Source organism: Ursus maritimus, unplaced genomic scaffold (genome assembly GCF_017311325.1).
Source record: "Ursus maritimus isolate PB19 unplaced genomic scaffold, ASM1731132v1 scaffold_12, whole genome shotgun sequence".
Taxonomy (NCBI): domain Eukaryota; kingdom Metazoa; phylum Chordata; class Mammalia; order Carnivora; family Ursidae; genus Ursus; species Ursus maritimus.
Genome location: NW_024423564.1, coordinates 53,468,167 through 53,612,345, shown reverse-complemented (window position 1 = coordinate 53,612,345; position 144,179 = coordinate 53,468,167). Strand labels below are relative to the sequence as shown.

The following is a 144,179-nucleotide window of genomic DNA, read 5'->3' as shown; positions in this document are numbered from 1 at the left end:
TGTAGGGATAGAGGGTACATACCTCAATATCATAAAATCCATCTATGAAAAACTCACAGTGAATATCATTCTTAATGGGGAAAAACAGAGCTTTTCCCCTAAGGTCAGGAACATGGCAGGGGTGTCTACTATCACCACTGCTGTTCAGCATAGTACTAGAAGTCCTAGCCTCAGCAATCAGACAACAAAAAGTAATAAAAGGCATCCAAATCAAAGAAGTCAAACTCTCACTCTTTGCAGGTGATGTGATTATTCGTGTGGAAAACCCAAAAGACTCCACCCCAAAACTGCTAGAACTCATACAAGAATTCAGTAGAGTGGCAGGATATAAAATCAATGCACAGAAATCAGTTCATTTCTATACACCAATGAGACAGAGAAATTAAGGAGTTGATCCCATTAACAATCACACCCCAAACCATAAGATACCTAGGAATAAATCTAACCAAAGAGGCAAAGGATCTGTACTCAGAAAACTATAGAATACTCATGAAAGAAATTGAGGAAGACACAAAGAAATGGAAAAATGTTCCATGCTTATGGATTGAAAGAACAAATATCGTTAAAATGTCTATGCTACCTAGAGCAGTCTACACATTCGAAGCAATCCCTATCAAAATACCATCAACTTTTTTCACAGAAATGAAACGAATAATCCTAAAATTTGTATGGAACCAGAAAAGACCCCAAATAGCCAGAGGAGTGTTGAAAAAGAAAACCAAAGCTGGTGGCATCACAATTCCAGACTTAAAGCTCTATTACAAAGCTGTAATCATCAAGAAGAGTATGGTGCTGGCACAAAAACAGACACATAGATCAGTGGAACAGAATAGAGAACTCAGAAATGGACCCTCAATTCTGTGGTCAAGTAATCTTCGAAAAAGCAGGAAAGAAGATCCAATGGAAAAAAGACAGTCTTTTCAACAAATGGTGTTGGGAAAACTGGACAGCCACATGCAGAAGAATGAAACTGGACCATTTCCTTACACAATACACAAAAATAGACTCAAAAGGGATGAAAGACCTAAATGTGAAACAGAAATCCATCAAAATCCTCTAGGAGAACAGAGGCAGCAACCTCTTCAACATCAGCTGCAGCAGTGTCTTCCTAGACACATCGCCAAAGACAAGGGAAAGGCAAAAATGAACTATTGGGACTTTATCAAGATAAAAAGCTTTTGCACAGCAAAGGAAACAGTCAATAGAACCAAAAGACTACCAACAGAATGGGAGAAGGTATTTGCAGATAACATATCAGATAAAGGGCTAGTATCCAAAACCGAAAAAGAATTATCAAACTCAACACCCAAAGAACAAATAATCCAATCAAGAAATGGGCAGAAGACATGAACAGACATTTCTACAAAGAAGACATCCAAGTGGCCAACAGACACATGAAAAAGTGCTCAACATACTCAGCATCAGGGAAATACAAGTCAAACCCACAATGAGATACCACCTCCCACCAGTCAGAATGGCTAAAATTAACAAGTCAGGAAACAACAGATGTTGGTGAGGATGCGGAGAAAGGGGAACCCTCCTACACTGTTGGTGGGAATGCAGGCTGGTACAGCCACTCTGGAAAAAGTGTGGAGTTCCTCAAAAAGTTGAAAATAGAGCTACCCTATGACCCAGCAATTGCACTACTAGGTATTTACCCCACAGGTATAAATGTAGTGATCTGAAGGGGCACGTGCACCCTAATGTTCATAGCAGCAATTTCCACAATAGCCAAACTATGGAATGAAGTCTTGCCATTTGCAATGATGTGGATGGAACTAGAGGGTATTATGCTAAGTGAAATAAGTCAGAGAAAAACAATTATCCTATGATCTCACTGATTTGTGGAATTTGAGAAACAAGGCAGAGGATCATAGGGGAAGAGAGGGAAAAATGAAACAAGACAAAACCAGAGAGGGAGACAAACCATAAGAGACTCTTAATCTCAGGAAGCAAACAGGGTTGCTGGAGCAGTGTGGGTGGGGGGGATGAGGTGGCTGGGTGATGGACACTGGGGAGGGTATGTGTAGTTGTGAGCGCTGTGTATCGTATAAGGCTGTTGAATCACAGACCTGTACCCCGAAACAAATAATACATTACATGTTAATAAAAATAAAGAAAAAATGGGTAAAACCGAAACAAAATTAATAAAGATATTTTTATTTATTTATTTTAAAGAGCAGAGGGAGAGGGACAAGCAGACTCTGTGCTAAGTACGGAGCCCGTCGCGGGGCTCGATTCCACAACCGGGAGATCATGAGCTGAGATGAAACCAAGTCAGTCGGTTAAGCATCTGCCTTCGGCTCAGGTTATGATCCCACAACGGGCTCCCTGCTTAGTGGGGAGTCTGTTTCTCCCTCTCCCTCTGCCCCTCTCCCCGCTCCCCGTTCCTGCTCTTTCTCTCAAATAAATAAAATCTTAAAAAAAAAAAAATGTTCAGGTGGGATGTGTGGGCTTCCATTTGTACTCTTGCTGTAGAGTTGGGGTGAGCCATTTTGATTTACTGCAACCATGGGAGTTTTTGAAGGGTTATATTTAGGGGAATGTCATGATCAAAACTATTCTCAAAGACTTCGGTGGTGAACTTTTTTTTATTTTTTAGGATTTTCTTTATTTGAAGGAGTGAGTGCATGCTTGTGCATGCGGGCAGTCAAAGGAACAGGGACAAGCAGACTCTAGGCTGAGCCCAGAGCCCAACGTGGAGCTCAACCCCACGACCCTGAGACCACAACTAAGCCCAAACCAAGAGTTAGACATTCAACTGACTGAGCCACCCAGGCCCCCCGGTGGTGAAATTTTTTAAAAATGGAATTAAATGAGAGGGTATTAGGATAAAGAAGGAAGAAGCTAAAACTTAACGGGAAGAAGATGACACCATAAAAAAGATACAAATTAAATACAGAAAAATTATTTTTACCTTTAGTCAGAGGTAATATACACCTCTGATATACCCCTTAAACTTACACACATTGTTCCATGTCAATTATGTCTCAATTAAGAAATTTGTTTTGATGTGGAATGGTTTACAAAAAAAAAAAAGGACAAAGTTCAACACAGAGAAACAACAGAATGCATCAAGATGAGGCACTATGAAGCATTCCCATTTGCTGGAATTCTGTCGCTCCACGGGCTGGATTCTTCATACAGTTCTTTCTTTTAAGGTTTCCACTTTGAAGGGAAAGGCCAGACTTCTTAGTTCAAGCTGATGGTTTCCAGATTCAGGAAAGTTTGAGGAGCCACACAGATTTGCTGCACCTGCCACCCCAAGGTAAAGGAGTATTTTGGTTCATGTGTCAACGTCACAGATTTTGTCAGCTTAAGTTCTTCAAAGGAAATGTAAAACCTTGGGCCCTTGAACTGGTAAATAGATTTCCTACCTCAGTGTTTCCCAGTCTTGATTAAGATATTGCATGACTTTTCCTTCTCTGTTTCTCTTCTTACTCATTTTGGTTTTACACAGAATTGGTTTTTTAATCATCAAAGCTAAGACATAGCAAAAAAATAATGACATTATCAGTTGAAGCTTATCTCCATCTGCTAAGTTCACTACTTAGTCATGAGGACACCATAATTCTAGCAAAAAGTCTAAGGAATTATTCACCCTCCTAACCACACAGCGGAATTGCTAATACACTGGACAGTTAGAAGAACAATGGCAGTAGATCATCTTATTTCAACTTTTTTTTTTTTTTTTTTATTTGACAGAGATAGAAACAGCCAGCGAGAGAGGGAACACAAGCAGGGGGAGTGGGAGAGGAAGAAGCAGGCTCCTACTGGAGGAGCCTGATGTGGGGCTCGATCCCATAGCACCGGGATCACGCCCTGAGCCGAAGGCAGACGCTTAACCGCTGTGCCACCCAGGCGCCCCATCTTATTTCAACTTTTGAGATAATATGACAATTCAGAAGTGGAAACCCTTGTGAAATTTTTTTCTTGTCTGGTACCAAGATCATTAGTCCTTTATAGTTGTTGCATACTGTAAAGTTTAAAGAATCGAATAAGCAAGAGTACTCCATGATACATTAAAAACATGAAAGACTGTGCTGTAACTTTTATAGGCACAAAGTTGAAGTTTGTTTTGTTTTAAAGATTTTATTTATTGGTCAGAGAGAGCGCAGAAGCAGGGGGAGCAGCAGGCAGAGGGAGAAGCAGGATCCCCGTTGAGCAAGGAGCCCAACGAGGGACTCAATCCCAGGACTCTGGGATCATGACCCGAGCCGAAGGCAGACACTTAACCCAGTGAGCCACTCGGACGTCCCACAAAGTTGAAGTGTTAAGCAAGTCTAGATGACCCCCAGTATTCATCAGAACTACTTTAAATAGACCAACATTTAAGTAAGCAGCACTCCGGAGGCCCCTTGCTGGCTCAGTCAGAAGGGCATGTGACTCTTGACCTCAGGGTCATGGGTTTGAGCCCACGTTGGGTGTAGAGATTACTAAATAAGCAGCATTGTTATGTACTCCAGAGCTTTTAGAATAAACCTGTTATACTTTGAACATTCATGTGGGTACTCTAAAGATAGTGATCACTCTTCACTTCTCTGAAATTCCTTGCCTGCCTTCATTTTTTCAGTCTTTTTCCAATGGGTAAGTGATTTCTTTAAAAGTCTGAATATTCAGAGTACAGTTCATCTGGCAAAAGCTGGCCGGTCCCATCTGCAGTTAATAATGAGATCAGCCGCCGTCTTTTCGTTCCTGCTGCCATGCCATCCAAACAAAATTTGGAGTTGCATATCAGAGAAGCAAAGTTTTTGAGTCTTCCTGTTTTGTAGAAGAGGAGGATTGCGAACCAAAATGTCTTTAGCTGTAACACTGCAATAGCCTGTAACGGAGAGAACTGGTAGCCTGCCGGCTCAGCTGTGCAAGGACAGGCCACAGAGAAGAAGGTCTTAGAAGTTGTGGTCTCCGGGATGCCCCAGTCGGTGGAGTGTGCAGTCGAGGTGTGGTCCACGCAAAGATGTGGGGAGTGGAATGGTCAAGGTGACATAAATGTGCCAGGTAGTCAGACCACGTGGCTGCCCCGGCTCAGGCCCTGAAACCAACAGGTTGCGCAAAGTCCCAGCAGCAGCACCACCCCTCCTTGGAGGCGAAAGGCCTCACAGATTTGCTTGGCTCCTAAAGAAAAAAATTAGGTTACAAAATTTTCTGTTACAAAGTTACTTACATAAGCTTTGTGCTTATTTAAATTCCTTGGGCTTACAGCTCTTCTGCAACTATGAAATGGAAACAGACTTACATCTGAATTACAAAGAAAGCTGCAAAGCCAGTGAAATTAAAAACATTAATATAGCCATATCCACAATGTTGTTCTTCTGGCATTTAATAGTTATTCACAGCATGATTATGAACAGGCTCTCTAGAACTTTCTGCCTGTCTTTGGGAGAGACCTAATTCTCATGGGGCATTTCTGTTTTCAAACCGACCAGGAAATCTTCCTTCCCCCAGCATGCCAAGACAGAAGCAACCCCAATAACTGAGGCAGAGGCCCTAGAAGATGCTTACATTAGGTTTTTTTCCCCCCTCGTCCTCTCCAAATTAAAACATAAAATTAAATTGTTCTCAAGAACATGCAGATTCCCCCCAGATCCACTCTAAAAATTACGAACTCTGCAAGCAAACTGTTAAGAAATTAACACAGGAAGAGTTTGATGCAAGAGGTGAGTCTCAAAAGCAGGAATCTTGCTGTCTCACCCAGATCGACGGGGGTGTGGTCCTGCCACCCCCCCCACCCCCCGGACCAGAAGAATCTGTGTTCCAAGCAGGGCCCGGGTGCACCAGGGGCACCAAGCTTATGGGTCTTCGGCGACATTCATCGTCATCATCTGTTCATGCTTCCAGTGATGCCAGATTTGAGCCTGGCTGCCTGGCAGTAGGTCACTCCAGACAAGGATACGGCTCTGCTGGGAAGAAAGCTACTGTGTCAAACTCTTTGCCATCCAAGAATTTATCGTCTCATTAGGGAAATTTTAATTTAAAAAATTGTATGTGCTTAAGAGACAGCCAAAACAAGTTTAAAAATTAATTCAAGGCAACAAAGATTTTTAAAAGATAAACTGGTTTCTCCCTTCTCTCATTACACTTCCCCATCCAGCCTCTCTGGACTGGCAGTTCCCTGTACTGCTTTGCCTCTGGCTAGCCCACAGGCTGCTCCCACAACCTTCAAAGCCCTTCTCCCCATTATCATCTGGAAATGCCTTCCTCTTAGCAGTTGATGTCACCTCCTCCAGGAAGCTGTCTCTGATGCCTAAGACATACAGCCCTTTTTCTCTCCTCAGCGCCAGGCCAGAGGCAGGCACTCGGTAATTGAAGGGCCACATTGGCGAGACCTGGAAAATTGATGGTCCCTTATAGACAGCAAGGTACTTGACTGGAGCTGCTGCTGCTGCTGCTTTTTTAAGGAACCTCTACCTGCAACATGGGACTGAAACAACCCCCAAGATCAAGAGTCACATGCTCTGCTGACTGAACAGCCAGGCATTCCTTGGCTGGAGCTTTTTAAATGCTGTCTGAGTTCAGGATTGGCCCCAACCTGGCAAGTTGCTGACATGGCAGGTAATAGCCCCTTGACCCACTAGAAGCCTGCTAGCCAAGTGGGGTCTAATTATGATAAGCTCGCAGTTTCCTAGATAAGCACTTAAAAAAAAGTAGATCCTGAAAATGGAGTGTCCATACTCTTACCTGCGCTACCAACCTGATTTTTTTATATTCCACGTGAAAAGAATGAGTGTCTGAAGTGTTTGGGGAAGTGCTCAACTTTCTTGGGCAATGACTTTGTCCCTGCCCCATTTGATCATATACTTCCCTCTTCCCAGTTTCCCTGTGTGTTTGCCTTTCTCTCCTTCCTGCTTAGCCTTGATTCCATCTCACGGAGCCAAAGCTAGAAATGAAAACAAGTGAAGAGTCACAGCAGAGTCTGTTGTCCCCTTTGTGTGCCAGAGAGGCAGTTACAGAGAACAGATACTGGCTGAGCAAGGGAGGCTGGAAACCTTATTGGCTTGAGTCATGCTGCTAGGAGGGTCCCCTCCTTCCTATTTCCATTTGATGATGCTATTCTTTCTTCATTCAAATATCTTAGGTGTATTTATTTTAACCTCTTTTAGATTGTTCTAGTAGCTTTACTTTAGGAGTGAGTTCTCCCACTTAAGCATGTGGATTGCACTTACATGGCCTTGGACTTCCTCACATGTATTAGAGTTCTTGCTCAAGAGATCTCTCCTTACTTGACTTGGTTTGTGGAGGTCTCCATTTGGTTGCCTCTACTCGGGTTCTATTTTGGGTTCCCTGATTCTAGATCATTTTTTGTGTTAGTGGATGGGCTTGGATTTTGCCACCCTGAGAATACAGGCCCCACATGTATGTGGACTCAGGATTCCAGTCGCGTGGTTCCAGTCTGGGCAGGCTACCTCTGTCTTCTAGCTAAGAACTTGGGCTAATGGAAGGACATGCAGATTTTCATTTGTGGATGGGCAGCCGGATCTAGCTTCTCCTTAAATGCCAGGCTTGTGGGCATTTTTAACCCCAGTCCCTACAGCCTGTATTCCTCTCTGGTCCTTTCATGGGCTCTACAACCTCAAGGACTACTCTATATATCTGACACCTGTGGAACCCCCTTTTCTTTCCTTAGAGACATGTATTAAAATATTTTAATACTCAAATATTTTAAATATTCTAGCTAGCATTTTTAGGCATAGAAAGTAGTGTTTTAGAATATGCACAATCTACCATCTTGACCTAAATTTTTAACTAGAAGTTCCTTTTAATAAAATACTGCTTTTTTTTATATTAATTTTTTTTTAAGAGAGGGAGAAGCAGGGGAGTGGCAGAGGGAGAGAGAATCTTAAGCAGGCTCCACACCCAACTCGGAGCCCGAAATGGTGCTTGGTCTCATAACCCTGAGATCATGACTTGAGCCAAAATCAAGACTTGGATGCTTAACCAACTGAGCCAGCCAGGTGCCCCTAATGTTATTTTTTAATTTCTTCACTCACCTTTTATTTTTCTAGTAGGTTTAAGCTGGGTTTTTTTTTAGATGCGCCATCATATGCTGTGTAAATAATGACAGTTTTGCAATCTCCTTTCTGTTAATTACACATTTTAATTCAGCCCTTGCTTAATTGCCTTGACAGGAACTTCTAAGCAGTAGTCAATAACAGTGGTACTATTAGGTCCTGTCTTGTACCTGACTTGATCAGAAATGCTTCTAGTGTTTTAGCATGAAACACATTGGGGCTTTGGTTTTGAGAAATATTTCATTAAAATAAAGGAATACCTTTTATTTTCATTTTTTTAAGGATTTTATTTTTAAGTAATCTCTACATCCAGTGTGGGGCTCAAACTCACAACCTCTGTATCAGGCATCACACACTCTACTAACTGGCCCAGCCAGGTACCCCATTTTCATTTTATTAAGAGGTTTATAAGGAGGAATGGGTGTGCAAATTTTAATAAATGCATTTTTAGTATAAAGGCAATCATGGTTTCTCTCTTGACTTACTTAAAATTAATTTATATTACTAAATTTCCTAATATGGAATCATCCTTGGATTCCTTGATTCCTGAAATGAACTTTACTTGGTCTCGGTATGTTATTCTTTTACTGCACTGCTGGTTTGATTTGATATATACAATTTATATGTGGTTTGTGTGTGTATATATATATTTAAACTTTCTTTCAACTCTATACAAATAAAACTAGTCTGCAGTTTTGTGATTATTAGGTTCACAGATCAGTCATTTGCCAGTTGTGTAAAATGAGTTAGGATGTTTATTTCCTTTACGTCTCTATGCTCTCGAATAGTTAAATAGCATCAAAAATTCTGTTTATTCAATTTTTAAAGATTCACATGTGAAATGATCTGGGACTAGAGTATTGGAGGAGAATTGTCTTTATTTCTACATGTTATTTATTTGTTTATTCCCATGTGCTTCCAACCCAATTTTGGGAGAAATATTTTCATAGAAGAGCATCAGTTTTATTAGGATTTTCAGATGTATTAAATTATAGTGGTATATAATGGCCTCACGCTTACCTCTATTTCCTCTGTGTATGGGACAAGTTTCCCTTTCCTAATTTTGTGTTTTTGTGCTCTCTTCTTGTTTCTTCTGTAAGGCTAGCTAGTGACACTCACATTGTAAGTGATCTAGCTTTTAGATTTACAAATTCATTTTTTCGTTTTCTTAATCATGCTCAATTTCTTTTTTTAAAGATTTTATTTATTTGAGAGAGAGAGAAATAAAAAAATCTTTTAAAAAAAGGTTTCATCGTCAACTCTTTTTCTTTTCCCTTCTCTCCCCAGAACCGTCAGGAGTCCTGTGATTACTTTCATCCGAATCACTTCCACTCCTAACACTCTTTCCTGACCCTTCAGAGTGCTGTTCATCCCACCTGACTTTGAGCACTGACCATGCAGGAGTGCCTGACGTCCTATGTGCCCAACACCCCACCTGCTAACAGGGGGAGGGGCAGAGGAGGAAGGGGGAGGGACAAGCAGACTCTGCACTGAGCTCTCAGAGCCCCACATGGGGCTCAATCCCACGACCCTGAGGTCTTGACCTGAGCCAAAATCAAGAGTTGAATGCTTAACAGACTGAGCCACCCAGGCACCCCTTAATCGTTAATTTCTGATTTTAACGTTATTGCTTCCCTTATTTTACTTTCTTTGGATTTATTTATTGTTTTCCTAACGTCTTAGAATAGGTGACTCTTCCTGTATTTTTTCTGTTACCAGCAGTTAATGTGTAACTGGACTTTCCTTTGAGGTAGTGCCATGTGTTGACCTTCTAGGATATCACACCCACTGGAGATGGTCTTTTGGGGGATTTACTTATTTCGATGTATTTTGCTATTTCAAACCTAAAGGACTAGATGAGAACTCTAGGTGAGATCTGAACATGCAGAAACTGGGCATGAAAAGATTGTAATAGCAGAAGAAAGATGTAAGCAAGTTCTCAGGTGGGAAAAGCATAGAGGTGTTGTTAAGCTGGAGGGTATGCCAAGTAGTGTAGTGATGGATGTTTGGAAGCCAGACCACACCGGATCTTGAATCCAAGGGTAGAGGTTAGAGAATTTCTATAGGCAGTGGGGAGCCCTTGTTTAGAGTTGGATGCCATGAGCTCAGAAAAGATTCAGGCAAATTCTGGGACCAGGCTGTTGGGCACAGGTGATAGGGTAGGATGTCCGTCAGGCACTTCTGCATGGCCAGTACTCAAAGTCAGGAGGGATGAATGGAGCTCTGGAGGGTCAGGAAAGAGTGTTAGGAGTGGAAGTGATTTGGATGAAAGTAATCACAGAAGTCCTGAGTGATCTGAGGAGAGAAGGGAAAAGAAGAGTTGAGGATGAAATCTTTTCTTTTTAAATTATGTTTTTATTTTAATTCCAGTATAGTTAACATATAGTGTTGTGTTAGTTTCAGGTGTACAATATAGTGATTCCATAGTTCCATACAACACCGGTGTGCATCACCTCGGTGCACTCCTTAATCCCCATCATGTATTTCACCCATCCCCTTGCCCCCCTCTCCTCTGGTAACCAGCAGTTCTCTAAAGTGAAGAGTCTGTTTCTTGGTTTGTCTCTCTCTCCCCCACCCTCTTTTTTTCCCCTTTGCTCGTTTGTTTCTTACATTCCACATATGAGTGAAATCATATGGTACTTGTCTTTCTTTGACTTATTTCACTTAACATTATACTCTCTAGATCCATCCATGTTGTTGCAAATGGCAAGATCTTTCTTTTTTTATGGCTGAGTAATATTCCATTGTATCTATATACCACATCTTCTTTATCCATTCATCTTTTGATGGATACTTGGGCCACTTACATAATTTGGCTATTGTAAATAATGCTGCTATAAATATAGGGTTGCACGTGTCCCTTTGAATTTGTGTTTTTGTATTTTTTAGGTAAATACCCAGTAGTGCAGCTACTGGATCTTAAGGTAGTTCTATTTTTAACTTTTTGAGGAGCCTCCATACCGTTAACCAAAGCAGCCACACCAGTTTGCATTCCCACCCACAGTGAGGGAGGGTTCCTATTTCTCCACATCCTCACGAACACTTGTTCTTATGTTGTTGATATTAGCCATTCTGAGAGGTGTGAGATGATAACTCATTATAGTTTTGATTTGCATTTCCCTGATGGTGAGTAATGTCAAGCATCTTTTCGTGTTTGTGTTGGCCAGAGGATGAAACCTTTTAAAAAGAGTTAAAAAAAAAAAGCAGCCTGAGAGAGAGGCCGTGGTGGTAGCAGGTGGTTAGCACCTGGTGGGTGCTTCGCTGAAGACCCCTGTGGCACTCTGGCACTCCACCTAACCTGCCCGTGTTCTTCACCCACTCCCTCCCCAGTCACGCAGCCTCCTCCAGGCTGGCCTTAGGTGGTGCGAGGGGTCTGCTGCCACTCTCCCTGCTCCCTGGCTCCTTCCTCTGCAGCTGGGAGCTGGCAGCAGCTGGAGAAGGGAGCAGTGCCTAAGGTGTGAAGAAGAAAGAGGCAGTGGGGAAGGGGAACCCGCCGCCATGGACAACTAGGTGTTCACCAAGGAGCTGCACCAGTGGGTTGAACAGCTGAATGATTATGAACAGCTTAATGAGAACCAAGTGTGGTGCAGTACAAAAAGGCTAAGGAAATTTTCTCAGAAGAATCAAAGGTGCAAGAGGTTCATTGTCCTGTTACCCTGTGTGGAGATGTGCATGGTCAATTCTTTGATATTATGGAGCTCTTTAGAATTGGTGGAAAATCACCAGGTAGAAACTATCTATTCATGGGCAACTGTGTAGACATAAGCTATACTCAGTGGAGACTGTGACTCTTCTTGTGGTCTTAAAGGTGTGTTACCTGGAGTGCATTACCATATTGAGAGGAAACCATGAAAGCTGACAGGTTACCCAAGTATATGGCTTCTGTGATGAACGTCTGTGAAAGTATGGAAATGCCAAAGTGTGGAAATATTTTATAGATCTATTTGATCGTCTTCCACTTAGAGCGTTAGTAGATGGACAGATATTCAACCTCCGTGGTGGCCTCTCTCCATTCCTAGATACACTGGCTCATGCAAGAGCCTTGAGTCATTTACAGAAGTTCCACAGGAGGGCCCATTGTGTGATCTGTAGTGGTCAGATCCAGAGGATCGTGGTCGGTGGGATATTTCACCACCTAGTGCGGCTATACGTTTGGACAAGACATTTCTGAAACACTTAACCATACCAATGGTCTCACACTGGCTTCTCGAGCTCACCAACTTGTAATGGAGGAATACAGGTGGCGTCATGATCAGAATGTGGTGACCATTTTTAGTGCACCCAGTTACTTACTGTTACTGTCGTGGGAACCAGGCTGCTAGCATGGAATTAGGTGACACTTTAAAATACTCCTTCTCTCAGTTTGACCCAGCACCTCGTGGTGGAGAGCCTTGTATTACCCGGTGCGGACTGCTTCCTGTAAATTCCTCCTGGGAAAAAACTGCCTTTGTATGTGGAAATATACCCGGCTTTTAAAATATATGTATTTAAAAAAAAACTGAAAAAGCAACAGTAATCTGTATGTTTCTGTAACAAATGGGGATCTGTCTTGGCATTAGACTGTATCACGGACGAAAATGGGCCGTACTAAGGATGAGCATTTAGTACAATTTGAGACTGAAATTTAGTACAATACTATGTTCTAGATTGGTCGGTCTTAATGGTTTGCTTGCTGTATTTGTAGTAACCACTTTCCGCTGGACTGTTAAGCAAAAAAGGTCACTAACTCCTTCATCTCATTTTGCATTTATTTGGAAATTATAGTGTTTAACTGGCATGGATTGATAGAGCTGGAGTTTTATTCTTAAGAAAAATTCACAAACTAACTTCCACTTAATCCATTATCCTTCATTTTATTGAAATATATAGTTAAATTAACTGAAGGAAAGATTCTGGGGAGTATGTTGTCATAACATTTAAAAAGGTTTCCCTTCATTTAAACTAAATTACTGTTTTATGTTGATCTGCATATTTCTATATATTTGTCATGACAGTGCTTGCTTCCTATTTGGTGTACTGAGCAAATTAACTTTCCATTTTAAACAAAAACAAAAATAAAAAAGTCCTAGACGCGAGAGGCCAGAGCGGCAGTGTGTGGAGGAGTGAAAGAATACTTCCCTCATTCCCAAGTCTACATTTTTTTAAAAGAGACTTTTTCACATAATATTTACTTATTTTTTATTTTTTAAAGATTTTATTTATGTATATTGTCAGAGATTGAGAGAGAGAGCACACAAGCAGGGGGAGCGGCAGAGGGAGAAGCAGACTCCCCACTAAGCGGGGAACCAGATGCAGGACTCAATCCGAGGACCCTGGGATCATGACCTGAGCTGAAGGCAGCCGCTAACTGACTGAGCCACCCAGGCATCCCAAGTCTACATTTTTTCTAAAGTAAACTCTGCCCAACGTGAGGTTTGAACTCACAACCCCAAGATCAAGAGTTGCATACTCTACTGGCTGAGCCAGCCAGGTGCTCCAAATATTATTTTTTTTAATTTTAAGTAACCCCTCATTCCCAATTCTAAATGAGTAAATGAGTGTTACAGAGCAGCACTTGATGGGATGTAGGTTCCAGAAAGAATGCGCTCTTTACTCTTGGAGATCTTTTTATTTTATTCACAATTAACAAATGAGATGAGAGGACTGTTGATGTGGCTGAGACTGGGAAGTCAGATCTCACCTCACCTCGTTGGGTAGCACGCATCCAGTGGACAATATCGACTGTTACCTTCTTTTGGATAATAGACTGTCAAGGAGAGGTCAACTAGATAAAAAACAGGGAATGCTTCCTTCTTTTCAGAGAGGAATTTGGCTACAAATTGCCTTTAAACAGAGGAGATTACCTCTGTTTGGGTCTTTCTCCACCTCAGATATTGAAAATATTATTCAATTTACAAAGATTTTGGATATGCTAAGCTTTTCCATGAAATGCTGTGTAAAAATGCTCAACAGGTCCTCAGTAAATGTTAGTCACCCCCCCCACCTCCCACTCCCCGAAAGTTTCTAGGCAAATCAGTCCTGGTGTTCCATCCCAGGGAGTTACGTTCTTCCTGTTTAGAAATTAGATTAGGTCCTCCTGTCTGGGCCAGATGCATCTGTGGCTCCCAAGCAGAAGCTGTATGCTCCCCGCATTGCTTGACCTTTCTAATGTGCATCAGCATTCACCCCCGCTGGGCTTGCTCATTTTGCCTGGTATCTGCTACAGAATAATCACTTGGAAGCTGCAGGGCAGGCCTTCTGCTTCCGGACTGCACCCAGACCAGAAGGGGCGGGAGAAGGTCACAGGTACAGTCATATGTGAGTAGTCCACTGGCAAATGCTCACACAAACCATGGGAGGCTCTGGGTGAAAAGATTTTAAACACTTATTCTAGCCTAATGATTGAGTCAAGGCTAAATCAGTGTCAGAGGGAGAGGGAAGGTGGAGGAGAAAGACCACATGGCTCCCCATAGGACCAGGGACTGAAAATCAATGTTAGCCGAACAGATGGCGTTATTGTGTTGTAAGGGACGGGAGTTTCCTGTTGCAGGATTATTTTATAGCAGCTTGATGAGAAACTTATAGGTGTCTGGGCCCATCAGCTCTGAATCTCCCCAGCTCTCTCCTCCCTCCTTTGGGTGTCCTGACCCTGAGAGCTGAAACCATCTACACCCACACAGCCGCTCTCGGCATTAACATGACTCTCCTAGTCCACTGTCTTCATCAACGTAAGTTGACTATTTCAGGAAACTGGCCCAGAAGATAAAAGTTGAAATAACTTGAAATAGCAGAAAACACCAAATGACAAATTTAATCCCCAAGACTTTTTGAACCCCTTGCCTTAAAGATGCTCCCCTTGCTGTGGGCACCAATCTGAAACTATTACATTGTGATCCTGAACCAAATCCTAATTAAATCCTTGATTAAAAAACTGCTGAACTGCCTTAACCCAGACGTCGAAATCTCCTAGGTCTTCTGCTTTGGTCTCCCCTCTCTAAGATGCTAGAAGACTGAGTCTTACCGAGACAAGAAGGAACTCAGCCATGTCTTATCAATATGTTGTTCTGGTGGTATTTTGGGGAAGGCAGCATGTAAGTCTCATCTGTCATTTCAGCCTCTCCCCAAGTTCTGGAACTCATTCTGACTTTGAACAAAGGGGATTTGGGTTAGAGGATTCTGGTCCAGGAGGACAAAGACCTTGGTCTTATGTTCAACATATATGGTCCTAGGTGATCCAGCCTGGGCCTACATATTAATTCAACTTATTACTGTGTACTCTTTGTCAGGGCAGAAGCTAGGCAATGGGAATGAAGTCTCCCTGCTTGCCCTTAGTCCATAGCTGAATGGGGAAGAGATTTAAACAGATAAAATGCACTGTGGTGTGTGCGATGACATTATGTAGAATAGTGCTTCTTTAACAATTTGTACTTAGGAACCATCCCCCCCCCCCCGCCGTCAATAGCAAAACAAAAAATGAACCATACTTCAAAGAAAGCCCTGGCTAAAATGTGCCAAGAGACTGGCCTGACTTGGGAAAAGCCGCTTCCTGTTGCCCTCCTCTGTGGAAGGGTGGCCTCTAGAAGCAGGGCTCCAGTGAAGCCCTTATGAAATTATATATGGGAAACCCATTCAGACTTGAGTAGGGGCTATTTGCCCCTATCTAGAACATGAAAATGGAGTTAAATAGTATATGCAGCTGCTGAATCAAATTTTGACGTCTACCCATGAGTTTGCCTTTTCTAAGACCAAGCCATTTCCTGAGGAGCCACTGCACCCTTTGCAGCCAGGAGGCTGGATCCTACTAAAGGCTTGGAAGAACCAAGAACCAGAAGATGGGTTAACTGAAAAATGAGCAGGTCCTTATGATATCCTTCTAAATACTCCTACTTCAAAATGTGCAGGCGTCCAGCTGTGGGTTCATACCCGCATTAAGAAGGCACCTCCAGACAGTGACTCCTGGCAGGACTCACAACCATCTGAATGGATGACAACTCCCGCAGATCTTCTTTTTTAATTTAATTTTATTTAAATTCAATTAATTAACATATAGTATATTATTAGTTTCAGAGGTAGAGTTCAGTGATTCATTAGTTGTATATAACACCCAGTGCTCATTACATCACATGTCCTCCTTAATGCCCATTACCCAGTGACCCCTTCCCCACCATAGGAGATCTTAAGTATCTCTTTGCTGTCCATCTCAGGAGGAACTCAAGAAACAAAGTTCTCCTACTCTGTCCAAGTCTTCCATTCCAATATTCATAGTCATCCCCAGTCAGCGGGAAGTAGTTTGCAGAAGAAATGAGCGTCCTCCCCTCTTCTTCCATTGAAATGGAATGGTGACTTGACAGTGGGATTCAAAGGAGGACCCACCCAGTCATTGCCCTGACTGGCTCTGTTTGCCTTCAGCCTGTTTCTCTTCATGGCTTATTTTTCCCTCCAGTTTATCTGTTCACTTCAGCAAAGGACCCAACAGGCAAAATGTCCTGTGATGGCCACCAGAACTACCCCCCAAGCAATAACAACTGCTGTGATGCCAGCAAGACTCCCCATTATTGGGGCACCTGGGTGGCTCAGTAGGTTGAGCGTCTGCCTTCAACTCAGGTCATGATCCCAGGGTCCTGGGATCAAGCTGTGCATCGGGCTCCCTGCTCAGCAGTGTCCCTCTCCCTCTATCCCTCCCCCGATTCTTATTCTCTCATGCTCACTCACTCTCTCTCAAATAAATAAGTAAAATTAAAAAAAAAAAAAAAGACTCCCCGTGATTGACCCCATGCCAGTGATCAGCCTGACCTTTGCTGCTTAGCTGCAGGTACCTACCAATCTTTGTTCCACTTTTCCCCATATAAAGTTAGAAGTATTCTCAGCACCTTGAAGATGGTTGGTTCTTGGGACGTTAGTCTGCTCTCTTCCCAGTGTTGGCCTCACTGAAATAAACTCCTTTCTTGTTGCATCACCACTTGTCTCTTTGCCTTTGGACTGTGGCCAGACACGGTCCTCTGGGGCCTCCAGAGCCAGGGGCTCTCATGCGCTGGTCTCTGGTAACAATGTAATAAGTAAGATGTTTCTCTGAGTTCTGAGAGCTGCTCTAGCAAATTAATTGAACCCAAGGAGGGGGCCGTTGGAACCTCTAGTCTATAGCCAGTGGGTAGGAAGTACAGGTGACAACCTGGGTTTGTGACTGGCATGTGAAGTGGGTAGGGGGCGGTCTTGGAGGACTGAGCCCTTAACGTGTGGAATCTGATGCTCTCTCTGGGGACGTGGTGTCAGAGTTGAGCTGAATGGGAGGACACCCACCTGGTGTCCCAGGAATTGCTTGGATGTGGGGAAACCACCACCCCACCTACATGAGAATTGGTGTTCAGAACCTCAGTCCCCCCCGCCAGAGCCAGGCCCCCCCCAGAGCCAATAAAGGGTAGAAGACAGTAGCTGCCCTCTCTGCAGGCAGCCAGAACAGAGACAGTCTGAGCTTTGTCCCAGTCCTGCTATGGATCTGACCACTGGGATAGTAGAGGAGGAGATCTAGTTTCTTCCTGTAGTTTTCCCTTCTGGAGAAGAATGGAAATTTCCTCACTTCTAAGGCAACAAGAGGATTGGAAAATGTCTCTCCTGTCCTCCACCGAACAATGGAATGGTTCTGTTTGTTTCAGAGCAAAGGCCCCAGAGCTTTTACCAGGCCTTCACTGAGCATGGAAGCAGAACGGGGTATAGGAAGTGGAGGTGGGGTAGAGAGGAGATTGGATGGGACCCCCCCTTGGACACTGGCCAGGCTCCCTCTGGTCCAGACCTATTTCTCTCCAGGATGAGGGCAGATGAAGGAATAGATTTGGAACTGTAAGGAATTACCTACTAAAGGACAGTTCAGTCAATCTGCTCTGTGGACAGAAGGCTGCTTTCTTCTCCAGGAATGCTGAGTACATGGGAATCCTGACCCCCGAGCTGTTTTGGTCCCAGACACTCTGCCTATTTGTCTCCTCTGTCCTGGGGCCACCCGTTAGGACCTGCGGGTCAGCCACTGACTAAATGCTGGCTCCCTGAAGCAGCTTTGTTTCCTCAGCAGTGTCTACCCTGTGCTGCTGGCACCCCTCCCCAGCCTAGGTCACTGGCAAGGAAGCAGAAGGAGCTCCAGATATATGGCAGGTGATGCTGTGTAGTCACAGAGCCAGAACTCCTGGCTAGAAATCCCAGATCTGCAGTTTACTAGCTGTGTGACCTTGGATGAATTATTATGTTTTTAAGGATTTATTTATTTGAGAGAGAGAGAGCGCACGTGCGTGATCATGAGCATGAGCGGGGAAGGGCAGAAGGAAAGAGAGACTCTCCAGCAGACTCCTCGATAAGCATGGAGACCGATGGAGGGCTTGATCCCAGACTCTGAGATCATGACCTGAGCTGAAATCAAGAGTCAGATGCTCAACTGACTGAGCCACCCAAGTGCCCCTGGATGAGTTACTTAACCTCCCTGTGCTTTAGTTTCTTCATATGCACAACAGGAATAATATTAATACCTACGTAGGATTATTGTGAAGAGTAAATGATTTCATATAACACCCTTCAGACTGATGCCTGGGTAAATTCTAAGTAATCTGTGAAAGCAGGCTGCTGTTTTTGTGAGGCCAGGTCAAGGAGGAAAGGATCAAGTGGCCAGGGAGAAGGGGAAGTACTCTACCATATATTGCATTCTGCCGTAGGGGCCAAGCTCTGTGCAGATACTTTATCCAATTAACCACTTACAAGAACAATGATTCCCCAGTTTACAGATAAAGAGCCTGAGTGGCCAAGTGGTCCAGCTGGGGTTCAACACCCAAGACAGCTCAGACACCATGCTACAGAGGCCAGAGAGGAGATGGTGTCAAGAAAACCAGTAGGGTACTCATGGCGTTGAAGCATGGGATCTACTGGGGTCTTTGGGAAGGGCCAAGGGTTGTTCTGGTGAAGCCAGGAAGTGTGCTTCGATCTTTCTAGCTGAAGAGTCACTTTTGCTCTTCAGTCCACAGGGCTGAACCTGGCCACTAGTAGCTTCTGAGATCTGTAAGTTATAACCCAGACACCCAGGAGACTGAATCTCCTAAATCCCAGCTCCAAAATTCCTGGAAGTCCTGATTGGCCCAGATAGTATCTGGTCTCCATCCTTCAATGGCCAGGGGCTGGGTTTTCCCATCTGAGTGCAGCAGCTCCTGCTACAGTTCTGTGGATGCCTGATGAGGTGGGGAAGAGGAGGGTCCCGGGAAAGCAGGACCTGGCAGGCAGTCAGTAGGTACGTGTCCTATCGGCTTACGCTTTTCTTCGTTCTCCATCTTTTCTCAGCCCATAGCTCCTGGTGGCTCATACTTTCAATCCGTCTTAACCTCTGTCCATGCAGATTCTCTCTCCTTATGCCTCGTTCCACCTCATGGGCTCTCTCTCTCCATTCGTTCTAACCATAACCCACTGCTCTTGCCTGAAACTCTGCATGTTTCTTTATTTTTTTTTTATTTTTATTTATTTATTTATTTATTTTTTAAATGATTTTTTATTATATTATGTTAGTCACCATACAGTACATCCCCGGCTTCCGATGCAAGGCTCGATGACTCATTAGTTGTGTATAACACCCAGTGCACCATGCAATACGCGCCCTCCCTACCACCCATCACCGGTCCATCCCACTCCCCCACCCCCCTCCCCTCTGAAGTCCCCAGTCTGTCTCCCACAGTCCACAGTCTCCCATGTTTCATTCCCCCCTCTGACCACCCCCCCTTTCTTTATCCCCTTCTTCCCCCACCGATCATCCTAGTTCTTATGTTCCATAGATGAGAGAAATCATATGATAGTTGTCTTTCTCTGCTTGACTTATTTCACTTAGCATTATCTCCTCCAGTGCTGTCCATGTTGTAGCAAATGTTGAGAACTCGCTCTTTCTGATAGCTGAGTAATATTCCATTGTATATATGGACGCAACCTTAATTCCAGTCATCTGTTGAAGGGCATCTGCGGCTCTTCCACAATTTAGCTATTGTGGACATTGCTGTATGAACATTGGGGTGCATATGGCCCTTCTCTTCACTACGCTGTATCTTTGGGGTAAATACCCAGTAGTGCAATGGCTGGATCATAGGGTAGCTCAATTTTTAACTTTTAAGGGACCTCCACACTGTTTTCCAGAGTGGCTGTACCACTTGCTTCCCACCAACAATGTAGGAGGGATCCCTTTCTCCACATCCTCTCCAACAATTGTTGTTTCTTGCCTTGTCTATTTTTGCCATTCTAACTGGCGTAAGGTGGTATCTTAGTGTGGTTTTGATTTGAATTTCCTTGATGGCTAATGATTTTGAACATTTTTTCATGTGTCTGTTAGCATTTGTATGTCTTCATTGGAAAAGTGTCTGTTCATATCTTCTGCCCATTTTTTGATTTGTTTATTTGTTTCTCGTATTGAGTTTGAGAAGTTCTTTGTAGATCTTGGATACCAGTCCTTTATCTGTAGTGTCATTTGCAAATATATTCTCCCATTCCGTGGGCTGCCTCTTAGTTTTTCTGACTGTTTCCTTGGATGTGCAGAAACTTTTAATCTTGATGAAGTCCCATAAATTCATTTTATCTTTTGTTTCTCTTGCCTTTGGGGATGTGTCATGAAAAAGGTTGCTTTGGCGATGTCGTAGAGGTTGTTGCCTATGTTCTCCTCTAGAATTTTGATGGATTCTCGTCTCACATCGAGGTCTTTCATCCATTTGGAGTTTATTTTTGTGTATGGTGTGAGATAGTGGTCAAGTTTCATTCTCTTGCATGTAGCTGTCCAATTTTCCCAGCACCATTTATTGAAGAGACTGTCTTTTTCCCACCGGATGTTTTTTCCTGCTTTATCAAATATTAGTTGCCCAAAGAGCCGAGGGCTCATTTCTGGGCTCTCTATTCTGTTCCATTGGTCTATGTGTCTGTTTTTGTGCCAGTACCATGCTGTCTTTGTGATCACAGCTTTGTAGTACAGCTCGAAATCCGCATTGTGATGCCCCCAGCTTTGTTTTTCCTTTTCAACAGTTCCTTGGAGATTCGGGCCTTTTCTGTTTCCATACAAATTAAGGACTGTTTGTTCCAGTTCTTTGAAAAATGTCCTTGGTATTTTGATCGGGATAGCATTGAAAGTGTAGATTGCTCTGGGTAGCATGGACATTTTAACTATGTTAATTCTTCCGATCTGAGCATGGAATATCTTTCCATCTTTTTTATGTCTTCCTCAATGTCTTTTAAGAGTGATTTATAGTTTCTAGAATATAGGTCCTTTACGTCTCTGGTTAAGTTAATTCCAAGGTAACGTATGGTTTTGGTGCTATTGTAAATGGGATGGATTCCCTAATTTCTCTTTCTTCGGTCCGTTATTCGGTATAGAAATGCAACTGATTTCTGAGCATTTATTTTGTATCCTGCCACGTTACTGAATTGCTCTATAACTTCTAATAGTTTGGGAGTGGCTTCTTTGGGTTTTCCATATAGAGTATCATGTCATCTGCAAAGAGAGACATTTTGACTTCTTCTTTGCCAATTTGAATACCTTTGATCCCTTTTTGTCGTCTGATTGCTGTTGCAAGGACTTCTAGTACTATGTTGAATAATAGTGGTGAGTGGGCATCCTTGTCGAGTTGATCTTAAGGGAAAGGCTTCCAGCTTTTCCCCATTGAGAATAATATTTGCAGTAGGCTTTTCATAGATGGCTTTTATGAGACTGAGAAATGTACCTTCTATTCCTACACTCTGAAGGGTTTTAATCAGGAAAGGATGCTGTATTTTGTCAAATGCTTTTTCGCATCGATTGAGAGGATCATATGGTTCCTGAGTCTTTTCTTGTTGATATGATGTATCACACTGATTGATTTGCGAATATTGAACCACGCTTGCATCCCAGGTATGAATCCCACTTGATCGTGATGGATAATACTTTTAATGTACTGTTGGATTCTATTAGCAAGTATCTTGTTGAGGATTTTGGCATCCATATTCATTAGGGAAATCGGTCTGTAATTCTCCTTTTTGAGGGGTCTTTGCCTGGTTTGGGGATCAAGGTAATATTGGCCTCATAGAATGAGTTTGGTAGCTTTCCTTCTGTTTCTATTTTTTGAAATAGCTTTAGGAGAATAGGTATTATTTCTTCTTTGAATGTTTGGTAGAATTCCCAGGAAAACCGTCCGGGCCTGGAGTTTGTTATTTGGAAGGTTGTTTATCACTGACTCAATTTCTTCATAATTAATTGGCCTGTTTAAGGAATCAATTTCTTCCGGTTTCAATCTTGGTAGTTTATAGGTTTCAGGAAGGATTCCATCTCTTCCAGATTGCTTAGTTTATTGGCATATAGCTGTTGATAAAAATTTCTAATAATCCTTCCAATTTCAATGGTGCTCGTCAGTGACCTCTCCTTTTTCATTCATAATTTTAATAATCTGGGTCCTTTCTCTTTTCTTTTGGATAAGTCTTGCCAGTGGTCTGTCAATTTTATTGATTCTCTCAAAGAACCAGCTTCTAGTCCTGTTGATCTGCTCTACTGTACTTCTGGTTTCTGCTTGATTGATTTCAGCCTCTAATTTTGGTCAACTGCTTCCTCGTGCGTGGTTTAGGCCTGTCCCTCTGCTTGCTGTTCCAGTTCTTGAGGTGAGAATATAAAAACCCATTTTAGATTTTCTATTCTTTTGAGTGAGGCTTGGATGGCTATGTATTTCCCCCTTAGGACTGCCTTTGCAGTATCCCATAGGTTTTGGACTGTTGTATTTTTCATTCTCATTGGTCTCTATAAATTGTTTTATTTGATTTTGATTTCCTGGTTTATCGAGTCATTCCTGAGCAGGATGGTTCTTAGTCTCCAAGTGTTTGAGTTTCTTCCAAATTTTCCTTGTGGTTGAGTTCCAATTTCAGAGCGTTGGGTCTGAGAATATGCAGGGATAATTTCAATCTTTTGGATCGGTTGAGACCTGTTTTATGTCCCAGAACATGGTCTACTTGAGAATGTTCCATGGGCAAGAATAGAATGAGTATTCTTTGTTCGGGTGTAGTGTTCTATATATATCTATGAGGTCCAACTCGTCAAGTATGGCATTCAAAGCCTTTGATTCTTTGCTTAGTTTTTGCCAGGGTTTTCTGTCTATTTCTGATAGTGGAGTGTTGAGGTCCCCTACTATTAATGTATTTTATTTTATATGTCCTTTTTTGGTTAAGAGTTGGCTTGTGTATCTTGCTGTCTCCTGTTGGGGCATATATATTTATAATTGTCATATCCACTTGTTGAATACTTCCCTAAGAATAATATAGTGCCCTTCTGCATCTCTAACTATAGTCTGTAGTTTAAAATCCAATTTATCTGATATGAGAATTGCTACCCAGCTTTCTTTTGAGGTCCATTTGCGTGAAAGATGGTACTCCATCCCTTACTCTCAGTCTGTATATCTTTGGGTTTGAAATGAGTCTCTTGTAGACAGCAAATGGATGGGTCATTTCTTTTTATCCAATCTGCAACCCTGTGGCGTTTATGGGATGGTTCAAACCATTTACATTAAGACTGATTACTGAGAGATATGATTTTAATGTTGCCATGTTGCCAGTAAAGTCTTTGTTTGTATTAGCTGTGACTTTCTGTTCTGTATCACTCTTGGGGCCTTTTACTTTTATAGAACCCCGTAATATCTCCTGTAGGGCTGGTTTCGTGGTTACAAAATTGGTTAGTGACTGGCGATTCTGAAATGTCTTTATTTCTCCATCAATTCTGAATGACAGCCTTGCTGGATAAAGGATCCTTGGCTGCATGTTTTTCTCTGAAAGAGCTTTAAATATGCTCCCCCAACCCTTTCTCTCATTCCAGGTCTGTGTAGACAGGTCTGACGTAATTCTGATGCTTTTGCCTTGGTACGTGAGAAATTTCTTTGCCCTGGCCGCTTTCAATACTGTATCCTTGCATCTAATATTTGCGAAATGCACTATGACGTGACGTGGCGTAGGTTTGTCATGGTTGAGCTTGGGAGGGGTCCTCTCTGCCTCTTGGATACGAATGTTTGTTTCCCTAGCTAGATTAGGGAAGTTTTCAGCTACAATTTGTTCAAATATCTCTTCTAGACTCTCTGTTTTTCTCCACCCCTCGGGATGCCGATGATTCTAACATTGGATCGCTTCATTGAGTCAGTAATCTCCCGTAACCTACATTCGTGGGTGTGGATTTTTTTAAGACCATCTTCTATTTTCATTTTTTCCTCTATTAACCCATCCTCCAATTCACTAACCCGTTCCTCTGCTTCTGCGACCCTGGCCGTCCAGAGCCTCTAGTTTTGCCTGCATTTGGCTCATAGAATTTTTAATTTCTGTCAGATTCGCTCTCATTTCTGTCCTTAGGATTCTATATTCTCAGTAACCTCGTTAATAGTTTTTTCAATTCTACTCATCATTTTGACCATCGTTACTGAATTCCATTTCTGATAATTTGGTTACATCCATATCCATTATTTCTGTGGCAGAGGCCACAGAATCACTGTCTTTTCTTTGCTGGGGGCTTCTCCTTCTTGTCATTCTGATGAAGAGAGGTTGTCGGGTTTCCAGAGCCCAAATTATTGACTGGGTCCCAGGCCGTGCCCCTTGTTTTATAGGGATCTTAGGGATGTGGGCTTCTTCTTTAAAGATTTTATTTATTTATTTATGTGGCAGCCAACCAGCGAGAGAGGGAACAGAAGCAGGGAGTGGGAGAGAAGAAGCAGGCTCCCAGCGGAGGAGCCCGATGAGGGACTCCTTTCGGAACGCTGGGATCACGCCTGCCGAAGGCAGGCGCTCAATGACTGCGCCACCCAGGCGCCTCGGGTTGTGGGCTTCTTGATTTTTCAGCCTGCCTTCTTGCCTGTTCTGGGAGGGCCTCGTCGCCAATACCTAGGCAACCCTGTTTGGGTAGAGTCTCCGCCTTCCCTGCGAGGAGGGATGGGGATGGGCACTCTCTGAGCCGGTATTTCCAGGCTTTTGTTCTCTGGCGGCTTTCCCTGGCGGTTTGCTGCCGCCTTCTGAGAGTCAGAGCAGCAGCGGCGAATTTCAGCCTCTGTCACAGAAGAGGGATTGGCCCGTTCTCTACTAATGTTCTGGCCACTTTAACTCTGTTTCTGTGGTGCTGCTCAACCCTGCAGCATCCCGGGATGTGCGCCCACACCCGGCGTCCCAGCCCTCACTTCCAGGGCCGGGCGCGTTCCTGTCCTTTGTGTTTTCTACTGCCGCAGCCGCAGCCGCCCGCCGCTCCCGGATCTCCCCGGTCTCAGTCTGGATCCAGTAAGCGCACCGGATTCCGGAGTTCGCGAGATGCCTGGTGGCGCGCACCCGGCTCACGGCCCCAGTCTGTGTTTTTGGTGCCGCCCGAGCCCCGCCCGCTCTCCCGTGCAAGTGGTACTACTCCCTTCGGCGCCCAACACGGCGGCTCCCTCCCCTTCCGTTTATCTTCCGATTCTGTGCACAGTCATACCCTCGCTGCACCTCAATACTCAGCGCTGGAGATGTTCATTTGTAGAGATCCAGATGCGTCTTCCTGCGTCTCAGGCTGGTTCCGTGGTTGTTTAGGCTGGTCTGGTACCTATCCAACTCGACTCGGAGGACCGGCTGAAAACGGTGTCTCCTACTCCTCCGCCATCTTAACTCCGCCTGTTTCTTTATTTTTATTCAGATTTCTCAGAAAATCCACTAGTCCTGCCCATATTTCCATGTCAGGCCAGTTCATAAGCACTGTCTTGCTTAAGGACTAGTGGCCTCATGATACGGAATTTGTGTTCAGGAATCTGTGAGAATGATGCAAGACCTCACCTTCTGCAAGGCCGTGTGGGCTAGATGATTCCACTGTGGGCACAGAACAGAGGCCTGGACCATGAAGAGATACATATTATGTCTAGCCATTGAAAGGATGCTCCTTCCAAAAGTCTTCCCAAGCTTTTCCCTCCTGAAATCCATTACCTGTTATATTAGACCCTTGAGCCTGTCATGGGATGCTGAGTGCATTTGTCCAGGTCCTGCTACAGCAGAGATCCAAATGCACAATGGCCTAAACAAGTAAAAGGATTATTTCATGCGCACAAATGAATGGGGAATAAATAGTCCAGAGCAGATCTGATGGCTTTACAGTGTTGGGGGTCTCAGCTCTTTCTGACTTGCTATTCTGTGATCCCTAGGACATTGGCCTCTTCTTTATGGATCAAGATGAATCACTACCATGCTCCTGCCAGTGGGAAGGGGGAAATGCCTTTCCCTTCCCTGTAAATGCAGGAGCCAGAGTGTGCACACTTCACTTCACTCCCCTCATTACCCGGAACCTAGTTCTCTGACCACATCAAGCTACAAGGGAGGCTGGGAGATAGAGTATTCTGGATGATGATATGTCCAGCTATAAGTTGAGGACTTATTACTAAGAGGAAGGAAAGAGTAGGCACTGGGACAATGGCACCACCATTTTCCTGTGACTCATTTTTGACCTCTGTTTGCCATCCAATTGGTCACCACATCCCGGCACATCCCCACTCTGATGCCTTTCCCGTAGGGCCCGATTCTTTCTCCCCACTGATGCCATCATGGATTGGGCCTTCCCAGCTTCATACCCAGGATCTACCGAGAGAACCTTCTAACTGATCTTGCGTCCAGTCTCTCTCCAGCCCCGCCCCGGGATCATTCTCAAGGGCAAATCTGATCATCCGGCTCCCCATTGCTTGTAGCAGTGAGATGTTAACTGAATCCCTGAACTGACATGCACATCTTGCGCATATGCGCATTTTTCTGAGGAGAGCTTCAGATTCTCAAAGGAGTCTGGGATTCCCCCTCAAGCTACAGGCTCAAGTCGAAATACCTAATCTCAAACATACAAGTAAGATGTGTCTACAGACCTTCTCAAATCTCCTCCTGTCTGGGCACCTCCACAATATAACCCAAACTGAAGTGATTCTAGAATTCACTCTGTGCTCTTTCATACGCCACGTCTTTATGGCTGCTGTTCTATCCAGCATGCCTGGGCACACTCCTACTCACCCTATAGCTTAGCAGAAAAGCCCCCTCCTCTGCGAGGCTTCCCTGACGCGCTCTGGCAGAGGCAGTCTCCACAGCACCATCCAGACGCCCATTACTCATCCTGTGGCACAGTCATCAGCCTGTGTCTGTCTCCTCCACCAAACCATTAGCTGGAGCCTAGGACCTGCAATAGGTAGGCCACAGATGTTTGCTGAACAATGGTCACTCATGCCCCCAAAACTGAAGTGCTGTTTCTAGAATGTAGATCTGAGTGTCATGTCCCGCTTTCCTACAAGTTCAAACTTGTTTCAGTGGCTTTTTCTGTGGCCGCCTCTTGCAGTTCTGTTTTTCTCTACTCCAGAACACTGAAGTTCTTTCAGTGCTCCAAACCAGCGTTCTCTCTTGCCTTGAGGCTTTATGCATGCTTCTTCCTCTGCTCCTCTTTGCATGGCTATACCTCCCCATCCTTCAGATAGCTTCACTACTCCAGGAGGCCTTCTTGCACCCCTCCCAGCCTCAGACTGGGCTGAGGGTCCCACCCACGTGTCCCCATAGCACCTGGTACTTTCCCAGTTGCAACATGCATCATCCTGCACCAGAACGACGGTTTTGTCTTTCTTTCCTGCAAAACTAAGTTCTGTGTCTTACTTGCCCACCAGTATGTCCCCAGCCCCAAACACAGTACTTGGATGACAGCAGGTACCTGAGAAATCTGTGTTTGATGAGGGTTGACAATTTTTGGTTGTCAGTCTGTTTCTCAGTAGCTCGCCGTTGCCTTTGGAACAAAGCCTCTGTAGGCTCTTTATCTTATGTCCTCACGTATCACGTATCATCAGCCTCATCTCTTTTGAATCCACCCTTTGATCCCAGCACCTCACTCAGACTACACGGAAGTCCTACTGAACTGAGTGAAGGTCCCCAAATGCCTGCTGTCCTATCGTTCAGCCTCGGCAATCCTGCTTTCTGTCCGGCACACTCTTGCCTCTCCTCCCCTTTCCCTTCTCTCCCTTTTTTGGCAAACGTCCATTAATCTTTCAATTTTCAGTTCAGATACCTCTTCCTTTAGGAAGCCTTCCTTGGATTCCCAAGACCCGCTCTGGTACCCCTTGTTGGTACCCCTATAGCATTCTGGGTTTCCTTCTCAGCGTTCTATTTTCCTAAGTAGATGGCCAAGTGGGGGCCTGAACTAGGATTATCTCTAATATGAGCCCAGTGCCTGCATACAGCGGGCACTGTAGAAATGTTTGTGGAAGGAGCGCCTGGGTGGCTCAGTCGGCTAAGCATCTAACTCTTGATTTCAGCTCTGGTTGTGATCTCAGGGTTGTGACATCGAGCCCCCAGTCAGGCTCTGTGCTGGGTATGGAGCCTGCTTAAGATTCTTTCTCTCTGTCCCTCTGCCCCTACCCCACTAAAATTAAAAAAAAAAAAAAATAGAGAAATATTTGTGGAATGAACTATATTGCCTGGTCTTATTCCTTACTGTTGGCACAAGTGTCCTGTCTCCAGAAACAGTCTGTAAGCCCCATGAAGGCAGTGAGGGAAGCTAAGATATCTGTGGGCCTCTTTTGAAGCCTGAGCTTAATATCTGTCCCCAGTAAGCCTGATTTATGTGGCTTGGATGCTGTGCTGTCAGGCACTTGACAAACGTATTAATCAGTGGAGCCTTGGCTTAACATTTTGGTAAGCCTGGGTTTGGAATCATGGTAACCTTAGACACTGTTTTTCTAGAGGTGACTAAAGCCACTGCTAGTGCATCTATCTTTGAAACCATGTTTTCATTTTCTTTGGGCAAATACCCAGTAGTTGAATTACTGGATCATAAAACATTTCTGTTTTTAATTTTTTGAGGAATCTCCATACTGTTTTTCACAGTGGCTGAACCGATTTACATTCCTACCAACAGAGCCTGAGGGTTCCCTTTTCTCCACATCCTTGTCAACATTGTGATACTAGCCATGCTGGCTGGTGTTAGTTGGTATCTCACTGTGGCTTTGACTTGCATTTCCCTGATGATGAGTGATGTTAAGAAGGGATGGGCAAAACAGATGAAGGGGATTAAGAGGTACAAACTTACAGTGATAAATAAATCATGGAGATGGAAAGTACAGCATGCGGAATATAGTCAGTAATATTGTGATAATGTCATATGGTGACAAATGGTGGACATTGAGTAATGTATAGAATTAATATAGAATTATACCTGAAACTAATATAACATTGTATGTCAATCATACTTCAACAACAAAAAATAATAAAGTTGAGAGGTGCCTGGGTGGCTCAGTCTGTTAAGTGTCTGACTCTTGGTTTCAGCTCTGGTCATAATATTGGAGTTGTGGGGTTGAGCCCAGCGTTGGGCTCCATGCTCAGCGTGGAGTCTGTTTGTCCTTCCGCTTCTGCTCCTCCCTCTCTCAAATAAATAAATAAATAAATAAATAAATAAATAAATAAATAAAATCTTAAAAATATAAAGTTGAAATGACTCAAATAAATAACTACATAAATAAAAGCCAGCACCAGGAACAGCGTCAGGCACGTGGCTGGTGTCAATAGATGCTTGTTGAATGAATACTGGAGAGACAATGACAGGGCGGCAGGCTATGCTGGTTCGGTCTCACCATGTTCTGGACTCACACATTCCAATGGAATGGGATGATTATAGGGAGGGAGATCATGTGTTCACAGTCCAAATGCAAGATGAAAAGAAATGTACTACAAAATCTGAGAAAGGATGGACAAAGCCTTTTGATAGTGACTCAGTGGCCTCAAACCCTAGGCAAACCAGTTTGTCTTCGCTGGTACATAAGCTGTTTTTGATAGCTGGACTCAAGTGAGATTATTAAAAGATAATGTGACCCAAATGAAAGTGGCCACCCTAACATGAGATACAAAAAAAGACTCTAAATTGGCAACATAGGATACAGACCCCCTACAGCTGTATGCAGAACTACAGTAGCAAGTAAGACCTACTGTGCAATCAAGAACCCAAAGACGACAGAAATGCAAAGAAACAACTTCGAGACAAAAGACTGAGAGGCAGCATTTTAATCTATCAACAGTCAGGCCAGGCCAGAGCCTTGCTACTCCGAGTGTGGTGTGGCCCGGAGCATCCGCACCCCCTGAGAACCGGTGAGGAATGTAGAATCTCAGACCCCCTCCCTCAGACCTACTGAATTCTAACAAGATCTACAGGTGATTGTATGCATATCAAAGTTTGAGAAGCACTGGGCTAGAACATTTTTTTAAGGTGGGTTTTTGCTCTTAAAGTGTGCTTTGAGGTCAAAATAAACCCACGAAGTATTTTTAGCTCATTATTTGCTGCTCCGTTCTCTCTACCTCTGAGCAACATTATCTCATGTCAGTGTCCTGCTCTGGGACTTTGAGACTCCACAGAAGTTTGCTGCGCCAGCCCTTATGGGTTACAAATTGGGTTCCAAAACTTCCATCAGCTGTTCCTTGTACAACACCCCGAGGAGGTAGGTTGTATAATGATTTCCTTTCTTAGAGATGATGAAACCAGGGCCCAAGGGGATTTTGTGACTCACCCAAGGGGCACCAAGCAAATTGGCATATAAGTCAAAATGAAAACTCAAGCTTTTGAGTTTCCAGTGCAAGGCTCACCAAACTTTGATGTCTTTTCTATTTATCTAAGGAGGATTTTTTTGCATAAGAGACTCTAAGAACAAATTCATAGATAACCTTTTGTGAGTTACTGAATAGAAGCCATGCACATATGGGCCCCTGGAATTATGGAAGTTTAAGAAAGAACTGTCCATCAGGGAAAGCAGTCAGCCCAGGGGGGCCCTGCCCTGTCCAGCTCCCACACTCCTGCCGCAGTCCCAGTTGGCAGTTTCTGCAACCAGGAGCCTCAGAAACCTCAGAGCCTCATGGGGGCTCAGAATTCGAAAGGAGCCAGGATTCCCATGAGGCCATGAATGTGACTACAGAGGAAATGTGGCTTCTGGATGACAAGGAGGATGCTCACTCCCACTTGTTTCTTTCATAGATTCAGAATAGCTGATGTAACTAGACTCTGCCTAAATACACGTGGTGTGCTTTACTGGATTGGATTCCCTAATTAATTCCGATTTCCCTGGCATAAACTGGAGCTGCTTAGTGACTCAGAAGTGGTCAAAACTGTATATCTGGCATTGATACCCATAGGCTCTTCCTTCTTTGCCCAAATTTAAGATTACTCTGTCAACCCCAGCTAAACAAAGGCCCCAGATGTGGTGTGTTCAGTTTCAGCTGTCTATGTGGTAATTCTCCGAGGGTCCTCTAGAGAATGATTGCCAGGGCGGCTGCTTCAATCCACCTCCCCCCACCCCCCACCCAGTCCTCTCTAGACATGCATATTCAGTGGGACATATTCATGTAACTGATTACAAAACAAAAAGTGGTGTGCTTTAAAATTCCATGTAAAAAGTATTGCTCGGCTAATGTGCTCCTGCCTGTGTGCTCGCTACACGGTGCTACAGAGGATAGAGTCATGAGGAATTCAAGGCTGAAGATGTTTGGGATTTTTAGACAACACAGATGCACCCTGCACCTTATACCCTGCTCTGCAGCCTGCGTAGTTTTGGGGCTTGGCCTAAGGCAAAAACTACAAAGCATCCTAATGAGCAGAATTATATAACAGGAATGTATGTGCATATTTGACATAGTTTCTTCTCTTGAAGGGTGGCCCTCTGGCTGTGACCCATGCCCTCTCCAAGGGCTAAGGAGTCCAGAGAAGGAGGCTTTTGTTCCCAGCTGCCAGTTCTTCCTTAGCCCCTAGGGCCCCAGGGACCTGCCCTGCTCTGCGTGGGCCCGCAGAAGCCCTGCAATTTCCACATGGGCGGGTGATTTCAGAACGATGGACAGAGCTGTTCGGCCAGCCTACAGGGAAGAAAGAAAAAGAGAAATTTTATCTTGTTTGCCTCCTGCCCCAGAGAAGGGTGAGTTGGAAGTACAGGGTAGGCATGGGGCATTGAAGTCCATTCGAAGCACCAGAGACCCTAGGAGAGGTGGAGATTGGAATGGCATGAGGATCCTGAAAAATGGGTCACCATCCACGGAAACAGCAGTCACTTCTGGGAAATCGGTGCCAATGGAAATAAGTGTCACATGGTTGGTTGGTTTGTTTTTCCCACGTGGTTTTTAATATTTTTTTTTAAATTGGAAAACAGAGGAAAAAAATAACTTCCATTTTTCCATTGCCCAGACCTTAATGAAAATTAGCATTTTGGTATGTTTCCCCCTAGTCTTTTCTCTTGTGCAAATTTGTTGTTGGTTTTTAAAAAGAGGAATGATAGTACATACCAATTTTGAACCTGATTTTATTTTTAATGTACTATGCACACTAGGAGATTTTCCCCTGTTCTTACACAGTTATCATAACATATAGTTTTTCTTATTGGCTGTGTAATAGTCCATAGCTTACTGAACTCTTTTTCTTCTATTGGAGACTTAGGTTGTTTCCAGGTCTTCACCATCATAGATTTAGTGCAGAAAGCATTTCCCCATTTCTAGTTATTTCCTAAGGACCAATTCTGAGAAGTGTGTTTACAGCATAGAAGGACATGTGCTTTTTTACACCTGAGGTAGGACGCCACGATGCTTTTTACATTGCTGCTAATGTGCAGGGAGCTGCCAGGGCCACTGTCTAAAGAAACTGTGTTCAGAGGGCTCTCAGCCAACAACACAGGCCATTCTCTACAAAGAGTGAGGAGGAGGGGCGCCTGGGCGGCTCAGTCGGTTAAGCATCTGCCTTTGGCTCAGGTCATGATCTCGGGGTCCTGGGACTGAGCTCCGTGTCAGGTTCCCTCCCCCTCTGCTATTCCCCTGCTTGTGTTCTCTTTCTCTCTCTCACTCTGTCAAATAAATAAATAATAAAATCTTAAAAAGAAAGAAAAAGAGTGAGGGGGAAGGCTGACTCGATGCAACAGACACTGAGCTTTGTGACAGTAGCCCTGGTCTTTTCAGTCCCATTCTAGAATTCTAAAATCCCACCACTCCAAAATCACTTCTTTGGTAACTCATTTGGAGGCAAAACCCCATGTGAGGCTGTCTGTGACCCTTATGTAGCCTGGGGAATATTTTTATATTCTGCTTCAGAAATGTTCATGGGTTTAATATGTTGGGAGGCACCCAAGACCCCGTTGGATTGTTCTCTGCCCTATTGTCTATGACTGGAATTATGGAAGCAGGTGGGGGTTATTGATGCTCAGCTTAGAGCTCTTCAGTCTTATGGGGATGGAGTCCAGCTGCCCCCAGGGCTCCACACACTTGTAAATCACTATAATGCATGGCACAGAGCCAGACACGCCGGAAGAGAAGCAGAGTGAGCTCAGAGGAGAGGACGGTGCTGCATGCGCGCGTGCGTGCGTGCGTGCGTGTGTGTGTGTGTGTGTTGGGGTGCAGGGAGCAGAGGAAGGAAGTGGTATTTCAGCAGGACCCGAAGGATGTGCATGGGCTCCATCAAACATAAGAGTTTCTTTCCCTGAAAAGGCCTCACGACTGTCTGTACCTTCCTTTCACCACCATTTATAAGTTGGTGTCTGTGGAGCTGTTTGATCAATTTCGGTCTCCATGAGGACAGACGCGAGATCTGGCCTATTGCTGCCAGCCCAGCAAGAACATCCCAGCACCTGGCCTGGTGCCTCCCCTTAGGTTGGCACCCAGTGAGCATTGTTGACAGAGGGAATGTGGGATGATAACAAAGAGGTATTCATTTCAAGTTGATGGAGACGCTGAGCAAAGGAACTCCTAAGGAGTATACTCCTAGGTTGGGCAAGTGTGGAATGAAGCAAAGACCTTAAACAGAGGAGTCTTCTAAAAGCAGCCTGCAGAGTTTCCATCGAAGAGAGAGTCCTGGGTTTTTGTAGGCCTGTCCCCCGGTACTCTGGTTTCTATCGCTGCGCTTTGTCAACCCTGAGGCTCTTGTAAACGGGAAGATGGTGTGATTACTATGATTATGGGAAAGAGCCAGGGGCCAGCCCCAGGGGACATGTGCATCTTTGAACAGGGCCCTTCTGGAGATGACAGCCCGCATCTGTAGGCTTCTCACCTGCAGACCTGGAGAGTGGGAGACCCCATTCAGCCCAGAAAGTGTGGTCAGCTGGGGAGGCCAGCTGGGGAAGGCGTATCCCTCAAATGCCCTTGCCAGAGTCCTGGGAACAGGGCGACAGTGGGCAGATACAGTGGGAACCCCACCTGGCCCGTCCCGACTGAGGAACACTGAAGACTGAAGAGATGGGAGGGGCTCAGACAGCCAGTACACCTGTGTGTGGTGGTGGTGGTGGTGTGTGTGTGTGTCTGTGTGTGGTAGTGGGGTTGTCTTTCAATATGACAAGAACCTACTATGTATCAGGCAAAAATGAGCAAGGCATAGTCTCTGCTTTAGGAAGCTTTCAGTTTGATGGGTACTGTGGAGGCATTGCTGAAACAAGCCCTTCAGAGTGTGAGCCTCAGAGCCCAGTCCCCACCACCTCCTCTTCCTTGTCTCTCGGGCAGCCCGCAAGAGGCTGGGTGACCGATTTCTCAAATTACCTTCCAAACCTAGAAAAAGTGCCTTGCTGGCTGTTCTGGGGGTTCCACAGTTATATCAACCTTTAAATATTGGTAGGATAAGAGAAACTGAGTTCAGGACATGTATTCTTACTCAGTTTTCCAAGGAAATTATCAAGTCATCCAAACCTGCATCTAAGTCTCCATAGGAAAGGAGATAGGGTGACCTTGGTAAGGGCTGGAACCCACCCTTCAGGGTAAAGCTGAGACACAGGGCTTGGTGCTTCGTAAGGCCTCAGTCGGCAGTTCCCTGGTCCCTCTGAAATGTCTCACCCAAGTTACCTTTGGAAATTGGGGTGTGAATCCTGAGTCAGCCCTGACCCAAGCAGGCAGCAGGCAAGTGGACCATAAGTAGGGTCTAGAACCCTCTGTGGGCCTGCTGACAGCATGTCCTGAGCACCCCTGTGCTTGCTGGGCATCCCCTAGCCCTCTCACTTTCTGCTATGATGGGCTTTGGCCGCCATCTGGGCAGCTGTCCAGCTCCTCGCTCCCAACATTCCAGCCCTGCCCTGGTCCTCAACCCTGGTCTGGCTCTTCCTGGTCCAGTCCTGCCTGGCCTTCAGCACTCGCCCATGCCAGGTTTCCTCAGCTGTTGATGTATCGGGCCAGATAATTTGTAGTTCTCTAGCGTTAGGGTGTTTAGTGGCATCCCCACCTCCCGGCCTCCTCCAGCACACTTATGGCAAATAAAAATGTCTCCAGACGTTGTTGAATCACCCCCGGAGGGCAGAATCACCCCTGAATGAGAGCCATTTCTCCCTTTGGTGGCTGTTCTTGTCTGACTGGCTTCCCTAACTTCAGACCTTCCTCCTCCTAGTCCCTTCAGACACTGCCTGCAGATGCCAAGGTCCCTGCTCACTCTTGCAGCGCCTGCTCCTGATTGGCTGTCTCTGCTTACCTATTCACAACAATAACTGTTACCATCAACGGAGCATCTGCTCGATGTCAGAAACATGTTCTACGAATATTGCCATATTTAGGTACAGTCTACGACTCTCCCCACTTACAGAGGCGAAGAAGAGTGGTTAGATATCCTGCCTGAAGTCACACAGTTACTAAACCCAGTTTCAGACTCATGAGTGTCTAAAGCCCGTGCTTCTAGCAATTACTCGATTTGTCCAGCTTACAAGAGAGCCCTCACCGTGCTCTTCCTCCATCCGTGGAAAGCAGTCATCGACCTATCTTACCTGCAGCAGACCTGGACGGAGGTTTCCAGGAGATGCTCTCACAATCACTGCCTGTGTGTCTCAGCTAACCAGGGGCTTGTAAAGCTCATGCCGCCTGCCCCACAGGCCTGCCCTTTCAGGCTTCCCCATGGCAATAATCACTCCTAGGAGAACCCTGGGCCTGTTCCAGAAAGAGGGGGGGGCTGCCTCTTTCTGTCCCAGGACAGCCCTGCAGGGAGTTCATGAACATAGATCCTTTGTCTGGCTGTATAATGTTTGGAACAGGAGACTCTTATTTCCAGCAACCCACCACTGTTCCCACATGCATTTCCAGAGGGTCTGTGCTCTCTGTCTCAGAAATGGCTTTGGGCGGAGTTGGGGTTCATGGGCACTGAAGACGCTGGACCAGGGTGCGTGCTGCCTGGGTGTGGTGTGAGGGACCCAGCAGCTTGAATCACTGGTGGAACAATCTTGTGTAGCTCAGATGTGGCCCGGTGAGGGGGTCTCTACTTTGGCAGGGAGGGGACTCTTTCCCTCACCAGGCCTTTTTTTTCCTTCAAACTGTGGATGGTAAGAAAGTATAGGGAAGTGTGTTTAAAGCATTACCTTATAGTGCCAACATTAAGGACACTGAAGTCAGACCTGGGCTTGCATCCTTGCTCCAAGAACCAGCAGCTTGTGACCTTAGGACAGCTAGTAAACTCTCTAGGCCTCTGTTTCCTTATCAGTAAAAATGGGGATGGAAGCGTCTACATCACTAGATTATCGAGAGGATTAGTGAGCTAATGCATGCAAAGGGTCTGGCTCCTGAGAGTACTCTGAGGAGTTGGACGGAGCTGGCTTGCACCAGCTGTGTGAGTGGGGGTGTTACATAACCACTCAGTGATTGTCTCCTTACAAGCACATAGGTGGCATCCATAGAGACAGGCTCATAAAGCCACTGTGGGGTTTTAATGACGTGGTCCACAGTCCATGCTTAGTGCAGTGCCCTGCGCTGAGCAAGCACTGGGTACAGGCTGGCCACCATCATGAGTGTCATCACCATCAACTGACAAAGACCCTTATTTAAGAAGCATGTGTCCAGGGGCACCTGGGTGGCTCAGTGGGTGAAGCGTCTGCCTTCGGCTCAGGTCATGTGGGATCGAGCCCTGTGTCAGGCTCCCTGCAGGGAGCCTATTTCTCCCTCTCCCTCTGCCCCCCTGCTTGTGCGCTCTCTCTCACTCTCTATCTCAAATAATTAATTAATCTTTTTTTTTTTTTTAAAAAGAAGCATATGTCTGGCAATGTAACTTCAAGTGGGCTGGCCTGACAAAATGGGCCACCCTGTAAGGTGGATCACTGTCAGAGAGAGGACATAATTTGCACTGGTTCCTTCACCCAGCCTTTCAGGAGTCCCCGTGGGCAGCCCAGTGGGCAGCAGAGCTTCCTTGTCCAAGTTGCTGCTCCAAAGCCCCCAGGCAGTTATTGCTGTGACCTGAGGAGGTTGAGGACCAAGGCCAGGCCTGGGCACGTTCCCTCAGGATGGTATGAAGGGTTAGGGCTTGGGGTTTCCCCACCCCATGTCTCCCAGCATTTACCATGGATCATCTCATTTAAATCCCACAACAGCTTTATGAGGTCACTTCTGTTGCTTCCTACACGTGGTCCCTGACTTCTGCCGGCTGGCCAGGCGCTTTTCAGGCAGGGAAGTGAAACACCTACTTGTTAACTGCCTGGAAGGCTCACCTTGTCAGTCAGGGTGCTGTCGCAGGCCGGGTGTGCCAGGAGCAGCCGCACCATGTCGGCATTGCCATGGTGACAGGCCAGCATGAGGGCCGACGATCCCTCATGGTCCTGCAGATTGACATCTGCCTGGCAACTCAGCAGCGCCTGGACCATGTCCTCCCGGTCGTGGCTGACTCCCAGCATCAGCGCGGTCTGGCCTCCCTGCCACACAGAGCACAGGGGTGTGGTGAGATCCCTTCTCCAGCCTGGCAATACTTGGGCAAGACTTTGCCAGAAAATGACCGTTGATCTGAATCTCCTTCTGCCACTGGGATTGGACCCATACTTCTCCACCTGGCAAACTTCTGCTTTTCCCGGACACTAGTCAAATGCCACATCCTCTCTAAAGCCCTCTACTAACCCCTCTACTAACCCCTCTACTAACCCCTCATCCTCTCTAAAGCCCTCTACTAACCCCTCAGTAACACAGAATTTACCACTTGGTATTGCAACCTGTCAATCTCTCTTTCTCTGTGAAATTTCTGATGGCAGGGACGAAGTCTTTTTCATTTCATCTCTCTCTCCCCAGTGCCTGGCACTGAGTACATGCTTGTAAACATGGAATGGTAGAGTAAAGGAAAGGTTGAATGCTTCCACACCATGGCTTCTTACAGAAGCCTTGGTCTGCTCAGAACACCCCTGGTATTTTCAGTTCAGTGATACCCAGAACCCTCTCTGTCTTGACAAGACCTCTGCCTGCATGGTACTGTGGTCATTTCTAATCCATAGTCATGGACAATTTTTTTTAAGTTTTTTATTTATTTAAGTAATGTCGACACCCCACTTGGGGCTTGAACTCACGAACCTGAGATCAAGAGTTGCATTCTCTTCGGACTGAGCCAGCCAGGTACCCCACCACTGACCCTTTGTGACATCCCTGTAATCGTTAGTGCACGTGGCAATGGCTCAGAGTCAAAAAGCGAGCCCAAGCCCTGGTTCTCCTGTTTCCTAGTGCGTGACCCTGGCCCCGTCCCTCGTATTCCCTGAGTCTTGGTTTTTCTCTTTTCTTAAAATTAGTACAATAATGATCTGTCCCTGTACCTCGCAGGGCTTTTGTGGGAATCAAGCGAAATAAAGGATGTAAATATAACAATATGTGGTAGCGATTTTTCTGATTACAAATTGGGCATTATTTCTTATAGGTTTTCCTTTATATCCACGGTCCTCTTACACAGCTTGATTCTATTTTGCCCTCATCGTTTTCCTGGGTTCCAGGCAGGTCAGGCTTGTCTCTCTCACCGGACATAAGGCTTTTTGAAGGTTGTGAGAATGAGGCAACCTTTCTGTTTTCTGTCCTTTCGGATCCCCTGTGGCTCTGAGCGCTGTGTCTTACACGTAAAAAGTGCTGAGGACATGTTTACTGATGTGTTTGTTCACTGATGAAGGGCCAATCTGCAGTCACGGATGGATTGTGCTTCCCTGCCCAGAATGCTGGGGCTTAGAAAAAAGAAAGGGGGTTTGCAATCAGGAAAATCCTGGCTCTGCTGCTTATTATCTGTGTGAATCTGGACAAATTAACCTCTCAATGACTTTTCCTGATCTGGTAAAATGGGAATGCTTAACAAAGTTACCTGCCTTATGGGGTTGTTGTGAGACCGAGTGCTTAACAAGTGTTGTGCATGTGTTAGCTATTACTGTTGTTATGAGCATGGGAGGTAATGTATGACAAATGCTCAGTATGTGGGAATGTATTCTTTGGTGTCCTGGTTCTCCATTTCCCTGGAACCCAGACAGATCTGTCCAGAGAAGCCTGTTTGCGTTTTGGGTTGCTTATACTCAGCCCTGAAGTAATAGTTTCTTCCTTTCCTTTCCTTTCCTTTCCTTTCCTTTCCTTTCCTTTCCTTTCCTTTCCTTTCCTTTCCTTTCCTTTCTCTTTCACATTTTATTTATTCATTTGAGAGAGAGAAAGCATAAGCAAGGCAGAGGGAGAGGGAGAAGCAGACTCCCTGCTACGCCGGGACCCCGATGTGATGCCCGATCCCAGGACCCTCGGATCATGACCTGAGCCGAAGGCAGACGCCTAACCGACAGAGCCACCCAGGCGCCCTGTAATGGTTCTTTACTGGACTAACCAGACCATGAGATTTCCATTGAGCCCCTTCTCTCCCAGTGGTATTAAAGCCAGGTGACATATGTAGATTGTCTTCTTGTCTGCCCCTCTGCCTGACTTCCCTTGTCTTCCTTACCTCCCTCCTGGTCCAATTCAATACAGTTTAATTCAGTGATATTTACAGAGTGCTGCTATATGCCAGGTACTGTGCTGATCCTTGAGATAGAAAAAGAAATAAACAGCTTAGCCTAGGAGACTCCCAGCCTCCCAACTCACCCTTATTTACCTGATCTCTGCTGCTGTCCTCTATGGAGAAGCTCTGGAGGGAGCTGGAGGGAGCAGTGGCAGCTATGAATTCCGACCCCTCCTTTAGCAACCTGGCATGAGCTTACCCTCCTAGAGCATCACTTTCTCCTCCATAAAAAGAAAGGGTACTGGGGCGCCTGGGTGGCCTGGTCTGTTAAGCATCCAACTCTTGATTTCTGCTCAGGTCATGATCTCAGGGTTGTGAGATCAAGCCCCACATCAGGCTCTGCACTGGGCATGGAGCCTGCTTAAGATTCCTTCCCGCTCCCTACGCTGCACCCCACCCCAAAAAAAGTGGGGGCACTGAGATTTTAGAAGGGTTAGCATCCCTTCTTGCAAGAGGACCAATTTAGAGGGGAACCTGGGTGGCTCAGTCGGTTAAGCATCTGCCTTCAGCTCAGGTCATGATCCCAGGATCCTGGGATTGAGGCCCCCATTGGGCTCCTTGCTCTGTGGGGAGCCTACTTCTCCCTCTCCCTCTGCCTGCCACTTCCCCTGCTTGTGCTTGCGCTCTCTCTCTCTCTCTCTCTCTCTCTCTGTGAAATAAATAAAATCTTAAAAATAAAAAAAAAAAGAGGACCCATTTAGGAAAAAAATAACATGTTTACGGGAAACATTTAAAATGAAAACAACTTTATTAAATCCAATGGTATGGGAGCTCTAGGTGAAAATACTTTGAAAAACAAAGTGATTTACAAATGTCTGTTTCTTGCCACCAGTAGGATTGCTATTAGATGGAGTGTGCAAAGTGACTCAGTCTGGGTGGGCTACCATCTGCAGTCACTTTGCCGGGGGTGCACAGGGGAGTTAAATATATTGTTGGGAGGCACTTTTTAAATGGGTTTCTTAGTTTTTTTCCACACCTTGTGAGTGAGGCATTATCTGCCTTGTTGTTCTAGATGGTCTTTTTTTTTTTTTTTGGAGTTTTTAAAAAATTTATTTAAATTCAATTAATTAACATACAGTGTATTATTAGTTTCAGAGATAGAGGTCAGTGATTCATCAGTCTTCTCTAACACTCAGTGCTCATTATATCACGTGCCCTCCTCAGTGCCCATCACCCAGTTACCCCATCCTCCCACCCTCTCCCCTCTAGCAACCCTCAGTTTGTTTCCTATGATTAAGAGTCTCTTATGGTTTGTTTCCCTCTCTGATTTCATCTTGTTTTAGTTCCCCTCCCTTTCCCTATGCTCCTCTGTTTTGTTTCTTAAATTCCACATATGAGTGAAATCGTGATAATTTAGACAGTCTTTTTAAAGATGCTGGTGTGGTGAACAGCCTTGGAAGAGCAAGATAGTATCTTCTCCAAAACAGAGGGCAGATGTACTCACTATCCAGTATAAAAGATTCAGGTTCCCTATGCTCAGGGTTCCTCTCCGGTATAATCCACTCCATGTACAGGGATCTGGCCCTCGTCACACTGCCCTATGGGAATTGGGAATTGGGGCTCAGGGAACTGGTGTAAATACCAGTGCTGTGGCTACTCTTCTTGCTGTGAATAATACACTGTCCTTTGTCTTTGGCACAGGAGTTTCATATCTTCTACCAGCATCCATGACACTGTAGTATGCTAACTTGCTAGCATTAGGGTAGAATACAATCTCAGACCCTTCACAGTTCTTGATAGTTAGGCTATATCTCTGATCACTCTAGGGGTGAATGGAGAGTTGCATGCACTCTATTCTCATATTGGTCAAAGATGGGTACATGGTCTTTTGAGGAGTTCTCATTGTTCCATACAGAGCCTTGTCTAACTCAAAGCCCTACTGGCTAAGGACAAGACCCCTACTCTGTGCTGTCAAGTAGAAGGGCCTGGAAGCTGAACAGGGACATGCTAACCCTCTAAACTGTTTTCTAATTCATGACTGAGATGGATCACCTGCAGCAGCCTCCTATGCAACCAACTAGCAAATGCTTTTCAGCCTTTTCATGCCTTCTCCTGCTGGTGCTAACTGTGGGAACAAATCGTTCAATAAATCAGATCCAGATGGACTTTGCCCAGTTGCAGACCACGACATAGATGACAAGCTCACTGACCTCCATCCTAGCCTGTCTGGATCCCAGAAGTTTTTGAGGACACCAAACGTACAGGGTTTGGACAGATGCCATTTGGAGGGCCCAGCCTTCTTGGGTTAAAAACTCTACATGGGGGGCGCGTGGGTGGCTCAGTCATTAAGCATCTGCCTTTGGCCCAGGGCGTGATCCCAGGGTCCTGGGATCGAGCCCCACATCGGGCTCCCTGCCCCACTGGAAGCCTGCTTCTTCCTCTCCCACTCCCCCAGCTTGTGTTCCCTCTCTCGCTGGCTGTCTTTCTCTCTCTCTGTCAAATAAATAAATAAAATCTTTAAAAAACAAAAACAAAAACTCTACATGGATCTATGTGGAATTTCTCACCCCACTGGCAGAATAAAACTGAGAGGTACCCATATTTATTAAAGAGGGGACCGTGTTCACACCTCCTACCTGAGTAGCTTGGATGTTCACATTTCCTTCTCTTAAGAGTTTCCAGACGACAGCCATGTCTTCGTCGGTCTCCGCAGAAGCCAAGGGGGTGATCATCACGGCAGTATAGCCAGCTTTGTTCTGATGGTCCACATTGCAGACACCTGCAAGAAGAGCAGGGGCCACTGGAATAGTTCCCAAGGGAGCAGACGTGAGTTTCTGCTTTAGCCTGGTCAACATCTGCCAATTGCCTGCTGGCTAGAAGGCCCCCTTTAGAACAATCTTTTCCCAGTGGTGGAGTCAGTGTTTACATTTGTAGCAGCCTTCAAAAGTGGTTAGTTTTCTTTACAACTTTTCTGAGGCTACCCAGCAAGAAAGGTCCATGGTAGAGTCGGAGATGGCCGAGGGGTACAGTGATCATGACTATTTCCTAAAGCAGTGTTCTGAACACTGAGGGTCAGTGAAGCTTCATAAATCGCCCAAGTGAAGGTGAAATGAGACCAGGACGCGCGTCTGTCTGGCTCTAGAGCCCATCACTCACCCGGCCACACATCACCCACAGCTGTGCATTTTAGGTTTTACTCTGTGTTGTGTGTAACTCTTAAGCTGATGGCTGCGTTTTCAGGTCTTTCCCAAAGGCCTAGTGATATGTTAGGCAGTGTACCAGGGGGCCTGTAAAATGCCACAGGATAAACATAGGAAATCTTCCAGGAATAACCATCTCATTTGAAAAATGGAGGGGGAAAAAAGCCTCCATGCATTTTAATATTAATATACATTTCACAGTGGAATGAAAAATAGCATATTTTTAAGATGAAGTATTAGTTGAGAACTCAGAAGAAATGTCTGCTTTGTAACCCTGGAGATATGCATTCATATCCCTCTCCACCGAAGGCGACATAGGAGGTCATCAGCCTGTTATCTGTTGTATAAACGATCCCACCCCATAAGGGCAGTACCGTGTGGCAAACAAAATCTTCCCCATACTGTTGCTTATCTGAAAAATGTATGTATCTCTTGGACAATAAAAAAAAACTCTCTCAGTAGATCAAGTCATTTAGCCTTTCTTAGCATTTCCTCTCTGAAATGGGGATGATAATAGAACCTATGGGGTTACCGTGAAGTTTAATGAGTTAATATATTGAAAGCACTTAGAACTGTACCTAGCACATAGCAAACACTCAGTAAGCATTAACTGTTTCACTATTATTGTCCAGAATAGTATTCTTGTTTTTGTAGCCTTGCTACTTGCTCAGGAAGACTTAGGTATTCCTTGTAACAAATCTGATTTATGAAAAAATGCCTGGGCTACTTAAAAGTTCTGTTCTTGGATAAAAAGCAATATTGGTTTGACTTTCCCTCCATCCCACCTCAAACAGTTTTTCAGAGATATGCCATTGTGATGCCAGATGCCAGCGGATAAAAAAAAAAAAATGATCTGACCACTGTCATGACCAGCTGGGCTATGAAAGCTGAATATAACCCCATGCATTGCACACAGCTCTGCCCTGATAAAGATGGGAGTATCTGCATTGCCTTGTTATTGACTTTTTTATTTTTACCTTATGACTATTTTATGTTTGCTCTTAAGAGGTGTAAACAATCCTCAGGTTACAGTTCTCTTTACTCTCTTCAGAAACATGACTTAGGACTCAGTAGAGTAAGGACTGACTCCTCTCCAGGGGCTCAGGAAAGAGGCTGAGGACCCAGGGCTTTCACAGCAGGTGCTTCTGAGCAGCCACTAGGGAGTGAGCCAGCCCTCCCTAGAGGCTCTTGACTGAGCGTGTTCCAGGTCCACAAGCTTTCTCCTCTGCAGTGGTGTTCTGGCAAAATAAAGGATCGAGCACAAAGGACTAAGGTGGTGGAGGTGCACCCATTGGCTCTCTACTCAGTCATGATGAGTCACTTCTGTGTAGCCCCTTACAGTTTGTAACATGCTTTCTGGATGGCTCACAGCTACGTGCCTAGGTTTCAGAGTGTGACCGATACGCCCTCCTCAGCGGGCCTTCTACAGTGACGGAAAGTAATGGTACCTTCAGCTCATTCTCCAGCTCCCCTTCATACTTTATGCATATGGCTATTCAGCTGTATCAGTATGGTAAACAGAAAGCTTCCAGATCACTTTTGGGTTGAGGAGACCCAAATGGATTCTCAGTCGACACCAGCAGAAAGGTCTAACAACCAAAGCTTAGGTTGTCTGTTCTCTGGCCTGGCCCACCTGGAGAACTACAGATAGGCTGCAAGTCCCAGCTACTTCAAGATGAAGCTCTACGTTTCCAATCTTTGGATTCTTCATGCACAGAACACAGAGGTATGCTCCATTTAATTATGTGCCTTTCTCCATTGAGCTGCCCCTTTTATGGTATCCATGAATCCGTAAAGAACTGAAATCTGGTACAATTAGCTCAACATTAGAGTTGCGCCTTTATCTTCCTTGATGATGTGGAAAGCAGAAAGAACTTTAGACTGTCATTAGGTACATCACCTTTCCATTCAGGTAGAAAGCCCTCAAGGCTGCTTAACAGAATTTTGGAGAACTGGAGTGATGAGAAGGAGCCGGGCCTGAGAAGGGCTTCAGGGAAAAGGGTTCAGATAGAGAATGCAGCAGCCCTACGGAGGGAATGAGCTTGGTGAGTTGGAGGCCCTGTGACTGGAGTGGATGGAAGGAGGATGCATGGTGATGACTGAGGTAGCAAATGTGGCGGGAGCCAGGCCATCCGCGATTCCTGAAAGCCAGGCTGAGGAAGCTGCCTTTCATTCTTAGAGCAATGGAAAGCCGTGGGAGGCATTTAAGCCAGGATGGACAAGATCCAAGTTGGGGGAAAGCTGTTGGATCTGGAATTCAGACTTCCTGATGCCCATTGAAACTCCTCCTCTGGCCTCCTAAGTAAGGGTTACAGATCTAGCACGTGCTCCAATTCCTGGATGCCAGGAATGGAAGAACAAACCAATGGTATCAGCTTTAAACCCCAGCAACACCGAGTCATTGTGCGCTCTCAGAATCAACACCAAAGTCTACTGACTTTTCTGAGTGTCCCTTTCATCATCTATAAAACAGGGATAACCATCCCTATGAATAGGAGTTATGAGGATTAAATGAGATCTCCTACGCCAAGTGTTTAGCAGAGGGCCTAATCCGTGGAGATCATTTGGGGTTTTATATCTCTTATGGGTACCCACCTAGATATCCCTCATACAGCCTTCCTAAACTCATAGATGCCATTGGGCCTGGACACGCCTTCAGTCAGCCCCATCAACACCCTGTTCACACAGTCACTCCTAGGCTGCATGACATTGTCCCACACAGCAACACGAGGATAATGATACCCCCATCACAAGAGTGTTGTGAAGCATAAGTGTCATAATAAAGGCATGCTGGTCTAGTTCAGTTCCTAGAATACAGGAGGAACTCAGGACAGTGAAGAATCTCCATGCTGGAAGGAAGTAGGTACCAAAATTGCCCTTCAAGGAGGGACCCAGACTGAGCAGACACAACCATTTCAGACCTGTCTCCAGCAGCAGCTTCACGACTGAGAAGTTGGAGTGGGACACGCTGTAGTGAAGGGCCGTGTTCCCATTGCCATCAGCCAAGTTCACCAGCAGCTTCAGGAAGTGTGGGGACTGGACCCCACGGAGGTAGGCAGCCACCACAGCAGGGCTAGACGACTTCCGGCTGGAGATGCGAAACCACTCTTGACGGATGGTGTTCAAGGTCTGCCTCTGAAATACCAACAGATTCCAGTTCCAGGAGGTCGCCTGGCCTGGGGCGCTCGAGCTGGGCTCTTAGTTTCCACTGGGAGAAGTCAGCTTTGGCTGCGTCCACCCCTGTCCTCTCAGCTCCCTCTACCTCCATGTGGTCTACTCCTGGAGGGATCAGAGCTGGGGCCGGGGGTGGGTTTGAACCTGTGCGATCAGCCCCCCCCCCCCCATCTGTGGTAGAAAGAGGTCTGGGAGAGCAAACACTAACCAGTGGCAAAGCACTTTTCTAGGTGACAGTTTGAATCTACTGGGAGTTTAGATCACACCCCTGTATGCACAGCATTACCAAGGCCCAGACTTTCACACACATAGAGCTAGCCTATATTGACCTTAGCCCGGACCCTACCAGGACTTTTGTGCATTTTTAATTGGCATAGCTAGCAAGTCACAACATTTTACTAATGGGGAAGACACACGCTGAAAGCTAAGATAAACAACATGCACAATTTATGCTAGAAATAAAACCCAAACAGCTGCGCTTGAATTATTTTTGGCTTTTAAGCTTTGCTAGAACCTTCAGAGAAAATGGTTTAACAACCTATGGCAGGACCCCACTATCTGCAGTATGTAGCTCCTTTGGAACCAGGAATGAGGAGAGTTCCAGAGTGAATGACATCAACTCTGTGTGTTATATGACGTACCTGTTTAAAATAGAACATGTTTAAGTTATCTCTCTGAAGAGGAGGGGACCATGGGGATGTGATTTCACATTTATTCTGGAAAGGAACTGGACTTGGAGTCACTGAGCCCATGTGGCCAGGCTTAAGTCCCGGCTCAGCTGTGTGACCTGGGAAGTCATATAGCCTTTTTGAACCTCACTTGTCCCATCTACAAAATGGGGATGAAACAGGGCTGGGTCCCTATTCTCCCATGGCCCTATAGAGTTAGGTCCTTGTATAACGATGTCTCTAAGGTGGGGTGGGGGTAGGGGGTACTTTGATCCTAATATGGGTGTGGTGTCAGGTTTGCACATCCTCTATCATTTTTCTTTTCTTTTTAATTGTAATTTTATTTTTAAGTAAACTTTACGTTCAACTTGGGGCTTAAACTCATGACCCTGAGATTGAGTCATATGCTCTACCAGCTGAGCCAGTGAGACACCCCTCCCCTATCACTTTTCTAGGCAGAAACAGTGGAATCTTTGGTGGCTGAAACACTTTTTATATATCAGAATATCTCCCTTTCCTGTGGAATATTCAGGAGAATCTGGAGAAAGATGCTAATATTAAGGAACATACAGCTTAGTTCTATAATTCATTTAAGATTAAGTTTCGATCAACATTCACATCACATACTGGTTTTTTAACAACGTGGGAACGGTTGTTTGTGAAATCAGCTAAGATAAAATAATCAAAAGGATTGGGCTGAATCAATCATTTTTTACCCCTAAGGCTCTTCTGCAAAGAACAAAATGGGCTTTAAAAATGCTTACATGCTGTTACATGTTGGGGCCTACCAGTTGGCTCTCCTGACTTGGGAATATGTGTCTGCACCAGGGTCTCTTGAATAAAAGTAAAACCTAATGGCTACGTGTTTAATTCCCTGTGGGCCATGAAGGTGTTAAGGAACAAGCAGAGATAATCTTTTTGCTTTTGGTCTCTGGACCCATAGGTTTGCATCAAGAAACACAGTCAAGACTACAGAATTAAATATCAGGGTTTGGGGGTAAGGAAGACATGCTGCCCACCCCCACGTTCATTTTATTAACGAGGAAACAAGCTCTGAGCGTTGAAATGACTTGCTCAAGATCTCACCAACAGCGGTCCTGGGACTAGAACCCTCGGTTCCCATTCCACATGCTCTTCACTCGGCCCATAGTTTTCTCCAGTTGTGAGGCCATTTTGAGCCCAAGCCATACAAGGTTTGCTTTGGTTTTGAAGCCACACATAGTTTTATAAAGCTGGACATTCAGGTGTAATGCCTGATACCGCTCCGTTGTGCCTCCAAGCACCAGGCTGCTCCCTGCTGCATATGCCTCTGGTCCCAGTCCCCCAGCATAACCCATTACCCTGGCAGCAGAGTTTGGGCAAATGAAGGCACCCAGAGGTAAGGGATTCCATGCACTCCCACACCGCTGCCTCAGGCAAGAGACCAAAGTCACCCACTTGGAACTAACAGCTTAAACAGTAGGGACATCCTTCCATGACAATGAAAAATCACAGTACCAAGAGTTGGTCTGTGGTGGCCCCAGTTTCTGGCAGATGTTGGCTCAATGCCCAGCATGCATTGAGGAATTCTTCTGAGGGTTTATATCTAAAGAAAAAAAAAAGATACATGTATATCAGTCTTCGTGTTACCATAAAAGAAAGTAATCCCCTAGCTTGACTTTCACTTCTCAGCAGCTGAAACTCGCACACAGGGCCACGTCCCAGGCAAGGGGCATTCTGTTGAATACAGCCTCCTGACAATGAGGCTTGGCCTCTGAACTCTGTTGAAGAGTGAGTCAAGCACATTGCCCTTTTTATCCTGCTGTTCTCAGGAGGCGGGACAGATCACCAAAGCATTCTGGGGGCCACGGGACTAACTGCAATTCCTGACACGCTGAGAAAAGGGAGGGCTGTCTTCCTGATTTTGGATAAAACATTTTCTGCCTAAGTGACTTGAAAAACCCAAAGAACCCAATCCCTACCAGCAGTTTTTTTCAGGTTATTCTTTCATGAAGGATACCATCAGTGCTAATAGAGTCAATAAAATGAAACTCAGTTAAGCTGGGGTGCTCTCAGTGCTGAGCGTTTTTCCTGTGTTAGTGTAAGAGCAGACAGAACATCCCGGGGTGGGACTTAATGGGACTGGTCACCAGGAAGCTCTGCCCTCAGTGTGTCTTTATAGTGCTGCCATGTTGGAGGAGCCCTGTGGAGCTGCTTACCAGTCAGCCCCCATTCACTGCCCGTCAGTCCCTCAGCCGAGGGGGGTGATGGTGGTAATGCAACTTACTATCCTTATTTCTACTATTTCTTTTTCTTTTTTTAAAGTAGCCTCCACACCCAGCATGGAGCCCAGTGTGGCGCTTGAACTCATGACCCTGAGATCAAGACCTGAGCTGAGGTCGAGTCAGACGCTTAACTGACTGAGCCACCCAGGCACCCCTCTATTATTTCTTGAGAGCCTGCTCTGTGACAGGCACTGTGCTAGGCATTTTACATACTTTTTCTCATCCAGTCCCCAGATCAAACCTATCACGTGGCTGTTACCCACATACTACAGATGAGGAATCTGAGGCAAGTACAGTTGAGGCGCCTTGTGTAAAGGGACACAGTGGCAGACATGGGATTTGAACCCAAGCGTGTCCAGCCTCAAAGACAGTGCTTCTTTTCATCATGTGACGTGACCTCACATCTCTGTAAAATATGGGGTTATGTCAACATGGCCAATGGGAGAGGCGGAAAAGCACGTGGGTGAGAATTAGACAAGACCTGGGTCACAAGCCCCACTCGGCTGTGTCCCTTAACTTCTCTAAGCCTCTTTTCCACATCTGTAAAGTGGGGATTATAATAATTTCTACTTTCCAGGATAATTAAAAGGATTATAGTACATGTAAAGTCCTTCCCATTTCCAGGGGTGGGACGATATTAGCTTTACATGGAGAGCTCTGTCTGTGACGGATATCCCACGAAGGCCAGAGTGACATCTGTGCCTGCCATAGATTAGAAACTCAGTAAATACAGGTAAATGATAGAAAGATGAAGAACAAATGAACAAACAGAATAGAATAAAAGGATGAAGTGCCCTTGCCCTTTCCCCGAGGATCAGATACCCCCATCTATACCCATCTGACTCACCTCTCAGCCTTGGGATGAGGGAGTTCTTCCCCAGGCCCACTTTCCTGGCCTGTGGTGCTGGTGCCCTCGGGGATGCCCTGCCCAGCCTTGCAGGCGGGGTGGGCCTCCTTGCCCCGCCTATGTTCTGGGCCATCACATTTCTTCTCAGCCTCGCTGTCTGACAAGTCTTCCGGGGAGCTGTCCTCACTGCTGGTCTCTTCACTTGAGGTGGTCTCGTAGCTGGAGAAGGAGACAAAGGTCACTCATTCTGTGTTTCCTGCCTGGTGCCCATGTCAACACAAATAAGAACCAGGTGGGCTTCAGATAATAATCCCCAGCTTGCTAACCACATCCTCCGTTCTCTGTATCTGCAGGCCTGGGCGAGGGGACTCCCGGGAACCTTACATCAGAGAAAGATGTGGTTGAGAGCTGTGGCTCTGACCCCGGAGGCCATTCGGGGAGAAAAGGTAATTAAGCTCTTTGCAGTGAACACACAAATAGCCCATGCCCTAACTGGCGACGCATTTGGATGACCCAGTCGGGCCGTCCAAGATTCTCACAAAAGCGTTAGCTTCTGGAGTCCTAACGTGTTGTCTAGAGAGGGGCCCAGATGCAGGCACACAACCCCCTCTCCCACCCTGAATTCTCAGAGCTGACTGACAGATCGTCACGTCTCTGGGTGATTGTGAACCTTCCCTTCAGCCTCCCTGTTCTAGCCTAGTTTATACCTGACACGGGAGGACCCATCTGTGTGTCCTCCCAGCAGTGTTCCCTAGGAAACACGAGCAGTCAGGTGCCCGAGCCCAGCATCTGTGTTTCCTGGCTGCGGCCTGTTTCAGCTACTGCTTGCAACAGCAAAAGCAAGGGCATGGCCCCCTTGTCTCGTGGCCCACCACCCCGCAGTGATCCTTATGTTCAGCTATATGCGACTCCATTGAGGTGGCAGACCACAAACCACGGAGGGAGGTCCTGGCAGATTTATGGATCCTTCTGCTGATGGTCAACGGGAGACCTCTGATAGAGGATCCTGCAGTTAAGGTGAAGATTTCAGGCTCCGGGGCCATTGAACACTGCCACAGAGACCAGGGGAGACCAGTGGCCACAGCTTCCACTGAACCCCCTGAGGCCCTTTCTCTGGATGCTGACCACTAGGTAAGGCCCCCATGCTCACTGGATTTGCAAAGCCAGCCTGCTCCTTGGCAGGCTCACATTCTGGCTTGTTTAAACTACAGATATTTCTTCCTCTGCTGTGCTTGGAACAACCTTTTGCTTTTGTGATTAAGAGGAGGTGGGACATATTACGTTTACCAAGAAGTTCTTGTTTTATAGTTGCTTCCATAAAAAGTTCACCTGGAAGTCCATTCATTCATTCAACAGAAATTTATTGAGCACCTACTGTGTGCCACACACTGTTCTAAATGCTATACCAAAGTCCCTGTCCTAATTGAGCTTATATTCTAGTAGAGAAAAACAGAAAACAAACATGTAATTAGATAATTAGATAGTGATAAGAACAATGAATAAAATAATAAAGGACCATGGAATAGAGTAATGGGAGGAGGGGCTACATTAATTAGAGCAGAAGTTTTTCACCTTGGCTGCACATTATACTCACTCGAGGGTGCATAAATTCCCAATATCTGCACTGCACCCCAGACTAATTAAGCCAGAGTTTTCAGGGAGGGGACCCAGGCATTGGTATTTTTAAGGCTCCCCCAGGGTTTCTAAGGTGCGGCCAAGGTTGAGAACCATTGCACTAAAGTGACAGATCCTGAAGAAGATCTGGGACAGGAGCACTCTAAGAGCGGCAAGGAGACAGACGGAAGGACAGATAGCAAATGCAAGGGCCCAAGATAGGCCCCACTTGGCACATTTTCGGGTAGACAGGCGGGATGCGATGGTACACAATGGGGCCAGCAATAGCTACAAGATGGAGTTCCGGGTTTGGGCACAGGGCGGGCACTGCTGGGGGCGGTTAAGTAGCGGAGAAATAGGACCTGCTTCTCCCAGGTTCACCGCGTCTGACGTTAGTGGGAATGGGAACAGTGTCTCTCCTGTGACATCCTGTCATTATGTCTGATGTTTTCCTCACAGAGCCTGCAACACTGACATGGCCCTTTTTTAAATCTGGTGTCTCCCTTCTGGTCCCACCCAAACTAGCAGGGGTTCCGACCTCCTGAACCCACCACTGGCTGGATCAGGTGCCCCTCCTTTGGGCCCACACTCCCTTCTTTACTAGAATTCATCTCAGCATATCGGTGTTTTAGCTTTATTTTTTATCTCTGTCCTGTCTAAAGTATGAGCTAAAGGCAGGGACTATGATTTATTTGACTTTTTTAATCCCTGACACCTAACACTTTTGTCAGCATTTAATAAATGTTTGTTGACTGATTTAGAAAACATTCTAAATCCAATGATTTACTCTCTAGACTATATAAGGTTGGGTTCATGTTTTGAGTCAATAGACATTGTTGTTTTTCTTCATCCTAAAAAATGCTGGTTTGGTTTGCAGTAAGTTAGTAAAAGGAAGAAAAAAATTAAATGGATAGAATTTGAAGTTCAACAAATTAAGAGTATGTTCTGCTTTCAGTGTTGTGGTTCAGATTAAATATCTTCTGTAAAGGGCCCATGCTCTCCCCAAACTCCCAGAAGCCACCTAGAATCCTGGCCCCAGGGACACCAAAGCCAAGACATTAAAAGCACAGGATCCAGCAGACCACCACAGCTGGCAAGGAGCCAAACACATGCAAACCCAAGATGGAGTTTTAAAGGGCTGTTAATTCCCTTGAAGAAAAATGAAAACCAGATGCTTCCCCCTAGGAAAACAGAGTACTAAGGACAACAGCAGGATAGGTAGTGTGGAGGGGGGCAGTCTGGGCTTCACGAGCGATGCTTACCCACCGTTAACCCCAACAAACTGAAGGTTCTTTTTGGTCCCATTACCTCCTGCACGGAAGCCATAGTCTTTCTTTTTCATTATGGATTTAAGGCTGGTCGACGGGGAGCTCTCTAGGTAGACACAACATCACAGGTTAGAATGATCTTGGGGGTGCCTCAGAATGCACCACAACTGGGACTCTTGCTTTAGGGGAGACGGGCTGAAGGCATGGGAGGAGGTAGAAAGGGACAGAGACCTAGATAATGTAAATCAGATACTCTGAAGGTCTTTGAGTAGGCCCAGCCTTCTGGTCAACACCAGCTGAGCTGTCCACAGGCCCCTCTGTGTGTGGATGACAGAGTGGAGTTCCTGGAACACTCTTCCAGAAGAGCCGTGTGGCGTGTGTGCCATCACTGTCGCTGTCTTAGCGTGGGAAAGTCTGAGGCTCAGACTTGCTCAGTGAACGGCAGGACAGGCGCAGAACCCCATTCACATGACTCCTGCTCCCACGCCCACCTCCGCCCAAGGGCACCTCCACGGTCTTTCCTGGCTTACATGCCACTCGACACCTGGGATGTGGGGGTGGTACGGCAGACGCGTGAGCAAGAGCACGTCTTTTTTGCTGTGCTCAAAGGTACAGGAGGCATTTTCCAGCGGGCAAGACTGGAACTAGCACCAAAATAATGAGAAAACCAGCCCAGTTGTGATCTGCAGCAGGAAGCAGACTTGCACACTGCTCGGTGAGCAAAGCAAAATATGGTTCCATTTTACTCAGTAGAAAAGAGTGTGTGATCTGTTACAAGACAGTGCTGCTCAGCCAAAGGGTTGACTTCCACATGTAGCATTCCATCTCTCTCTCACAGACATATACACGCACGTGCCCGCGTGCACATACACACACAGAAAATATTCAGTGAAATGTTTCAGATCTCAATATAATGCCCCTCCAAAACCAGGCTACTGCAAACCTCTAATGTGCAAGAACCAGAGAGGACCACAAGAAGGCAAGAGCCCAGGAAACAATGAAGGGAGGCTGAGGTTTGGAGCACACACAGCCAGGGCCGTTCTTGCCCTGGACATTGCCTTTGCACAATGCGAGTGAGAAATGGGCGCGCCCTACGGTGCTGCGGACTTGGCAAGTGAGTGGGGGCTGAATTTCAGCTCCCATGTGCCTTCCCAGCTGGCATCTTTGTGCCCTGTGCTCTCTGTACCATCTATATGTGGCTGCCCTGCAGTCAGTCCCAGCCTTAGAGCCAGGACGAGAGTAGGGGCACAGTGCCTCCACTGTTACATAGATGGCTGTTTGTTCCACTCGGTTCCTGGAGGTGCTCTATTTTGAAAAATAGACTCATGCAATTAAAATCTGTTTTCCCTTTGACTCGTCAGGTAAAGGAGAAATGGTTCCCTGTCTCAGGGACCAGTATTTACCCATCGGCGGGGAGGTAGAGGGGGCCGGGGGCTCCTGCTGGGGTGGCACGTGGGCCGAGTAGGCGGACAGCAGCAGGTTGAGGGAGCTCAGCAGCTGGCTCTGGATGCTGCTGAGCTTGGAGGCAGGCTGCTTGATGGCGCTGGCCAGCTCCGGGTACCCGTGCTCCAGGCAGCTCCACTGCTCCTGCAGGAGTTCCTGGATCTTCTTAACGTATTGGCCAAGAGTGGCATCTGTGGGCGAGCTTGGTGGCCTCCTGGAGCGCTCCTTCCCCGGCAGCTCTGAACTGGCCTCCTCTCGCCCTGCTGGGGGCATCTTTCTGTCGCTGCTCCATGAAGAGCCTCCTGCTCCCTTGCCCAGACCCTCAGCTCCCACCTGAGGGCTTCCCTCCTGCTCAGAGCCTGCTTCTTCGATCCTTAGCTCAGTGGAGAGGCAACTAGGTAAAGAGGGGGTGAGGACCATCTCAGGTCCTTGCGGCAGTGACAGCTGTGGCATGAGTTCTGCTGGGCTCCGATCCCCTGGTTTGTGGCTGACTTGCCCCCCTAAGAGGCCATTCTCTTCTCCTCCAGCCCTCCAGCTTTCAGATCCTGTGCTGCCCGGAAGGTTGACCTCAATGCTCTTGTCACATGACTCCCTGGTCAAGAGCCCATGGAGGGGGTCAGTGTTGACCATGGCATCAGTCTGGCCCTGAGTGTCTGTGGTGTTCTCATGGCTGAGCTTTTCTGCCAGTTGAGCTACAGTGTGCTCTAGCTCTTGAATCCTCTGCCCTCTGGCCTTGATTTCCTCCTCCTGCTGCTGGAGGGCAGCTCTGACCTGGGCCAGTTCCTTGGTTCTTCCAGAAAGCTCACCCTCGAGGGCAGACAGCCGTTTCTTCAGGCTGGAGATGCTTCCGGGATCCATGGCAGGGAGGCCCAGGCTTTCCTCCGTGACCCGGATGCCAATGCTTCTCACATCTATCTCCACAGGTGGTGGAGGTGGGATCTCGCTGATGTTGAGCTCGATTTCTTCTACGGGGAACTCATTCTCAGGAATGGGTGATGGCAAGGGTGGGGGGCTTGGTGTTGGGGAGCCAGGGGTAACCACCACCTCTGCTTCTCTGGTTTTGTGTTCATCTTCTTCATCCTCTAGAACTACAAGTGCATCCTGGGATAGGAAGGGAGGACTTGGGAAAGAGAGGTGATTTAGAGCCTCCTCTTCATCTTCATCCTCTGGAGGCTCAGTGCCCTCCTGGACCAGCTCTGGAATCCCTGGCACCAGGTCCCCAAACTCTCTGACTTTGAGTTGTGTTGTTGCTCGTGGGGTAGAGTTCTGAAAACCTGCAAATCCGTCTGCAGGGCCAAAAGTGCCATCACAGGCATTGCCTTCCCCCTGAAGTGGAGGAAGTGCTGGAGGTGTGGGGGGACCTGAGTTTAGGCTTGAGTCCTCTGAGGCCCTGTTTTGTAGCAGTGTGGCTGGCATGCTGGATGCTCTCAAGAGCTGGGGCCGTCCACTCCCGGGGGCCAGCTCAGCCTCCCTGGGAGCAGCGGCCTCCAAATGTCTGGCTGTCTCTGCCAGTAGGGCCTTCCTGTGGTAGCTCACCTCGCTCCCGCTGGTGGAGGTTTGTGGGAGTTCGCCAGGTGGCAGCGCCTGGGCTCGCTCCTCTGTCCCCAGTGACACCTTCCTCGGCACCACTGGAGACCAGTTTTGGTGGGGAAGAGCAGTGTGGGGACGAGCCCTGCTGTCAGGAAGGCTGAAGTTTCGAGGCAAAGTGCTGAACTTGGCCTGCTTGGCCCTTCTGTGGATAGGAATCCTTCTGATGGTGTTTCCCTTCTCAATGTCATCCACATACTTGAGGAAGTCCAGATCCAGATGAAAACCATACGGGGTCTCCACAGAGTAGGGGTGGCTCTTTGGAGGGCCCTTCTCTTCATCCCCCTGAGAGGATTGGTCTTTGGCTGGGAGACATGTAAAAAAGAAGCACAATGTTAATAAGAATTATGGGTGGTGAGGCCTCATATGTGTGATTTAGACTTAACGCTCTCACGTGAGACTTCTCCTAAATGTCCCTGCCTCTAAATTAAGCTGAGATGCTCACAGTCTTCCGGTCATGCTGAGAATCCAGGTTATTAAATCAATGTGTACTTAGCCAATGTCTGCAAGGAAATAGGTAAGAGGAAGTAGTTTCCAATTTGCAGTATTCATCTCAGTTATTGCTGTGGAATCTGCCGGCAGGCCAGCAAAAGAAAATAGTCTTGTACTGTTTTTCTGGTTTTGAGTCATGTAATTGCCGAACTGAAGCGGCCAGGAATCTGCCAGATCAGGGTACTAATTGGCAATTATGAATATTGAGGGTTTTGAAGGATAAGGTACACAATTGCCTCAACATTAAGACAGAACCTCCCATTATTCAAATGGATACTAGGAAATCTCGCTGAAGCCAGAGATATCAAGGAGTCATGCCTTCTGCGTTATGTAAGCATCCTCATCTGGCTGAGCCTCCAGGCACATGAAGATCAGAGAGAACTGGCCTGTGTAATCACACTCAGCCCATGCTCTTTTCCACCTGAAAACTGCGGAGTGCTTACCCAACATGAACTTCACTTTCAAAAACTCATGTCAAGTGAGGAAATACCACGTTCTTCACAGACTGGATAAAAGGTGGTGAGGGACAAGGGCCATGTCGAAGGGACATTGGCCTACCTCCTCCCATGACTTTTCAGGGCAGCCCAGACTGTCAGGGGACATAGCAGTGAGAATGTTCTCCATCACACCAAGGCACCATTGGTGTTCTTGACTCCAGCAGAGGATGCTGAGGACAAGTCAGTCCTTCGGCTGAATCCATAAGGACTCGTCTCCAAGTATCCTCTTCTTCAAGTCAAACAGTCAGTTCTCATGTAATACCCCTTATTAGCTCTGTGACATTCTGCTAAACATGCCGCAAAAATGCTTAGCTCAGGAGAGAACATTAGTGGGCAGCACAGAGATGAGAAGGCAGAGTCAAAAGCCTGGTCCAAACTTCAGTTCTTGGGGAATTACTTAGCTTCCCTGTATCTCATCATCTCTACAGTGGGAATACTAATAGCAAGGTGAGATTCTGGTGAGACCTGACTAATTTATACATATAAAGTGCTTTGAACAATGATGACTATTCAATGTATACTGAATATTGTAGCTATTATCTTTGTGGAAACACAAAATAGAACCGAAGCCCCATAGTGGAAGCTGATTTGTCTGGGCACACAGGAGGGGCTCCACAAATTCTCTGTGCCTGACTGATTGCTTGGTTCTAAGGGTAATGGGCCCTGGGGACAAAGTTACAAAATAGTAGTAATTCAATTTGCTCACTTCAACCACTGTTTTTTGCGCACCTATGTGTTGGTTGCTAAGCTAGATCCTAAGGACACAGAGATTAATCAGGTACAGCCCGCCCTCAGAAAATGCATGGTAGGGGCGCCTGGGTGGCTCAGTCGTTAAGCATCTGCCTTCAGCTCAGGGCGTGATCCCAGGACCCTGGGGGTCAAGTCCCGCATTGGGCTCCCTACTCTGCTGGGAGCCTGCTTCTTCCTCTCCTACTCCCCCTGCTTGTGTTCCCTCTTTCGCTGGCTGTCTCTCTCTGTCAAATAAATAAATAAAATCTTAAAAAAAAAAAAAAAGAACTGCATGGTAAAGTAGGAGAAACACCAATAGGTACAATGTGGTGTGCCAAGGATGGTAACAGATACGTGCCCAAAAGGCAGCCTTCCTGACTTATTTTCCCAATTTCTTCAGGAGAAGAAGGACCCTAATTCTGCCTTGGAAGGAGAGGGATGACTTCACAAAAGTGACATAAGATTGGGCATAAAATGAACAAACAGGAATTTGCCAGAACAAGAGGGTGAAAGACATCGTAGATGTTTATGTCCAAGATGGCCACCATCACTTCCCACCCTCTCTATACAGGCAAGGGAATCCCACACCGAGAGGCGGAGTCTATTTCTCCACCCCTTTGAATCTGATCTGGCCTGTGACTTTGACCAAAATAATATGGTAGAAATGATACTGAGAGAATTTCAAGGCTAGGTCATGAGAAGCCTGTAAGTTCCACTCAGTAGGAGGTCAGATGCCATATACCAAGTCCAACTCCCCTGAGACTGCCGTACTGTGAGAAAGCCAAACAGTCCCATAGAGGGAGATGTGGAAAGAGGGAGAGAGCTTCCTCACCAGCCCAGGCTGTTCCAGCCATCCTAGCCCAGGCTCCAGGCGTGAGCCTTCAGAGGACTCCAGCCTCAGCCATTATCTGATTTCAATGACAGGAGGGACTCTGAGTGAGAACCACCCTCCTAAGCTGTGTCAGTAATATATCCTTGTTTTCAGCCACTGGGTTTTGTCGTGTTTGTAATGCAGTAATAAATAGCCAGGACAGATTCCAGACACACATTGGAGAATGTGCAAAGGCACGGAGGTATGAAGTGCTACAGTATTCTGGGGTTCTGTAAGTGCCGGTGATGTGGCTGGAGCGCCAAGTGTGGTAGGGAAGGCTGAACAGGAGAAGGAGACCGTTGGGAAGGTCAGCAAGAACCAGGTCTTGGGCAGCTTGCATGCACACCAACAAGCCTTGACTCTACTCCCCAGGTAATCAACGGTAGCGTCACAAAGAGCGTCCTCACAGAGGACTGGAAGAAGGACAAACCAAAGGCCCTGAGACCATCTGGGAGCCTGCTGACATGCTCCAGGTAAGAGAAGCTAAAGGCACTGAAGGGAAGGGGACCAGTTAAGGAAAAGGTGCAAATGATGGCGCTACCTGGGGTAGCTTCTTGGGGTTGCTTTTCCCCTAAAGGTGCTGGCATGCTAGGCCCGAGCTCTTCCCTCTCTCCTTTCGGTCAGTGCCACGTGCTGTCTGGTGGCCTTCTGTGCTTAGAGAAGTACAGTTATCCCCAAAGAACTAAACAAAGCCAACTAGACACGTGCAGGCTGGCGTTGTGCACACTGACACAGTCAAGCCTGCCAGGCTCGATGCTCAGGAGAGCCATAGGGCCTGTGGGCAGTTACACCACGACCGTGGCAGGGGACAGAGGGAGGCACTGGGCTGACCCACAGGGTGGTCCTTGCTGGGTTCCACTGTTTCTGTGGCAGGGACCTGAACTTCAGGCAGTAAGGAGTGAATACTTCTCAAGCCCCGCCAAAACACCAAATTTCACTTCACCCACACTTACTTACTTACTTACTTACTTACTTATTTATTTATTTATTTATTTATTTGCCAACCTGCTGTCCCCCAAAGAGGCACACTGGTAGTTTTAGTAAGTGAGAGTTATTGCTGTCCATTAGATTTCCAGGCTATTCTCAGCTGTCCTCTTAGGCCTCCTGGTTGACTCAGCAGCCTCCTGGATTACAGGGACAGGCCAAATCAGGAGATATTTGTCTAAAGTTAAGTAGAGAGCAGATTTATGACCCGGAAGGCAAAGAACTCTCCTAAAGGAGAGGCTGCATTATTTATCTGCTTATTGCCTCAATTCAATTGAGGCTGATTTACCTGGTGGCCTCTGGGAGCGGGTCCAGAGCACAAATACAAGAATAGCATCAAATAAGAAAGAGCAGATTCAAAGGCAAAATCTTCCACAAGGGAGACTGAAGGAAACCAAAGGAGTCTGTGAGACGGAGCAGCTATCCAGGATGATGGGTTTCATAGGTGCTTTCCTAAGCTAGGCACGCACGCACACACACACACACACACACACACACACACACACACACACAGAGCTGCTCCACCTGCCACCCACCACTGTGTTCCTTCTCTTCCTCCCAGTGTAAAAGGAATGCTGGACCTTGCATGAGAGCGTTGATCTGATACGCCAGCAGACCTGTGCTCACATTTGGCTCTGCTCCTCTTAATTCTACCTGGTGACAGGTATGAAGGAGCTCAGAATTCCGGGCACTGGGCCAGGGCAAGAATTAATTAAGAGGACCATCTCTGCTCAAAATGAGCTTCTGATCGGATAAACGAACATATAGCCGGACTGGCTGGATTTGAATCTTGGGTCTGTCATTTCCTACTTCGGTGATTCTGGGCAGATTATTGAATTTCCTTATGCCTCAGTTTCTCCATTTGTAACATGTAATAATAATACATAACTTACAGAGTTGTTGTAGTTGTTAGTGTGAATGCGATAGAGAGAACATGGCGCAGGTACTCAAGAAAGGCAAGACGGGCTGGTTCTGAGTGGGGCAGGGGAGGATTCACTGAGGGTATGCTCGTTCTTCGGAATATTTAGCTCTGTGTTAGAATGACAGCCTCAAGAGTCCAAGAAGATAATTCTGGAGGAACTGAGGAAATGAGTCAGGGGAGAAGAAAAAAGTAAGATTTATAGGTTCAGCGGTACCTAGGATTCCCTACAGAGTCTTGGTCTGAAAGCGCGCCAGATAACCAGACCCTTGGAAATGACCCGCAAACACTGTCATGAGCCCAAGACTCACATACCGATGCAAGAAAGGGGCTTAGAAGGGGCCTAAGGAAGGGAGATGCCACCATGATTATCTTGAGGAACACAGTGACGTTCAGCAGGTGAGCTAATGAATCAGAGGTATTTAATGCGTGAAAGAAAAGTCTAAAAGCCTATACTCGGTTTCTGAAGGAAATAGGAAAGACAGAAACTATAGAGAAAGAGGCCGAAAACACAGCTGGAAGGAAGGGAAATTTAATGAGCCTCTTCAGAAGGCCAAGACAGCGACAGAAGCTTTTCCCTCTTCTGCCTTTATTTCGTTGAGGGGAGGGGTGCCTTTCTGGAGCTAGCTGTGGAGGAGCACAGCAGGGCTGAGGCTGCTGAGCGGGGACAAATGAGGCAGGCAGGAATGACAGGCCCCCGGGGCATGAAGAGAATGAGCTGGTGTTCTGTGGGACCACTTCCATGAAAAGGCAGCTCTCTGGGGAGAAAGGCAGACTCTTGAAATGCACAGTGACTACATTTGGAAAGAAGGAAGACGCAGGGCTGGGGCAGCTGTCTGGTCCCTGAGACCCCAGTGAAGGGTCATGTGGTTCAGGGAGATTATGGCACTCCTGTTTCCCGACATTTGGTGATCTGGAAAGAGCGTTTTGTTAGAAGTCAGATGGGGGCGGAGGGGCAGGGGTGCCTGGCTGGTTCAGTCGGTGAAGCATGTGACTCTTGATCTCAAGATTATGGGTTCGAGCCCCATGTTGGGTATAGAGATGACTTAAAAATAAAATCTTAAAAAAAAAAAAAGAAGTCAGGATCAGAGACCAGTCTATGACCTTCAGTAAGTTTCCTGGGCAGGGGATGAGGGGAGTATTCATGAAAACATTTGTTGTTACTCAACGACTTTGCATGCATTATTTCATTTAGTATTTTACCAACCTTATAAAGTAGGTATTAATACCAGCTTATAAACGAGATGTGGTAGACTGTTTGCAGAAACAGCCACAATCATACCCCACTCTTGGACCCTCCCCTCCCACACTGACCCTGAGCTTGGGCTTGTGACCTGCTTTGGCCAGTGGGGCAGCAGCAAGTGTGACATATGCAGAGACTTGAAAATTGCTGGCACATTGGGGTTTGTCTGTTTTTGCTGTGCTTGGAACCCTTCTGCCAGCATGTGACTAGGCCCCAGCTAACCTGTTGCATGATGAGAAACACATGGCCAAATCATCACCTGTGCCCCAGGTGAAATGGAGTCAACCAAAAGACATGTAAGTGTGGCCATTCTAAACCCTTCAGCCAAGTCATCCAGAAGACTATGCTGGCCCAGCCCAGAAAAATGGCCCAGACAACCCACAGAATCTTTCCAGAAATAGTAAATGTCTTTATTTTAGGTCAGTAAATTTTGAGTGGTTTGTTACACAGCAAAGCTAACTGATACATGAAGAGACGAGGCTCAGAGGAGTTAAATAACAGGAGAGTCACCCAGGTATGCATGGAGGCTCTTTCACCATATTGTGCCTCTTTCTCAGATCTCAAATTCCTCATCCTTAAAAGGAGGGTAATGAGTGAGAGCATCTTGCTCCCTTCTTGGTGCTTGGAAGAGATGAAAAAACTGTCCAACAATTCCAGAAGTTGGACATAAACCATAAGGCTTCATTCTTATCCTCTACTGCTCTACTTTCTCTTGTTCATACCTAAAATACATAGTTTGGGTCTCCCACCACTGCCTATGTAGGGAATGTCTCTTGTGTGCCTCCCTTAGGCTGTTTCTAGGATCTATGGTAGCAATCCTTTTCCAACCCAAGTGCTCACTTTAGACCAGGTTATACAGAGCAGCCTGCCTACCATCTGTCTTCTCCATCTTAGGGAATGCAGACTGTCAGTCTCTCAGGTACTCTTCATCCGATAAGTCTGTACAACTCCAAGAGTCCTGAAAGAAAGAAGGGCAGTTAGCGTTAAGTATGGAGGCAATATCACCCCAAAGAACTCCCATCCCTGCCTTTCTCCCAGGGGTGCCTGGGAGCTCCACACTCCTCCAAGAGTGTGTCCCATCCTGGGCATATCTTCACAGGATGTTAGCGATGGTCAACACCAAAGGAAGTATTTGGCCCAACCCCCTCACTTGGCATTATTGAGCGGTGATGAAGAAACTGAGGCACAGAAGTTAATTGCTTTTTTGTGGGGCCTCTCAGCATTCTCTCAAAGGGGGTAGAGCCAGGCCCAGAGCTCTGACAACCAGCATGGTACTCCTTCCACAACATCAGAAGCTGTAATCTTCTCCCCTCCGTCATGGTGAAAGAATTCGAATCCATTTTTGGGGGAAAAAATGGAATCAGAGTACCTGTAAATGATGTGTGACATCCCAATCAGATTCAAAACAGGTGTGAGATCATTGCAAGTACTGAGGAGGCACTGGTCCTCAGATGTCTGACCTTGGGCAGGGCAGGGCAAGTTCAAGCTGGGTGCTCCAAAGACATCAGAACTATTCAAGCGGAAGACTGTCCTGACTGAATTAGGATACCTTGAGATTTGATCATAAATTCTCCCCAAAGTTTTAATCCATTCCCAGGACTCTTTCTTTGAATGGTAAACAGCCTGGCTCCTGCCCCCATTATAATAAATCACCCAGGAAATTGTCTTTTTATGATTGTAACTCCACACACATCATAACAATGAATTATCTGACACCTCAGCTGTGGATGCAGGGTTGTTTCAGGAATTCCAATGTGCTTGACAATGAATTCCAGACCAGAGAAGCGTGTGGGGGATGAGGGAAGGGTTGGGGGAAACTGGGAGTAAGAGATGGATGAGGGGTGGCCTCCAACAACCCAGGATGGAAAAAAGGGGAACAAACAAGTAAACTGGGGAAGAAGGCTGGGAAATATGAGGCCTACCAAATGAAAGGAAGTCTAAAGTTTGCCCAGCAAAATTTCATGTACCCTCTCTGTGTGAGCGCTCCTAACCACATTCCAATGCAGCTGCCAGAGGGGCCTTTCCCTGTGCAAGTGTGACAGAGCCCGGAAGGGCAGGCCCGGGTTCTAGGTGCAGAGGCAGTCCTTGCAGAGGGAATGCCAACATGAGTACCTCACCCACTTTGGGGGCAACAAGTACTTGAGTTTGGAGGTGGCATAGAGCTGGAGTAGAGAGGCGCTGGGGAGAAGTAGGACACAAGTGGCTACTAAGGAGGCAGCAAGTGGAGAGATCTGGAAGGTTCTAACCTGAGGAGAGGGAGGTTTTCTCTTGCTAGAAAGAAAAGGTTCCGAAACCACCTAAGTGTCCATCAGTAGATGAAAGGGTAAAGAAAGTGTGGTAAAGGGCAACCCTCTCGGGTCCCTTCCGTCTTTGGGAGGTTTATATTGTCACTTTAGCATCGCTCAATAAACCTTGCTTTGCTGCCCACCAAAAGAAAAGAAGGAGTGTGGTAAATATATGCAATGAAATACTGTTCAGCCATGACAAAGAAGGAGATCTTGGCCATTTGTGACAACGTGCATGGATCTTGAGGGCACTATGCTAAGTGAAATAAGTCAGAGAGAGACAAATAGCATATGATCTCATTTATTTGTAGAATCTAAAAACACCCGATTTCATGGGTACAGAGAACAGATTGGTGGCTGTCAGAGGCAGGGGGTGGGGGGTGGATGAAATGGGTGATGGTGGTCAAACGGTACAAACTTCAGTTATAAATAAATCATAGAGATGTAGAGAGTAGATCTTAAAAGTCTTCATCATAAGTGTGATGTGTATATGTGTACACACACACACATATACACAATGGACTATCACTCAGCCATCAAAAAGAGTGAAATCTTGCCATTTGCAACATGGATGGACCTAGAGGGTATAATGCTAAGTGAAATAAGTCAGTCAGAGAAAGATAAATACCATATGATTTCAGTCATGTGGAATTTAAGAAACCAAATAAACAAAAAAGAGACAAACAACAGACTCTTAACTGTAGAGAACAAACAGATGGTTACCAGAGGGGAGATAGGTTGGGGGTTGGGCAAAATAGATAAAGGGGGTTAAGAGCACACTTACCACACTGAGACTGAGTAATGCTTAGAATTGTTGAATTACTATACTGTACACCTGAAACTAATGCAATACTGTATGTTAATCAAACAGGAATTTTTTAAAAGTTCTGGTAAAAATAGTTTGTAACTATGTAACTGTGTTACATAGCTTGTAAGTATGGCTGCAGATATTAACTAGACATACTGTGGAAGCCATTGCACACTGTATAAAAATATCAAGTCATTATGTTGTACACCTAAAACCAATACAATATTATATGTCAGTTTTGTCTCAATTATCTCAATTTCAAAAAAAATTTTTTTTTTTAAGAAAAGCAAGAGAGGGTTTCCGGGCAGAGCACACCGCAGCTGATAATGCCGCAGGTCGGCAGTCTGCAGTCGGTGGGGGAGCCTACCAGATGCTGGTGGGCAGGAGAGGCTTGGCAGCTTCAAGGTGAAGTCTGGGGAAGAGAAGGGTGAGGACACGAACCCTGAGCTCGGCCCCTCAGCCTGTCTCTCCATTGTCATGGCTTCTCCTCTCCCTTCTGCTCCCTTCTTCTTCACACCCCATATCATTTCTGAGCAACAGGCAGAGTTCAAAGCACTTGACATGCTCGAATTCTTTCATGCAATCCTCACCATAACCCCAAGGAGATTATTATTATTGTCCCATTTTTCAGGTAGGGATACTGAGGCTGAGAAAGTTTCTAGGCCTGCCAAAGGTCACAACACAAGCAGGTGTCAGTCAGAGCAGGATTTGCCTTCAAGTCTAGCCGACTCCAATCATGTCCTGGGAAGTGATTTGTAAACATTTGCCCAGCCTCAGTGCTGTGACTGATCCTTAGCTCTCTCTGAGGCGGGGCGGGGGGGGGGGATATTCCTGACTTTGATGCTTCCCTGCTTCTCCCACAAGTATTCGCAAAAGCCTCCTGGGACAGATAAGGAGAATACTCTCTTGTAAGGCCTCTTGGCCAAAGGTGTGTGTGATCTGCTTCTTCAAGACCGGACACTGAGCAACAAGGCTCCTTGTAAGCAAAAGGGAGCCACCTGGGTGCAGATGGATCTTTGACACAAACTCTCCCACCTTGGAGAGTTCAGTCACACTCACTGCCTTTGGTCTGAGTTAGGATTCAGCCCTTAATGTACCAAATTCTAGGTCGTCAGATAATTATGCAGCACACATTAGGTCAAATTGCACTAAAAAGAACTCTACAGAGGGGCATGTGGATGGTTCAGTCGGTTAAGCGTTCGACTCTTGGTTTCAGCTTGGGTCATGGTCTTAGGTTTGTGGGATCAAGCCCCGCATCAGGCTCTGCACTCAGGGCAGTCTGCCTGAAGTCTCTCCCTCTCCCCCTCCCCCCTCCCCCCTGCTCTCAAATAAATCTTTAAAAAAAAAAAAAAGAACTCTATGGAGATTTCTAATAGATCTTTTAGACTTGAATTTTACTGAAATTCATCATTCCAAGGTTACAGAAATTAAATGGAGCTGACACCCCAACTCTCTGAAGAAGAGGGCTTAGCAAGCTTTCACTCAAAAGGTGTAGACACAAGAAGGAAAGGAGGGAACTGTCATGCCCACTTCCCGCCACTGGTACCCTCACCCACCCCAGCCTCCTTTTGTACTCTGGCCACAGTCATGGTCCTGCGGGGTGGATAGCTTAGAATTTAGCTAAGGGTGTATGTTCGATGTGATTTGGCGAGTGGAATTGAAGAAAAGTGTCCACATCAACACATGCTACTTTGCAATACAACAGAATATGGAAATTAGCTTTATTGGGCAGAATTCCCCTTTCAAATGGAATTTTCCAACCTTCTGAAGCACTAAAAATTTTGACAAAAAGCAATTTATTACTCAATGCCATTAGGTTGTATCCTCTGGATCAGAACCTTACAATACCTAGTGTCGTTATGTAACTTTTCATTTGTTTATGGCCTCTCTGATCAAGAATGCTCAGTTCCATCCCAGCCTCTCTCACTGGCTCATCATATTCTAGATGTTTCAAGTATATACAGCTTTCTCTCTCTCTAGCTCTTCTCCCCTCCTACTCTGTGAGCTTGTGAAGGTCAAAATTCCTGCAGGACTCATCTCTGGCCCCTTCACCCCCCCACCTCCACACCCCCACATCATAACATGTGGCAGACACTCGGCTCATGGTAGCATCTCTGAGTTACAAACGTGAGATCGAAGGCACAAAGAGGCTCTGTGGCCAATCCAAAGTTATGCAGTTAACTTGGGTAGCACAGTTTGTGTGACTCCATCCCTCCACACTACTTCTCAAAGCCAACGGGCAGTGAAGAGATGGAGACTGAGGCTGCCCGTTCAAAATCCACCAAAGACGCAGTCACTCTGACAGCCCATGTGTAACTACCAGGCCGCATTAGGAACAGTTCCGATCTCCCCCAGTCAGCCCGACTCCTGCAGGGTGTGCCTACACCTTCTCCCTCTCCACAGTCATCCCTTTTATGATGCCGTTTACAATCTCATTCCTAACCTCAAATCCGAATACAAAGAAACCTTCCTGTACTTAGTCCTGAAACTGAAACCTAGTTCTGTACTTTTACTCTCTTCAAACCTCTCTTTATTCTGCAATAATAAAAATGCCGTATTTCATCCTAGAGCAGGCTGCATGCCAAAGTAAATAGCACCTTGGATTTCCTTGAAAAGAAACCTTGGCTCCAAGCACGGCCGTATTGCTACAATAATTCTTGGAGAATTCAACCTTACAAAGTCAAATATTTAGCAAGGTAGTGCACCAAACAGCAACCTCGTCCATCCGTGCACCATCACTGGCAAAGACAAAGCACTCTTTCCAAAAAAAAAAAAAAAAAATTAAGCGTACCTCTTACGGATCCTGCCAAAATGATGAGAGCTTCCCGTTTCCCCATTCCAGGGCCCCATGCCTCCCAGTGTAAATGTGCCCTGTGCCGAGAAGCAGGAGGCATCTGACGGTGCTGCTTAGCATCCAGAGGGCTGAAGCCCAAGCACCCGGGAAGGGGAGCCGCACTCCTGAAAAGGACTCTGCCTATGGAGTTCTCCAGCTGGCTCACTTTCCGCCGACCCAGGAAACAAAGAGATAACTCCTTCTCAATAAATGACACATGAACACAACCTCATTAACTCCGTTCTCACATTGTTCGGCAAGTGTCTGTCGTTTTTGCCTGCAATGCAGCAGCTGAATCTCGAGCTTTGCAAAGCAGGGAAAACTGTCAGGAGGAAAGCTGTAGCCACATTACCTTGCCTGGCATCCTCCCCCTGCCATCGCCCGGAGCGAGAGGAGTCAGCTCCCCGCCAAAAGCGAGGTGCTGGCCGCTGGACCAGAGCTGATGGCTCGTGAGTTCAGCACAGCAGCACTGGCTTCCCAGCTGTTAAAAGATTTGGTCAGGTGATCCGTGACCTTGCTGGAAAAGCAAGTACTGACTTCCTCTTCACTCCCGGGAAGAGGGGAGTAGGGTCAGGCAGGAATTCAATGCTCAATAAGCTGATACCCAATCTTGCAGGAAGAGGGAAGAAAGCTCAAATCCTTCATTGGAAAGTTAGTTCCCAGAGCTAAAGACACCAAGACAGCACACACCTTCCTCCCCCGACTGCCCCAACTCCGGGGGCTTCTCCGAGGGGTCATAATTAATTATGCTTTTCCTTCTCCCTGCAGCTTGAGTGGCTCATGAATAAAATTGTTCCTAATGAGGACACGGGAATTGTCCTTAGGAGAGGGGTGCACCTTCCAGGGGTGCATCTCTTTCTTCTAGGCTCTGCTTTAGAAACTTCCTCCTCCACCAACATCCTGGGGTCCCACAACCACGCAAAGCTTCCGCAAGCAGTCTCAGGGCTGGCTGCCCTGGTCAGTGACTGGAAGTCTGCTGGGGCAGAGCAGGAAGATAAAACGATCAGTGAGATCTCAGGACTAGACCGGCAGCTCCTGCTTCCTGCCGCTTTACCAGTCTGACTCCCCAGGACCAAAATGCACCCTATTCTGGCAGCAAGAGAAAAGCAAGGAGATAACTACTATAAGGATCCCGCTCTGGGCAGGGTTTCTAACTGCAGCACGGACCAGTGAGTTCAGAAGGGCAGGTGCAGGAGCCAGCGAGAAGGCAGCTGTAGAGGAAGACGGTCTCAGATGGTCTCAGGCAAGCATTCTGAAGAGTCTCAGCCAGCTCACTGCAGCCACTGCTCTTTGGAGCAGAGGCAGGTGTGAGGCTTGCGTTCAGAGGCACCAAGTTCTCCAAATCCAGCACCACGACTGGACCTGAAGGAGATACAGTGGGGTGGGTGTGGTCAAAAGGAGCCAGGAGAGCATCTGGGCTCCTGTACGCAGGCTTAGCAAAAACATGTTAGGGACCTCGTCCCCTTTACCTTCTGTGAGCCCTAGCCCAATGAGGCTGTCCTGGGAAATGAAGCTCCATCATAAGACCTGTCAAAGCAGCTTTGACCTTCACAGACACGGCCTGTCAAGATGTGCTTCAAAGGCCAGGGCAGATTCCTGCCTCACCCACGCTGTGATTGATGCCAGAGCTGAGCGCCACCCTGAAATGCTGCTGCATCCAGCCCAATACACTTGGGAAGCACTTCATATTCTGCATCCCATTTACCCTCAAACCAGCTCGAGGCAGCCAGAGGGGGATGAGCATCCCCATTGGACAGGAGAAGAAAATGAGGCAGACAGTCTAAATGACTTCTCTTGGCTCACCCTAGAGTGAATCTGGATTAAAATGAATATTCTTGGATAGAATTCTGTGTTTTTCCTACGACACTGGATCACACTCCTTATTTTCCTTGAAAGATTCTAGGGCATCTTGTTCAAGAGGGAGGTCAAGAGACTTACCGAAGGGCCCAGGTGGATGTGAGGGACAAGGAGATGGAACAGCAGCACACACTTTTCTCAACTGCTGAAAGTATTTTTCTGTGTTAACTGAGTACACAGACCAAACCGTCAGAATTAAAAAAAAAAAAATTAGAAATATACCTTGAACTCTGAGGTTATACGGAAAAATATACCAAGGAGCAAGCTGCCTCTCTGATAGATTAAAATGGTCATTGACCATCTCCTCCAAATTGGCCAGAGAATGGCCAGAGGCTTGTGCCATTTCACCAGGACACTGGGAGAAAAAAAAAAGCTCTCCATTTCACTGGGTCCCATGACTTTTCAGCCACCCACTCTTCCCCTCTGGTTCATCTGTTTTCCTCTCCCACGGATAAGTTCTTCCTCATCCAATAGGGAGATGAGAGGTTTATTTCCAGACGTGTGCTTTTCTTGCAAGACCCACCATTCTTCGTGGAGCACTGGCCCGTTCCTGCCCCTCCCCCAAGCTCCACTCAGCATCGGCTCAAGAGCAGTGGCCAGCCTTCCTGCTTCCACTGCTGTTCGCCCTCTACTACGGCAGGCATCCCCCGAATTCTAAATGCTACTCTGTGTCTCTGTCCCTAACCCGCCTCGCAGGCTACATGCTGCATCAAGTGTGTGAAACGGAACTTATCCACAACACTGATGGCTCTGAACACAGGTGACCTCTCCAGATACTTCCTTAAGTACCAAGGGAGGACATCTGCTTCTCTGGCAGGCTCCAGGCCTCTCATCAGATTAAAAAAAAAAAAAAAAAAAGCCAGCAGAATGAGGGAAGGAAGTACTAGCAGTGCCACTGATCAGCTTGGCCCAGATGCCAGGACAGAAGACCCACAGGAACAGAAGACACACATACTCCTAATCCCGGTTCCCCTCCTTCTTTCAGACCTCTTTCTGGAGAGAAGGAGCCCTTTCATTTCTCTGGGCTGGACCTGAGATGTTGGGACAGATGCTGTGCTGACCACTATGTCTCTAAGAGGAGGAGAGAGTCTTCTCTTTTATACCTTTCTAATTTGCCTCATTTCGCTCCACAGTCAAGCAGGAGGTGAGCAGAACCGGGAATGTTACCCTCCATTTTCCAGATGAGTAAACAAAGCTGGTTCCCCACGTTACAAAGCTAACAAAAGGCAAAGCCTCAACTTAAATTCAGATTTTCTGTCTCGCAGTCCAATACCCTTTCCTCACAGCCACACAGCCTGAACCGGGCCTGCAGGTGAGCACAGGAGATACCGGGACGCAAGCTTCAGGGTTGGTGCTGTCCATGCAGAAGGTGACTTCGCATTTAGGGAAGGTCTTCATGGAAAACTCCAACAACTCTCTAAGGGGTTGTGCTTCTTGTGGGAGGACCCCCTCCGTGGCCTCTGGGCCTTGCCATGTGTAGGAAACTGGCACATCCCCACCACTAGGCCTCACTCAGACAGAGGTCTTAAGATAATAGCCTATCTGAAGTTACCACGAAGCCACCCGGAGAATCCCTGGGACCACACACATTTATCCCCGAGAACTTTCCTGGCAAGCATCACTTGGCTGAGGGGACACTGATTCATTCCTTTTGCAGTTTAGACACTTCCAGCTTCTGGCCCAGGTCCCGTTTGCCCCACGATGGGAAAAGAGTGGACTCTCCAAGTCAGGCAAGATGGACATAGAGGGGAAAGGAGATGAAACTATCTTAAGAATGTGCCTTTTATCTAAGCAGTCCCTTAGGCTTTTGCACTTTGCTCGGGAAGGTCAGCTATTTGGCGGCCGGTGTGATTACCCGGGGTCCACGAGGAGCACACTCATTAGGTCTGCATGCCACTGAAACAGAGCCTCTCTGAGCAGACAGTTCCTGCCACGGCCACTCTGACTGAACACAACTGGACGGACGGAGAAGGAAATCATGCATGTGAGACCTGGGGGTGTAGCAGTTTGGGGGAGATCAGCTGTTCTGCAGACTGACCCTTAAAAGTGGGTGAAAATTTCTCCGGGAGGAAACAGGGCCAATTTCAGGGAGAGAGGAGGCTGCACTAACCAGCGGAAAGGGTTCCCCAGAGAAAATGGAAGGCATCAGAGCCCCAGGGAAAAAGACACCCCCAGAACGCGCTCAGTCTTTGACGCAAATGCCTTGTAAAATCCACACACCAAGAGACAAATGAGGAAGGAGGACGAGCAGGCAACTCAGAAAAGAAGAAATACTGATGGTTCGTATTTGAAAGATTTCTAACCACAGGAATTGATCAAAAAGGAGCTAGATAACGTCCAAATGCCATACTCTTTGTTGTCCCTACACTGTGCCAGTCACCCTAGGTCCATTCCATCCAATTTAATTCGCACAGTAACCCTATGAGGTGGTACCGTGCTTCCCATTAGCTGAGGCTTAGCGCAGTTTAGTTGCCCAGGTATCGACACTATACGCGTCCAGATTTGAATTCAGTGTATGAACCGCACGTAACCGTGGTACAACACAGACCTACAAGTTGGCGGGGGGATGTCTTTAAAGAAGGATCCTCAGTGTTAATAAGGGTGTGATGAGAAGGGGACACACCCTCCCCAGAAGATTGCGGCCAACGGGGCTGCTACGGCACCGACACCTCACCACATCTCCCGCCACGCTGCCGCCTCTTCCATGGCACAGGTTTCGTTTGTGCCCACGCACAGGCAATTGCCAAATCAAACACAACCAAATACAACGGTGAAGTAGGAAAATGAAAAGGTCACAGGGATATGTGATTTCTCTCCTTGGTTTAAAAAATCACTATCATGATATATTCTTGGAAAATAAAAACATCAGCTATTTGTGGGGTAAAAGGTGGGGAATCACCATAATCCTACCACCTCATGTCCAACTACTTTGTATACCTTAACATAATCAAAGGGCACATTCTGTGGTGGTGAAGAGTCTGGGCTCCAAGTTGAGAAGCCATTGCTGGAATCCCAGCTCTGCCACTGGCTGTGGAACTTTGAACAGATTGCTTAACCTCTCTGTGCCTCAGCTGCGTCAGGAAGTAAAGTAGGAAGAGTAATACACCCTACATGTCATGGAGGATTAGATATGATGAGGCATGTCAACCACTTAGAACCCAGGCTGGTACACAGGCTGTGTTCAACAATTAATAAATATATTAGCTATTAGTATAGTAATATAAATTCAATTGTGAATTTGATTTATATTTAAAATTCCATTACCTAGCCATTTTTACAATATAGTTATACCCGCCTTACAATGATTACCGTAAATGGTTATGCAAGGGTCCCCTGACTTAGGCCTTATTATCCAAACTCACTCCTTCCTGGAGGGCATTCCACGCCATCTTTAACTCTCCCTTCAATGCTACCACATCAGGCAGCCTGACAGGTGGGCCTCGGGGCAGGTCTCCAGGAGGACCCCATTCCAGGTGGCTGGAACCCAGCTGCCACATATGATGAATGGTTAAGAGCATAGGCTTTGAGGTAAGACAGACCAGGTTCAAATCCCAGCTCCATGACCCTGAGCAAATTTCCTTATTCAGCTAAGTACATGGTTGTGAGGACTGCATGAGATAAGTATGTAAAGTGTTTGTGCCAATGCTCCGTATATAATAAACAATCAGTAAATGTTAGGTCTGATTCCTTTGTAAACCCACAGTGTTTTAAGTGAGGGGAAGGCAGAGATTGTGTTTGATTTACTTATCACCCTATTCCAAACAGTTGATATGATAGGAACTCGACAAAAACGTGTTGAATCAGTGAATAAATACAACAGTGAATGGACGGACCATAGAAACTGTCAGAGCTGGAAAGGATTTTTTAAAATAGTTTTATTTGGATGTAGTCTACATGCCATACAATTTACTCACTTCAATTGGACGATTCAGTAGTTGTAGTATATTCAGATTTGAGCAAACATTGCCATCACCTAATTTTTAAAATTGTGGTAAAATACATACACCTAAGATAAAATTTACCATTTTAACCATTTGTAAGTGTAGAATTCAATGGCATTAAATACATTTCTCATGTTGTGTCACCATCACCACTATCTGTACCTTAAACTTTTTCATCTCCAGCATAAACTCTGTAACCCATTAAACAATTATGCCCCATTCCCTCTCACCCTGCTAACATCTATTCTACTTTCTGTCTCTGTGAATTTGCCTTTTCTAGGTACCTCATATAAATGGAATCATACAATATTTGTCCTTCTGTGTTATTTCATTTAGCATGTTTTCAAGGTCCATCCAAGGTTTAGCATATATCAAAATTTTATTTCTTTTCATGGTTGAGTATTCCATTGTGTGTATGTGGCACGTGTGTTTATCCATTCATCCATTGGTGGACACTTGGGTTGCTTTCATCTTTTAGCTATTGTGAATAATGCTCCTATGAACATTGGTATACAAATATCTGTTCAAGTCTCTGCTTTCGTTTAGGAGTGAAATTGCTGGGTCATATGGTAATTCTATTTTTAACTTTTTGAAGAACCACCAAACTGTTTTCCAAAGCAGCTGTACCATTTTATTTTCCTACCAGCGGTACATAATGGTTCCAATTTCTCCATATCTTCACCAACATGTGGGAGTTTTTTTCCACTTAAAAAAGGTTATTATAGTCATCCTAGCAGGTGTAATAGGTGTGAAGTGTTATCTCCTTGTGGTTTTGATTTTTACTGACCTAATGACTGGTGATTGTTCAGCATCTTTTTTATGTGCTTTTTTTGGCCATTCGTATACCTTCTTTGGAGAAATGTCTATTTAAGTCCTCTGCCCATTTTTGAATTGGCAAAATTGTTTTTGTTGTTGTTGAGTTGTAAGAGATCTTTCTGGGTATTAACCCCTTATCAAATATGTGACTGGAAAGTATTTTCCCCCATTCTGTAGGATGTCTTTTTGCTTTCTTGATAGTATCCTTTGATGCACACAGGTTATTCATTGTGATGAAGTCCTATTCATCTGAATTTTCTTTTGTTGCCGGTGCTGTGGTATGCAGGCCATGGAATCGGCGCCAAATTCATTGTCATGAAGATTTTCCTCAGTGTTTTTTCTTCTACAAGTTTTACAGTTTTAGCTTTATTTATTTATTTATTTTTTAAGATTTTATTTTATTTATTTGACAGAGACAGCCAGCGAGAGAGGGAACACAAGCAGGGGGAGTGGGAGAGGAAGAAGCAGGCTCCTAGCAGAGGAGCCTGATGTGGGGCTCGATCCCAGAATGCTGGGATCACGCCCTGAGCCGAAGGCAGATGCTTAATGACTGCACCACCCAGGCGCCCCAACAGTTTTAGCTTTAAAGTTGAGGACTTTGATATACCTCGAGGTCATTTTTGTATGTGGTTTAAGGTGAAGGTCCGGCTTTATTTTTTTGCATATGAATATTCAGTTTTCCTAGCACCAGTTGTTGAAAGGACCACAGCCTAATTTTAGAACATTTTCTTCACCCCAGAAAGAAACCCCATACATGGGATCTCATTTTTATAAGGAACTAGAAACATAAGTGAGTTATTGAGAGTTAATAAACTTTGGCATTCACAAACAAAAATTAGTTCATTATAAGAGTTTACTGAGAACATTAATTCTCTGTTCTACGAAGAAGTGTGACCTCCATCCCTCACTAAATAGCCCTGCAAAACCTCTGTGTATGCACACAGGCCAAGAGCTGGAATTCCCGCAATTCTCTGGAGGGCGCTTTGTTATTCATACAGAAGATATTGTTGCTTTTTTGGGCTAGCCAGCACTTTGTGAACACCCTTCCTATGCTTGGGTTATTTCCTTCCTTAGAGGTTGCACCTCCCCAAGGCTGAAACCAGCATTTGTGGTGCCAGCCTCCTTTAGTTAGGACTCAGGCATGGGACCTGTGAGAGGCACACAGGCCAGACCAGAAAGTGCCCTGGAAAAGGAAGGGCTGCAGGCAAGCGATTGTGGAGAGGGTGGTGGAGTGACTCGACATCCTTTAATGAATTCCTCTTCCCCATAAGCTTGCTAGAGTTGGTTCTGGTCTTTGCAACTATGACCCTTGACTGCTACAGTGCAGCCTCAGCATTGGCTTGGTTTTTAATTGCTTCTATTCTATTAATTTATATTGCTTGTAGATTACTTCCCAGAGTTTCTGTTGATTGTTTTGTCCTGAGTATTTGCTGCATGACCACGTTGCTTCTTTTTTGCTTCCCCTTTCATCCTTTGTTATTACAAATTCTTTCCCACTGCAAAGCAGGAGCCAGTGGGCTCCGTGGGCCACAGGGTCTTGTGCTTAGCCAAACTGGGCCACAGTCAAAAGAGCTTGGGAACCACAACTTGGAATAAACTAAGGAATTCAGCCTCATCTCCTCCCTCCTGGGTCACTTCTGTGAAAGCGTCTCCAGGGTAGGCACAGACACACCCTCCACAGTGCACCCACCCTCTCTGGGCAGCCCCCCTGCTCTCAGCATCATTGTCCCTGGTCAGAATCCAGTGGGAGCCGTCACAGACATCTGCCTGGCTTCAGAACATGGGTTGCAGGTGCAGACACTTTAGGGCTTGCGTGGGCTGTGCCATCTGCCTCCTGGGTTGGGAGGAAGATTTATCTTGGCACAGCCTGCACATTCAAGAAAGTCAGTTAAACCAAACTGAGCCTGATAAGTAATCTCCAGACACCTGGGTGGAACCAGTGATGTTTCCAGATTTTTCAGGCAAGTTGAAAGGCTTTTTATTCTTTCACAAGGCCCTGCTTGCCCCTCCAGCAGGGACTAAGGAAGAGCAGGCCTATGTGATGTGGGTCAGACAAGGATGAGGAACACGCAGCCTCGGCAGCATGCAGCTGGATAAACGCTGGGCATCATCAGAAATGAACCAGAAAGAGGCAGTGAGAGAGGAAGGGCTCTGGAAACTTCTATCAACTTCAGCTTTTCCTTGAAGAAGATGGAGTTTATTGCCAATGCAGTATCAGCAGTACAAAGAAAGGTCATATACTGTTCTGGTTTGGGTTTTGTTTTGTTTTAATGTGGGTAAAGTCAGTAAGTAAGGGTGTCTCCAAAATTCACATCTCATGTTTGTATCACCCACAGCAGCTCAGAGATGTTATAGAATGGTCGGGCATTTGGAGCATAGCAGAGACAGACTTTCATTAATTAAGTCTAACAACAAAGATAATAAAGTTCCTCACATCTTTTCTTCTAGCCCGATTAGGGGGCTTTTGTAAAGCAAGACCCCTCTTTCATGCTTCTGGGTGTGCAGGTAGCAAGTGATCAGTCACCCCTGCTGATTGTCTGCTGCTGGGAGCAGAGAAACAAAACAGGTCCTGGGACAGCATCTTCATTTACTAATGGGGAAGCTAAGGCTCAATGACTTGTCCATACCATACAGCAGGGCAAAGGTCAGATTCTATTTTCTAGACTCCTGATCGAGTGCTTTCCTTTAAAAGCTGATGGCAGTGGTCTGCAGTGTGGTATTGGAGGATATCAAATTGATTCGATTGGTTTCTTTAAAAACAATGTGGCTGGCGTCCCCAGGTTAAACGTGGGATAAGGGCATTATTGCGGTGAAGTGCGGTGAAGAGAGCCAGAGAACTAGACGTACTCCTGCTGGTGACCTTTCCTCGCAGCCTCTGGTCGCAGGGGAAGTATGATGAGTAGCAGTAGGAATAGTCACCAACACCTGTGAAGCACCTACTCTGTATGAGTCCTGTACTCATCCCCACTCAGCCCTGGAATAGCACTGTCACGACTCCCTGTAAACGAGCTACAGACGGCCACCTCATGGCCCGGCCTCAGCTCAAGGGCTGTGTTCAAGAAACGGCAGTTAGGTAGGAAAAAATGAATTGGAGGCAATCCAAACCTTCACTGCAGTCTCTAGAGAAAACACCAAAGGGGAAGTGCATTCTTAGCACAAGGCAAAGTCTTAACATTTTCCTTCCCTATCTCGGCTCTTCTCAGCATCTATTTCCAGCAAAGCAACTGTTCCAGCAGTGTGCTCTGCTCTCCATCAGCTCTTCCTTAAACCCTTCCACCTGGCTCTTCACTCATTCACCTCCCTCACCTCTGGGGTCTACTTACCCAGCCTCTGTCAGTCTCTCTCTCCCCTCATCACCAGGAATCTCAATAGTGGCTCCATTTGTCCAGTGCTTTCTCATCACTGTGTGACCCCAGTCTGCATCACAAGAGCCAAGAAAACTATGCTAGAAATTTTCTTAGAAGGGAATTACTTGAAGTCTCCACAGGCAAGGAAGTTTTGAATATTCATGTGTGTACGTTTTTAATTCCCTGACACACCCATTTTACTGATCACCAAACTGAAGCATCATCATCATCATAATTATATTGTTATTATTACAAATAATAATTATTATTAGCCAGACATTATCCGATATTGTACAGATGATAACTTATTTAATTTCACATTGAGTATAGTAGGTAGGTGCGCCTCTGTCCTTTTCACAGATGACAGGTGTGGGGCCACAGCTAGGAGGTGGCAGCACTAGAATTCAAACTGAGGTGTGTCTGGCTTTAGCGAGAGCAAGCTCTTGACCACAGTGTTCTCTGCCTTTAAGATTCTAGTTCTGTAACTGTCTATGAAGCAAGTTGCCAGTGCAGCTTAAATAGAAAAGGAAGGAACCAGATAGAAGGATTTAGCAAATGAAGGAGTCTTGGCATTAAATTGCATCACCAGCCATGCTCCTTAAATATCAGATGATTACTGAAATATAAACAACGTTGTTTGGTCATGCAATAGGTCTATAAATAAAGTAAATTTATTTGCAAAGGAATTAGCTAAGAAATGCTATTACTTTCTAATTAACTTAAAATTATTTAATCAATACAACACAATTACTTTTCAAATAATCTTTGAAAGTTCCAGGGAGTCTTGAGGTGTTTAACTGCTATTTAACCTGATAGCAGTGGTCAAGTTACACAGGTAACAGTTTTAGAGAAAATGCTCTTTGCAGATCTAGCACTCTGTCAAAATGTACATTAGAAAGACATATTTTCAGGCCAGATACAAGGGTTTTCAGTTACAAATTAAATTTGTTTCTCTGTTGTTCACCTGGGCATGGTGGGGGGGGGGGCCGCTGCCCTGGCTGATGTAGGAATCCATGGGTCCTGCCTCATATAACTTGAGAGAGAGGTGTACCTCCTGCTGATGGGCCAGTTTCCCCAGAAGCAGAGAGATGCTGCTGCCAGGGACTCTGCAGAGGACCCAGTCCTGCCCGGATTTCCCCTAATGGCTCCCCCAGCTATAAACTGTGAGCCATCTTGGGCTAAGACTTGAGCCAGGAGTTTGCCTGGATCCCACTCAAATCCACTGTAGCTACTCAGAGGAACCCCTGAAGTGCAAATCATAAATGCAAAGGGAGCAAACAGTAGATACAAAGTCAGAATCTCTGGGGGGCAGGAATCTGTGTTTTGACAAACCCTCCAGGTGATTTTGATGTACACGAGAGTTGAGAAGTCCTGCTCTAACCTCCGCTAAAAAACATTTGTGCACTGTCGTTGAATGCATCTCAAGCTCTCTTGTGCACGTACAGCTCCTGAAAATCTTGGGAAATGCGGATGCTGACTCAGTAGTGTGGGGTGGGGCCTGAGAATTTGCATTTCCAACACCCCCTCAGGAGACGCTGATGCTGCTGTTTCCAGCACTGAGGAGCCCAGTGAGTGATGGGGGGGGGCGTGTCCGTGTGGTTGGGAAGGGATGGGGGGGAGCCCAACAGACCTTGGCACAGTTCCCGGCTCCCATGCTTGTAAGCTTTGTGACCTTGGCCATGCCACTCTACCCCTCTGAGCCAGTTTCCTTCAGCTCTGAAAGGCTCTAAAATAGTACTGGCCACCGTATAAGGCTGTTCAGTGGCAACAGGCCTGTACCTAACAGAGCACTTGGCAGGTAGAAAACGCTCAAACAGGAGCTGTGGTTGCTGCTGTTTCTGAGCGAAGGAAGCAACTAGTAAGTGCTCAATAATTGTTCATTGTTTTGTTATTATTTATTGAGAGGTGCCTGTGGTATGGTAGGCACTGGGTCAGGTACTGCACCACGTCTTTTCCTTTTCCCAAAGACTCCGCATGCGAGGTCAGGTGTTATTCGCTCTGGTTTGCAGATTGGGAAGCCAAAGCCCAGGGAGCTTTAGTCGCCGGGTCCAAGTCACGAAGAGAGTGAATGGTAGAGCTCGGGTTGAATTTAGGTCATCCTACCTCAGTTTCTAACCGCCCAGGCTGCTGCCGCAGCCTCTGTCCACACTTGTCAGCAAGGGCTGAGTCAAGGGAAGGGGGTGGGCTGTAACTCAAGGCTCTGCAAGCAGGTACAACGCAGGATCGGGTTGCGGAGACGGAGAACAGGTAGGGGCGAATGGAGCCCTTGAAGTGGGAATGCTGACCCGCAGAGGGACGTCCGGCCTGAGAGAAGGAGTGGGGCCATGTTCCACAAGGATTTGGACACTCCGCGATTAGGAAGAGGGCCTAAAAGGGACAAGGATGGTCTCCCTGGTGCCTCGTACAGGGCGGACCCATAGCAGTGCTCCTTAAAGGTCTAGTGATCGAATGAATGAATTGATGGATTAGTAGATTCATTAATATTTTCAAGGCAGCAACTGATTTGGAAATTGGTGGGCAGGATGTGTTGGAGTGGGAGAGAGATTTTCACTTGTGGACTTTCCTTCTTTAAAAAGGGAGCAGTTTAAAATAGAAGAACAACAGGATTATTTCCCTTGGAGTGCAGCCAGAGCATACAATGCCTCCTTTTCTTCCCAGGGCAGAAGGCGTTTGGGGCCCAGCCCCGCGGCGGGTGTGTGCAGCACGGAGCTTGCCTGCCCGACACACTCACCCACTTGTGCTCTGGAGCACAGCACCCCTGCCAGCCAAGCCCAACATAAATGCTTCCCTCACCGCAGACTCTGCCACGCGTGGTCTGCGCGCCGCCGCTGCTGCAAGTGAGGCCCTTCTAGCTGAGTCTCCCCACTACTGTTTGGAGACAAGAGACAGTGATGCCTCCTCAATCCTCCCGTCACCTTTGGGTGGGGGGGGGGCAAGGCATGAAGTGAAAGAGCCCAGCAGCTCGAGGGAAGCAAGGGGAGCCTTGCTGTTCAGAGACTGGCCTCTGCAGAGGGTGTGCGGTCAGCCATTCGTCAGAAATCGTTGTTCAGGCACGGGGCTAGGTTCTGGGGATCTACGGATGAATAAGGCAGGGAATGAAGATCCCTTAAGGAACTCACCATCCAAAATGGGAGGCAGAGACCTAAACAAGGCCATGCGGTGTCCCAGACATGGGCGAACGCACTACGGAGGACCGCAAGCCCGTTGCAGCTGTGGTATTCGAGCTGGGCTCTGAAGGATGAGTGAAAGCCTGCCAGGCCGACCAAGGAAGCAGCCCTCTAGCTCGGACCTGAACATATGTCGGGGGGGAGGCTGGGGATTGGCCAGCAAACCAGGCCCAGAGTGCAGGCCGGGGGCAGAGGGTGGGGAAGGCGGGGCTGGAGGGCAGCTCATTGATTTTTCAGAGAGCAGGAAAGCAGCGAAGCTTCCTCAGCAGGGCAGGAACCAGATGAAAGCTGGGAGTTGTATAGAACTCCGGCAGCAGTGGGGGGCGGGGAGGTGTAGTGTCTGGGGGCAGTGCCCCCAGAGCCTGGCCCATTAGTGGACAGCAAGTATTTAGGGAATGAACAAATGATTTTGAGAAGGAAGAAGTCTGGCCAGACTGAACACTTTTCACTAACTGATCCTTTTATGTATTTTTTTCTTTCAAGAGAGCAGCAGCTTTTCTTCTCCTTTATTGAACCATCACAAATGTATATAATCTGAGATCGCAGGCGTAATTACATAATGCCTTACCTTGTTGGCAGTTTCCTGAATGTTTGCTTTGTCTCCCAGAATAACTGTCATCTCCCTGACAGCCAGGGCAAAGCCTCCTCTGCTCTCTGTGCATTGCCCATGCTCAGCACACAGTAGGGACCGGGAAGCAGAACCATGAAACAGATTCATGGAGCACAAGGGCTAGACAGGCTCTTGTAATTAACTGATCCAGTTCTCTCATTGTACAGATGGGGAGATTAAGACCCAGAGAAAGGGAAACATATGCCCTGTCTGAAGAGATGTTCACACTCCTAGGCCCTTGCATTTCACAGCAGGGACTTGGGCTCAGTCAAGCCTTTCAAGTGTGAACACCAAGCGTCAGGGCACAGACTCTGAAATAAACCAGCAATGAGCTTGGGTAACAGCAGGGTAAATAGAATACACCAACACACGAACAATCTTGCCACAGAAGAACGTGTCCATCTACATACTTGGTCTTCAGCTGCCGGTGCTAACTTGGTGCTTACAGCATAGCTGCTACTGGAACTGCTAGAGGCAGGAGAGCATAAAGATTATAGAGGGGTGTCTGGGTGGCTCAGTAGGTTAAGCATCTGCCTTAGGCTCAGGTCGTGATCCCAGATTCCTGGGATCAAGCCCTGCTTTCGGCTCCCTGCTCAGTAGGGAGTCTACTTACCAGCGCGGCGGCGTGTCTCCCTCCCACTTGTGCTGTCTCTCAAATAAATAAATAAATAAATAAATAAATAAATAAATCTTTTTTTTTTTCTTTATTATGTTATTCACCATACAGTACTTCATTAGTTGTTGTTGTGGTTTTTTTTGAGATTTTATTTATTTATTTGACAGAGAGAGAGAGAGCACAAGCAGGGGAGCAGCAGGCAAAGTTTTTGATGTAGTGTTCCATGATTCATTGTTTGCATGCAACACCCAGTGCTCCTTGCAATATGTGCCCTCCTTAATACCCTTCACCAGGCTAACCCATCCCACCACCCCCCTCCCCTCTGAAACCCTAGCTTTGTTTCCTGGAGTCCATAGTCTCTTATGGTTCATCTCCTCCTTCATTTTTCCCTTCCTTCTCCTAATGTCCTCCATGCTATTCCTTATGTTCTACATATAAGTGAAACCCTATGATAATTGTCTTTCTCTGCTTGACTTATTTCACTTAGCATAATCCCCTCCAGTTCCATCCATATCGATGCAAATGTTTCTGATGGCTGGGTAATATTCCATTGTATATATGGACCACATCTTTACCTCTCAAATAAATAAATGAATCTTAAAAAAAAAAAAGAAGAAGAAGAATATGGATTTGGAGGAAGGTGGGTGCAAGTTCGAATCCCAGCTCTGTCACTTACCAGTTGTGTGTTTAGCAAGTTCCCTAAACCGCCCCCCAACCATGGTGTCCACACATGTGTAAAATGGGAAAAACACAATTTTGTCCATACCGGGTTGTATAGATTCATAGGATGAAGTATATGAAATGTCTGTCACAGTGGCTGCAGTAGGCATTGAAAGGGGATGAGCAAGAAAGAAAGAAAGAAAATGCCAGGACGTGGCGACCTGGGGGATTCATTGGTTTCCACCCTTTGTTTGCTGAACACTCACTCTGTTCAGGCACAGGATCAGGGAGGAGAGGTGTTGGCAGCCTGGGCGTTTCAAGCCTGGGTAACTAGAGCTCTGGGGACAACCAGTGAGTTAGGAAGAACAGGAGGGAAAGGAGATTTGGGAGTAGAGGGTTGGGTGTTCATCCTTGGGCATGCGGAGTGCCTGACTAGGGGTTCACCCACAGAGAGGGGTTCACCTGGAGAGCGTGGCCCAGCAGATAGTGGAAAAAGTGGGCCCAAGACGGGGGAAAGACCCGAAGATTAGAGGTGCAGGTTCATGTGGGTACTGGGGGCAGGGAGCAAGAGCGTGCAGAAGAGGAGTGTAAGGAAAACTCCTGAAGTCAGTCACATGTAGGGAGCCGATGGGGAAGAAAAACCAGCATGGCTTGCGGCCCAGAAATCCAAAGTGGGTACATCTTGAGGAAACCAGGGAGCCTGGGCTCAGTTTCAGAGGACAAGGGAAGATGCCAGGGGTTGACAAGATGGTAGAAGCAGCACTTGGGGCTACTCTTCGCTGCTTAGGTGGAATTGAGGAGAGATATGGACAGCGGCTCAAAGTGGGCAGGGGGTGGGGTAAAGTGAGCTCCGAGGAAGGTGAGCATGTCTGCAGGCCAAGGGGGAGAAGCCAGGAGGAGGAATGGACTGAGATGCAAGAAAAAGAAGGTGCATAAGCGCCGGCACGTACTCCAGGCGCTGCTAACACGGGCAGCAGATTCCATCTGCCCCACAACAAGAGCAGCTAGGCGATTTTATTAGTCATATTGTGCAATGAAGAAAGGAGGCCCAGAGAGGCAAAGTAACTCACCCAAGTTCGTGGTGGGCAGAGCTGAGAGAAGCCAGAAACTCTGATTCCAGAGTCCACAGCCGGGAGAGTGTGAGGGAAAAGGTTTTTCAGGCTGGGCTCTGGCAAGGGAGAGGAGAGCAAAGATGGGGAGAAATGGTGAGGTGGGGGTGACAGTTTAAGCCACATGACCTCCACCTTCCCAGTAAGGCAAGAAACAGACCCCATACTAAGAGGGAGGACCTACAAATGGATTTGGAGCCAGAGGACAGCAGACGGAGCAAGTTAGAACAGTCACTGAGGACTGGAGGAAGAGACAACACAGATAAACATGAGGGAGGCCAAGCAGCAGCCAAGGTCAAAGGGCATGGATTTCAAAATGAATCCCCAGTCCCAAGGCAGCATCAGAGGAATGGGACAGAAAATTTAATCTAGGGTTGGGGTTTACATCAGTAAAAGGTGTTAGGGGAGACTATAGGGAGGAAGGGGGGACATAGAGTGGGTGTAGTTCAGAGCCAAAAGGGGAAGGAGGGAAGTGAAAAAGGAAAAGTAGGTAGCAGGAAGGAGATACCTCCACGGACAAGGTCTGAATCCCCCGCCCTTGTACTGAGAAGGGCTGACTTTCCCCCCTGGCAAAAGGGCGCCCCCACAAAGGGCAGGCACAGGTCACAGCTTCCCTATCAGACATACCTTCCAGTCCACATACCTGGCTTCAGGAATTTTCCTGCAGCTGAATAAATAAAAGTGAGTCCAGAGAAAATGCCCTACACAAAACCTGAATGCATCTGTTAACGGACTGCTTGAGATTTTAATGTTATTCAGCACTAAAAAAAGAATTTTAAATTCCACTGTGAAAAATTGTAATTGATGCCCCCCTTCCCCAATTCCAGCGTAAGCTTGAAAGATGGAAGCACGGTTTGCTTTTTCTCAGTGGTGCAGCAGGGCTCTGTCACCCAGTATCTAAGAAACTGTGCCAAGCACAATTTGCATTGTGTTTAACCTTCATCTTCACCTTTGAAGGAAGGAATCGTTGTCCCCGTTTTATAGAGGAGTAAACCGAGGCTGAGAGGGGCACAGTGGAGATTCAAAACAAGCTCTTTCTATCTGGCAGTGTTTTCCATCTCAGACTCTTTACATAGGCATAGAAGTGATGTAATGACCTTCAATATTCAAGACAGAGCATTAGGAGAAAAACAGCAGAATAGTATGTAAAACCTCATTTTTACTAAAAAAATTTTCTATCCAGATATATATGTATATATGGATACATACCTAGATCTATATAAGGATGTAGTTACATCTCATATATGTATAGGGCCAGGTCTAGAACAATACACTCTAAACTATCCCATATACCCTAACCACCAATTCTTCTTTTAAAAAAGATTTTATTTATTTGAGAGAGAGAGGGAGCACAAGCAGAAGGGAGGGGCAGATGGAAAGGGACAAGCAGACTCCACATGGATCAGGGAGCCTGATGTGGGGCTTGATCCCAGGACCCTGGGGTCACAACCTGAGCCAAAGGCAGATGCTTAACCACTTAACCAATGGAGCCACCCAGGTGCCCCATCTTTTTTTTTTTTTTTAAGTAGGCTCCACGCCCAACATGGGGCTTGAACTCACAACCCTGAGATCGAGTTGGATGCTGTACTGACTGACCCAGCCAGGCACCCCCTTAATCACCAAATCTTAACAGTTCAGAGTTTTCTCCTTCATATGATTCTATATTATTGGAAATGTCTGCCACTCATTGGCATGCTTTTTAAAAAAATTTTTAATAAAAAATTTTCCAGTAGGGTTTATTGAACCTTTCAAATTCCAAAGACCACACACACACACACACACACACAGTAAAATTTTAAAAATGGAAAAAAGTTCTCTTTTCCCTTAGTTTATCAATTAAAAAAAACACACACAAATTTCACCTTGTCCTTCAAGAGTCCAATTTTTTAAGCTTAGAAAGTTAATAAAGTAAGGTAGTAGCATCTACAACGCAACAAATATCTGCGAAGGATTAGGTGTTTTGGTCCTTCCAGCAAAGAGAGCAGATGCCATGGCTGAGTGAAGTGGTCGCGATGACTCTCTGCAGGGCCCCAACATCTCTCTTTTCAGGTGTCTGCTCCATCCTTCACTTCTGAGAGTTTCCCTCCCAAGCCATCATGCATCAAGCTTCCCGTTGCCCCCACCTGACCGCTACTCCATAATTAAAATTTTCCCAGGTGGTAGAATTCATCCCCTCATCTGATGAAGGAATTACAAAGTTAATGGTTTAGAATTTTCTTTCTCTTCCCTTGTAATTAATTAGTGCTTCAGCAGGAGCTTTCTGAACACACTGAATGAACTTGAGAGTGAGTTGAATGGTGAAGAGACCAGGCAAGCTAGTTGGTCAGTGGGATATCAGCCTGCAACTCTAGACAGCCGCGATCACCTGAATGTCGCCACTCAGTTAATTCAGGGCTGGTGTTGCCAGACCTGACTTTTTCCAAAAGAAGCAAGAATGTGGATTTATGTAAAATCTGATTTTTCAATGTTGACTTAAATCTTTCTTTTTTAAAATACTGTGGATAAATAAAACCCACATGTAAACCCAGTGCTGCCCACCAGCCCACGAGTTAGGCACTGACGTGATCTCAGCCCACCGTTGCAGGCTCGTCCCCAGCTCCCCTGCCCCTCCCAACCGCACCTTGTGCCTGAGCACCTCTGCGCCCGTGCTCACACTGTACCAACCTTTTAGATGCCCTCTTCTGTCTTCTCTACCAGAGTCTGTCCATCCTTCAAGGATCTGCTTAAATTGTACCCAATGCTAAATATTACTCTCCGTTAATATTGCCCATTCTCCAAGGCTTTCTTCCAAACACTACTTCCCCTCCGTTGCATTTCCACCGATTGTGGTGTTCCTCATATTCGGCCTCTCATTGCCATTATTCCTCTTGCTTAAGTCTGGCTGGTAGGTCGTAAATTGGTAAAAAGGAAGGATGTTTCTGTGTGTGTGCCAGCTATGACTTTGGTACTATTATCCTCATTTTACAGGAGGGAAAACCAAAACCCAGTGAATAAGTGATCACCCTGAGCTTTCCGTATATACTGTCGCTCTGCCCATCTCCTACACCATCTTCTACACCTCCGTCTGCTCCTGCTATCCAGCATCCTCCTCCTTCCGTCTCCATCTGGTAACTCCTACTCAACCCGCAAGACAGTTTTGCCTACCAGCATCCTCTCGTCTTCACACACCAGTCAGGATTGGTCCCCCTCCCCACACTTCTGCGCTCCCAGAGCTCCCTGTAAGAACATCTGCCAGATGCCCTCGTCAAACTGTTTGTGGTGAGCTCCTGATTCTTTGTTTCCACTGTCCTGCTGTAAGCTCCCTGCCTAGGACAGTCCCTGGCCCAGGGTAAGTGATCAGTCAGTAGTCACTGGATGGCAGGAAGGAATGAGGGAAGGAGAGAGCGAGGGAGGGAGGAGAGAGGGAAGGAGGAAAGAAGGGATAGCAACAGCCCACAGGCAATCAACAAATGTGAGGTATAATGAACTACACGGTTCCAAGCCCCACTTCTGGGCTGAAACTGATGCGGGCTCCTTTGTAGCCCAAGAGCAGATACATGGGAAGGTTCCAGTTGTATCCCCTTCACCCTCCCTCCACACCAGAGTGGCAGGTTGCTGCTTGGTTTCAAGGTCCTTTGGAACTAGTATTCACCTCTGCTCTTTGCTCCTGGTCTCCAGCCCTAGGGAAAGTGATTTTCTGCATCAGTTAGGTTCTGCTTTGGAAGGATAACTCAGTATGATAGATGACTCTGGGGATGAGCCTTCCCTGGAGGATGGCAGGAAAGCACACTGGAGAAGCTTATAGCAGGCCAGTGCAAGGAGAAGGGCTGACCTCAGTTCTCACCGCCCAGGGCAGACAAGGAAGACGGGGGGATCCTCTTGCAGAGAACCCTGGAAGTGAGGCTGTCTGCTCTGGGGATTGCTAGAAAACTCCTGACACTGCCCCTCAACCTGGCCCCTCCTCATTCACAGGCCAGGAGTCCAGGCCAGGATGCTCTTGCTCCTAGACCCTCTCCCATACCCAGGCTGAAGAGAACCATCTTTGCCTCAGGAGAAACTGCAGAGAATCTAGCCTGGGCTGACATTCTCAGAAGCCTAACTGCCTTCTCAAAGGGGCAATTTACAGTACGCAGTGACACCCACTGGGAGATCAGTGGGGTAAGGAAAACTGGTCTCCTCACCACCACTCCACCAAAGTCAAGCCAGGGTGGGAGGCCAAGGATGTCATTCCTCCAGGGAATTCAGAACCTCCGAGAACAGGCCTACAAGGCCAGAGATCTGGGGAAAGATTGCAAGATGCACCTCCTCCAGAGCCAGGACATTATTCCCAGGTCCCCTCTGACCCAGACTCCAGGTTCAAACAGCCGGGATGGAGGAGCAGGGTCCCTCCTGTATCGCCCCTCCTCCCTCTGTGTCTTCTCTCTCTTCCCCAGGAACCCACCCAGAACCTCCCCCCACCCCCCAGGTGCTTTCAGTCCCCTCCTCCAGGATAACTCAGAATACCAGGCTCTCACTGAGAGCCTGCCATCCACAGGTACTTTAGCTCAGTAAATTCTCAATGAACCAATAAGACAGGATCTTTTACCATAGTTTAAAGATAAGAAAATAAAGTTCAAAATCATTTTATAATTAGAAAGGAGAAAAAAAATCTTAAAAGGAGACCACATTACTTTAATAAACAAAATACTTTAAAACACACACACACACACACACACACACACACACACAAAACTAATAAGAACCAGGACTGCAGCGAGAGAACTGACCAAATAATCTACTGCCTTAGAAAAAAAGAAAGAAAAAGAAAAGGCTAATTCTATTGAATATTATACGCCCAGCACCGTATGTGTACCATCTCCTTTCATCCGTGCAGTAACCCTGTAATGCAATCTCTCATTATCCCCATTTCACAGATAAGAAACAGAGGGTCAGGGAGGTGGTGTGACTTCACCAAAGCCCAGGGCATTGCACGCTTCCACACTGGGCCATGATGGTGAGTTAACAGGCTCCCCTTCAGGGTAACATGTTAGTATTTTAACAATAGCGCTCTAGAGAAGACAGTCATCCAAAGGAATGACTCTAATGCCAGGAATTTCGGGCCTCAGTCCTGCCAGTGGGCAGAATGCTCAGGGCAGGAGTCTTTTGGCACCGCCAGGCATCACCCGAAGGCGGCCACCCACAGGCCTGGCTGACACAGGGCTCCATTCAGCAGCTGGCAAAGCTGAGGACTTGGGGGGAGAATAAGAGAGAAGACCAGGTCAGAGAAGGCCAGCCCTGAGGCAGGCATAAGAGTGGGGCGAGTAAGCAACTGCACAAGAATGTAATTTCAGGTGCTCCACGCACGTCCCCTCACCCCCAAAATATCCGCCTGCTTAGCCGCGTAGAAGCGAAACACGTTCAGTGTTAGTGTCAGGGCCAGGAGGAGAGCGAGTGCAAGAGGCCTAGGTTCTCACCCCAGCTCACTCCCTGCGCCACCAGAGCTCAACACTTACCCTTGCTGGTATGCGTCTGTAAGACGAGGGGGTGGTCTAGGTAACCCTAGAGGTTTCACAGAGACAAGCTCTAGGTGATGGGACCTAGAACAGGTGCCAAGAATGGTCCTGCAAAGGGAATCGAAGGACACCATTCAATTGTTTTGATCAAGGTTCTCCTGAACAGGACTCCAGGCCAGATGCTGCATTGAGCCCTGGAATGGGGAGAGGGAGCTTAGAGCCAGAGGGGACAGCCTCACAAGTAACGCTCATGAATTCTCCCTGGAGGCCAGAGCTGACTGCTACAAGGAGTGATGTTTGCTGCCCACAGGCCGGGTTTGAGGGGTTCAGGGAAGCCCTCCCAGAGAAGCCTAGGAGATAGAGACCATCACCTGGTGTAAACAGAGGTTGGAGATACCCAACTGGAAAGAACTATCCAAAATGGCACTAAAGTACTAGAGAGAATGCAATCAAATTTAAGAAGGAGGCATCATTACCTCCATTTCACAGATACAAACTGAGGCTCGGCATGGTCTTAGCCAGGCGGCAGAGCTGGAGTGAGAACCCGGTTCTGCTTGGCCTTACAGCTTTCACTCTCTATTTTTATCCCCCCTCACTAATGTAGCATGTGTGCCTGTGAGAGGAGTAAGGGTAGAGAGGGGCAAGGGAGGAGGTATGAGAACAGGCAAAAGGCTGGAAAGAAGGATGGGGAAGACAGGGATGGATATCATGCACGTCCTTACTGAAACAAGATGGCAGCCAGAGTTTTTCCCAAATAGACGCTTCTGTGGTTGTGTATAGTGATTTTTAAGAGCACTGGGTTCTGGAATTAGCCAAATCTGGGCTGAGCTCCTGGCTCCACCACTTAATCTCTTTGTGACCTACAGCAAGTATTTAACCTCTTAGAGCCTCATTTTACTCACCCAATACAATGGGAATAATAATAGTCACACCTTATTGGGCCATTGGTAAAGACTGAAAAACTGCTATATTGAAAGGGCTTGGCACGGGTCTGGCACCTATTAAGCATTCAATGAACGGTAGCAAAACACCAACCACGGTAGCAAAACACCAACCACTATTCTAACGTGCTCCAGCGGGCTGTCCTCTCTCCAGTCTTCCTCCTCAATGTCGACATCTGGCCAGTCCCCCCACATCCTCGCTGACTCCCTCCTTCCTCCTGTCTGCTTCCTTTGCATTCCCTTCATTTCAGAGCCCTCTTCAAAGCCTCTTCTCCCAGTGCTCCTCCTCCTTCCTAGGATTCCAGCTTGCATTTGATCAAGTGATTCATCAATTAGTCTTAGCTACACAAGCTCTCTAACCCCTCAAGAACACAATTGTCCATTCTGTGGTTGTTTCACTGGACTGGTTTGCATGGGATGAACCAAGCAAGCAATTATGGGCTGGTGGGTTTGTGGGCTGATAGGAATCACCTAACCAGTTGCCCATGTGTGCCTGCAATTTGTAAATTAACCTCTGGATATACATCAAAACCTTCTACCCAAACTATAAATTACGTGCTCTTGCAAATTTGCCAAACTATTAAATGAAATTTACTACTGCTCAAGAATGTCTTGCACTAATTAGACAGAGATAGATGAGTATATGAAAGAGTAGGGTGAGGGAGGGTGGGAAAGTGGGAACTATAGCTTACTGACTTCCTGTCAGAGGGTCTTAACCCTTTTTGTGCCATGGACCCCTTTAGTAGACTGATGAAGCCAGTGGACCCTTTCTTGGAACATTTTCAGATACATAAAATAAAATGCATAGCTTGACTACAAAGAAAGCCAATTACACTGAAATATAATTATTAAAAAATTTAAAAAAATTAATGTGTAATATAGTAATATACATTTTTTATTAATGCATTAAATAACCAGCTTTAGCACTGGTGTAATAACGGCTGTAATTTCAAAGCTGCAATGGGCATCAATCATAGTTCAAGTTATCTGCAGCAGCTAAAATGTGATATGAAAAGATTTGTGATTTCTACTGGTGACAACCTCCCAGATACTGCAAATACACTATGGTTTGTTGCCTGCATTCACACTCAAAGAAAATGCTAAATAAAGATGTTATTTTATTCTCCCAACCACGTTCACAAACTGAATTCTACATGTGAGCTCTTTGGGGCTGTTAACCCCAAGTGAAGAAGCTCTGTTAGGTTCTTACAATTCAGTCAGTATTTATACCGGGCGTATCCCGGAGTTCCAGCTCCTGTCCTTCTTGAGGAATCTCGACCCACAGCCCTTCCTGCCACAAAAGGTCTCGTTCTGTACACATGACCCTCCTCTGCCCTCCTCTCCCATCTGATTGGCCCAGGGAGGAGGCTTGCCCCAGCATCAGCCCATGCCCAGGCTGGCCAGAGACCAGCCAAGACATGGCCTGGAGAGCGAGCCTCAGCGTCCAGAGAACTGAGCTCAGACAACAAGATCCGCCCTGGCACTTGTACTGAGTGACAAAGGAGAGGTTCCTGTGATAGTAGGCTGAGCAGTGGGGCAGTCAGGTGCGAAGTTGAGCGCATGGCAGTCGTCGGATAGCCTCAAACTCAGAACCTTCTCCACCCTGCCTCGAGGCCTGCCTCCACCCTTTCAAGCCTGTTGGTAAATATCACTGCTGCATTTTATCCCTCCTCCCCCTCATCAGAATCAGCTTTAGGGAGTCTCTGTTTTCTGTGTCAGAAGAGCCTTAAGTCAGCACTAACGGTAGCATTTTACAGATGAGAAAGCTGAATGAAGTTCAGATGCACATGGTGGAGCCATTGCCCCCTCCCTTTCCTTCCTCCCCCCTTTTCTTTTTGGAGGAGCACAGCAGAGATGGCCTTTATTATTTATTTATTTAAAATCATACAAATGATACACGAAAACAAACTCTTAAAAAACTCAGATATTCCTGATGAAGTGTCCCTCCTCCCCACACACTCAGTATTGTGCCTAATAAGTGTGGGCCCTGACCACACTAGGCTGTATTTAGCCACGACCCAAGTTGACATTCCTTGTCTTTTAAGCCCTTCCCTAGGAGTAGGAGGGCTGCGCCAGGCTAGGCAGAAGGGAGTGGGATGGTGAGGAATGGCGAGGAGCGCAGCACCTAGAAACACTCAGCCCTGTGCCGCCTGGTACCCCGCTAGGAAAATCAAAACCGATTTCACTGAGAACCAGCGGCTCTGGCTTCTGGGCAAAAACCGGGCTGTGGAGGGGAATCGGCACCAAAGGCTGCTCTTTATCTTTGTGTGGAGCCAGTTCTCCCCAGCGCCATATTCCTGTGCCCCCTTGTCACTTGACGTCAGAGCAACAAACTATTAATACATACCAAAGGAGACAACAAAGGATGTTTCCACACAAAGGGGAGAAAGCCACAGCCACATTAAAAATATAAATAAATCCAGCCAATAAGTTTTACTTACTTTGGGGGAAAAATAATGGGTGGGGGCAGGGGGAGAAGGGAATTCATGTGTTCTTCCACAATGCCTGTGTCCCCAGAAAGCTGCGTGAAGGGCAGGGCCCAGGGCCCAGGGCCCAGACGAGACAGTGAGACATTCCTTTTGAAAATACGCTTCTTTCCCTCGGAGAAGGAACATCAGCCAGTTCTCAGACACCAATCTATAACTGCCTGCATATCACATTAACCATCTCCTTGAAATCCTGGGGCAGCATTTATTTTATGCTGGAAACTGCGACAGGCCTATTGTTAGCAGGAGGGCCCCTGGTCTTTCCTTTAATCCTACTTTGAAACATTATCCATGTAGACTGGACAGAAGGTCTGTCTTAGTCTAAACTCTGGGTCTGGGAGATTAGCATGCTGAGGCACAGAGAGGTTAGGGGTCTAGCTGTAAATCACACAGCTGGTGGGCAACAGATCTAGGCTCCAATCCCTCTATGCCCTAGCCTCCAAGCCCATGCTTTGTCCCACAAACTACTACAGAGTAGCACAAAAGTGGTTGACAGTCTGACATCCTGAGACAGTTCTGTCGATCTCAGTTTTCTCATTGATTAGTTCCAGGCCCTGGGCAAGTCACTTAACTTCTCTGAGCCCCATTTTCCTCCAGTGTACATATGGGGTTATGACTGTCACTATCTTGAGGATTACTGAGAGGATTACATAGGCCAGGGCTTGACAGCCAGGCACGCTATTATTGTAGTGTACTTGTCCAGTTTCCCACGCAGAAGTGAGCAGATCTGCCATCTGAGATGCAGTCATTTTATCTGCACAGCTGCCCAGAGATAGGCAGGACACGATGGCTATCAAACCCATTTTACAGTTAAGAAAATTCATTCCTCCTCAGAGATGACATAACTTGATAAGATCTGAGTTTTAAAAGTGAGCACATTCTCAGCATGAAACAGTCCTAACTGTCCTCCCTACCACACTCCCAAGGTTGGTTTGGGTTGAATTAGGATGAGTTACATCTTCCTTGCCTGCTGCACAGCAGAGTCACACTCTGTGATCCTTCCTTATAAACTGGAATCCACACAGTGCCTGGTACAAAGCAGAGACTTGTGCAGCATTGATGAGTGAGTGAATTACTGAATGAATGAAGATCCTGATCCACAGACAAGAACCTGCTGGTTGGCCCAACAACCTGAAGCAGGGGTTTTGTGGCAGAAAGCAGGAGTGAGGCAGGCCAGAGTTCCAAGGGCAGGAAGCAAGAACCCCATTCTCTTCATCCGTTCCCAGAGCCTGCTCTATAGGAAGGAAGCCTTTGACAAGACCAAGAGCTGGGCCCCGGATCTCAACGATCCCCTCCAGAGTGATGCCAGACCTGGCCCACACGACTCAATCCAGGACCCAGAAGATAACTGTGAAGCACACGTGACCCTCCTTCAGCTAAAACAGATGTAATAACAGTGCCAGCGAGGGGCAGCAAACAGGCCAGGGAGATGGCCCATCTATCTTCCTAATTGTCAACTCTGCCCATAGTAAGATTTTTCTCCCTGTCACACCTTAGGCTGCTACTGAACTGAAGCAAAACCAAAATATCCATCTTCCAGCCATGAGCAGTGGCCTTCACAAGGTGCCAGGGATGAAAGGAGGCTACTTGGCTTGGAGAAGCAGACAGAGCTAGAAGGAGCCCCAGAGTCAGGAGCTGGGGGTTGGGAGGCAGTGAGGGCGGGGGTGTTGGTGGGGGAGTTGGCATGCTGTTAACCAGCTAAAGGTACTTAGACAGTTACTGCATCTCACTGGGACTCTGCTTCCTGTACACTTAAAGTCCAAAGTTCTGGAAATGGGTCAGTGGGTAATGGGAGGGCTGTGAATCGTGTGATATTACATACAAGATATTTTAGGTTATATGCACTTGGAGGAAAGTATGGTATCCACAATTTTCATCAGAATCTCCAAGATAGATGTAACACTCCCTCCCCTCCCTAAAAAAAAAGTTAAGAAATACCAGCCTAGACCGTTTTCATCCAATAAGCATTTATTGAGCACCTTCAATGTCTCCTTCTCTGTGCTAGGTACTTGAGACACAAATAAGACAGGAGGAACAAGAAATATGTTTTCGTGATGCTCAGTGCAGTTGATGTTCCCTGGACAGAAACACGTCCAGGGAGCTTTGGAAACAGAAAAGGCAGCATTGGACTCTGGTCAGGAAAGGCCTTCCAGAATGCTACTGGTGGTGGTGGTGGTGGTAGAAACCTTAAGTGTCATGTTGATATTGAAAGCTGGCTGTGCATTCACTGGATGCACAAGTAGGAAGAGTATTTTAGACAGAGGATAGCATGTGCAAAGACAACGTGTGTTCCAGGAACTGCCTGAAGTGTAGCCATGAGTAAAACATAGAAGGTGCTTATGGAGGGGGGGGGGGTTGCAGTGGCAGGGAGATGGGGGAGTGGGAGAACCAGAAACGGGGCTGGAAAGGCAGTGGGGCTCAGATTAGCTAATGCCATGTAAGCCATCCCAAAGAATTTTACATTATAGGCAATGAGTTTGTTCCAGCTTTAAAAGTCTTAAGATGAGCCCCCCCTTCCCCCCCAACATGAATCTTCCTAACTGTTGGGCAGAGGCCTTGGTTAGTTATGAGCACAGTGGGCAACAGCGAACAACGGGAGGGAAGATCTGCTTCCCCTTGGCACCTCGAGTGGGTATGGGCCGTCTGCCCAAGGTGCTGGTAGTACGTGCGTGCATGAGGGTGAGCCCGGCACCTGCCTGACAGTCTCTCCCTCCACCTCTGGACAGGGAGGGGACCTCCAACTGCCCATTATCATGGCTGAGAAGGGAAACTACTGACTGGCCCAGGCAATAGGATGCCGTTTGGGCCCCTGGTCATCACTTGATAAACTGTCTTTCAGTCCCTCTAATGGTCTCTGCTGCTCGCCTCAGAGTCCTCTCCCGTGCTGTTCCTTCTGACGGGAAGGCTCATTCTCAACCTGTTAACTCCTACCAGCCTTCCAACAGAGTGACTACCGTGCCTATCACAGAACTTCATAGTACCTTATCCCTTCCTTTCGAAAGAAGTCAGCACTGCTTGTAATTCTCTGTTTGAGTGATTTGATCCTTGTCGGTCTTGGCCACTGGACTGCCCACTCCATGGGGCCAGGCAGTGCATGTTTTCTTCATTTCTCTATCCGGCTACCTTGCCTAGTGCCTGCAGACAGCAGGTATTTGTTGACCAAACGCACCCTGAGCCATCCCTCATTCTCTGTCCTTTCACATTCCCCAGAACTCACATTATGGTCCAGCGAGGCGGAGTTTCAGACATGGGCAGGAGGCCTGGACTTGAAAAGGAGTGGACTCTGCTGCTATTCCAAGGGGAGCTCTGTGGTCTTCTGTGTCATGTCTGGAAAGGCTCTAAAGAACCCACGTTTGGTTTTACCCAGGCAGGTTTTGTGTTTAATTCAAGATGCTTTCTCCCCAGGCCTCAACCTGGTCACTGGCTGCATCTGACCCTCCCCTGATGCTACTTGTTTAATAGGACTTTGCCCAGGCTTCAGGGGTCAGCCTCAGGAAGGCGGGAATCTCCTCCTCCTTCTCCTGGAAAATGCCTCTTCCTGGCCCTCCAGGCCTGCACCCTCGGTCTCCTGAGAACCGAAACCGCTGCTTCTTGCAGTGAGACTCAGGGCAAGTGCTTATTTAGACCTGGTGTAGGGGCCATGAGACTCCACTTTCCAACTCCCAGGCTAAGTAACTGGCCACTCTGCAGGGACAAAGTACTTGGGGTCAAAGGTTTGACCTTAAGGGAGAGATGAGAAGGAGGGAATCTCACCAAGTGGCACGCAGGTTCAACGAAAAGTGCTCTAGGATGCCAGCGCACGCGGCTCCCCAGGGTGGCCCCGCTGCCTCCACCCAAGGTCGTGGCCCAACGCGAGCTCTGGAAAGTTCAGCCAGGAACCGAGGGATACCAGGGTAGACGCTGGGGGCCGGCTTTTGCGAAAGACAGGAGGCTTAAGAGCTCGATTCCAGGTCGTCCTGGGAGCCAGCGCAGGGCGCCCAGTCCCGCAATCTGCATCCCGGACCGCAGCGCCCGGCTGAGAAGCGCTGGGCGGGGGCTGCACCACCGGAGCCGCAAGGACAACGCGGCCTCCCCCTCCCCACTGGTCTCCTCCTTCCACAGCACCGGGGCTTCGGGAGCGGGTCGGGGCGGAAGGGGAGCGGCGCCGGCCCCCGGGTAGCCCGCGCAGCCCCGGCAGCCCCCTCCCCACGCTGTCGCCTACCCCAGGCAGGGGCTCCGGGTCGGCCCAGGCTGCCGCAGCCTCTGTCTTAGGGGGAGCCGGGGACGCGGAGCGGGGAGGGGGCGAGGCGGGCGGCGGAGGCGGAGAAGAGTGGCCGAACGCCGGGGCCAAGACCCGGGTCGCGCGGGGCAGGGTGCTGGCACGCCCCACTCAACGCGCCGCGCGGGCTGGGGTCGCAGAGCGCCTTACCTTGGCGCGCCGCAGAAGTCGGGAGCGAGGCGACCGGCTGTGCCTGGGGCCGGCGCACACCCCGGCTTTGGGGCGCAAGCAGCCTCCGGGTGCACGGTCCCCGTCCGGGGCGCGCACCCCCGGGCTGGCGCACTCCGGTCGCCCGGGGCGCGCACACCCTCGGGCGCCCTCTCGCCGGCGGGCTGGGTCTGGGCGCCGAGCGCACACCCTGTGGAGCACACCCACCGCGGCCGATGCGGGACTGGCCAGGCGCGGCCGGCGTCGCCGGCTGCCAGCACCACCCGAGTCCCCGCCTTCGCTAGGGGAAAAAAAAAAAAGACTCCAGACGCGCCGCGGGCTTTGGTGTGTAGGAAGGGGCAGCATTGCGAAACCGAGGGGAGGGTCTTAGCCTTGATAAGCTCAAAAGCCCTTGGACAGAGTTTGGAAGAAAAACTTTCTGTAAGGAGACTGGGAAACTCCTAACTGTATATAGCGCTTTGCGGATTTCCGAAGTGCTTTCTCGTACATTTCTCAGTGCATCTTCACGACCACAGTAACTAACTGGGGGCCATTTCTAGCCTCATCTTGTGGATGGGGAGACAATGTCGCTCAAGGTAATGGTTGCCCAAGCCACCACAGTCTCGGTAACAGAATCCTGGGTACAGTGAGGTCTTGTACATCCCAGGCCGGATTTTCTCATTGCGGAGGTGGGAGAGTGAGGGTGGGGATGGATGTGGCGGAACTCCTATCTCCCCTGTCATGACTTTTTCCCTTTCCTTTTTTTCCTCCCCACCCATTGCTTTAGCCTCACTCAGGAAAGGGTCTTTCACTTCACACTCCCACCACCCACAATGCTTTTTATCAGTTCAAACCATTTACATTTCAGTCACCAACCTTGAATGACCAGCGCACGAAATGCCGAACGTTGTACACAGTCAGCCTAGGGGAAAAGAGCTGATCCTACTCCATTTTACAGATGAGGACAAACAGGCATGGGCGGGTTGGATGCAGAGCCTGTGGGACTCCAGATCTCAGCCCTCACTCACCTTACACACCTTTCAAAGGGCCAGCTGACACAGGGGAAAACTTAACCAAATGGCTTGAGTTTTTTGACATGGAGACCCCTAAGGGGGAGGTAATTTAGGGCAAGGGACAGTTCTGGGACTTTTGTTTTCCCATTTTGATAGATACATAGTTATTAAAATGATTTGCTTCTACTAGGGCTCCACTAGAAGCAAATTAAGAGCCCTAGAACAACAAGAAATGGCCACAGAGGCTTGGCCTCAGTACTGAGAGGTAACAGGGAGTAATGGGGACTTGGTGAGCTTGAAGGCAGCTCCAGCCTCCTGCCCAAGTGAAGGGGCTGCTGCTACTCAGCTCTAGTGGGTTGTTGCCCGTCAGAGTATTAACCTTAAAAATAAAACTGCCGGTCACTATAAGAGCAAAAATGGGTTTATTTGGGAGTAGCAGAGAATTTCAGTCCAGTGCAAGCAAGCCAGAGCAAAACCATGGGCAAGTCCAACAAACAAAAGAGAGGAACATTATTTTACGGAGAAGAAGGAGGAAGTTGGGATGGGTTGTTTTGAGCAAAAGTGCAGTAGAGAGAAGGAAGAGTTCAGGGTAATAATGGGTTTTCATTGGCTGAGTTGCAGGGGCAGTCTATCTCTTGTAGGAGATGCAAAGTACATCTTTCCCTATTGGGGCCTGTAACTGATGCCTTTTTTCCTGTTGAGATTCTTCTGTTAGAGATTTGTCCTATAATTGACATAATTGACATGGAGTGATAGGGCTCCCCCTAGCAGCCTCTCCTTCTGGCATCCTGAATCCACTTTAGTAAGGTTTCTTTTTATTAATTTTCACAAGGGCAAGGAGTTAATATGGCCAGATCATTCTCATTTTTAAAGAGAAGCTATACATCAGATATATAAGTGAAGTCTCCCAATTTGGTGATAACTAATTTTAAAAATGCTAAACATTTGAAGCCTGGGTTGGTGTTGTTCAAGTCAAATGAAATGACTTTATCAACCTGATCTAGCCCATGGAACAGGGCTATATGCCTTCGAGTTTGGGGGCACTTCACTCTATTTCATTTAGACCTCCTGATGTCCCTGTGGGATGCACCCAGCATGGATACTACGTATGTTTTATGGAAGAGGAAACCCCAGTTCAGGAGGCTTCCATGACTGGCTCAAAGTCGCACAAGCTAATTGGTAGAGCTGTAACTGAACCTGGCATTCTGACTCCTGGTCCTGGACCCTTTTTCCTCTGCATCCTCCAAACTCACTAAAAATCTGTTTTTTGGTTTCTGGGCATTGTGAGCCAAGTTAGGCTTAGGACTGGCACTGGGGTGTGGAGACATAGCACCTTTCCTGGGAAGATGGAGCGGGAGTGCCAGACTGTTGTCCTCGAAAGCTCAGCCTGATGACTCAGAAATGAAGCTGTATCTTGAGGGTAAAGCTGAGTCAGAGGAAGCAAGGGCAGCCAGGGCTTCTGAATCCCAGATTAGGGTATCGAGAAACAGGATGAAAAGTGGGCTAAGCAAATAGATGCACCCCTTAGCGCCCCCCCCCCAAAAGAAACGCCAGGAGCCACAGACAGATACTGGCTAGGAAACTTTCTGTTTTTCCATAACAGGGGAGCAACAAGAGTTAGACTGGAAAGCAGACCTTTGTGGTCCTGGAAAGAAAGGACCCCTTGTGGGCAGCAGGTGTTCTAGAATCTCTCGTTTGGGCATCTCCAGTGCAAGACCCAGCCTGGGCCTTTCAGGCAGAGAGAGTCTGAAAAGCTGATTTAGAATGACTGGGCACAACACTGCTGGATCCTGAAACTCTCTAATCAAAGGACTGAGTAGCAGGCAGAGAAAGGAAAGCCTCCTTGCTCCCCCCAATTGCTGGATTAACAAGTATTCGCCACCTATGCATGTGCCAGGCCCTGAGTCAAGCACTTTACATACATGGTCTCATCAGGACTCACAATAAAACTGTCGAATGGCCATTATTCTCCCATCAAGGATAACAGTGTTACTTCCCTGGGGAGCGCAACTAGTTAATTGGGGAGGTGGGATTCAAACTTGGGTCTTAGTGACTCCAAAGACTGAATCTCCTCTAACTGAGAGTTTAGAAATTGCTGCTAATGAGGAGATGTGTCATTCAGATCCTGCTTCAAGAAAACACTGCCCAGCCGTGAGAGCCTTGAGAGTGTGGTTCACTAACACCGCCACTCCACCTCCTCCAGGGTCGGCCTCAGGTCGGCCTGCAGGTGTATTGATAATGTTTAATAACCAGCTGTTGGGGGAGAGATAGGTGCGTAGATATAGTCAGTTCTCATTATTCCCAGTAGTCCCATAAAGTGACCACAAACACTGAAATTGCTAAGACTCAACATTGTCCCCAGGGGAAAATACAGGGTTAGGTTCCTACAAGCCTCTGGGCACATTTTCATCAACTGATCAATATATAACTTTGTTTTATGTTTTTGGTTAAAAACTATATATACATTATATTTTTATTTTATCTATTTATTTTTAAAGTTTTTACTTAAATTCCAGTTAGTTAACATGGAGTGTAATATTAGTTTCAAGTGTACAATATAGTGATCCATCACCGGGCCTCATCACAGCAAGTGCACTCCTTAATCCCCACCATGTACATTGTTGATTCATGAACAATGAACTAGTGGCCAACAGCACTATAATTCACACCTGAACGAGGGTTGTTTAACACATGTATTTTCTCCATTAGGCACATCACAGCTTCCTTGTGCTTAGAATACTAGGTAGATAGCACTTCAACACTATTCTTCGGGGCTATTTTAAACAGTGAAATCACCTACAAAAGACACAAAAATGTAAAAAAGCACTGCTAAATAGACCACAAAAAGGACACTTGTTTAGAGCATGAGAGCCGAAACAAGAAGGCAGAGGGTGACCTTGCTCAACATCAGCTGTGAACACACACACCAGGCGACTCCAGATTTTCACCACTCTGCACACGTCCACAAAAGATTACAAAAGTGCCACAGGAATTGATGTTGGGGTTAGCAGTAAACGTTAGCAAGTAAGTGACTTTGCCAACACAGATCAGCACCTGATAAGAATGGGCTGTATGTACATGTATTCATGTATACCTTCTGGGCCCTTCATGTCCACAACCTAAACTTCCAGTTTCATTTCCCATTATCCTCCAGCCAGACTGGACAGTTCACCATTCCCCAAACATGTCCCATATATATCTAGCTTTGTGGCTGAGTGCATGCTACTCCCTACACCTAGATACTTCCTTCTCTGCCTTCTGACACACACACACACACACACACACACACACACACAAACACACACACCCTGTCTTCCCACGTCTGAATGATTCTGCTGTGACATGGTACTTCCTCCATGAAGGCCTTCCTGATAACTCAGACTTTGGGATTTCTCCATGCTTGGAACCACCCTGGCATTTTGAAGTCTATGCCAGACATTGCTCATGTTCTACCTGGTATTATAAGGCAGCCTTAGTGATTGTCAAAAACACACATCTGGCCATGCCCCTCCTGGCTTACAACCCCTCAAAGGCATCCAGTGCTCTTGGGATAAAGTCTGGATTCCTTTAAGAAGGTGTATAGGTCTAGCCCCTTTCTACCTCTTCAGTCACAACTTGTTGTCTCCCTTATCTTCTCTCCTCTAGCCATGAGACTCCTCTTAATTCCTGTAACACACTGGGCTCTTTCCTGCCTAGACTTCTCTGTACATGCTGTGTTTTCTTCTGCCTAGAATTTCTGTTCCTCCAATTCTTCCTTTAGATAATTAATATTCATCCTGTGAATCTCAGCTTAAATATCACTTCTGCAAGGTATCTCTCTGATGCACCTCCAACCCCAGGAATAACTTAGGAGTTCCTGGGCTCCACTCCTATAGCATCTCTGCTTTTCTTTCATACATTCAGCACAGTTTAAATTATGTGTTATTGCCCATTTTCCCCACAAGATGTAATTACATGAAGAGAGGCCTGTATCTCATTGGATGATTTTCAGCACCTAGTTCAGAATCTAGTACAGATAAATGTAAATCCTGGCTCTCAATAAATGTTTTATGAGTGAACGAATAACTAGATCTTCACTGTCTTGAGACCTATTGGGGAGTGATAGGAGTGCAGATAGGTAAAATAGGTAAAATAATTATGGAGGTTTACTTACTCATGATGTAAAATTACTACTCTGTTGGTGTTTTATACTGCATACTTAATTCTAAATTCAAAAGAGCTATCATTATTACTAAATTCAGGAGGAATGTGCCCCCCACTATGTTATATCATACATAAAAATCATCCAGGTAATACAAATTAAAATGTGAAAGAAAATAAGCTTCTAGAATATCACATAGGTAAAAACTCATGTCCTAGAAGGAAGCAAATATTTCTTAAACAAGACACCAGAAGCACTAACCCTACACACACACGATACATTAAATTAGTATTTTATTCTGTTCATTAAAACTAATTGACATTAAAAACAAATGGAAAAAACTTACTGACATAAACAGCAACCATTTTATTCCCTCTTCTGATTCTGTGGGTTGACTGGGCTGAGTTGGGCAGATCCGCTGCTCCATGTTATGCTGGTTGGGGTTGAGTCATTTGGCCTGGAACGTCCAAGATGTCTCTTTCCAGTGGCTGGCTAGTTAATGCTGGTTGTTGATTGGGAGTTCAGCCAGGGCTGCTAACTCAGGAGTACCTACATGTGACCTCTCCATTTGGCTCAGGTTTCTCACAGACTGGTGTCTCAAAAGCAAGTCTTCCAAGAGAGAAGAAGTAGAAGCTGCCCAGTGTCTCAAAGGCTAGGCCCAGAACTGGCATGGCATCACTTTCAACATGTTTTATTGGTTAAGCAGTCCCAGGGCAAGCCTAGATTCAGAAGGCAAGAGTAATAAACATCAACTCTCAATGGAGAGAGTGAGAAAGAATTTATGGTCACCTTAATCTACCACAGCATAATTAAGAGAGTGTAACAGCAAACCAGAGACTGGGAGAGATGCTTTCAAAACATATATATTATGTGTTGAATTGTGTCCCTCCTCAAAATTGATACTGAAGTCCTAACCCCTAGTATCTTAGAATGTGACCTTATTTGGAAATGGAGTCGTCACAGATATAATTGGTTGCCATGAAGTCATACTGGAGTAGGATGGACCTATGATCCAGTGTGACTGGTATCCTTATAAAAGGGGAGATGAGGATACAGAGACACATACACAGGGAGAACACCATGTGAAGATGAAGGCGGAGATCTACAAGCCAAGGAACACCAAGGATTGCCAGCAAACCACCCAGAAGCTAGGAGAGAAGTATGGGACAGATTTTCCCATAGCCCTCAGAGGGAACCAACTCTACCAACACCTTGATCTGTGAGAAAATACATTTCTGTTGTCAAAGACACCCAGTTTGTGGTATTTTGTTATGGCTTTCCTAGGAAACTAATACAATATATAAAGAATGTCTGCAGAGGAATAAGAAAAAAACAATTCAATAGGGAAATGAGCAAACGTTTAAACAAACACTTCACAAAAGAAGGTATTTTAAAGGCAATGATATGAAAAAGTGCTCAACATCATTAGTTATTAGAGAAATGCAGATTAAACCTCAATTAAGGTATCACTGCACATTCTTTAGAATTGCTTCTAGTAAAAATGTTAAAATACAAAGTGTTGGCAAAGATGTAGAGCAAGTGGAATTCATAAACATTGTTCCTGGAGTGTAAATTGGTACAGCCACCTTGGAAAACTGTCAGTAGCTACTAAAGCTGAATATATGTGCACTCGTGAGTCAGCAATTCTGCTCTTAGACATAGACCCAATAAAGATATATGCATATGTAGATCATAAAGCATAATCATGAATATTAATAGCAGTACTATTCATAATTTCCCTAAACTGGAAACTGCTTAGGTTTATGTCCAGTGTAGAATGGATAAACAATGGTTAAGTCCTTCAATGGAATACGACTACAGCAGTGAAAATGGAACTACTGCTACTTAAAACAATATGGAAAGGGTGTCTGGCTGGCTCAGTCGGTAGAGCATGCAACTCTTGATCTCAGGGTTGTGCGTTTGAGCCCCATGTTGAGCATGGAGACTGCTTTTTAAAAAATTGTAAAAAAAAAAAAAAAACAATTGGAAGAATTTCACAAAAATGAATAATGAGTACCAAGTACAAAAAGTATAGACTGTAAGACTCCATTTGATAAAGTTTAAACACAGGAAGAACTACATCATAATGATAGAAATCAGGATTGTGCATATCTTTGGAGATGGCACAAGGGAGATTTGGAAGGTGACAATGTTGTATTTTTTGAATCTGGGTAATATTTATGAAACTATCTTACTTTCTGAAAATCCATTGCATTGTGCTTTATTCGGGTGCTTTTCTGTGTTATAGTTCAATGTAAAATTTTATTTAAAAATTAAATAAATACATTCCGAAGTGTCAGATCACCTCCACCCACTGATAACTGGAAATACTAGCCGTGCCTTTCACATTGGTAATGATTTATAAATGTGCTCTCCTGGAAAAGCATTCTGAGCATTTTTGAGGTTTTGTAAAAAGGAAAGAGACTGTAAGTTCAATTTCTTTATCTTTTTATATAATGAAGCTTTGTTGTGTACGTGAAATAGTCAATGTTGATTAACTATTTAAAACTTGGTTAAATCACAGTGTGGACAATATCATATTAAGCAAGAAGTTTTATATTAAGTCAAGAGGAACAGGCAATCCATTGGATGACAGAATTAGTTATCAAACAGATCTCAACAACATCCACTTGCGTTCCAATCTCCATGTGGACGGCAGCCTACACTCTAACCCTCCCGAGCATGCAGTTCTTCCAACCTCAGGTCTCTCTCTCTCACTTCTGGGTTGTTTCACATATAGCATTCTCTGCCTAGGACAGTCTTACATAGCTGTCATAGCCTAGCTAAATCTTTCTGAATCTAGTTCAGATATCCCCTGACCACTGAGACAGAGTGTCTCTGAGATGGCCCCCAGAGATCCCCTCCTCCTTTTATTCATGTCCTGTGCAACCCCGTCCCCTTGAGTATAGGCTGGACCTGGTGATTCACTTCTAACAAATAGAATATGGCAAAAGTGATAGGCTATCACTTACAAGATTAGGTTGCAAAAAGACTGGCTTGTATCTTGGGCTCCCTCTCTTCTTCCCCTATTCTCACTCTCTTTCTCTCAGAACTCTTGGTCTGAAAGAAGTCAGGTACTTTGTCCTGTGTAGCCCATTGGAGGGGCAAGAAACTCATGTGTCTGGCCAACATCCGGTGAGAATGTGAGGCCTGCCAACAGCCAAGTGAGTGTGCTTCAGGGTGAAACCCTTCTCCTCAAGTCAAATATTGAGATGACTGCTGTCCCACATAGTTTGACTGCAGCCATGTGAGGCCTGGAGCCAGAGGAGCCAACTAAACTCGACCTAGGTTTCTGACCCACAGAAACTATCAAAATTTGTTGATTTAATCAGCCAAAGTTTGGAGTATTTGTTACACAGCAATAGCTAACTAATAAAGCCCCCACCTTCACCCCTCCCACCGCAGGACGTACTCACTGCCCCTGTTGTATCCAGTGCTTCCCACAATCACAGCATTTATCATACTTTATAGTGGTCTACTGCTTACTTGCCTATCTCTGCCATACAAGGCACCAGGAACCATGTTTTACAAGCTTTTTCATCCCAGTTCCTAGAACTCATTTGTACTCAGTACGTGTCTGATTGACAGGTGAAAGAATAAATACCTGATGGCTGTTTAATCTTGGGAAGTAACAACCTCTCTGATTTTTAATCTTTTCATTTTTAAAGTGATCAAATTTGTAGAAACATTTCAGAGACAGAATGAACATGACTTGGTAAATAATCAGATGTAAGGAGTGAGGAAAAAGGAAGAGTTAAAGTTTGGACAACTAGTTATCCCTAAGAGAGAGAAAAAATACCAGGAGAGGAGCTTGTTTAGAATGGAAGATCATGAGTTCAACTTAGTTGATGCTGAAATTGATATATCTTTGGACACATCCACCAGTCTGGTGATAGAAAGAGGATTGTGATGGGACGTATGTGGGAGCTGATGGCACATAGGTGGTAACTGAAACCCTAGGAGAGAAGCCAAAGAGCATCTCATGTAAGAAACCAGACTACCTTTAGGCTGGCATGCTTCAAGGAAGCCAGACCACACAGATAAGCCATGTTTAAGTCTCTGGTCAGAAGACGCCATGGTGCAGAGAAAAGCTATATTATATGACCAGTCTGACTTACTCTCAGAATAAATGAGCATAGTAAAATGGTTGTTTTATGCCATTAAGTTTGGGGTAATTTGTAATTTATTACACAGTAATAGCACCTAGAATAATGACTTTAGGGAAAGCAGTTTCCATGGAGTTGTCGGGACAACACTGGAGTGCATTAGGTTGAGGAATGTGTAGGAGGTAAGGAAGGGGGTCACACATGAGTAGACTATAGTGGGGGGCAGTCAAATTGGAGAGTGATAGAAAGGGTCTTAGGAGGGCTTTTGTTGGAGGGAGTAATGTAGACAAGTTTATAGAACAAGAGGAAAATATGAGAGGAGTGGGGGAGTTGAAGCAGAGAAGAGAGGAGTCAGCAGGGGAGGGGCAGGACCCAGGTTGAAGAGCTGGACTTGAATGGTCTCCACTGAGACTGGAAGAAAATAACTGGAATTGGTTGGGGGGAGGAAGGCATAGCAGGATAGCCACACAAGGGAAATGATGGTACTGGTGTGAATGCAGTTCAGGATCACCTACAGGGTCTGGACTCCCACCAGGAGGACTGACAGACTGAAGGAAATAGAAGGACTGAAGAGCTGGGGTCTCTTGGAAATCAGAGTGCTGGTGTCATGGGTATGAGGTCATGAGATACTTAAAAGGATGGGCGAATGGAACCATAACAAGATCCGGGGTTGGGTCTGGGAGTGGTGGCTGAAGTCCAGAGAAGGTGAGGTCCCTTGGAATTAAGAAGACCCAAGTAGAAGCAGTGTAGTCTGCCTGGGCATTGAACTCTTCTAGGGTGATACCCAACCGGGGCTAGAGAGGAAGACTGAGAGCCAGGCCATGAAGCATTCAGGGAGTGAGCTTTGGACAGTTCTCAGTGCTTAGGAGGAGAGCGGTCAGATGGCATGAGACTTAAAGAAAGATGGAGTGTGGACAAGCGCTGGTGCAGAGTGACGACAAAGAGCCAGGACCGCCCAGCGACTGTTTCTACTGAACAGGGGAATGGGTGTGAGAGGATGAGCCACTTTCCCCTGAAAAGCCCCAGAGGAAGTGATGTCTTCTGTTAAGACAAAAGTGATGTGAGCCTTCAGAATGGATGGAGGGTTCAGGAGGGTGTAATGGCTGAATAGGGTTTGGGAGCAGAGTAAGAAACATGTAGGGGGAAAGAAATGGTGGTGGCAGGGGGCCTGTGGGTTTGAAGTTAGGAAAGGGACTTTTCTTCCAGGCAGGGACCCTCCGTGGCTTAAAGGATTAGAATAGAGCAAAAGCCTGTGTTAGGTCCTTGCCCCTCCAAGGGCAGTGACGCTCCCCTGCTGAGGCCCCTCCCCCTGTGAGGCCCCTCCTCCTCCTGTGAGGCCAGGCCTTTTGGAGCCAGGGACGTGAGGGGTGGGTGTGGGTGGGAGTGGCAGTTGACTGTGGGGCCCCCTCAAACAGCCTGACCAACCTCGACTCAGGAAGTTACGCAGAGCAATGGATCTTCCTGTTATGACTGTTTTGCTGTAAATGAAATAGAAAAATATGCGAGTTCTTGAACTCACCTAAAAGGAAGACAATAAAAAGGGAAAAAAGAAGCTATCTGACCACCCACCTGGAAGCTCATTTTAAATAACTTTGTATGGCTATTTTAAGACAGAAATGGACATGCTCCTATTAATAAGCCTGGTTAAGTCAGGCCTGTCTGCAGCCAGGGTGACCCTGAAAGCCTCTTTCCCTTACAGAATCCCAGAGAGTGACAGAGAGAAGGGGTGTGCACCTGTCAGTGGACAGCCCCACGCTGGTCATTGCAGGTAGAAAATTCTACAGGGAGATTCCTCAACCTCTAATTCCACCTCTTGCCCTTCATGAAAGCAATTATACAGCATACACAGCAGCTGAAGGAAGGCTTACCCAAGGCAAGACATTCCCCGGCAACACCCCAACAACCTGAGGGAGGGGGCTCTCTTCTGTCCCCATTTTAGAGATGTGGAAACTGAGACTTAGAAGAGTGCATCTGCACCCAGGTCCCACAGTTAGAGAAGCTGGGATTCGAGGTGTTTAGCAACAAAGTAAGGTTAAGTAGCCACTCCACAGCACTGCCTTCCTTCCTGAGGCATGATGTAGGTGTGCCAAGGCCTTCAAAGTCAAATTCTTCTGTGGGGTTGGGAGGCAGCTGATCATCATGCCTGGACTCTCCACCTTGCTCACACCATTCTTCAATATCTTTGTTATAACCTGCAAAGCCAAGGAGGACTGAAGATTGGGTCTCCTTTAGCCCAGAATCCCCCCACCATCCTGCTGGGAGGTCGCCTCCTGTTCTATGAGATGCTGTGGTTTCCAGGAACAGAGAGCCACTCCCATCCCTCAGGGGAAAGGGAGGAAGGTGGAGTCAGGGCTGGAGCCAGGGTCAAGGTGCCGAGGTGCTTCTGTGTGTCATGGACCACGTGGTTTCCTTCTCTGCTGCTGCTTGTCTCCCTGTCTTTCCAGAGAGTCACTGCTCTCTGCTCACCTTCTACTAACCAGTTCTGTGGTTAGTAGACTCTGCGGCTCTGACTCCACTGGATAGAACCTTCCAGTGCATTCCTGTGGCCTCCAGCCCAGCTGCTAACTGCCTGCGTGTCTCAGCATTTCTTGGTTCAAATTCCTGAGGTGGGAACCTGATTGGCCCAGCTCCCTTTTTGTCCTGGGCCGTAGGTCATAGGTCCCTGGCAGGCCTGAGTTGACTCAGATGACTTCCCATGCTGTACTGGACAGCCTGGAGTGGGACACAGACCCGTGGAGGAAGGTACCCCCCGCCTTCGGCTGTTTGGTGAATTGTTCCTTTATGAAGGACAATGGCCAACATTTGTAATGTATTTCTAAAACCTCCACTGGCCCTGGGGCAGGAACACAGGCTTTTGGAGCCTTTATAAATCAGGGTTTTAACTGCTGGAAATGATAACTTGCGAGCAGCAATGCTGTCACTCCGCTATTGGACTCACTTGCGTAATCCCCCTAGCATTCCAGCTGTGCCCCCCACCAGAATGGCTGTCTGTCTCTGGCAGCTCCCAAATAGTGCCTCCTGAGTCAGTGACCCAGTCAGCTGCCAGGTGACCTCTCTGTGTCCTCTTCCTTTCTGCCGCACACACCGCTGGCCCCACCACCTCTGGCACTGGCATTTTGGCAGCCGTCACTGGGTTCCCTGGCCCCTGTGTTGCCTCTGTGGATCCTGTCAGTACACCCAAGCCCTGACGGAAGGCACAACCACAGGGGGAGGGTTCTTCTCTCTCTTTATTACCTACTTTCAAAGGGGGGGGTCTCCTTGCTCCAGCCTCCAACAGCCTGGGGTGGGGTGGGGGCTTGTATGAACCCACTCTTTCAGTTGTAGTCACAGGCCACTTTCCCGAGGACCCCCCACAAGAGCACGTGGGGGGCTGACAGGCTGGGGCAAAGTTAAGGAGAGACGGCAGGTCTTCCCCTGCACTGCCTCCATTTGGTTATGTGGAGGTGACTCCCTGGACTCTAGGGCTAGCAGACTTGACCTACTACCCCAGAGTCTGTCCCTCAGCGGTGGAGGTGGCCCGCAATCCAGCACCACCCATCCAGTCTCCCCTACCTGGCAGTAGAGAGTCAGGACCAGCTTTGCACTCGCTTAGAACCCAGCGTGAAGCATGGTGGTGTGGCCTGGAGCCTGGGCTCTGAGGTGTAGACAAGCCTGTCCTCTTGGCATCACTGCTTGATCTGACTGGCTCCTCCGAGCCTTGGTTTTCTTATCTGTAAAGGTGGGGGCTTGCTAATAATCCTTACCTCACTGGGGCTGTCGTGGGACTTAAACTGAAAGAGATAAGGTACTAAAGCACCAGAGCCTGTTCTGCTGCCTGGCAAGAGCTCCATGGGTGGAGATGTTATTAGGACCCCGAGGACTAAAGTCAGATCCTTTCATGGCTCCAAAGCCCAGTGACCCCACTGCGGCTGCTGTCATGGGCATTGGCTTCCAGGGTCAGAGGAGGGAGGCCTTTGGAGTAAAGAATACCACAGGACCAGTACCCCCACCTCACATCTGGTGGGGAGACTGGCCTGCAGGGAGGCGGATGAGCCCTTGAATTTACACTGGTCTCCTCTTGGTACCCCTCTCTGCCTAGTCTTGGGGTGACATGAGAAGTAGAAACAGTAAGAGATGTAGGGAGAGGAATGGGTGAAGAGATTGGGCCCAGAGATTGGGTTAGGTGTTCCTAGGCGCTGGAGCACCAAGCATCTTGCTGGGTGGCTACTCCCTGGCAGCCAGTCCTTTATAAGGGACATGAGCCTAGCCCTTGTAGGTCAGCGGGGAACAGATGGTGTAGAATTAAGGTGACATATTCAGGAGCCCGTCTGCATGCATTGGAATCTGAGCTTCACCCACAAGCCGTGTGACCTTGGGCCAGTTACTCCAAGCCTCAGTTTCCTCATTTGCTAAATGAGAGCCAACAGTAGGACTTACTATGTGAGGTTGTTATGAGCAGTTAATTAGATAATACACACAGAAAGTGCCAGAACAGCATCTGGCATGCAGCAAATGTTTTCATCATTGTTATGAAACCCATCCATGTCTTATCTTCTCTTAAGATTGTAAGTTCCTCAGGGATATTAATTTCTTGTCTTTCTCACTGTAGGTCAGTGTTGGTTATAGGAAAATGAATGAGTGAGTGAATGGAAAATAAACTTCTTTATAAATCTCCAGTGAGGAAGAATTTATTTTTTTTTTTATTTTTATTTTTTTAAAGATTTTATTTATTTATTTGACAGAGATAGAGACAGCCAGCGAGAGAGGGAACACAAGCAGGGGGAGTGGGAGAGGAAGAAGCAGGCTCATAGAGGAAGAGCCTGACGTGGGGCTCGATCCCAGATCGCCGGGATCACACCCTGAGCCGAAGGCAGACGCCCAACCGCTGTGCCACCCAGGCGCCCCATCCAGTGAGGAAGAATTTATTAACCATGCTTAGACATACATGATTTTATGCATTTACTGAGGCCCAACACCTCATGTGACTAGACAGATACATACCCACAACTCTGCACACACCCCATCCCCATCTACCATCCCACATCCCCACACTCACTCCCCTCCATCCCCTTCCCCACCCCCATCTACCTACCCAAACCCACATACCTCCATACCCACACCCCTTCCCGTATCCTCCCACATGTCCATACCCAGCTACTATACCCCCCCCACAAACACATCCCCATCCACACAAGCATGTGCGCGCACACGCACACACACACACACACACACTCACACAGGCACACACATACTCTCATCCTGAAACAATCTAAGGAATATATTTTCCTTCCACATTGTCTTTCGGGTGAGTCAGGAAAAGTAAATATGCCTGTAGGCTGCTTTGGGTCTTCAGCCCTTACCCCTGTCTGTCCCCTCTCTCCTCACTTCTCTCTACCAGTTCCTCTCTCAGTCAAAAGAAAAGGGCCATGGGAAGTCTGGACCTAAGTTTCTTTGAGGACACTGAAACAAAGCCACAGTTCAGAGGTCACCGAGAGTCAGAGTCACCTTTAATTTCCTCATTAGAAGGGAAAACTCATTTCTCCTTGGCTGCCTGGACTGAAATTATTCTCAACCCCAGAGGAGTAAGTGAGGCCTGCTCCAGAGCAACTCAGCTACACCTGGATTTCTTCCCCTTCCAGGGAGATTCTCACTCGTCTTAGCTCATCTCTGCAATGGTTTTCACACTGCCTAGGAGACAGAGAGAAGAAAACGAACTTATACTTAATACAAATATTTAACAAATGTTTGTATTTGAGTGACATCATTTAAAGTTCATAGCACTATGAGGTTGGTAGTTCTTCATTTTACAAATAAGGACACTGAGCACAGAGGTGTCTGATGACACACAGTAAGTACATGGTGGAGCCGAGACTCTTCTGACTCCAACACCACAACTAAAAGTTGAAAGAGCCTGTCTAGAATCTTAGGTCCAGGGAACAGCTGTGCCAGAGCATGGCCCTGTCTTACACTGGCCTAATGACACACACAGCCCTTTCCTGTGAGGGGCTTCAGTATGAAACCACATGTGACAGCTCTGCCTTTCTGGGGAGATGTAAGCACTTCCCTTGATTCTGACAGGAAGCTTTTCCCACTCTCCTATCCACTTATCTGACCACCTGACCTCCCACCCCACTCATTCACCTACCTACCTATGTGCTCTGCTCCCCAGTCTACCCACCCATCCACCTTCTCATCCATCCAATTAAAACGTTTCTTTCCTTTTTTTTTTCTTTCCCCATTTTATTTTGCTTTTAATTTAAATTCAATTAAGTAACACACAGTGTATTATTAGTTTCAGAGGTAGAGGTCAGTGATTCATCAGTCTTATATAACATCCAGTGCTCATTACATCACGTGCCCTCCTCAATGTCCATCACCCAGTTACCCCATCCTCCCACCCCCCTCTCCTCCAGCAACCCTCAGTTTGTTTCCTGTGATTAAGAGTCTCTTATGGTTTGTCTCCCTCTCTGATTTAGTCCTGTTTTATTTTTCCCTCCCTTCCCCAATGATCCTCTGTTTTGTTTCTTAAATTCTACCTATGAGTGAGATCGTATGATAATTGTCTTTCTCTGATTGACTTATTTTGCTTAGCATAATACCCTAAGCCCCAATTTACTTATCCATAAAATGGGGATGGTTGGGCTTAAGTAATGTAAAACATGTTTATTACCTGACATATAGTAGATGCATTAATATTTACTCTATGGATGTCTTTTGCTTTGTTAAGGAGTCATTTTCAGGAGGCTTTTAATTCTTCGGAATGTCCCATTCCTGTGGCTGAATCATGTTTAATGAGCTCTGTCCTTTGATTTATTGCTCTGGGGGCCTGGGGCGATGGGAGTGCACTGGGTCTTTTTATTAGGTGTGTCTCTCTGGCTTTCACAGATAGCAGTAGGGAAGTCCTACAGAGAAACAAGGGGAACAAAAGTCAGGAGTGGCCTGCAGGCTGGGTCTTCAAGGAGCCAGCCCTGGGGGGTGGGGCTGAGGAGCAGGAAGTTTAGATTAGCTTCCTCACCTTTCCTCCGGACTCTATTGCTCAAGAAGGAAGCTTGTGCAACATTGAATTATAAAAATCCGCTGTTGGAGCTTTGATGTGTCGTCTTTGCAAAGAGTCCCTGCCTGGCCCCGGGGGAGAAGGAGCTAGAAAGCTTGAGGCCTGTGTTTGGACTGCTGAGACTAAAACTGGCCCGGCTGCAGCCTACATTGTCTCCTGGAGATGATTGTTGTGGAAATAGTTATGTCTGACATTCATAGAGCACTTTACAGTCTGCACAGAATTCCCACATGCGCCATCCCATCCCAACTCTACCTGGCAGGAAGGACAAGCATGTTTAGACTGTAAGGGATCAGAATATGCCACCCCAAAGTCTGCCATTTTGTCATAAGGATTATCTTGGGCTGAAGACAGTTGAGAAACAGACACCAAAAAAGTGCTCTGCCTTTCCCCCCTATTTACCTAAAAGCAGGAAATAAATTTCCATTTGTAAAGGTATCTCCCTCACCTGCACCAGGAAAGGGAGGATCCAGGAGGACAACTCTTAAACCCTTAATTGCAAGAGATAACTCTAGACTCTTAGCAACTCACACATGGCACCAAGAGGCATCTACTTAACACACCTGCTAAAATAGCCTTTATCTTCCAATCGTCTCCCCATATATTGACCTACCCACAATATGCAGCCCCTGAAAGCCTAGACCTCTCTTTGTCTTATCACTGCTCTACAAACTTATTGTCCTTCATTAAGATACTATGTAATATATGTCCCAGACTCTAACCACCCTTGAGGCACTCATCACTAAGTTTTTCCCACATGTATGCATGCTGCGCGCACTCATAAAAACTCTGTTTGTTTTTTCTCTCACTAATCTGTCATTTGTCAGTTTAATTTCCTGGGTGAACTGTAGCACCCAGTAAGGTGGAGGAAAACACTGCCTATCACAGAGATGAGGAAAATAACACAGCGTCCAACTGGTTGCCCCCAGATCACTGTGGCTCCGACCCTGATCTTCTGCCTTCAGCTCCAGAGCCCTTCCCTCCATTCCAAGTCCTCTTTTCACCAGGCGCCTGGACACTGGGAGTTTTCTCACCACGTTTTAGGCAGCTTGTGACTTCTAAACCCCCTTGGAGAGACCTCTCTTAGTTTTTTGTTGTTTGCAGTTTTCAGTTCATTCAGATCTGTTCTACAAAGCATCTGCCTTGTACCAGGAAGCTCAGTGTTCTGAGCAAATGCAGGCCATTACAATTCAGAGGCTAAGAGGCATGATCAGGAGCAGTTTGCTCCAGGAGCATCAAGTTACCCTGCCAATAGCCTCCTGGAGGAAGTGACTCAGCAGCTGAGACCTACAAGATAAGCCAGAGTGATTTGGGCAAAGGGAGCAAGAAGAGAGGTTCTGGGTAGAGGGAACCCCACCAGCAAAGAACCAAGATGCAAAGAGCATGGTGAGTTGGGGAAACTGAAGAGGTTCAGTAGCTGTCCAGTGGAGTAGAAGGAGGTGGGAAGGGATTGGGGAGCGATGAGATGCAAGGCTGAAGAGGAACAGGGGACAGATGACAGAGGTCTTGGGCAAAAAAGTTGAGGAGTTAGTCTTTATCCTAAGAGCAGGAAGTCTTTGGAAGGTTTTAGCAGGGCTTCCAATGGTGACATTTCCATCTGACTGAGAAGGATGTTTTGGAAGAGGTGAAGGGCTCAACCAGGGGGGTTGTTTTTCAGTGTTTTTTCAACATGTCTTCGGCACTAGACCAAGAACTCCTGGAAAGCAGAGAATGAGTCAAAAAATATGGTCCTCAAGTTGTTTGTGCTCCCACAGAAGCATGTTTCTGGAAGAAACAAGCTTTATAATTATCACTAGACATTGGGTGCCCACCATGTGTGAGGCAGAGCCCAGACAGACTCAGGCCTGCCCTCAAGAAGTGCACAATCTAGTGTGGCCTATAGTCAAGTAAACCCTGCCCAGGTATCTGCATCAGATCCCACGGGGACACCGTGTGGGTGCATGGCTGGCTCTGTAGAGATTGGAAAGGCTTCTCAGGGGAGGTGGCATCTGAGCTGGGTCTTGAACGATGGGGAGGAGTTTGTTGAGTGGCTAATTTTCAATCAAGTAATAAAGATCTCAACTTTCTTAAAGGACAGTGAAGTGAGAGATTAAAGTGGCACAATGGGAGATATTTGTTGTGACTTCCCCATGCCTGCTTCCCTGTTCGTTTAGGTGACACCTGAACCCCCCCACCCCACGTCATCCCCAGCTGCCAACCCAGCAGCACTGGGGCTTCAAGTCTGTTCTATCCCCTGACACCTTTTTAACATTAAAATGTGAAGGAAACTTGGTAGAGTATTGCCATTAAGAGCAGATGGACCTGGCTTCAAATCAGGCTGCTGCCACATCAACTTACTGGGCAAGTCACCTTGACTTACTTAGACCCTTGGTTTCCTCATCTATATGATGGGGTAATAGTAGCGGTATCTACATCGCAACATTAATGGGAAGATTCCTGTATAGTTAGACACCATGGCGTCTCAGCTCCAAAACCCTTCTGTACCCTGCTTTGTGATGACGGGGCTGGGTCTCTGCAAATCCCATTTCTGCTGGTCCAGCTGGCTCCCTCTTAAGTTCTGCCAGTGAGGGTGCTGGAGGGGGCTGCACAGCTGGAGGGGGAAGATAAGACTTCTGCCTTCCTTTCTGCTTCCTGTGGGCTTCCTATCTGAAGGAAGAGATCAAGAAGTCTTCTCAGGGGAGATGACATCTGAACTGGGTCTTGAAGCAGGGAGGGGTGGCTATGAGCATCATCCCAGCAATGCTTTTTCACCTGGCAACAGCAAGGCCTTCCCATTGCAGTAGCTGAAGCCGGTTTGTGGTTTTCAACTGAGCATTAGGTTCATCGCTTCCAATCAGAGACACCAGCTCCAGCCTGCCTGTGCCCCCTGTTCAGTTGTCCGACTTCCAACTCACAAGGTCTCTCTACCAAGCCTCTAACTGTTAATAATTGTAACTTTCCCCCCTGTGGTCCCTTATCCCTAGGGTGATAGCTGATTTCTGCAGCTGCTAGCTCGGTTATACTTTATAGTGCTCAGTTAACGACTTTATACCCAATTAACAATCCTTTACGTTCAGTTCTCTCTGTTCAGGTAGCTGATATGGTTTCTGTCTCCTGGCTGCACCCCAATTCTTGAAATTAACTAAGAAGCTATATATTAAATGTTTGGTGCATACTAAACTCTCAATGCATGCTGCTTCTTCTGTGATCCCTTACGGATTCCTAACGTTCATTCATTTATTCATTCATTCATTCAGCATATGTTGCTTCCTACTATGTGTCAGGCCCCATGTGAGGTACTGGAGTGCAGAGCTGAATAAGGCACAGTCCAGCCCTCAGAGAGCCTACAGTCTGAGTGGAGGAGACTACCAAGGACATGAGCCCCCCTCAGCGGCGGTTCTTGGCGCCTCTTCCACGAAGCTCCCATTGCTGATCTCACTGCCTAGTTACTCCATGTCCCAGAGCACCCAGAATCCCGATGTCTGACCACACAAGTATTCTTCATCTGGTACATTTTCAAACACCTGTTGAGAAACCTCCAGAATTAAGACTTACGGTAAGGTTGACTTGATGCTATTTTATGTTGTTATGATTTATTTGCACATCTTACCACCCTTCTTGGATGGTAAATTACTTGAGATTTCCCCGAATGCCTGAGATATGATGGGATGACCCATAAAAGATGATGAATGAATGAATTCATCTATTCAATAAATATCCCTTGAGCTCTTCCTGTGAAGCAGGCACCGGGATAGGTACTGGGAAGGCAAGGACAGAGAAAATCAACGGGGTCTCTGCCCCCGGTGAGTGGATGTCTGTCTGGTTCAGCAACTGCAACCGCACAACCTCTGAGGACCCAGACCTTCATGGGGCTCGAAGTGCCTCCATCAGCCTGGTCTAAAGCAGACTTTTAGGCACATCCTCTGCTTCCTTCCTGCCAAGTCTTCAGTGGGAGATGGCTTCCCACTGTGGTTTAGGTGATGTTCTGAGTGCTGGTGGCCAAAGGCTATATTTAAATACTAACTATTTGCATTTTTAATGTTGACTGGAATTGGCAAGGCTGTGATAACCTTTCCAAACTGATATTGGTTTTTACATGATTGAAACAGGCCTGGCCTCAGGCATTTCTTAAATGGAAAATTTAAAGTATTTTCAATATCAGTGACAGTACAGAACCATCTCAGAACACTGTGCCCTGTCTGTATTCTCAGAAAATACCACCTCCCTCTCTTGTGCACACTCAGCACGTTTGCCTTGTCAACATAGCAGGACCTTCCCAACCTTCATGAGGCCCTCTTCACCCTCCTGGAGGGTAGACAGCATGAAGACTGCCTGTCCTGTCTCACTGGGTGGGGGTGAGGGGGCAAGAAGGGAGGGAATAGATGCCCAGAAGATTTTAGGGAAGCCCAGAGGAACAGCGGAAAGAGTTTGGGCCTTAGAACTGGCTCTAAATATCTAAATACCTGCTCTACACCTCGTGACCTGGGTGGCTTGGACAAATTGCTTACCTCTCTGCCCTTCCTTTTCCTCATCTATCACATAGGAATAAAAATGCTATTTCATGGGTTTGTGTGACATTCAAGTGTAGTAATCTGTAAACATGCTTAACACCTCATGCCTGGTGTTAACGCTCAGTGGACATTAGTTCTTGCCCTTCCCCTGGCAGTGACCTGTGTGAAGAAACACATCAAAATCGCGATCCTAAGCTCCTGGCTCCCAGGCCTCTTTCCAAGAGGCTCACTGGACACAAATGGGCCAAAACATACATCTTTGGGTTAAAAGCAGGATTCATTGCCATCTTCATTCTACTGTGACTGCTCTCATTATTGAATATGCCATGACAGCCTGTCTGAAGACTTCTTGGCATCTCTATTATTCCTTTCCTATTTTCATTGTAATAAAATCTCTACCCTATCCAATATGGTAGCCAACAGCCACGTGTGGCTGTTTAAACTGTTTTTGGATGGCTATTTAAATTTAAATTAAATAAAATTTACAATTCAGTTCCTCAGCCACAGAAGCCCTATTGCAAGGGCTCAGTGACCACAAGTGGCTGGTAGCTCTGAGTGCAGATAGAGGCCTTTTCCCTCATCACAGGAAGTACTATTGGAAAGTGGTAAATGAGACACAAAGAATAAGAGAAGAAATAATAAGAGAAAGGAGAGGAGAGGACAGGAGAAAAGAGGCAAATTGGTTTTCCAGAGCAATCTTCATTCATGCACATCTTTGCACGTGTTCATCCAGGCATGGAAATCAATCTCTGTGTATTTGTACATTCTGATGAAAGAGGCAAATTCTCTTCTGTGAAAAAGCCAGTGCCTGAGAATTTTTTAAATTTAGTTTCGCTCAACAAATACTATCATTTAAAACTCCGATATGATCATTTCGTTTCCTGCTCAAAACAGGCCCGTGGCTTTTTATGGCCTCCTGAAAAGCTCAAATGCCCACCATGTCTCCAAGGTCATCATGATTGACTCCCACTACCCTCCCAGGCCACTTTCTCACTGTATTCTGTCCCCACTCACCACAGATACACACGGGCATTTGCCCCGTCTTGCTTGGTGACCGCCTTCTCTGACGCACCTCGTGATCAACATATCCAGAAAGGCATCATCTCCACCTACGGACGGACATTCGTCGAAACACAGCTCACATGCTTCCTCCTCCCTCTGCCTTCCCCATTTCTGCTAGTCTGATGTACTTCTGTGTCTATCATTTTGTTTTTCAGAGCATTCGCCCATTTTTATCCATGTCTCTTTTCCCATCTGTGTCCACTGTATCCCCCGGCAATAGCGATTCTCAAACTGTGTGTGGAGAAAAGGCCAGATGTGTTTGTTTGTGTGTTTAGTCTTTGTAAATTTCCAATCCACTGCAGACTGACGATTTGGAAAACAAAAGGAAAGTTTTTTAAAACACAAAGACACAAAATATAGGCCTTAGTTATTTTATTGTTAGATTCAAATTTCTAAAAAGGTTTCTAAACCCTTACTCTCCATTTCTGTACTTTTCTCATCTTTGATCAATAAGTTTTCGGACCACTCTTGGAAGAGCGATGCCCTCCAGCCCCTGTGAGAAGCTCTGCACACGAACACACTTTATGGAATCCTTTGGAAACTTTCTGCCAGTGCTCTTCCAGATATCTGAGGGGATGCGCAGAGGAGTGTCTTTGTAGAAGGGCCCGGTCTGTGGTAGTGGTTGCAGGCAGATTTAGGTGTCTTTGTAGAGGGGGCCCGGTCTGTGGTAGTGGTTGCAGGCAGATTTAGGTGTCTTTGTAGAGGGGGCCCGGTCTGTGGTAGTGGTTGCAGGCAGATTTAGGTGTCTTTGTAGAGGGGGCCCGGTCTGTGGTAGTGGTTGCAGGCAGATTTAGGTGTCTTTGTAGAGGGGGCCCGGTCTGTGGTAGTGGTTGCAGGCAGATTTAGGTGTCTTTGTAGAGGGGGCCCGGTCTGTGGTAGTGGTTGCAGGCAGATTTAGGTGTCTTTGTAGAGGGGCCCGGTCTGTGGTAGTGGTTGCAGGCAGATTTAGGTGTCTTTGTAGAGGGGGCCCGGTCTGTGGTAGTGGTTGCAGGCAGATTTAGGTGTAGATCCCAGTTCTCTCTAAGTAGCTTCGTGATCCTTGCTGTGTTTCCTGAATGTGGCCTTGACCTAAAGGTAGTCCAAGGTTCTTAAACTCCTTTGTGCCATGGCTCTCATTGATGGTCTAGCGAGGCCTATGGATCTCTTCTGAGAATGTTTTAATGTTTAATGTCTTAAATGCAGAAAATAAAACCCACAAGATTACAAAGGAAATCAATTATGCTCAATACAACTGGTACAGAAATGTTGCTTTATTAACACATTGAAATGATGATATCTGGTGGTGAACAAAATACCTACTATAATTCAAAGTATTGATGAGCAAAAAACTGTATTTCTAGTTTTCTACAACTGTACTGTGATTTGAAAATACTTGTGGTTTCCATTGTGATCATCATAGATACAGGCTAATCCTACTGTAATTTGTTACTTATGTTCAGGAACTGTTTAACTTCAGCAATTTTTTCTGTCACCCAAGGTCCAGACAAAATGTCTCCTAACTCATTCATTGATTCAATAAGTATTTATTAAATACTTTCTATGTGCCAGGCATCATTCCAGGAAAGGCAAAGTTTCTGCCCTCCCTGCGTTTTCATTCTTGCTGTGAGTCAGATAACAAATAAATTGATATGGGGCGCCTGGGTGGTGCAGTCCGTTGAGCTTCTGACTCTTGGTTTTGGCTCAGGTCCATGGTCTTAGGGTTGTGGGATGGACCCCGTGCTCAGCACTGAGTCTGCTTGTCCTTCTCCCTCCCTCCGCCCCTCCCTCCCTTCCTGCTCGCTTGGACTCTCTCTCTTTCTCTCTCTCTCTAAAATAAATAAATCTTTTTAAAAAACCAAAGTAATATAGTTGATTCTCCTTATTTGCAGCAGTGACATTGTATAAAGCCACTGTGAACCACTGCTCCTAGGGGAAATACAGGGTTAGGTTCTTTGAGTCTCTGGTCACATTTTCATCAACTGATCAATATATAACCTTGTTTTATGTGTGTTTCTGTTTAAAGACACCTTGTGTGATACATATTATTAATTTGCTAACATTGCACTCATGGCTAACAGCCCTGTAGCTATAACTACAGGCCCAAATGAAGCTTATCTAGCACATGTATTTTCTCCATAAGGCTCAGCACAGCCTGTTTACTTTAGAGCACTAGACGGTACTTCAGCGCTAGGCTTGAGGGCCATTTTAATCACCAAGAAAAGGCACAAACATGTGAAAACATGGCACTAAATAGACCATAAAGAAGACACTCACTTATGGTATAAGAGCTGAAACAAGAAGGCAGAGGGTTGCCTTGTTTGACCTCAACTGGAAACGCGCTCATCGGATGACTCAAATTTTTTCTCTCTCTGTGGGTGTCCATGAAAGACCATGAAAGCACCATAAGAATTGGTTTTTGGATCGTAAGTGAATTTTAACAAGTAGATGGATTCACAAAAACAGAATCCACACATAATGAGGATCACCTATAGATTTACAATATCATGGTAGGTAGTAAGGGGAATAAAGAAAAATATCACAGGATAAAGCTGGAGGTAGATTGAAGTGGTCAAACTTAGAATGTGTTCTGAAGATAGAAAAACAACATTGACTTATGAATTGAATATGGAGTGTGGGGGGAACGGGAGGGTGAGTCCAAGATTTTTGTCCTAAGCAACTGGGTACCTGGTGATATCATTTGAAATTGACCGAGATTGAGATCAGTCAATAATTGAGCACTGACTACCCGTTCTTTACTGCACGTGATGCTTGAGTTGCAACAATGAACATACAGGGGCATGTTTTGCCTAGAGTAACATTGGGAGCAGCCCCTGGGAGGTATCATTGTTCTTTTATTAAACAGATTGTCCCCCAGTGAAGAAAAGAAACTGAGTCCTGCTCTGCACAGTAATGGGGCTCACTGACTCCAGAGATAGGCAAGGCATTCTGGCAGTTGCAGAACTCTCTCCTATAATAAGGGTTTACAATGATTATAGTGGGTCCAAAAAATGTTGTCCGTCATCAGGAAACATGTATTTCCTTAATTTAGCCAGACCACTAATGAAATGGCTGAGGAGGACAAAAGCTCATGCTGGTAGAATGTGGACAAGGAAATCTAACCAGCAGGACCCTTACTCATCTTTGATCATGGGACCTGGAAACCCCTTCCCCAGATGGTTCTTGAGTCTTGATGACTGTTGGTTGGAGCCCTGTGGCCTTACCCAGAAGTAAATACCTCAGTTTGGCATTACCTGGGGAGAAAATGGGGGATGAATGAGTTCAGTGATTGATATCCTTCCTTGAAGGTGGGAAGATAGCTCTTCTTAGAAAAGTGGATGTTGGGCATCTGGGTGGCTCAGTCAGTTAAGTGTCTGCCTCTGGCTCAGGTCATGCTGGGATTGAGCCCCATGTCCGGCTCCCTGCTGAGCGGAAAGTCTGTTTCTCCCCCTGCCCTTCCCCCCTCATGCTCTCTCTTTCTCTCTCTCTCGCTCTACTGTCTCTCTCAAATGAATAAATAAAGTCTTAAAAAAAAAAAGAAAAGTGGATGTTGATTCAGATGGATAGTGCTTGGGAGAGAAGATACAAACGGAACCTGGTTAGAAGCAGGAAGTACTCACCAGGAGATCCACTCTGTGAAGGTTCCATGTCTAAGGGTGCCCAAGTCTAAGTTGTTCCAACCTTCCTGTGGTGGAAGTCACGTATACCTGCATAGTGTGGAAGGGTAGCCTCAGGAAGACCTGAGAGGCCTGGTGGTCAGGGAAGGGAGATTGTGCCTCTGAATTTTGGCGCCAGTGGGGAAGGTCTCATTCTATCAGGTGACCAGGAGTTTCAAATAGTGACTAGCAATAAAGAGGGGGGCCCACAGAGGAAGTGGGAACACCTGGGACTATGCATGATAGTAGCCATAGTGGACAACCCAGAGAGAGACAGACCAGACTTTTTGGCCTGTAAGTTAAAGAAAGCTGTCCTCTGAAAGGGGAAGTGGGTGCCTGACATCTGAACTACACATTCCTGCCCTTCCCCCACCATTAAGCTGTGAGTTTCTTAGAAATTTTTTTTAAATTATTATTTTTATTGAAGCATAATTGACGCACAATGTTATATTAATATGTTTCAAGGGTACAACAGAGTGATTTGACAACTCTATGCATTATGTTATGCTCACCACAAGGGTAACTACCATCTGTCGCCATACAGTGCCATTACAATACCATTGGCTGTATTCCCTATGCTGTACCTTTCAGCCTGTGACTTATTCATTCCATAACTGGAAGTCTGTCTCTCCCACTCCCCTTCACCCATTTTGCCTGTCCTCCAACCCCCTCCCCTCTGGCAACCATCATTTTTTTCTCTGTATCTATGAGTCTGTGCTTTTTTTGTTGTTTGCTTGTTTGTTCATTTGTTTTGTTTTTTAGAGTCTACATATGAGTAAAATCATATGGTATTTGTCTTTCTCTGACTTACTTCATTTAGCATAATATCCTCTAGGTCCATCCATGTTGTTGCAAATCTTTTTTATGTCGGAGAAATATTCCATTGTCTATATACCACATCTTCTGTATCCACTCATCTATCAATGAACACTTAGGTTGCTTCCATATCTTGGCTATTGTAAATAATGCTGCAATAAACATAGGGGTACACATATCTTTTCAAATTGGTGTTTTATTTTCTTTGGGTAAATACCCAGTAGTGGAGTTACTGGATCATATGCTAACTCTATTTTTATGTTTTTGAGGGGCCTCTATCTGTTTCCACAGTGGCTCCACCAGTTTTCCCATTAAGAGGGCACAAGTGTTCCTTTTTCTCCATATCCTCACTAATACTTGTTATTTCTTGTCTTCTTGATTCAAGCCATTCTGACAGATGTAAGGTGATATCTCATTGTGGTTTGATTTGCATCTCTGATGATGAGTGATGTTGAGCATCTTTTCATGTGTCTGTTGGCCATCTGTATGTCTTCTTTGGAAAAATGTATATTCAGGACCTCTTCTCTCTTTTAAATTGTATTATTTGGGTTTTTTTTTTTTGGTGTTGAGTTATATTCATTTTTTAGATATTTTGATTTTAATCCCTTAGCTATATCATTTGCAAATATCTTCTTCCATTCAGTAGGTTGTCTTTTTGTTTTGTTGATAGTTTCCCTCGTGGTGCAAAAGCTGTTTATTTTGGTGTAGTCCCAATGGGTTATTTTGCTTTTGTTTCCATTGCCTGAGGAGACATATGTAGAAAAATGTTACTAAAGCCAATGTCAAAGAAATGACTGCCCATGCTTTCTTCTAGTTTTATGGTTTCAAGTCTCATATTTAGGTCTTTAATCTATTTTGAGTTTATTTTTGTGCATGGTGTAAGAAAGTGGTCCACTTTCATTCTTTTGCCTGCAGCTGTCCAGTTTTCCCAGCACCATTGGTCGAAGAGACTGTCTTTTCCTTGTTGTGTATTCTTGCCTCCTTTGTCATAGGTTAATTAACCCTATAAGGTTGGATATCTGGGCTCTCCATTCTGTTCTCTGGATCTGTGTGTCCATTTTTGTACTAGTACCATACTGTTTTGGTTACTGCAGCTTTGTAGATTATCTTGAAATCTGGAATTGTGATACCAAGATGTGAGCTTCTTGAAAGCGGATAAGATTCCTTATTATCCTTAGCCTCCGCAGTGGTCTGTCTGGGACCTGGCACATAGGGAACTCTCAATAGCTATTTGAATGAAAGATGGAGGAAGAAAGGAAAGATGGAAGGGAGGGGGGAAGGGCTGTTAGAGACACTGAGGAGCTCCAAATAATAGAATTTTACAGCTCTGAGGTCCCTTAAAATTATACATTACAATCCCTTGTTTACAGATTTAAAAATTATATAATATCTAATTCATGCATTCTCTCATTCATTCATGTATGTGTCTAATAGACATACATTGAATATCTGTCTCTTCAACAGCCACGCACCAAGTTTGGCACTGGGAATGCTAAATGAATAGGTGATGTCTGCTCACTCTCAGGCAGATACAAACATTGATGTGATGCATATGCAGCAAGAACACAAATATGAGGGCACCGAGGAAAGTGTAGTTTATTCTGCTCGAGAGCAGAGGTCAGGGCTAGAGAAGGGGGGAAAGGTCTCACAAAGAAGATGATAGCTGTGCTGGACCATGGAGTCGGGCTAGGGTTGGGCAGAGGAGAGCAGGAGAAAGTGAAATCTCTGTCTGGAGAATGACAGGTAGTCCCCTTGCCGGAAATTTAGTGGCATAGGAGAATAGTGGCTTTGGGGGTGGTGGGAAGCTTCAAGTTCAGATGACTAAACAGATGTTGATGCCATTCATTGAGAGAGGAGATTCATGAAGTTGGGTAAGTTAAGGGCAAGAAGCAAGAATTCAGTTTAGTAAGTTCCCACAGGACAACTAGGAAGATGCCAGTTTCAACTGGAAATATGTCTGAAACTCAGGAGAGTGGACTTGGGAGTGATCAGGATGTAGGCGGTATTGGAAGCCACGGGGTTGGATAATCGGCTTTCAGGCTGGTTGGGGAAGTGAGGGTGGCCTACACCAAGCATTAGAAACTACCACCTGATCAATTGGATATGACAAAATGTCCGGATATGGGACTGTTGTCAGGAAGAAGAGAGATGAGTAACAGCTGGAATTGCTAAAAACTTCTTCCTAGAGAAGGTGGCTTGAATAGACATAGCAGGATGTGGAGGATTAGGAGGCCAGGAGGAGGGTGTTGCTGGTGGGAGAGAGCAGTGGGTGTGGCAACCAGGCAGGAAGGATGTTAGCCCCAGAAGTGCATTCCATGTGATGGTACAGCCAGAGAGAGAAACAAGGAACTGATTAAAAAACCCACCTTGGTCGCCTTTGGGGAGCATGGTGCAAGAGACACCTCTCTATACCCTTTTGCATCTTTGTAGTATCTTTACCTTGTGCACCAATTATTTCTTTTTAAAAAATTGTTTAAATAAATCATTTGGCTTTGGCAGACCAAGAGGTAAGTCTGGTGCAGAAGGGAATCAAATGGATTCCATATCTAAGGGTCTGATTCCTGGGTGGCCTTTTAGGCAGGAGAGCAGGACAGTCTCTGACTGAGGGACCAGGATTGGTGGTTATAGCTCTGAGTGTCCGCCCCAGGGGGATCTTTGGCATGGATTTGGTCACTGGGGAAGCTGAGTAACTGAATGAACCCTCTAGAGAGCAGCTGAAGACAGATGAGAAGTAGCTGCACACTGAGCCAGACAGCTTCCAGGCACACAGAAGTTTGCCTGAAAGGTGGACTGGTGGGTCAGTGCTGGATTCTAATCTCAAAACTTTGTCTTATTACTTGTGTGCCTAGGGTCCAGTTATGCTGCAGTAGTAGTACCAAAACCTCAATGGCTTGACAGTCAACAAATCTTACATACAGTTGTTGTGAAAATTAAATAAGATCATCACCATCCAACATTTTTGAAAACTTACTATGTGCTGGGCTGTGTTGCTCACCTAGTTTAATTCTCATAAAAACCCTATGAGGTGGTTTCCATTATTTCCCCCCCTCTTCTAAATGTGGGGAATAGGCACAGAGAAGTTCACTGATTGGTCCAAGATCACACAATGAGAAAGTAGCTAACGCAGATGGACATTTGGTCTCCCTAGCTCTAGAATTTAGTCTCTATGTTAAAATACTCACTTAGCCCAGGGCAAGACACATAGTCAGGTTAGGCTAAGTAATGCTGCAGTAAGAAACAATGCCAGAGTTTCCGTGGCATAACACACAAAAGTTTTTTCCTCCATCGTACTTCAGGTTTCGTGCAGGGTGGCAAGGGTGGCTCTTTGCAGCCACTCCTAGACACAGGTGACAAGGCTTTATCTTACCATGGACTTCTGCACTCACTGAGGCAGGAAAAGGGAAGGAGGATGCTTTCACCCAGCACAACACACATGACTTCTGCTCTTTCATTTGTCAAAGCTAAGGCAGTAGGGAAATGAAATTTGACCTTATGTCCTGAGGCAAGAACCAGAATATTTATTAAGAGCCTAATGAGTGCACATAGGCGCTTGTTAAATGTTGATTGAATTGAAGTTGAATGACCAGGCCCGACCAGATGGAGTGAACTCTGTCTCACCTAGCTCAATGATAAAGTTTTTGAGAGTTTGCAAACATAAGCACTATCAGTTCTGCACAGAAGGCCGCCAGAGAACCACTGTGCCACTAATTCTGCCTGTCAGGCATTTCTCTGCACGGCCTGCATGTTGCCAAGAGACCACAGAGGGTTCTGGTTACAAGACTCTAACATTCCTGCAAAATGTAATTACTGTCTTCCAACCACTGCCGTTCATCCCCTCACCCCATCCCAGACCACCTTTTATGATTGTTTTTTCCCACTGCCTTTCTAAATTTGCCCCTGTCACGTCCTTCCATAAACTCACATGAGGCACACCCAGAAGAAATATGGCGAGCTTGTGAGGTAGGAATTCTCGAAACCATTTTCAAGGGTGCATTTCAGTGGCAGTAATTTCATTCACCATGTTGTGCAATCATCACCACTACCTATTTCCAAAACTTCTTATCACCCCAAACAAATACTCTGTACCTGTTAAGAATGAACTCCCCATTAAGGTTGAAATTTTTCTTCTCACTTTAAAGACAAGGATATATAAAGGTAGGCCCTTTGCCCAGTGTCACCTAGGAAATAAGTGACAGAGACAGGATTTCTGACTTTAAGGCTCATGGTTTTCTTACTACCTTCTGAAACCTCTCTAATAAGATCTAGGATAGTCACTCATAGTAGGATGATGCCAACCATCTCCTGGAGGTGGGGTGCAGTCCCTAAACTGGTGAGTGCCCCTTCAGGGGTCTGAGTAATAAACTATCCATTCCCTCAGGAACATTCCACAGACATTATTGAATAGCCGTGGGGTGCTGCAGATTCAAAGGCGAGTAAAAGCCTGGACTGCAGGAGTTCACAGCAGAGAAAAGTTAGGCAGAAGCTGTTCGTTTTCCCCCAGATCCTGTTTCCCTTCTTCTTTAGTACAAACCAAAACAATCCAGATTTTTAGCTGGGCTAATGGCTCCTAGAAATAAGACGACATTTCCTAACCTGTCTTGTTAGAAAATGATGCCAAGACTATAGTCACATGACTAAGTTCTGCTCAATGAGATTTAAGCATAAGTGGTATGTGAAACTTCTGGGGAGTGTTTATAAAGAGAAGAACCTATTTTTCTTCTATCACTCCCCCTACCCTGCTTCCTGCTGGCTAGAAATTGAACTGTATCAGCTGGAGCTCTGGCAACCATTCTGGGTCATGAAGTATAAGCCATTGACTGTGGATGGGAGAATGACAAGATGGAAGAAGTCCATGACAAAGTGGAACACTACCATCCCTGGGCTTCATATTTCTCATTTATAAGAGAGGAAAAAAGAAGTTTCTACATGATATGCATTTGTTAGCTTTGGCTGCATCACAAACTACTTTAAACTTAGTGGCTTAAAACAACAATCGTCTTATTTAGCTCCTGATTCTATAGGTCAGCTCTGTGGCTGGAAAATTGGCTGGAGCTGGATGGTCCACGTTGGCTTGACGTGTCTGAACGGTCCAGGGGGTCCCAGTGGGGATGGCTCATCTGTGTTCCATCTGGTCTTATCCTACCGTAGGTCAGCGTGATCTGCTTCACATGGCAGTCTCAGGGTCCAAAAAAAGAGAAGGCAAATGTTGATATGCAAGTGCTTTTCAAACCTCCATTGGTGTCACATAAGCTAATGTCCCATTGATCTATGCAAGTCACCCAAAGGCATAATTACTGAGGAGTGATTTGTTGAAGACCATTATTCCAAAAATCTCCATTGTCTGAGCCACTGATATTTTGGGATTTTCTTTCACATACATCTGAATCCAGTCCTGCCTTGTATAGGTGATTGGTGATAAATAGTCAAGGACTGCTCTGTTCACATCTGCCGGCAAGTGAGTATAAAAAGCCTTCATGGTATTTTTCCATGTTCAAATCACAATGGCTTGAACCTCTATCATCTTACTAGTCCTCATCTCCTTACCAAAATCATTTTAGTGTTACTGAGACTTAACTATTGGATGGGAAACAGAGGTTTACAGCTTTGCTTTAAGGCAGTACTACAAAAACATGAAAAGGTCACTGACTCTTGAAGTGGCTTTTGTTTAATGATGATCAAAAACAAGGGACTTTTTTGGAAAGAGCCTCATGAACATTCACACTCCCATTTAAGCGATACCAGGGAGGCCTAAAAAGGTGTCTACACTGGGACATCTGTTCTGTCTCACCCTGGCTGATGCCCATTGCTCAGAAAGCAGTCTGAAGTGAGAGAAGTTCCTTGGTCACTGCTGAAGGCTCCTCGTGAAATTGCCACCAATCCAAGTAAGGCTGAGTCTGGCTACTTTTGTAAATGGTGGCTGACATGCAAGCATTCAGGCTCTGGGGATTTCCCAGTGGGACATCTGTTGCTTCTGGTCTGCACATGATCAGCCGTGGTAGGGGTAGGTGGAGATGAACTGAAGACACCACACGGTTTTTCCCTTTTGGTTTAATCTAATCCCATTTTCCTGCTTGCAAAGGTAGTGTAAGTTTCCTCATAGAATCTGGCTCTGGACACCTGGTGTACAGTTGGTTTAAATTAAGAATATATAAATAAAGCATCAACAGACACGCCAGTTAGGCAGAGCAGAAAAAAGACATGAGGTGGGGGGAGGAAGGAGAGATAAACCTTTGGTTTGTCAACACACACCAAGATAACCAGCTGATTAGGACCGCAAGAATTTCCTATGGATTTTTTCTTCTTCAAACGTTTATTTCACACTACTCTAGGAGGCAGTGTGGTATAGCCATTATATCTGAACCAGAAAATGGAGTGGTTTAGAACTCAGGCTCTGTTACTTAACAAATTATGGGACATAGGCAAATCACTGAACACTGGTGTGCCTGCTTCCTTATCTGTAAGATGACCACCTCCCAACATTGGGCTGTTGTAAGGATTACATGAAAGACACAAGCGAAGCCTTTAGGATTATGCTGGGCTCATGGTAAGCTCTCAGGAATATTAACTATTACTCTTTTATTGTTATGTTCTGGGCCCTGAGCCAGACAGGGTTTTCAGTGACATAGTCCTGGCTCAGAGTGGTAGCTCAAGATGGTGAGAAGGTCATGGTTTCCCTAGACAGGCAGTTCCATGAGGGTAGGGTTGCTTGTTTTTCTGTTGTGTTTCATATTGTATTTCCAGGGCTTTGAATAGTATCTGGATCATAGGAGGGGCTCAATAGATTTTAGGTGAATTAGTTTAAACAATTCAGGAGCTGCGCTAAATCATACAGGATTCCGGTGGGGAACAAAGGAGGGATGTCCATAAATGATTATAAAAATTAGATCAGTGAGATAAGAAATAACATAGGTAAAGAGCATGGAGTCCTACCAGCCAGTAAAGAGGCATGAAAGAAGTTACAGTAATGATTTTAAAATTGGACTATGTGGAATAACTTTTTGCCACTCATGATCCAAATCATAAGAAAATTTGGGGATTTAAATTTCCCTGACCTAAAGACAAGGTCGGGGAGGTGAACCTGAGTCGTGAGTAGCATCAGCCCAGAAGTACCATCCATCTTGTAGGCCAGAACCTCTGACTTCAAACCCTAAATCCTTAACCGGAGTCTTTGGCCAAGGCCCTCAGTTGGCCTGAGATGGTACATCTGCTCCCTGCAGCTGGGGAAGTGAGTGCTACTCAGGGAATTTTACAACCAAGTACAGAGATAATAAAGTAAATTAAGCCCATGGGATTAATAATTTCATGTGAGGTTTAGGAATAAGTTTTATAACCCTCATGAAAAATTGTATGTAATATTTATGGTGTTTGAACCATTTAAGAAAATTTGACATGTTAATTGTATTATTTTAATTGGAAATGTTACTTTCACTTTTTATTTATTTATTTTTTTAAGATTCTACTTACTCATTTGAGAGAGAGACAGAGTGAGAGAGAGAGAGAGCATAAGCAGGGGGAGCAAGCAGAGGGAGAGGGAGAAGCAGGCTCCTTGCTGAGCAGGGAGCCCGACATGGGGCTCCATCCCAGGATCCTGAGATCATGACCCAAGCCAAAGGCAGACGCTTCACCGAATGAGCCACCCAGGTGTCCCTGGAAATGTTACTTTTAAAATGCATGAAGATTTGTCTAATTTTATAAACAGTATTTGTCTAAAAGATTGAAATGTTTTGAGGTCTTTTTAGACACCTTGGGTTTGTAACTAGAGTTTTCATGCTACAGAAGGTTTTCTTTGTCCTATCAGTGAATCAGACTTGTTGAGCGTCTTGCTTGAGAGAATCAAGTGTATTAAATTTGGGATTATAATTTAAAACATTTAAGGGGATTTAATTAACCATGATAGTTAAATGGGCTAATTGTTTAAAGAAATATTATCTGTTAAACTTAACTGAATGTTAATTAAGGGACAAATGAAATTGAGCTTAAAAGCTTAAGAAAAGCTGTGTTTTAAATTTACAACTTTATTAAATGGAGTATCCATGAAAACCAAGCAATTGCAAGTAACTCTTTCCGTATATAGGAAAGCCTGTCACATATTTTAAAAACTGAATTGACAAGAGAATGCTTATAAAATCCAGAAGATTGATTTTTTTCCTGTTAAAAGTGTTGCTACTGTGAGTCTTCCTGTCTTTTCTTGTATTATTAAAAGTAAAACAAAACCTTACCTTTATATAACTGTTTTTTTCGATGCTCTTAGACTCCTCAAAGTCTCACCTGCTCACCGGATTGCCAGTCCCTCCAGACCATGCATCACAGACATGCAACTCTATAGTGTTCCTCCCCAGCTAACCCCAACATCCACCCCTTCTCAAGGTCGAACATGGTGCCCTTTGCCCCACATAATGGTCATTCAAAAAATCCCCTGTATCAGGAAAGTCAGCAGGAAGGGTGCTGATTCTTAGGGACGGTTCTGGAAATTTGTGGGGATATTTTAAATTGTTTGGGTGGTTGAAAAGCCCTACTGGCACCAAATGGGTAGGGACCAAGGATGCTGATTTTTTTCAAGATTGCAGTGATGATGTAAATTAAGAGAAAATTGTACTTTATTATATTTGACACTCTACCATGAGTTCTTATTATTTTTGGGGAAAAAATCACATTACCAATGGCTAAGCAGCACAAGGTGTTTGAGTCATGAATCAATACAGCATTAAGTTTGTATCTGGGGGTGTCTGGCATCCGTGGTGACTCAGTATACACTTGCAAGCATATCACTTTATCCTAACCAGACTGAGGGCATTCCCAAGCTCTTACATACTGAAATACAGGTTATTTCATTAAATAATACTCTGCTTTTATTTCTCCGTTATATGTCACTCAGGCATTAGATTCACTTTTAAAAATCGTGTTTATGCACAGGTTATATTGTCTCTGAACACCATTTCAGAATAGTAAAGGGGCATTGCATAATATTCATTGGGTCTGATAGAATTGACACCACTGTTCACATCCTTGACCTCTTCTCTGAAAGTTCCCTTCACCTTCTTGAAACCTGGCTCTCTTCTGAGGACCTCACAGGTGGCAGTTCCTTCCCCCCCCCCTCCTCCTCCTCCCATTGGGCCCAGAAGCCAGCTGTGTGTCTACTTCTTCCTTGTTTCCAGTTCCAGATCTTTGTTCCTCCCTCCTCTATGAAAAATCTCCAGCATTAAAGCTCATAGCATCAGACAATAGCACTCACCTCTTACTGCAGGCAGGTGTCTTTTGTAAGCATCCCACTCTTGGACTACGCCCCCATCCTTCAAGCTTACTCCACATAGAGCTCTGTTTCCAACAATTCAGCCACCTTATCAGAGCCTACAATTCATTCTACTATGTCTCACATTTCTCATGCCTTCCATTGTTTTGCCCAGATTAGATTCCACAGTATATCACCATAATCATTCCTTTGTGCCCAAAACTCCCTTACCCTAGTCTTCCTCTTTTTCACCAGCCTGGCAAAGCCAAACTACAGTAAATCCAAGTCTTCAGCTGCTCTAAGCCTGCACGATGCACTTGAATGTAGCTGAAGAAAAACCTCACCACCAGGCCAACTGGTCTCACTTTAAATTTGTGATCAGTAACTGCGAGAAGGCCTTTAGTGGATGTTCCTGCCACATTATCCAGGCCAGTTACTTTCCCACTCTGCCAAATAACCAGAATTACCTCACATCTCTTCTTGTCTTTTCAAACCTCCAAAACTCTTCTGCCCTTCTTACTCAAATCTAGTTGTTCTCAAGATTTTTTGGTCTTAAGACTCCTTTAACCTCTTGTAAATTGAAGACCCTAAAGAGCTGTTGTTTATACATAGGTCATGTCTACTTGTATTTATTATATTAAAATTAACTGGGAAATTTTAAACACATTTACAGTGTATTATTTAAATAATAATATTATTATTTAATTAATATATTATTTAAATGAATTACTTAAACAATGAACTCTGGCCTCATGCAGATACAGATAAGTACTTGGGAAAGGGAGGAGTATTTTAGTGGCTTTTTCATATAATTGAGGATATTTTTCTTTGATAACACACAAAAGCTTGACAAGTGATCATTTCTTGAAGGTTACTTGCAATGTGGATTGTAAACCATATTATAAATATTAATAAAAGGAAACCTCCTTTAGGATGGAGTCAGAGTGGAGGGGGGTGCAGTTCTGATGCACTACTACTTGATGTCAGTTGCAGACCCAACAGGAATTGATGACCTTGCTTCTGGATACTCCCTTATCTGCCCGGCAAGAGACAGAAAGGTTTTCCTCTTCCCTGGCAACAGACTAGCCAATGAGAGCCTATCACAGCTCAGCCAATGAAAAGACATTATACTTTGAACTCCCAGTTTCCTCCAATGGATTTTTTTTTTTTTTTAAGTAAACTCCATGCCCAAGGTGGGGCTTGGACTCAAAACCCTGAGATCAACAGTCACGTGCTCCATCAACTGAGCCAAACAGGTGCTCTTCCAATGGACTTTTGTTTATAACAGCCTTCCCAACTGCTCCCCTTTCCTCTCTAGAAGAGCGATCCTCTCCTCTGGTTTTTGCCTATGGTTCTTCTGCCGCTTGCTTGTCCTAGGTTGCAATTCTCTGCTATTCCAAATAAACCTATTTTACTGGTAAAATAACTGGAAGTTTTGTTTTTTCAGGTTAACATTACTTGATGATGAGACCTGCAATCCAGAGAGGGCCCACAACAGCTCCAAGGCTGGTGAGCAAACAGGTGCCAGTACCCAAGGGCCAATTGGACTCAATGCTTTCTCACTGCCCCTGGAATTTAAGGGTAAGTTTTCTCTTGGATTTCAAGTGCCACATGTATGTATGAGTTCTCCAGGCTCTATCAGGATCTGGGTTTTTTGTTCGTTTTTTAAGATTTTATTTATTTATTGGAGAGAGAGAGAGAGCACGTGCAAGTGTGTGCACTCGCAGGAGCATGGGGGGAGGGGCAGAGGGACAGGCCAACTCCCAGTTGAGCAGGGAGCTGGGGGGGGGGGACTCCACTCAGGGTTCNACCTGGGGCTCCATCCCAGGACCCTGAGATCATGACCTGAGCTGAAGTCAGACGCTTAACCCACTGAGCCACCCAGGCACCCGCTATTCAGGATCTGTTTTAAGGCCTTGTTTTTTGTTCTTTATTTTTTCTCTGAGAGTACTTGTTTGACCTTCAGTCTGGTTCATTTTCAAAATGGAACTGCTCCTGCTGGAACCGTGCAGGTTGGAAGTGTGCTGGCCTTCAGTCTGACTCCTTTTTGGGTTTGGACTGTTCCTATTGGAACTATGCTGGCCTTTGGTCTGATTCCTTCTGGAACTAGGCTGTTCCTGTTAGAACTGCTATTGAGGAATTTTTCCCTTTGCTTTAGAGAAAATCCTTGAAGAAATGGAATCCCAGTCATCAAAATGCTTTGACGGTGCCCCACTTCCCATTACTGGGACTCTGGCCAGTTTTATGTCTAAAAACTACGGTGCCCCCTCATGCACATGTAAAACTAAATGGACTAACTTAACGAAGAGTAATTTAGGACATCAGCATCCATTATGGGGAATTTTCCATCTCCCCAAACTTGTTTTACTCAAAATTAAATTAGAAAGCCGAGGCTTCTTAGAAGAAAAGGGGGGGAAAGCTGAATGGAATACCTAATTTAAATGGTACTTTGAGGCTTTCAGATGTTTACAGGATTCTAAGTTTGCCTCTTTGCAAAATGCTATTTCTATTTTTTTAAAGATTTTTTTATTTGTTCACTTGGGAGAGAGAGAGAGCATGAGCAAGGGGGAGAAGCAGAGGGAGAGGGAGAAGCAGGCTCCCCACTGAGCAGGGAACCCAGTGTGGTACTTGGTCCCAGGACCCTGGGATCATGACCTGAGCAGAAGGCAGACACCTAACTGACTGAGACACCCAGGCGCCCCTGCAAAATACTATTTCTAAATTAAGTGAGGCAAGCAAACAGTTGAAAGGAGTCAAAATGGCTTCTGTGGCCTCTTTTCCCTCCCTCACCTTCATCCACAGACACACAGCAGCCACCCTGTGCTCAGGCCCTGCCTCCAGCGCATTTTCCTCATTCTTTCTGCTGAACTTGCCTTTTCTTCCAAATCGATCCCCACCGCCTCCTCTCCTGAACCTATTAAAACCTGCCTCTTTAAAGTTAAGTCTTCTGAGGATCTAAATAAACCTCAGGTTTCTTGTGTTTACTGGACTAAGGCTGAATTACAAACCATAGTTAAAGATTTCCTAAAGTGACTGAAGACCCTCATAAGTTTGCTGAAGAATTCAACGTACTTATTCAAACTTAGCAACCTGGTTTCTTAGATTTATATCAGTTAGTCCACATGCTTCTTGGTGAGGACCAGGCCAAACTTTGGATGGAACTAACCAAAAGGGAAAATGCTAAGTGGGATTGAGAGGAACAAACCCCTAACTTTTGACAAGATGCTAGAACACTGGCTAGGAATCTCCACTGAGCAATCAGGAAAGGACACACAGTCAGTAGAAACCATACTCTGAATTTTGATCTTTTTCAGGGCTAGCAACATAGTACATACTCTCATAGTACATACTGTCTGGTGAGGTGAGCAGGGGCAGTGAATGCATCTTCCTCAGCCAGGCAGCCACGAAGGTAAACAATCAATGCTCTCACAGCCATTCTATGTCCATACAGCCATTCTGTTTTTCACTTTCAGTACAGTAGTCAATAAATTACAAGAGCTATCCGATACTTTATTATAGAATAGTCTTTGTGTTAGATGATTTTGTCCAAGTGGAGGCTATTATAAGTGTTCTGAGCACCTTTAAGTTAGGCTAGGCTAATCTGTGATGTTTGGGAGGTTAGACCTGTTAAATGCATTTTGACCTATGATATTTTCAACTTACAGTGACTTTATCAGGACATAACCCCATTGTAAGTTGAGGAAGATCTGTATATGAGATTTTAAAAAATCGCATATGTTGGTATCACTGTTGATCTCATTAGAAGTCTTTAAGTATTGGGAAGCTGTCAAGTTCATGGGGGCAGATACAAATTTCCCTAAATTTTAAGTTCTGCAGCAAAGCTTGAATTTTATTTTCTCAAAATAGCTCACAAATATCTTCTGTCAAATGGGCTCACTTTGTCCATTTTTAAGAAAATGTCTGCCCGATACTCAAGTCTAAATAACCAAGGTTGGTCTGTCAGACCTTCTTTCAAATGGTGTTCCATACGCAAAGAAGCTAGGTCAGCTCTCATTTCAGACAATTGCAACAGTGCTTTTCCTCGAGACAGCCATCATAGTTGGTATGCAGCAGAAGTGTTTCATGTGTGCTTCCCATTCAATACAGAATTTTAAAAATATGGGTATTCAAAAAAAATATGTGTGTGTACTCAAGGAATGAGAGTTTATAAAATTAATAATTTTTACTACTTCATCAAGGATGTTGTTCAGTAAAAAATGTTTCCTCAAAGCGCATGGTGGTGAAGAATCTACTGACTACTGGTATAGGGCGGTACCGTCACTTTGCTCATGCTAAAGCACCAGCAGTTTACCCACCATCGCTTTTACACCATCCGGACTAACGCCAACAGTTTTTACTAGCTAAACCAAGCCATTCACAAAATGTTACTTAACACTTTGAAAACTTCAGTACCACTTGTGTTTATTGTATCCACATAAAGGAAGATCTCTGATGATTAGTTGGTGCTGACCCTGAATACCAGCAAAACTGCAAGTCTCGGCAGGTATGTAGGTCTGTTTGTTTTCAGGCAAACGTTCAGCTCTGCAGAGGAGATACGACTCAGTCTTTTTGTTTGCAGCTAAATCTTTACTTTGAGTTACTGGATCATTGAAAGATGGCGGTTCTGTGATTTCTGTCACTGACTTTCCATCCAGCGGTCATTCAGCAATGTGAACTATGCAAGATTTTATTGTGTGTACTTTTCCAGCCAATGAAAATACAATAATTTCCCTTGTAAGGCGCTTCTGTAGCTTTTTCATTTCTAGTTTGAAAAGCCATAACAAACAATTATTGGATTTTAAAGAGCTCGTCATATCTACAGTTAAAATATTCAATTTGGGGTGTCTGACTCTTGATCTCAGCTCAGGTCTTCACCTCATGGTCATAAGTTCAAAACCCGCATTGGGCTCCATGCCTATTTAAAAAACAAAACATGGAGCCTATTTAAAAAACAAAACCTCAATTCATTTTTCTTTTGCACTATGACTGGTCCCAATATGATGCTGCAACTTAGGGTACCCCATATATTATCAGAAGATGCTCTGTTGCATAAAAACACTAAGGTAATTATTAACATTTATAAAGCACAGGGAAAGATAGCTTTTGCCGTATGTTTACTTATTTGCAGTTTTGCTGGTGCCTTTGGAGTAGCTAATGGTGGCAGGCTCTTTGGGAACAGAAGGAGAAAGCCCACAGCTTTGCTAGTTGAAGGTTGTTGCTGCAACTGATGTGAACAGTGGACAAGACATATATTTAGCAAGGAGATTCTGAAAATGGGAGAGCCATAAGAGGACAAGCTGAACTCTCCACACACACCTGGCTGACCGGAAGAGACTTAAGACAGCCTGGTAAAAAGTGAAAGCTAGGGGAGACTTGGAACTGGTTGCAAAGTTGAATGCATTCTCCAACCTACATACAGATTGATGGGCAGAGAATGGAAGCTTTACAGATCGGAGGTGTTAGAGAATAACTTCTGTGCAAACCATCGGCTAACCACTGAGGTACACAAGCATGGGATGACCCCTGGGAGGCCAGGCTTCAAAAATTAAAATTAGAGGAAGAAGCTGTCAGACACGTCAGTGACTGCACACTGTGGAGAGATTCCATAGTACAAATACAGGCTAGTTACCAAAAAAAGGGAAAAACTCAGAAAAATAGAGTCAAGTCACTACAAAATTTTATCTAAAAAGTCTAATTTTTAACCAAAATTACTAGACCTATAAAATACAGAACAGTGTGATCCATGCTCGGAATAAAGCAACCAATGCAAACTGTCTCTAAATGGGTCAAGATACTGAATTTAGCAGAGAGACTTCAAAGCAGCAGTGATAAATATAAAGAATTAAGAGAAAATATACTGACATTGAGTCAATGAAGAGGGTCTCAAAAGAGGAGTTAAAACTATAAAAAAAGAACCAAATGGAAACTCCAGAATTGAAAAATACAAAAATTAGAATAAAAAATTCACTAGGTGGGTTTGGTGCCAGCTTTAAGACGAAAGAAAAAAGAATCAGTAAACATGAAGATACATAAAATAAAATGATCCATTCTAAAGAAGAGAGAGAAGAAAGATCGAAGAGAAATAAGTAGAGCCTCAGAGATTTGTGGGACAATGTTAATTGTTCCCACATATGTATAAATGTATTATGAGAGTCCAAGAAGGAGAAAACAAAGAGTAGCAAATCTGAAGATATAATAACTAGAAAATTCCCAAACCTGTCCAAAAATATTCACCTAAAGATACAAGAATCTAAATCAACTTTAAGCAGAAGGACCACATCTAGACATTTAATGGTCAAATTGGGGAAAGAAAAGGGCAGAGACAATTTTTTTTTAAAGTAATCTCTACACCCAACATGGGGCTTGAACTCACGACCCCAAGATTAAGAGTTCCATGCTGTATCGACTGAGGCAGCCGGGCACCCCAAGAGACAGATTTTTGACAGCAGCAAAACAACTCATTATGTACTGGTGGAAACAAAAGTACTGCTAATGGCTGACTTCTCATGAGAAACAACAGAGTCTAGAAAGCAGTGGAATGACATATTCAAGATGCAAACCAAACATTGTCAGTGAAGAATTCAATTTCCAGGAAAACCATCCTTAAAACTTCTATATCCAGCGAAACTATCCTTCTGAAATGAAGGTGAAATCGAAACGTTTCCACATAAGCAAAGATGATTCATTGTTAGATGATTCATTGCTAGAGGTCTGCCCAAAGAAGTACCAAAGGAAATCCTCCATACCAAAAGAGAATGACATCAGACAGTAACTCAAATCCAACTGTATGTGTGTTTAGAGCAATATTTATAGCCGGGTATTACTGAGTTTATAGATACAATATAGATGTGGTAACAAAAGCGCAAAGGAAGGGGAGGGACATAGAGCTTTACTGGAGCAAAGTTGCTATTTTTTGCCAGAAGTAAGTTGGTATTAACATAAAATAGATTGTGACAAGGTAAAGATGCAGGTGTCTGTTGCTTACAGGAGTCAGGCCTCAACAAATGGATAGAAAATGTACATAAAGGGACAGAAGAAGACATACTGCAGATACACTAATCAGAAGCAAGCTGCTGTACAAATATGAACACCAGACAAGGTGGGCATTGAGATGAAGAATTTGATAGTGACAGACGGATTGATGCATGATAGTGAAGAGTCTACAAAAAAGATGTGACAATTATGAACTAGTAGGTCCTTTGTGCCTACTTAGGAAATCTTGCAGTAGCTCTATTCTAAAGCTATTTTTCTAAATTTTCTTCTAATAATTCTGTTTTGTTTTCATAAGTAAGACATTAATATATGGAGAGCTTATTTTTTTTTAATTGTGAAAAGGAACTAAGTTGATTACTTTTAATATTTAAAGAACCATTAACATCATTAATTGAATAGTCCAATGTAATGATCCTTTATCATTACACACAGTAATGGATTATGCTGTCTTAGTGAATCTGACTTTGTGTCTCTCTTGTTTAACTGGCAGTGGCATAGATCAGAATGTGTTTAAAATATTTATTACATTTATTGAGTAGTTGTGTTTTCTCTGTTTTGCTTTTGTTTTATTTTAAGAGTAAATCTGAGACCATTCTCCACTTAAAGGAACCTGGGCTCCTGAGAAGATGACTGATTTCAGGGCTGGGCAGAAAAAGTTCAGGTTGAGCGTGGAACATATTGTTATCTTATAGAGAAGGGTAATGCTCAGAAATAATGGGCCATGTCAAAAGAACATGGGAGTTAACTTAATCTGGGAGAATATGCACATCAAGTAAATAATGATATTAACAGATTATAACCCCAATGCCAAAAACAACAATTAAAGCCCATGTTAATATAAATAAATACATCAGTTAAACAAAGGAGTAACAACATTTTCTAATAGTAGAATGCCAACCAACGAATGTAGAGTGAATGATAGAGTTGGACAATCACTATTTAGCAAGTATCACAGTAATAATTAATTCAAGCAAAAATTATTAATGGATGCTAAAGTGAGCAGTTGAAACTTTGATGAGGAACAGGATATTTACGTGGCCTCAAAGTATCTCCCCACAAAATACTTATGAACTACAAAGGGGAATTGCAAAGGGGAAAATAGTAACTTTATCGTAGAGAAGACCGGCAAACACCACCTTATTCCAGGGATCAAGGTTATCATCATTAGGAATGGAACAAACTGTCGTCTGCGCCTCTTGATATGATGCACTGTAAAAGACACAACATCACTTACCTGCTGGTCCTTCCAAGGATACAAAATCTGAATTTAATCATGAAGGATAATTTAATCATCAGATAAACCTGAGTTGAAGGACCTCCTATAAAATAATTGGCCTATGTTCTTCAAAATGTCAAGGTCATGAAAGGCTAAGAAAGACTGAGGAACTGTTTTAGACTGAAGGCGATTAAAGAGATATTATAATGCAATGTGTACTCCTGGACTGGATCCTTAAAAATTATTTTTCTTTTATTATGTGGGATATATTAAGTTAATGAGCAAATGTTTAATACTGTCTATAGATAAGATAATATTATCTCACTGTTAATCTTCTGATTTTGATGATCTTGTGTTAGTTATATAAGAGAATGTCCTTGTCCTTAGCAATTACACACTGACGTATTCAGAAATAAAAGGGCAGCACGTCTGCAACTTACTCTCCAGTATATGTGTTAAAGCAGATGTGGCAAATGTTAAAATTTGGGGAATTTGGATGAAGAGCACCCAGGAGTCCTTTGTGTAACTTTTAAAACTTTTCTGTAAGTTTGATACTATTGCAAAATGAGAAGTTATCGAAGACTAGTACATTTTCTTCCCTAAAAATTATTGGACTTTAAAAAAAAAAAATGTGAGCCTTAGTTGTTTTTTTTTTTTTAATCACTCTTTGGGACCTTGACAGTGCTTGTTCGATATATATTTTTGGCATTCATCTTGTGCTAGACTCTAAGGACATAGAGGTAAACTTGCCCACGTGAAATTGAGCTTTGCCCACATGAAGTTTTCAATCTAATAGAGAAAACAGCTATTGTACAAATAATTGCACAAATGGGGTTATTTTGTGACCCATTCCTGCAACTACAGATATACCTTACAAAGTTATGTGCAGACTGCATCACATTCCTTCTTTATGAAAGTACAGATGAAATCTCACTTTTTCTTTCTGAATGTCCTTTCTGTCCCACAACAGAGCTACAACCACAGGAAGCCATTAAGAGTCCACCCGGCTGACTTGTTCTTTCACTGTGTGTTTTTGTAGGAGGGCTAGGAATTAAAGAGGGAAATGAGGGTGCTTGTTTTCCTGTAAGCTAAAAATCTTTCCATCTTGAACAGCAATAAAGTCTGCTGTACAAGCAGGGCACATTTTCAAACCTCCGGTTCATTACAGAGATATGCATCTAAGGAACTTTGAGCCAGGTTCTGGGTGACTTTCTTGAAATTTGAACAAAAAGGAGTTTGTTACAGGGCTCACAAGAGCAATTCCAAAAGCTTCATTAATTCTAATAATAATTTCCAATTAATTCATTCGTCACTTCCTGATATTCTGAAATCATGAGTTTTGAAAACTGCCACCTTTAACCTTAGGTGAAACTTAAAATGTCATGATTCTAACTTAGCCTGTATCTGAGGTGTATCTACTCCCTAGAGTGCTGCCTCCTCGATCAGACCTGGCCCCTGCCATGGCTTTTGCACCCTCAAAACTATTCTGGAAGCACCCCTTCACCCCCATCAGCCACCTCACATAGCTTTTAGCTCTTAAATGCAGGCACCACTCCATTTTTAGAAAACTGGGCACGGAAATACCTCATCCCACAGACTAATAAATTGAGAAATGAGGTGCAGTTCTATAAAAGGATTTCCCAGAAAATCCTTCTGAAAACTGAGCTTCCTGATAAGCAGAGGCAGATTTACTATGAAGCTGACAAAGCTTAAGCCACAAGGTCCCTCATTTGCAGGCGCCCTTCCAAGGCCCTGGGAGGATCCCCAACAATGTGTTTTAATGGTCATATGTTTTTATAAATTCACAAAAACAGTATTTTAACTGAAATTGGTTAAGACTATTGTCTCTTTCCACTGCAATTCCTACCACCTGCAAACAATTTTAGGATCCAGGTAAAGAAAGAATGAGTTGGAGCACCTGGGTGGCTCAGTCAGTTAAGCATCTGCCTTCGGCTAAGGTCATGATCCCAGGGTCCTGGGATCTAGTCCCACATTGGGCTTCTTGCTCAGAGAGGAGCCTGCTTCTCCCTCTGCCTGTCACTCCCTGTGCTTGTGCACTTGCTTTCTCTCTGACAAATAAATAAAATCTTTAAGCAAAACAAAAAGAATGAGCTGGGTTTAGCCCATTTAGTCTGAGTTTAATGGGACATTTTATGTGGCTCAAATTCACTTTGGTGTGTAGTTATTTCAAGACAATGCTAGGTTAGGAATGGCTCTCAGGAACATCCCTGCCAACCATATGCCAACCCCCTCAGACTCATGATGGGAAGAGGCAATGTTCATGAGTACATGAGTAATGGAGCAGAAACACGTCAGAAGAAAGAATGGTTCAGAAGGCTTTCCTCTCACCAAGTGCCTTGGCCTAGTCCAGTCTCACTTTCCCCCAAAGCCCTGCTCTTTTGTCTGTGGAGTTCTAGAAGCTTCCCTTTGCTCAAAGAGGCAGGAAGTTCCTTAGTGTGCAGTAAACACTGCCTCTCCATCGCTGAGTGCAGTGAATTCAGTGCCGCCTCCAAGGTCCAGCTCTCAGCAGTTTCTCTGTGCTTGGTTGGTAAAGACTACCACTTGCCTGCTCAAGGTCATATTAGCCCTGTTTCTGAAAAACTACATTTTTGTAAATGAAATATTTAAATATCTTGGAGCATCTCCATATTGAGAAGGATCTCAGGGAGAATCTTTATGTAAAATGGATACTTGATTCCAAATTATCCTGCTCCAAGGCTTAGGGTTACAAATAATAGCTAATATACTTTGGATACTTGTCTTGTGCCGGGCACTGTGCTAAATATATTTAATGTGCATGATTTAATTTTCATTTCAACTCGGGGAGTTGCTATAATTATTCCAATTTTAAAGGTGAATCAATTGAGGCTTAGTAGGTAACTTGCTGGGGCTTCCCAGATGTGAAGTGGTAGAAGCAACTTCCAAAAGTTGTATCTTTGAGGCGCCTGGGTGGCTCAGATGGTTAAGTGCCCACCTCAGCTCAGGGATTGAGCCCCACCTCAGGTTCCCTGCTCAGTGGGGAGTCTGCTTCTCCCTCTCCCTCTGTTTGTGTTCTCTTGCTCTCTCTCTTTCAAATAAATGAATAAAATCTTAAAAAAAAACACAAAAGTTATGATCTTTTGAGTTTTAGGGATTGCTTTTTATGTAATTTAATTTTGTTTATTATGTAATATGGATGCATGGTTCTAAAGTCAAACCTATAAGAACATAGCCTTTATCCTTTTCTCCTCCATGCTATTTTGTCCTTCCCCCTTTTATGTGGTTTATTCTTCCGAGAATTTATATATATGTGTACACACACACACACACACACACACACACATCATTCTTCGGTAAGTGGTAGCATTCCCTACATACTTTTCTCTACTTTGCTAAATTTGAGGAAAATAAAACCAGATGATACACTTGAACCTAATAGGGGAGAGTTGAAGGCATAATCGTATGAAAATTTCCAAAGTGACTTTAAAACATAGTTACTTGATGACTGCTTTGATTACTTGAAAATACACCAGGGAGCCATCTGAGTATTTTGAAAACTGGTAAATTAAAGAATCAAAAATGTATCCTGCCAATTCTAAAAGAAATTTGCCTCAAATATTCTAACATAGGTATTAATTGTACAAACTATTGGTGAGAAGTCTCTCTTCATGCAAGTATTTCAGCTACTATTTAAAGGAGTGA

The 144,179-nt window shown here is 45.6% G+C and overlaps 1 protein-coding gene and 1 pseudogene across 2 annotated transcripts; one reads left to right on the top strand and one right to left on the bottom strand.

Moving 5' to 3' along the window:
- The first annotated feature begins 11,507 nt into the window (after positions 1-11,507).
- On the top strand, positions 11,508-12,485 carry LOC103663146 (annotated as a pseudogene).
- A 17,499-nt stretch (positions 12,486-29,984) lies between these two features.
- Positions 29,985-102,375, bottom strand: KANK4 (KN motif and ankyrin repeat domains 4). 2 transcript variants are annotated; one of them, XM_008690798.2, is made up of 10 exons: positions 102,268-102,375; positions 62,289-62,373; positions 54,054-55,985; positions 52,645-52,756; positions 49,769-49,987; positions 48,155-48,242; positions 45,737-45,950; positions 42,252-42,394; positions 37,394-37,594; positions 29,985-31,832 (listed from the first exon to the last, which is right to left on the bottom strand). In XM_008690798.2, exons 2-10 carry the CDS (start codon positions 62,302-62,304, stop codon positions 31,728-31,730), a joined length of 3,030 nt encoding a protein of 1,009 aa, XP_008689020.1. In that variant the 5' UTR covers positions 62,305-62,373; positions 102,268-102,375; the 3' UTR covers positions 29,985-31,727. The 2 variants fall into 2 exon arrangements, with proteins under 2 accessions (XP_008689020.1, XP_040483150.1); XM_040627216.1 differs by lacking the exon at positions 102,268-102,375 and adding an exon at positions 96,771-96,848.
- Positions 102,376-144,179: the final 41,804 nt, after the last annotated feature.

What these genes read in the sequence shown, in the direction of transcription:
- KANK4 (XM_008690798.2), bottom strand. An exon ending in CCACCACAGACCAACTCTTG is followed by an intron (nt 45,951 to 48,154) that starts GTACTGTGATTT and finishes TTGGTATTTCAG; the next exon opens with AGGCAGACCTTGAACACCAT. An exon ending in TGAACATCCAAGCTACTCAG is followed by an intron (nt 37,595 to 42,251) that starts GTAGGAGGTGTG and finishes TCTGTGTGGCAG; the next exon opens with GGAGGCCAGACCGCGCTGAT.